Source organism: Ailuropoda melanoleuca, chromosome 7, assembly GCF_002007445.2.
Source record: "Ailuropoda melanoleuca isolate Jingjing chromosome 7, ASM200744v2, whole genome shotgun sequence".
NCBI lineage: Eukaryota > Metazoa > Chordata > Mammalia > Carnivora > Ursidae > Ailuropoda > Ailuropoda melanoleuca.
The window spans coordinates 94,436,375-94,580,553 of NC_048224.1; the positions used below are offsets into that span (position 1 = coordinate 94,436,375).

At 35.0% G+C, this 144,179-nt stretch overlaps 1 protein-coding gene across 4 annotated transcripts; it reads left to right on the forward strand.

Moving 5' to 3' along the window:
- The first annotated feature begins 2,226 nt into the window (after positions 1-2,226).
- On the forward strand, positions 2,227-98,872 carry PCDH17 (protocadherin 17). Of its 4 annotated transcripts, none has more exons than XM_034665270.1 (5): positions 2,227-7,251; positions 37,304-37,362; positions 37,496-37,668; positions 78,578-78,661; positions 94,158-98,872. In XM_034665270.1, the coding sequence occupies exons 1-5, from the start codon at positions 4,675-4,677 to the stop codon at positions 94,838-94,840; spliced, it is 3,576 nt and encodes a 1,191-aa protein (XP_034521161.1). In that variant the 5' UTR covers positions 2,227-4,674; the 3' UTR covers positions 94,841-98,872. The 4 variants fall into 4 exon arrangements, with proteins under 4 accessions (XP_034521161.1, XP_034521162.1, XP_034521163.1 ...); XM_034665271.1 differs by having other exon boundaries at positions 37,499-37,668; XM_002927915.4 differs by lacking the exon at positions 78,578-78,661 and having other exon boundaries at positions 2,228-7,251.
- Positions 98,873-144,179: the final 45,307 nt, after the last annotated feature.

A 144,179-nucleotide genomic window follows, 5' to 3' on the forward strand; every position in this document is an offset into this window, starting at 1 on the left:
ATTTAATCAGGGCTAATCAATAAGCCATATACCTCTTTCCTTGAAATTTTTTCATTCTCTTGTTTTTGCCTTATTGTAAACCTCAAGGGATATTTTATGACTTTCCTTGAATTAGCATATAATGCAAAAAAAAGCCATAGGTTTGTCTTATTTTAAAAAAAGTAATGATTAATAAAGGAGTGTATAATTACTACTTTTTATTTAAGTTAGCTGCTGTCAAAACCTCAGCTGACAAGGTACATGTATTGGAGCACAGGTACCAAGCCTAAGGAGATATGAATGTCGGGTTTCACAAAGTAGCATGTCTAGGCACTCACTCAGCAAAACAACCCAGATTTCTATAAAGCTCTCTTTAGCGAAGGTATATGCACAAACTGCCTATTTAGAAAATACAAAGACATTTTAGGACTTGAAGGTATGGCTATAAATAGCTCCTCTTTGAATTTTTTAAATTGTTAAAGATAATCTTTTAAGGGAGTGGTGAATTTTGGATCCAGATCAGACTGTAAATTCAGACTATAAGTTATCTCATTGAGTTCTCCAGGAAATAAATAGCTCCTTTACTTGAATCTTTAAGCAATTATCCCAACAACAATCATCAGAACTTTCTGTAATTGGTCTGGATTTGATTTTCTTTGAATCTTGAATGATTCATGTAACAGACTTGTACGTTAGTCATTCACAATTTATAAATGGCAACTTAACTTTAGTATTTATGAATTGCGATCAATACTCTAGCAATAAAAACACCCACCTTTTATATTTCAATACTTCAGTTTTCTTTCTCCTTCTTAACTCTTTCCCAGAACCGCAGGATCAGGAGCAAACCAGTCTTCACTTGTGGATGTTTGTGATAATAGTTTGGGAAGAAGGAATCTCTGAGATTAGAAACTGAAGTTGACAAAGTAAATGAATCAGGAGCCTGTTTGTGTGTGTGTGTGTGTGTGTGTGTGTGTGTGTGTGTGTGTGTGTGACAGAGACAGAGACAGAGAGATGTGGTAGTAGTAGTGGTGGTGGTGGTACTTACAAAACATGAATCTTAACAGATCCCCCACTGATCTGCCTTCTGCTTTCCGCTCAGCTTTTATGCATAGGAGCTTTGGCAAATGTGATTATCAACACTTACTTGGTTGAGATACAATTGAGATTGTCATATAGAACTTCAATAACAAGATCGAGTAACAAAACCCGAAAACTAGGTGTGTGTGTGTGTGTGTGTGTGTGTGTGTGTGTACTGGGTGGAGTGTCCGCTTTACTTTAAATCTGGACTGAGCTGAGGGTGACTGAAACGGATAGAGTCCTATGTAGTATTTAGCTAGATTTGAGCTTTAACAAACTACAAAGATTGAATCGACAGTGAGCCTTTCTCCTGGAGAAGGAGAGGAGTTTTTCCTCTGGGGAGACACGGCCTCTCTTTCACTGGGCTTCTGCTTTTCTTCTGAAACACTTTCATAATCAAGTGACTTTCCTTGCATGGGTGCCTGGGGACAGCTGATTTTTCTCTGAGGATAAAGAAAGTTACATATTGATTGCTGTTGCTCCGGGTATGTTTGCACCAGCTCCGGCAGAAGCGGGCGCGCGAGCGCCCTCGCATTCTCACACACTCGCTGAAATACACATTACACCCGCCAGAAACACACACACACACACTCCACGCGCGCGGGTACACACACACACACACCACACACACAACCCTCTGCACCACATTCAGACGGATCCACACGCAGCCAGAATATCTGCGCCTCTCTTGGGATAGGTGTGTGTTTGGTGCCGGGATATGTGTGTGTGTGTGTGTGTGTGTGTGTGTGTGTGTATACAGAAACCCATCGGGAAGACCGCAGCTACCTTATTCTGCAAGCACGCTGCGATTCCGGTTCCTGTGTACATGGAATAAAAAATTAAATCGCTGTCAAACTTTTTTTTTTCTCTTAATTCTCCTTTTTCTGGAGGAAGAGGGTGGAGAAGCTTCTCCCAGTAGTTAAAGACTCAGGAGACCCGGCGACGAGGCCCTGGGCGCCGCTGCCAAAGCGGAGCGCGGAGCTTGGGTAGCCCGGCTGGTCTCCCATCTAACTGATCTAATCAATGACTCTGAAGAGCTGGGGTTCCTGGCTCCACCCCCGCCAGTCTCTTTTCCGCCTTCTATTGGGCGTGGGCGAGGAGGCAGGGCCTTGTTCCTCACGCGGATTGGCTGGCAGGGAATCAGTATCAATGTTTAAGCGGCGGCGTGAGGTGAATAGAGTCAGTCAGCAAGAGGCACTGGGGAGAGAGCTGGGACTGCGAGCCCGGCGGATGCGGCAGCGGCGGAGGGCGGCTGGGGAGACGCTACTCCAACTGTTGAATTTTCACCTTTCATTTCCTCTGATGCTTTGCTTGCGGAGATGGATTTATTTGCTTTGAAATCCGCACGTCTTTCGCAGGCTATGAGCTGATCCTGACAGGCACCAGATTAAAAGAGACCACCGTGACAGAAAAGGAGGAAAAAAAAAAAAAGCCCTCCACAACGGACTGCACAATTAACTATGCACACCGGTGCTGGACTTTGTGAATAGAGAACATTGAGAGGAAAATCGTGAACTATGATGTGGGGCTAAGCTGTGAACAGTCACTGGAATCCTGATTTTTTTTCTCTTTTTTTCCAAGACTCTGAAAGATTTGGGGGTTCCTCAAGCCTAACTAAAAAGAAAGGGGTTTTTTTTGTGTGCTTTTTTTTTTAAATAAATAAATAAATACACCTAGCAAAACAGACGCCTTGTTTTCCAGACCCTCGGACCCCGGCAGAAAGAGGTAGAGTAAAAGTGCTGCTGGATTCAGCTACACCTTCCTCCTTCCCTCCCTCCCTTTTCTCTCGCTTTTTCTTTTTCTCCAAAACATGAATCTGGCTTTTCTTTCTATAGAGTGAGTCAGAGAAAGCGTTAGGAAGAAGCCGCAACTAATGTCTGTGAAGGGAGGACCATGAGGCGAGAGTGAATACGATTCGTTCCACTGCTTCTGACTCATCGGGCAGATCGGAACACCTGCATTTCTGGATGTGTCATTCCCGTATGTCGAGGCGCCTCGAGAACCCGAAATAATGTGTAGACAGACCTGTGCCTAACATCCCCTCGGAGGTAGCTCTCGGGGGTGGGCGCCCCTGGCTGGACAGCCGCGGCCGCAGCTCCTCACCCCCTGCCCTCCTCGAGTCGCCCAGAGAGACTGTGTGAGAGCGAGACTGCAGAATGCATCACGCCAAACCTTGATGTGTTTCTTTCATCCACCCCACTCCTACTATTAAAAAAAAAAAATTGACGGGAAAAAAACCCGCACTTTATTCGCTTCAAATATTCACCACTTTTATTCCTCGCCAAGGTTTTCCTTTCTAGATGAAGAGGACTGGGAGGCAGGGCCATTGGAAGGAGATGCTGAATAGAAAGAAAAGAGAGGCACTTGACAGCCCAGCCCTGTGAATGCAGAGACTGTTTCCCTTCTAGCGAGAGACAGGGAGAGTGTGTGTGCGAGGACTGGGAGGGTGGCTCCCCCTTCCTTTTTATTCCGCCTCCCCCTCCCCCTTCAAATCTGCACATCCAACCATGAGTTGCCTGTTGATTTCCTTTCGCCTGGGAAGAAAAGCAAACTGGAATTAAACTGCATCGAGAGAAGTCCTTGCTCTCGGGGAGAGAATGGGATGGTAGCGGCGGCTACTGGCTTGGCATAGAGAAATCACAGAGTGTGTGTTCTACGAACAGAGGCGGAGATAGAGCTATATATTTCCCCCCTCCCAACAGACTCACACCGCAAACACTGATCTGGCTGTGGCTTTCCTGACTTCAGGGGAGAGCCTTTTCCGAGGAAGAGAGGGAGGAGCTTGGTGGAGGGAGGAAACTACAAATCGGGACACTAGTTCTTTGCGCTGCATTTCCTCCCCTCCCTTTGGCTGCTCGGAAAGGAGAGAGAGGAAAAAAATACGCTTGGCTGGGAGATGCAGTCCGCCGCCGCCTCTGCCTCAGCCAGCAATGCAAGATTAGATCTCTAAATGCAGCAAAACACTGCCTGAAAACCGAACAGCCCGCGAAGCCAGCAGACATTTCACCGGGCTCCGGCGAAGCTTCAAAATACATCTGACTCTCCCTGCGTTTCTCCTCATCGCCATCAATTTCATCATAGGAGACGAGGAACAAGTAAGGATTTCACTTTCCCATCTGCCTGAAGACACACCTCCCCGCTCCCTCCCCCACCCGATGTGAAGAGTATTCCGGCGGCTACCGCCGGAGTGGATTTGCAGCGCCCTAGCGGGAGCCAGGAAAATCTACGGATTCTTTACCATCCCTTCTAGACGCGATTTCCATCTTATCGCTGGCCTCATCGCTCAACTTTGAGTCGCCCCAAGTCCCGGCGGAAGAGACAAAGCCCCGGGCTCGCCCCCAGCCGCAGGGAGCCACCGCCTTGCTCCGTGCCCCTGCAGCTTCGCTGCGCCGCCGCTTCTCTCCCAGTGCGGATGCTGTAGATCAACAGGTTTGGGGAACTTGAGCGGAATAAGGAGACCGCCGGTGCCGCAGCCCAGGAGCAGAGGGAAGGAAGGACCCACAGACTTGTGGCTCGTGTCGTGCGCGCACGCTGAGCCCGAGCTCCAAGCTGGCGCGCACCCACTCGCTGGCCCCTCCAGTCCGGCTGCTCCTGCCCCCACCCCACCGGTCTGGGATGTACCTTTCCATCTGTTGCTGTTTCCTCCTTTGGGCCCCTGCCCTGACGCTCAAAAACCTCAACTACTCGGTGCCGGAGGAGCAAGGGGCCGGCACCGTGATCGGCAACATCGGCAAGGATGCTCGACTGCAGCCGGGGCTTCCGCCGGCAGAGCGCGGTGGCGGTGGCGGCGGCGGGCGAAGCAAGTCGGGTAGCTACCGGGTGCTGGAGAACTCAGCGCCGCACCTGCTGGACGTGGACGCGGACAGCGGGCTCCTCTACACCAAGCAGCGCATCGACCGTGAGTCCCTGTGCCGCCACAACGCCAAGTGCCAGCTGTCCCTCGAGGTGTTCGCCAATGACAAGGAAATCTGCATGATCAAGGTGGAGATCCAGGACATCAATGACAATGCCCCCTCCTTCCCCTCGGACCAGATTGAGATGGACATCTCGGAGAACGCAGCGCCGGGCACCCGCTTCCCTCTCACCAGCGCACATGACCCGGACGCCGGCGAGAACGGGCTCCGCACCTATCTGCTCACGCGCGACGACCACGGGCTCTTCGCGCTGGACGTCAAGTCCCGCGGCGACGGCACCAAGTTCCCAGAGCTGGTTATCCAGAAGGCGCTGGACCGCGAGCAGCAGAACCACCACACTCTTGTGCTGACCGCCCTGGACGGCGGCGAGCCGCCGCGATCGGCCACAGTGCAAATCAACGTGAAGGTGATAGACTCTAACGACAACAGCCCGGTCTTCGAGGCGCCCTCCTACTTGGTAGAGCTGCCAGAGAATGCCCCACTGGGCACCGTGGTCATTGATCTGAATGCCACCGACGCCGACGAGGGTCCCAATGGTGAAGTACTCTACTCCTTCAGCAGCTATGTGCCCGACCGCGTAAGAGAGCTCTTCTCCATCGACCCTAAGACCGGCCTGATCCGTGTCAAGGGCAACCTGGACTATGAGGAGAATGGGATGCTGGAGATCGACGTACAGGCCCGAGACTTGGGGCCCAACCCCATCCCGGCCCACTGCAAGGTCACTGTCAAGCTCATCGACCGCAACGACAACGCGCCGTCCATCGGTTTCGTCTCCGTGCGCCAGGGGGCGCTGAGCGAGGCCGCCCCGCCCGGTACCGTCATAGCCCTAGTGCGGGTCACTGACCGGGACTCTGGCAAGAACGGGCAGCTGCAGTGCAGGGTACTGGGCGGAGGAGGAACGGGCGGCGGCGGCGGCGGCCTGGGGGGGGCCGGAGGTTCCGTGCCCTTCAAGCTTGAGGAGAACTACGACAACTTCTACACGGTGGTGACTGACCGCCCGCTGGACCGCGAGACACAAGACGAGTACAACGTGACAATCGTGGCGCGGGACGGGGGCTCGCCTCCTCTCAACTCCACCAAGTCGTTCGCTGTCAAGATTCTGGACGAGAACGACAACCCTCCTCGTTTCACCAAGGGACTCTATGTGCTGCAGGTGCACGAAAATAACATCCCAGGAGAGTACCTGGGCTCGGTGCTCGCCCAGGATCCTGACCTGGGCCAAAACGGCACGGTGTCCTACTCTATCCTGCCCTCGCACATCGGCGACGTGTCCATCTATACCTATGTGTCTGTGAACCCCACCAACGGGGCTATCTACGCCCTGCGCTCCTTTAACTATGAGCAGACCAAGGCTTTTGAGTTCAAGGTGCTTGCTAAGGACTCCGGGGCGCCCGCGCACTTGGAGAGCAACGCAACCGTGAGGGTGACAGTGCTAGACGTGAATGACAACGCGCCGGTGATCGTGCTGCCCACGCTGCAGAACGACACAGCTGAGCTGCAGGTGCCGCGCAACGCCGGCCTGGGCTACCTGGTGAGCACCGTTCGCGCCCTTGACAGTGACTTCGGCGAGAGTGGGCGCCTCACCTACGAGATCGTAGATGGAAACGACGACCACCTGTTTGAAATCGATCCCTCCAGCGGCGAGATCCGCACGCTGCACCCCTTCTGGGAGGACGTGACGCCAGTGGTGGAGCTGGTAGTGAAGGTGACTGACCACGGGAAGCCCACACTGTCCGCGGTGGCCAAGCTCATCATCCGCTCGGTGAGCGGCTCCCTGCCCGAAGGGGTTCCGCGGGTAAACGGCGAGCAGCACCACTGGGACATGTCGCTGCCGCTCATCGTGACTCTTAGCACTATCTCCATCATTCTCCTAGCGGCCATGATCACCATTGCCGTCAAGTGCAAGCGCGAGAACAAGGAGATTCGCACTTACAACTGCCGCATCGCCGAGTACAGCCACCCGCAGCTGGGTGGGGGCAAGGGTAAGAAGAAAAAGATCAACAAAAATGATATTATGCTGGTGCAGAGCGAGGTGGAAGAGAGGAACGCCATGAACGTCATGAACGTGGTGAGCAGCCCCTCCCTGGCCACCTCCCCTATGTACTTCGACTACCAGACCCGCCTGCCCCTCAGCTCGCCCCGGTCGGAGGTGATGTATCTCAAACCGGCCTCCAACAACCTGACTGTTCCTCAGGGGCACGCGGGCTGCCACACCAGCTTCACCGGACAAGGGACTAATGCGAGCGAGACCCCCGCCACTCGGATGTCCATAATTCAGGTAAGAGACTTTTAGCCTAACTGGGACTTTACTTTATTGCTGGTTTTTGGAGCTGTCCTGAAACCTTTGGAACAGGGCAAAACCGCACTGCCAGCAGCAGTGAGAGGGAAAGATTTTTAAGTGAAAATGGTTTACACTTTTGCCACTACTTGTACGACATATTCTATACATAATCCCTCCCATGTAAATAGTCTAAAGTCTAAAAGATGTGAATGTCTGACTTTTGTTGTATTTTAAAGTTTATTTTTGTAGACTTAAAAATGTAAACAGTGTTCAGCATTTAGAGTTCATTTAATTTTTATTCGTTGGTCTACATTTCTCTCCATAACAAAGGATTCCTAGAGTAGAAAAAAAAAAGTTTTAGTTAAATTTGCTTTTTTAGTTCTGTTTAAAAAATCTGATGCCAAAAAGGAAAGAAACGTATACTCAAATACTCAGAAGTTAACTTTTTCAAATACAAAACAGCAACTAGGCAAAAATCAGTTTTATATTTTAAAAAGTGTTTTAAAGAATATGAGCCTAATTTATCCTTTACAGCAGTCTGCATCATGTCTTAGTGTAGTTTAAACTTTTAATACATGAATTATGCTCTGAAGCTCTTGCAAAAGTTTGAATAAATGTAGGCTCTGGGTAATGACCATTAACTGTTTCTTAAAAGTTTATATTTATTTTGTCCTGATCTGTTTCTTGGAGTCATTGAGGAAGGAATAGGGTGCACCAGAGGGTCACAGACTGACTTTATATGGTTGAAAACAGGAGGCAAAGTTGGCATTAAAGGCACTTGATGCACCAAAAAGAATTTCAGGATGCATTTAGTTGGCATACTATATATTTTCAGTATGTCTAAGAGATATTTAATGTTTTTAGATAGTATGATCCAAAGTTATTGATATATTTTTTAAAAAACCTAAATGACTGACCCATCATGAACATAGATTCTAACGATAGCAGGTGACTGTACTTTGTCTAGCCACTGCCTAGCTTCTTTTATCCACTATTAGGTTGTGTCACAGAAAAACTTAATTCTTGCTTATTATAAATGCATGTTGCTACAAATTACTCTGGATGAGCACTACTTGAAATTCAAAATTGAGTTTAACTAAAAGTGACACTTTGGGAGGAAGATTAGTTTGGGGCAAATGAAGTTAATTTGTTCATAATTTTATGCTTTGAAAAGCAAATACCTTTTAATGACACTTGACTAATGTTTTTATTATTAAAATGAATAGTAACATTTCATAACCTTATCCTTTCTACATAAATATAACAAATTCTAAAAGTCAGCAGAACATATTTTCTTTTAATAGCATAATGTCCTTGTAAAGCAAACTCTTGTACTTGATGCTACTGAATACTGAAGTATCAATTGTAGTATTAAATCCCGCTTTTAAGGTGTCTTCTGTATACCAGTAATCATGATTTTTTGATGTCTATAAAAGACTGAACAAGAAACATCTCCCTTAAAAAATATTGTGGTTTCCATGAAAGTCTTCCTGTAACTGTGTAAAACTGGTATTTATAATAATCTCTTTAGGGAGATAGGTTAAAATATGTATTGATAGATCTTTTGCAGTCATTTTGCATATACACATATGTTAAATACCTTTCTTCTATTTTTACCATCGACAATTTCAAAGATATCACAGAGGGTTAATGTTTACTCTTCCATTTCAAGTGCTGTTAGATGAATTCTTATTTAGTTTCCAGTAAAAATGGAGTTGGTGCAGTAGAATATCAGCAAGCCTGCTTCCTTGGTCAGATTAGCGAGGAATAAATTTGGATGGAAGTATCCATAAGGTTTCAAGGGACAGGGGTGCCTATATTGTATTTACACCATGCTGTTCTTTAAGCTGTTCATTGCTTGAGGAATGGATGGTGGTGATGATGATGATGGTGATGGTGATGATTATGATGATGATGATGATTCTTCTCAGCAGTAAAACTTAAGTCAAAGCAAATCTCACACATGCAGGGAAAGAGACAGATAATTTAAAAAAAACAAATGACAAACTTCCTTGCCATTACCTTTCTTCTAGAATCTTAATCCATGCCATAAAAACATACAAAAAGTTTCAGTTTTAACTTCTTGAATTTTTTTCCAAGGTGACTCAATATTGCATATCACTCCTGCCTTAGAAATATCCTCAATTTAAACTGTTAAAATAGGCACTATGTCTTTCTCTTTTTTTTTCTACTGAGTTTTTGCAGTCTTATAAAGAATACTTTGTAAATTCCTAATAGGTTAATTTCCTCTTAAATACGTCAGGTTTTTCTCAGTACCTATTGTTGAGAACAGAGTAAATTAACTATAGTGACCCTCCTTTTCTCTTTTTCTTTAAACTAGCATGCTTCAAACACTTTGTGCTGAAGTGACATGCTTAAATTCAAGTGCTCAGGTATCCAGTACCTTGTTTTAAAGTGCATTTATTAGTGTGTATATTTAACACAGCCTGCTGAGGAAACACACTACTAATCTCACATGTATTTCTGAAGGTAGTCTTTTAATCCACAGAGTGCACTTGGACTAGCAGCTACTACGTCTGCTCTAGCTTTATTTTCCAGTATGTTTGTGCTGTTTAGAAGGCACATGGTGAAATGAAACGTATTTCATAATTGTTTTGAGATACACTGGTATAGAGGGGTGATATGAAATTTAAGAATTTCAGGACGCAGAAGACTCATATTGCAGTTTAAATAAAGATTTTTTAAAAAGTATCGAATGATATCGTGTGAGTCACATGGTCTTAATTTTAAGGTTAAGATCTGTAGGTTCTTGGGCATGAGTATTTTTATTGAAAATGGATGCAGAACAATCATGTAAGCTGGTTACACATGTAACCACTATGTAGAAACAGTGGTGTGTGAGAAGAGATTTTATATCAGGGTTTCTTCAAGTTTCTCAGATGAAGTCAATTCAGTCTGCGAAGTGTTTATGTAATAGACTAGTGATTAAAATATCCTCAATAATGTGACTCATAATACAACATTGTTATAATGAAATATTTCATTCATTTTAAAGCTGTAACACTGATTTTGAAAAATAGGAGCACAGATTTTGTGGTAGGTAAGGCAAATAGATTGTTATACAAATTTATAAAAGCACTTTTCGTAGGAATAATTTTCATGTGAATTATTTCATATGTTAATATGAGAATCTAAAATCAAGTAGAGATCATCACTAATTGTCACAAGTTACTGCATATTGAAGCTTATCAAGAATCATTTGTTCAGTCTCACGGTAACTTCTCAACAGGTGTTTTCAATGAAGGCCTGGCTGAGAAGAGGCTAGGGACTTCTCCACTGTTGGGAGAATTTCCAGTTTTGTTTGAACATCTGTGTTTTCAGATTTCTTTGTAGTGCTACTGCAAGTCATTTCAATATGAACTCATAGAAGAAAATATATTGAGCCAGCAGAATAAGATCTACTAAAATAAATTTTAAAAAAGAATACATTCTCATGTGGTGTTTTATAGTTCAATTTCAAAAGATTCACATTAGGATTGACTTTAGACTTTTTATGCTAGGAGGAGAAAATCCTTTTGATATATGTGCATGGCCTTTTCAATAAAAAAGAATTAAACACACGGTAAATACAGTCAATCCAAATATATAAAAATGAGATTGCAGCATAAAGGACTAAAGTAGCATAGCATAGACAATAAACTCAGTATTTTAGAATGAAAAGGTGAAAGAAAAAGTGTATCTTTACTAGCAACGTTATCTGTTGTCTGCCTTTAGTCCCACTTCTCTAACACAAGAGGTTCCTGACTATAGGGACTCCGATTAGCTCCCAAGATCGTGATCTTTAAAACTTCATATTCTAGTATGTTAGTGATTTCAATAACAAACGTAAAACTTGTGAACTATGTCTTTCTTCATATATAATTTTGAGGCTATTTTTCTGCAATGTTGTTCTAAGATGGCAGTTTGATGAGTTACATGCACTCATTTTCATAAACATTATATACATCTCTCCTTATAAGGGTAATGATGGGCTAAATAGGAAGGGGATGTCTCTTTCCTGTAGCAGGCTTCCAAGAGTGTCTTTTCCATTTGTCTTTTTATTTTTTTTTTAATTTTTGAAAGATGGAAGGATTAGTTCCTACTTTAAGTTAACCTGAGTACATTACCATAAAGCATTTTTTTCTGTTTTACTATATATTAAAAATAGTATAAATAAGGTACAAAAAAGCTTAACTAAAAGATAATCAGCCATCAAGATGTTTTGAGTTTCTTTGGAGAAGAGTTTAAAATTCAAATTATTATCATCATTTTTAATACATTGTTACTTTTTTCCTTAGTTTTGTGTGCACCCACGAAATTCTCAGCTCCAATGTAAATTTGGGTGCATTTGTTTATTTTGCAATAAATGAAAACACAAAATTATAATTTCTTTAATTATATGAACTAGAAACCTGAAAATCTTATTTTTAGAATTAGTTGCTATAACTACTCATAGGTAAAAACCTCTTCATTCATTAGTTTTTAGTTTTCAACAAAATTTCCAAAATACCAGCCAGGTAAAATACTTCATCATCTTTTCACTGAGATGATAATTCATCATTCTTTTAAAAATGTAAGAGTAGGAAAATTTTAAATTTTTCTTAGTGTATGAGTGATTTTGTAGTTTACTTAAGTTCTATGACTGAATATTATAATTTCAATAAATATTATCATATCCAAGTTTACGTGGAGAATTTTGGAATTTTATTCTTGGCATCTTCATGTTATTTAAGGCTGTGTGTGATCATGAACACCATCAGATTATAGAAAAGTATGTCCTAAAATTCTAGTCTCAATTGCTTGAAATATTTTTTAGTCAAGAAAAAAATTTCTGTCTTCTACAACATCGATCACCTGTGACCATATTGTTCAAAACACATGAAAAAAATTTAAAAAATAAAAACAAACGTAATTTCCAGAAACTTTTCTTAATAAAGTTGAAATTATATATTCACTTTTTTACAGTGCACATGGATTTATATATGAGGTTAAAATAAATTGGTTACTCTTCAAATAATCTCAAATACCTTTATTAAAGGATTAAGAAATATACATATTTTAAAATAAAAAAAACCAAAAATCTCCAGATAAGTATTTAATAATATTTACAAATATAGTATTTATATTTTCTTATGTTTTACTACCACTACCAGGTTTCAAATTTTTTACTGTTAGTGCTGCTTATGTAATCCAATGCAATAGAAATATATCTATAAAAGTAAAAGGGGTAAATTAAGAAAATATTTATGTGAAGATTAATAAAGGGTTATATGCACTTATTGCAGTAAAGATAGGCTCTACCTATATTTATGAAAATGTGAACCATAAAACTTCTTGGCAAAATTAAAGTATGTGTATTCATGTATATATGTCTATTTCCCATATGATGTATATAAATACTCAAGCATGAGTATTACTCGTTATACTTGTTTAGTCCCAAGGCAGCTCCACTTTTAAGGATGAACTCAAACCTTCATTTTTTTCTTTGAAAATATGTTAAAACTTGATGATTGCACTATTTTCAAACTTCACAGATTTTCAAGTTCCTTAAAGCAGAGCCAGTTATTCTAGAGCAGAGAAGAAGTTGAGGAACGACTGGCCTTCAGTGGGCAATAGGTTGGAGTTTATGTAGATGAAAAGAAAAAAATTTTCATCCAAGTTTCTGATTCTTTTGGGAGGATGGTGGAATGGCTGGAGGCATTATTGAGAGTATATGCCTTGATCGTGATGATGAAACAACCACAGGGGGAAGATGAAGCCGTTAGAACCATACTCATGCCAGTTAGGAAGTAAAACTTAACTCCCCTATGCTGAGAAGCCTTGCAATACACTCAATAGTGGGTAAATTCTTACAAATGCACCTGCTAATTATGATATTAGTCATTGCTCCATAATGTATTCCCCTCAGTGATACTTCTGTTTAATAAATCCCACAGGGCATTATCTTAAAGTCATATTTTAGTAAAGTCATTAGGGAAGGTTTTTTTTTTTTTTTCCTGTACTGAATTCCTTTAACCAATAGGACTATATATTTGTTAGAGAATGGCATAAAGTTCATTCTGCCCATCAGTTTGAAGATACTGTGACTTCTGCCACCCACCTACAAAACACTTTTAAAGTTCATCAGACCTACACTAATCTATTGTCAACCTATTTTAGTAAAGGAGACGTTGACAAGAGTTTCCTTCAGCAGCACACGGTATTTTACGGTTAGTCATAGCTTTCACCACCAGCTTTGACAGTGATATATTGCTATCCTTTGGTCTCCTGAAATAAATTATCTATAATAAAGAAGTCCTTAATGACATCAACCTTCTCTGCTGTGACTAAGCAGAAGTTTGCTTGTGCTTCCTTGCTACTGTAGAAGTTAAAGTTCAATGTTTTTTAGGTAAAGCAGAAAAAGAAAAGAAAAGACGAAAATACAGATGCAAAATTGTGGCTGTGTGGGTGGCATCTTTCACTTGTCTGCACAAAGTTCTTCCAGTGATAGACTGTAAAATTGGTTTCAGACAGTGTTTGAGAGAATCTATTGATATACATGTGACGCGCTTCTATCCGTTCTGGTCTTAGTGACATTCTGATTACTGGTATTTGTAGGCCTTGCCCTGGATCTATCCCAGGCAGTTTTATTATAGTGAAATGGCTCTTACAGTTCATTGAGCATCTAGCATAACTGTGCTGAATATGATTGGCGCGTTTGCATTTATTTATTCAAAAAATAAGGCAGTTAAACAGCATAATTATGGGAAAATGAATCATAACAATAAAAGACCATTTAAGTTAACAAGCTTTGTGATCAAAGGATAAATAGAGGTTGGATAAATGAGACTTTAGATGTAACTAATCTACATAAATAGACTTTGGTTTGATTAGAGGAATGGAATATATTAAAATAATTTCGTGGTATTAGAAATGCATTTTGTTTTAGTCATTTTGAAGTATTTATAGACATGTTATTTTCTTTATGTTTCTACTCAATAATATATTCAAGAACCATATTTATATTGGAAGCAAAATGGGCAAGGTAAAGATAAGTATAATCATGCAAGCTTGTTTGGCTCTGGAATACACCCTGTCTGAACAATATTTATTATTTTTTAAACTTAAACTGTTTTTGATTGATTTTTAATTAGTGGAACACATTAAAGGGACCATATAAAGGACAATTTCTTGTTTACTCTCTTTATCAGCTAAAAGCAGCCTTTGTAGAATTTGAAAGTGAGAGCATTAAAACTCTATTTTAAGTTTTCAAAGTTATACCTTTATAATTGTTTTCATAGATATATATTGTTTTTAAGAGACACTGGTTACATGTTTGTAAATTATATTAATACATAATGTAGATAACGACTTCATATTCAGAAAAATTCCAATGCTATTTTGGTGGCATATATATTTTTTTAAATAACAGATTTAACTTACAATGTGACTAAATAATTTCTTTCTAACAAGTATGGTTCTTTAGATATATTTTCTTCAGTTTCTTTTGGTGAAAACTTTAAAAAATGTAATTTAGGCATAAGTCAGCAATTGATATACCTCTTTACAGTATTTCTGCTTGAATCATTAATAATCAATGATGAACAGTGATTGGATTACAATTACACCTAGAATTTTTATGCCCTCAAATTCAATAAAACTCAAGTTTAAATATACACATATTTCCTAAATTCCAATAACTTACTTTTATAAAGCAGAAGTGCAACAGGTATTTTATTATAGGGCAGAAATGGTCACAGTGGCTTAAATATCTTTCTTCTCTCTATAACCCAGTTTTGCACTATCAGTGTCTTAGATAAATTCCTAAATATTTATTCACAGGATGAACACTTGCATCAGTTTTGAAACTTAAAATGATAGTTTTTACCCTCAAGATATATTTCTTTTCAATTCACAGACCCCAATATAAATGCCTTTGCTTAAAGCTGTTTATTATATTTTTCACACAGCATAATTTATCAGAGTAAACTGAGATGGTTTTATGACTGGATATTCAATAGGTTCTTTGCTATTTCACCAGAGCAATTCCAATATGCAAAACTTGTATCTATAAAGAAATTTACGTATGATTACCGTGAGAAGCATTTTGTTATCGGAGTGTAAAGTGGCCAATATGTGCTTTTTTGCCATTTCAGTAGATGATATGACAATAAGAAATTGGAATGTTTGAGACATAATATACTTAAAATCTCAGTAAAATTCATTAAGAAAAAAATATTATCATTTAGTATTTTTGGGAAAAAAAAGGGAGTTAGTTCCGAAGGGGTTATTTTCCATCTCAAACCTGATAATTGTTTAATGATACATCTCTGTATAAACATTTGTCACAAAAATTTTCCAGACAACCTTAAAAATAATTTGCTTTGATTTCCACGGTTCTGTCGGCAAAAAACATAATATTGTCTAAGTAATGGTGAATTCTATTGTGGTGTTTTCTTGGGACACAAAAGTCTTGCTTTCTGTTTGCTTTTGCAGTTTTACATCCATTTTAGAAAGTTTATCCCAAATCAACTTAATGCATTAAGAATGTGAATAAGGGGAGTTATAAGTCATGAAAAATAAAAGAGAAATCAACCATTTATCTTTATTATCATTATCATTAAGATGGAATTAAAGATTACATACAAACTTACCTTCATGTAATTTCAAGGCAAGACACTTGATTGCTTTATTTTTATTATTATTTTAAGCTTTATGTGACCTCCTATTACACTAATGAATTCTGTTTTGTTTTGCTTTACGCCAGTGCCTAATCTCTTATTTTAATTTTAGTTGATTAAATCCGAATTTCCTGATTAAGAAAGTTTGGAGGTACACTTGACAATTGAATCTTACTTGGCATTGTATGCCTAGAATATGTTTGCAGCTTTAAAAAACAATGATAACATGTTGGTGCTAATGCATGAAGCTAGGTGTAGGATAAGATAGAGGATTATTAAGAGTGTGTGTGTGTGTGTGTGTGTGTGTGTGTGTGTGAAAAATAACAAACATTTTAGACAACACATAGATTGAAATAAAAAGTCTATAACCTTGCACTTTTAGCATGGGCAGATGCACGGATAATAGTAATTATTAGCTACATTTCAGTGTAGATCCTGACCTTCTAGGAAACTACTATTTATCTCTAGATGATAATAAGGCAGGAAATAAGTGAACTATCTAATACACAAATAACACTCAGGGGAATTTCTAAGGGTTATTGGCAAAAGCCTATTCTATAGTGTGGCCCTGATATCAGATGTGCCAATACCAACAAATGAAGCTATGAGCCTAAGTGGAGAGAAACTAAAAGAACTAAAAGACAAGGAATACATTAAGGAGAATTTCTTTTTTCTGATTTTGAGCAATAGACTTTCTACGATTTTTTTTTATAATCAAGACAATTACATAGTAATTTGGGTTAGAATGCATGCCCAGTTCCCCATCTCAAAACCCAATTTGTTACCACCTGTGGCTATTTCTATTAAAAAAAAAAAAAGAAACATAATTACTATGAGTCTCAGCAGTCTTAGAGTAAATTTTTGCAATTACAATACCTCCCTCGGGCAGATGTGTGAAAATGGCAGATTAATTCCTGCCAGGATCTTTCTGTTCCTCGTACATTTTTAGATTTGGTGTTGCCTGCTTATTAGAGTGGCTCTGTTTACTCTGGTTAAAGGTTATGTCAGTGTTTCCATAGTAAATCTCTAGAAATAAAGATCCACAAGTCAGCCATTAAATTTTGCCTTAGGTGAAAAGTTGACATGTAACGTTTTAGCAAAGGGGTAGATAATATTTTCCATCACGCTCCTCTGTTGCCTGGTTAACTTTGAAGTACATGGTAGTAGGACCATTTGGCAGTGTTGGAGAAAGCAGGACAAACTGGGAGGTAAAAAGAAAAGTATAGTCTTTTGAACTATAAAATAATATTTAATCAGCAGAAGTCAGTGAAAGTATTTTTTCTTCTATGCTTGACCTAAAGCTACTTAATGCATAGGAATTTTAAAGAGCCATAATAAAGATATTGAGACTGGATGACTATCAGGAGATTTAACACGCTACCTATTTCCATTCATTCCTTCTTTGCTTGTGGTATGTAGACTTTGTTCCTATAAAGATCTAATTGATTTACACACAAAATAATGAATATTATTAAATATCAACAGTTTTAAAACTCTGGATCAATGTTATAACTATTAGCAAAGCTAATTTGTTAAAATCAGCTTAAATAGCTGAATATCGGAGGACAGGGACCATATTATCTTGCTTGTCTCTGTAGTTGGGAGAACCTAGCATGATTTCTAATACATAGTAAGCACTTAAAAATATGGATTCTTTGTAATCCTATGATCACTGATCAGATATTAGCTGGAGTTTAGCTTCAAACCTAGAAATTACAGAGGCCAAAGTCTAAGATATTATTTATATAAACATGCTGGTAAACAACTTATTTGAAGGTGGCATATTTCAATAATTTTTATTCACAATTGTTACCTTCTTAATAACTACAATGAAAATTGCTATACAATTCTATTGACACTATTACAAGGTCATGGAAAAAAAATGATCAAAGTTCACGATTATGTGCATCAAACTTTTGGTGAATTTGTTTATATATATATACACACACATAAATATGTGTATATATTTATATATATGTATATATATACTGTATATCAAGAGCAAATATTTGTTGGTAAGAGTATATCTTTTGTCTTTTGTCCTAGTCTTTGATATGCTTTATAAAGTATTAAAACTACACAATTCAAATGTCATGTTTCTTTGTTAAGGCTTTAAGAATCATACAACTCTAGTAAATTATTAAGAAAATAATGTGATTATTTTATCTATGGGACTTTTTTAATGATATGCAACTACAGATAAACCATAGATAGTAATTTTGGGATTATATTTATTTGTATTTGTTAATATATAATTTCATGATTTAATCACTTTGCCATTGATAATGGGAAAAGAATAACACCATGGGCAATTATGTGTATAATAATAATAATCCAGCCTACAAATTTTTTCTCAAAATTTCAGAATCTATTTCATGTAGGTGGCTTGAAATTTTTATGCATATATTAAGGAAACATAAGCTATGCATTTCTATAAACACTATGTTGCCCATTTCAGTATTGTTATTTAAAATACATCTACAACTTGCAGAGTTGTTCAATCCATACTCATCAATTCACTTAATAAATAACAAAATAATTTTAAAAACACTTAATTGAAATAATTTACTACTTTTAAGCTATTCTAGGACTTAATTACTATTTATCTGAATTTTAAACTTTAACTGCAAAATCCATATCAAACAATAAGGAGGTTTGATAAAGTTTTCAAGCAGAATGAACTTTCAAACTGTATTAAAAATTTAATTATCTCCACTTGCCAGATAGTTGGGATACAAAGTTAAAGAAATAATAGAAAGGAGCATAGAAATGAAAATTCAAGGAATTTAGGATTCATTGTCAGTTAACATTCAAAAACAAGAGAAAGACTTTCTGAAAGATTATAGTGTTAAATATTATATAAGATAAACCAACAAATAGCAAGTTCTCAGAGCGGACATTTATCCACAATTATCCAAACATTATAGTTTGAGCCCATCTGTAAATTTCCTCTGGAGTATTTGACATTTTGGGGAAAGAAGGCATCCTCTCCAGATGGGATGCCAGGCTCTGTCTTTCCTGTCACTAAGAGAAGCCTGAGTACTTGGAGCAGATACTCTTTCAGTAGATCAGAAACTGGGCCTGTCATCGTCCATAATCTGTCTGAATTTTACTCATTTCTTTGAATGTGCTTTTCTGGAACTATCATACATGTTTTCTTTTAAAGAATACAGCTTAGAAATCTATCAGAAATGTGACTTCTAAACAATATTGGAAAAAACGTGAATGTCCTACAAATATACCAGGTTTCGTGCATTTCTATTAGTCTTCACATAAAACCATATAATTTGAAAACATACCATTTGTTTAGAAATTTCAAAAAGCTGTTTAGATATTTGAAAATTATCATCCAAATACATAGTTTGAAGCAAAAGAAAGGGAATTATTATTTGTGTCTTATGCTGACTTGTTCTAATTGTTTTCATCTTATTCTTTTCATCTGGTTTCTTTTCCGTGATATCCAATCAGAAAATATATTTTTACAGGGATACCTTAAGAACATTGTACATTTACATCTAATGTAAATATTTTTAAAGAACTCAGATATATACATATCGATGAGACCATGGTGCTGTGTATCACCTCAAGCTGTGTTTAACTATATGTACATTCAGACCTTAGATGCCTATAGTTGATTCCTGTAGTGGAGCTATGGAGGGGTGGGTTGAATTTGGGATGGGTTGGAATAAATAATATTATTTTTAACATTATTAAAATGCCTTTAATAGAGGAGAAACTTTATTAGTTAAAATAAAAAACTTTTTGGATTTCCTTTTATCTAGATTTTAAGAGATAATGTATTGATTTCTTTTATATAAAAGCAATAGAATAAACCTTTCCATAATTCCTTCCTTTTGTACTTTGGGCAAGAATTTGCTCTACTGAGATACAGTAGAGGTAAAATCCTCCATCTGCCCTTCCTGAAAATAGAACATTTATTCTTTTTTTTTTTTAAGTAAACTCTATGCCCAATTTGGGGCTTGAACTCACAACCCTGAGATCAAGGGTTTCACGCTCTACCAACTGAGCCAGCCAGGTGCCCCTAGAACATGCAATTTTTTAACCACTTGATAAACCTTCTTGATATATTAAGCTTATGCAGGTCAGAGAAATAGACTAACATATCAGTTTATAACATAAGGAAATGAAATTTATAGTTAAACTTACTCAACAAATACCTTCGAAATATTTTCATTACAAATTTCCCAGTGAGCCTCAGTGAACTTGGGCTTCATTTTAAGTACTCCTCATTTAACTAGAGAAAGTCAAATCTCCAAGGACTCATCTGTTATTTAATGATATTAGAGTTTGGGTTTTGTTTGGTGTAAGTGTAGGATGGTGATGGAAAGGCACTAGGGGTGGGAGAGGAAAGGAGCTCTGATTCAATATCCCCAGGTAATATGATATAAATAATTGGAAAATGGAGATATCATTTCAGTTGGTTAATTGTAATAAACCTATTATCTTGTTAGAGCATTAAGGTAGAATCAACATGTTGGGAAACAGATAAAAGGTGCATGAAAGCATTTAAAATTCAATCATTAGGTTTCATTGCACCCATCTGCTCCCAGGAAATATAATTGGAAATTTGATTCATTGACCTTTAGCTGCCATTTTGGACCACAGTTTCAAAATCTATGTTTTCAAGTTGGACATTTGAAGTTAATATGATAAGAGCCATATTCGGTACATTTTTAACCCAATTATCTTTTTGAACAAAATTTGAAAACATAAAATCAGGCCTAATGCGCTGGTGTGTATTTGACAAAAAGTCAGTGTAGTTATTTAATCCTGGATCTGGTTAAAGCAACTGACGTTCAAATTCATTAAGGTTTCGATTAACTAGAGGGACCGCTGAACTTTTTACTGTTATTTTATGCACGAACTCCTGCCTCTCATTAATTATTCTCTGGGTCCATATCATACTACTTTATACTTACAACATCCAATTACTCTAAAATTATATACCATGGCACACACAAAAAAAGCAGTATTTAGTACTTCAGGGGGTTATCCTGAATTTTAAAAATTTTTGCACCTCCCTCAATCCTACCAACGTAAATATAATGCCACAGAACCTTCCCCAAATATTTCTTATGTCTTCACTCAGACGAGTGATGTATGATAAAATTATATGCCTAACACAAGAAATACATTATGTAAATTGATCATCATTTCTTGTCAGCATTTGTGTACTGCTCTGCTCACTGAAGTTCATGTAACTTGGAAAAGAGTCATGATTAGACAGGTGTTTCTTCAGCCTGTGAGATCAAATTTCTGAAATATTTATATAGTGATGAGCCAGATGTACACAGCTTAACCTTATAATCCCATTTCACAGCTTTTCCAAATACTTGGAAACTTGTTAAGTAGGAAGCTGATTATTTTGGCAGCCTGTCTCCATTAATAGGATTCAGATCTTCCTTGTTTACAAGCCAGTGCTGCTAATATAATCTAGTATATTAAATCAACAGGGAAACTGAAAAAGTAGACTCCATCCAAGGGCTAATTGACAGGGAAGTCTTTTCTAAAGCTTTTTAATGTGTTTTTTATTGACTTCATAATATCAGAACACACATAGCGCAGGTGAATGATGTAACTGTTTGGGATACTATGCTACCATCAGTCTGGAATGAAGTAGTTGTATCTCAGACTCTTCGTGTTCTTATTATAATCTTGATATAAGTCACATAAGACCATGCATCTGCCCTTTACAAATATTCCTTTCAATATCATCTCAGTTGGAAGGCTTACTGTCATTTGACATGTGAAATTATTTTAAATGCACTCATCTTTTCTTTAATGAATAGAGGCAATACAGAGTAATGTAATAATGTGTCATGATTTTCATTATGCTTATTTATTGGTTCTGCAATAATAGACGGAGAGCTTATTGTTATGCTTTCAGCCTGAGCTATTTATGTACTGTGCTACTAGGTGCACCATTTCATATTGTGATGTTCTGTCCTCTTCAGAAAAAGGGTATCGGGAACCTTGTATCAAATTAGACTACAGGAAGAGTTTTATACATTGTCTTTTTTCTATTAAGGGTATAGCTTTTATAAACTACCTAACTCTGCTTAAATAAACTCATGCTCCTTCAGAGACAGGAAAAACCTATTTTTCAAACCTTATATGACAACCTGATTCTGTTTTCAAAAGAAGGAAGGAGAAAGCAGGCTACCAGCAGAGAGAAAAATTCTTCCATTTTTTTCACTTCTTTTTGGGAAAAATTATCTACCTTGTGATTTATATTCATAATACAAAAATGTGTCTAATGTACATATAAGCAGGGCTCATAATGGTTTTTTTTAAACATAGAATTAAGTAATCTATAAAGAAGAGTTTTTCAAGGACAATTGCAAGGTGATTATATGAGATTTTTGGACCCTTGGTTTTTGTGCTCCATGACAGATATTCTAAAGATGAAGCTACTCCACTGAGACTGTGCTTCCAGACCTGTGTAGTTGAGATGCAGGCACTGCTAGTCTATTGCCTTTTGGATTTCAACTACTCTAACATTGAACTGGGAATTTGTAGTCAGCCTCCAGGGATGAATTGGCTACATTTGACTGCAAGGCCAGTTACTTCTTTCCTATTTGATTTTCACCAAGTCAATAGTTTCCCTAGAAGAGATTTTATTCTCGGGAAGAACAGCAACTATTATGAAACTTTTATACGCAAAAAATCCAAGTTTTAAATTAAAATAACTTCAGATTTTTTTTTGGTCCAGTATATGCATCTTTGAGTTTCTTTCTCTTTTGTTTTTTTCCAAAATTAAATGATAATATTTTTATTTACTTATAGTCACTATAGTCGTTTATTATATTTATAGTCATTTTGTATTTTAAGAAGGATTTTTACTACAAAACTGCTGCTAAAAAATCATACCTAAAACAGCACCTGGTGTATTGTAAGAACTCATTACATGTTTGTGGACTGATAATAGAGAAAGTTGCATTTAAAATGTTATAATTGCTTATAATTTAGTGCTCAGAGGTAGCTATTGCTAACCTCTTGTTCAGATCCACAGTCCCTTCTCTAAATACAAATCCAAAAGACTTCGACCTGAACTGATTTAAGACTATTTTTAACCTTTACTTGTTCCACTTAGTGTTAATATGAACATTTTTTATTGAAGAAATATTAAAATGTTTAAATTTGAGGTTTTGTACCATTCTCTGCTAGGATGGGTAATACATGACATGTACAACAAAACGTCATTCTGAAATATGAAAGAGTTAGGGATTACAAAACATTTCTGAGTGCAAGGGTTTTGAATAAGGGAGCATAAACCTGTCTGTCTTCCCATGCCGTTAAGTGCACACGCATGCATGACACATGATGAGATTTTTTACAGGTATATACTAAGCATAATATCTTAAGCTGCTTTTTGCCTAAAATTATATAAATATATCATAGACATCATTCCATGTCAATGATGTAGTTTCATATTATCTTAACAATGCTGGAATTCTGGGCCAATTAATGGATAATTCATTTAATCAGTTACTCCCTGATTGACAGTTTGATTCTTTACACTGAGATTCGATTCCCAAGGTTCTTGGTTAAAAAATATATATATAGCTTTTCAGTCCAGAGCAAGTCGCTTAACTTTTTTTTTCTGTTTTCTTACTAGGTGTAATAATATTTGCTACTCATAAAGCTGTCGTAAGAATTCAAGACGAAATATGATTATGCATATAAAGGATACAATCAATACTAAATGTTGAATAAATATTAACACATATGGTTATGGTTGTTGTTAGCAGCAAATAACATAAAACACTGAAACAATTAGTGTACTGATATGCGGGCATATTTTCCATAAAAACAATATTTTAGTTGGACCAAATGTTAGCAATTGTATAACAGTACAATTTTATTCCAGAATACTTATGATTATAAAAAAGTAATTTTTGGTAATGCTAATTTATTTTATCACAAATTTCCACTTTGACCTCTCTAAACCAGGATTGGTCACTTTTCCTTTAATGTTAAGTAGACATTTTTAAAAGTGACCAGTTTTTGATAGACTGTCTTTCGAAAAAATAATTTTCAGATATTTTAAACTTCTTGCACTACTAAAGTAAACTCTGAAGTGGAAAGATGTTATTAAATCTTCCTTAAGAACTGTGCTTTTTATGCAGGGAGACATTGTGGGAAGAAAAGCTCACACCAGGTAGAAACTGAAGAAAAGTTTCCACAAAAGCACTGTTGTAGGGCAAATGAATACCAGAAAGTTAGAGACATATGATAACATCTGATTTCATTTACACTTCTTTTCATGTGAGAAAACTGAAGCACAGAAATTACTCACATATATACAGATAGCTAGGAATAGAGAATTAATGTCATCTGACTCAGACTTTAGGGTTTTTGTTCCCATACCAGTTGAGATATCATGTTTGACATGCATTTCTATTGAGGTATATATGGAGTGTGAAAATATTGTACAGCATGAATAATTGCTACTATGAGTTACTGCAACTTAGTTCCTAGAATGCAGGTCAATTTGGAAAAGAATTCTTTAAGGCCCCTGTATACTAAGCTTCAGAAATTCTGCTGGGACCAATGTAGATACGACACATTGCCGCAGGGTCTTTCAAACTGACAACCAGCAGTAGCTTCAAGAGGGTCTGTAAGTCGGTCCTATATAGTGAAAATATTTCCAAATTTTAGAGACTCCAGAAGCAGCCCAGGATCATCAGATTTGATCATAGGACTGGCTTTGATTCTTTTATTTTAATCAAAGTTGTCCAGTAGACCTCATTGCTTTTATCTGTGTTTAAAACGATTCAGAGATGAACAATTACAGGAGCAAAGCCATTCAAGGGGGTGTGACCTGGTATCAGAGCTCGGTAGGGAGCATTGATTAACAAGCATTATTAGAATGAAAGCAATAAATCTGTAAAATTCATCAGACAATGATAAATAGACTAGAAAGCAAAGCATGATACACACAAAAGGAAGATGGATCCTTACAGTACTTGCAGGTTTTTATTTGAAAGATTGCAAGATTTTGAGTCAAAAGAAACTTGTTCCTCTTACTTACTCATATTGGGATCTCCAGCGAGGCTTTCATGAATTCCACAGGCCTCAGTTTCTCCATCCATAAAATAGAAATTATAATGGTTCCAGCTGGTGAGGTTGAAAGGAAGGAATAGATTTGGAGAGGTTGAGAAACAATGACAAAAGCCTCCCTGTAAAATACATAAGGAAGCACAGGGGGCAAAGGACCAAGAACAGAAAAGTTCTTTGGAAAGAACAGGTTACTTACTCTTATTCTAAGTACACTCTAGAGGAACTTGTAATGCACTTCAGGAAACTTAATGTGTCGAAGTGCATTTTGTTTTCAGGTGTTCCCATGATGGTAGTTTCCACAGTTTTAAGTAGTTTGGAATTGAATATAAACATGCTACAAATCACCTAACACTGAAATCCACTTAAAAAAAAATATGAACAGTTTTTCAATCAGGCACCTTCCAAAATGCAAACTCTGTGAGAAAAGTCTGTCCCGTAGAGGATGAAAATGACTTGTGGTTGGTTTTTTGTTGTTGTTGTTTTTTGTTTGTTTGTTTGTTTGTTTGTTTTTTCGTAACTATGACCTAATTAAACAGAGTGTATATGTGAAAATGCCTCATTAGTATTTTATCTATAGAAGTGAATAGGGTGAAAATTTTAATTATAAGGTTAAGAACTGAGACTTAGTTTTTCTAAGCCAGGAGCCTGCAACTTTTTCTGTTAAGGGTCAGATAGTAAATATTTTAGGGTTTATGGGCCATATGGTCTCTGTCACAACTACTCAACTCTGCCATTGAAGCATGAAAGTGGCCATAGACAACACATAAATGAAAGGGCATGGCTGAATTCCAATAGAACTTGATTTTCGAGAATAGATAGTAGGCCACAGGCCAGGGTTCACGAACTATTTTGATAAGGCATTATTAACTGTTAACATTTCTTAATTTCTTTCCATTTGTGTATTTAAAAAAAAAACTGTACCATGTAAATTATAAATAGTGTGTAACAAGATCAAGGCATTTGTCCATTATTTCAAAATTAGATATGGAAGAATGCAGGCCTATTATCTCATGAAATGATTGTGTAGTTAAGACTGCTGCTTTTACTACAGGAGAAAAAATTCTTAGAATTGAAGTCTCCAAGCAAAGAAAACTGGGGATACTTGAATTAGGTATTAAGTGTCAGTCTGATAAAGAGTAGAGATAGTTCATTTCATTTTGTGCTAATGTTTAATTAAAAATCTGTTAACATTAGTAAAGACACTTAGTTTTATTTTAATTTCAGGTATGAATGCCAACCTAAAATAGACTCTTTCCATTGAATCATACATTTTGAGTGTGATACTTATTCCTGTATTTCAGAGGGAAAATGATAAATATTCTAGTAATCTAATACTCATAAATTTGATTAATAATTAATTTTTTCTTCAAATTTAGGAATGCCTTTTACTTTGTAATAGTCATTTCTGAGGACAGCTCTTCCAAATTCCTTGTATACTATCTCCTAGGAATTTTCATAATTGTATTCTCACATTACTCTTTTGTATTTCAAACCAGAAATTCAAATACAATGGATAATTTTTTTGAAAATTTAAACTTGTATATGATTTTTGTTATTTTGGACAGCATAGTAAATTATCTTTGAAACCCATGCGAAAGACTAGGGGCTTCAAAATTCCCCTGAAGTATTTACTAATTATTGTAAAATATATTGGTTGGTTAGCTAGTTGCCTGCATTATTGCTTCTAAAGAGTTAAATATTCTCCATCAAGAGTTGGAGGAAGGAAAAAAATGAGAAAGGCATTGCATCATTCAATTTCACCTTGAATTCCTTCTTTTTTTTTAATCCTGTTAGGAACTGGAATATGCCTCTACAGGTGATGATTTGAAAGGCAGATGCAAAATCAGACAGGAATCTGATCTTGCTGATAATTTCTTTCATTTGCCCAGTGGATTATCTGAATAATAATAATTATATAATAATTGACTTTATCTTATGATTAAAAATTTAATATTGGGGGAGCAAGACTGATGAACTGTGTGTATCAAAATCATTGCATTCATAATGTTTTTAATTTGAGTGTTTTTTGAAAAAATAAACTGATGAAATGGATAATAGACATACAGTGCAGTTCACCTTTTAAATTAGTTATTTGTTTTTTGGATAACAGACATACAGTTCAGCTCACCTTTTAAATTAGTTATTTGTTTTTTGGGACTTTTACATAATGATTGACTAAATGTAATACCCTCGATTTCTTTTGCACTTTAAAGTAAGTGTTCAGAAGTGCTTATTTTGACAATTTATAAGACTATCATGATGGTAAGTAATCTTACAGTTAGGCCTCCTGCATGCTTTAAAATATTTGGTAATAAATGGCCATTAGACCTTTTTATATTATTGGCCAAAGGAAAAGAAATCTAGTTATTGGAGTTATATATAATGTTCAGCATATTCAAATAATTTAACATGCAAGTATAGAAAGGTAAAAGTGCAGACTTTTTCAATGAGTTGTCTTATTATTATTAGGGGTGATAGTAGCACACCTATTTCTTAGTGTGTAAGAATAATTTTTAAAAGCTCTTCAAGGCAAGTTACGTTAATTTCTCATTAACTTGCTTCTGAAAATATTGGGATGGAGCCTTATCTCTCTCCGTTTCTCAGAGAGGCAGTGCAGCAAGTGACCGGTCCTGGCAGTCACTGGCAAGGTTATTGTTCTGCAATGAATTGGCTATATGATTGGTAACTTTATGAAAGTTAGTTAGCTGTAGTTTCTCTGTTAAAGAAACCAAGTAGACAGTAACACGGCTGTGTCTTCTAAGACAATTGGGAAGAATGAATAATAAATATCATTAATACTGTTTTGTAAATCCTAATACAGGACAGCATACTCCAAGCCTCCTACCCCAGAAAGTGCACCATGACACGATTTACATAAATTTAGATTCAGTGCAGTATGGTTTCAAAGCAGGTCCATATTAGCTAAATGAATTAGACTGTAAACTGGTTTGAATCAAATACATCAATTTATAAAAATTTCCTTTTACTTGTTAGCACATTCTGTAACCCTAATAAAATAAGATTTTAAGGAACTGTATCTTGCAGAAGACTCAGCATTCATGGGGATAATAAGTAAAATCATGAGTCATCAATTCGTCTCCCTCTCTTTTCTCTCATTCTCTACATATGTCAGAATTCTAGAAGTTCAGACTTCTAAGGAATTTTCATTGGCTGCATATATCTTTGATGGCTTAGTTTGGAGGCTCAATTGCAGAGAATCCAGTTTTAGGTGTTCCCTCCAGTGGGATAATCCTTCCATATTCTTAACAGGGACAGAAAAAGAGCACAATATGAGGAAAGCAGAGATGAGTCTTCTAAGACAACATATCTGGCTGAGAGATAGCAAAAACCAACCAAACAAACAAATAAAAAACAGAAAGGAATAGAACTCCTCCGTCACCACCACCACCATGACCACTACCACCACTGGAAGAAAAAGAAAAGACTGGGTGTTAGCTGGGGTTGACATGGAGAGGCTGGCTGTACTGAAGAGAACGGGTTAACTGGAGATGTTGAAGTTAGCAACTAGAATTTTGGATTTTTTCCCCCTAAGATATCAACTCATGGCATAACTCTATGCCATTGCCAGTGAGAAAACGCATCTCACATTCACTGGCACCTTGGTGGCCTATGGCCTCCAAGCTTCAGCAAATATAAAAAAAGAATGTGTGCTATTTTCTATTTTGTGTGCTTTTATAGATAACAAATAGCACTCCTCTTACCTGATTATCTCAATTTTCTTCTTTCTTGTCAAAAATAATTTTCTTTAAGATTCATAAATTACGTAATTAAATTCTGGCACACAAGTTATTAAAGTTATCCGTGTCGTTTACAAAAGAGTTAACACTTGCAAGAGCTTTTAATATACAGCCACATTACTTCAAAAAAATCATCTCAGTCATCCTAATTGAGCAGTAGACTTAAAATGCTCGCTTACAGGATGTGGCTGTTCTTGTCCTCTCATTTTTAATTTAAAGTAATGCTAGTTTTTGCTAAATGTGGTAAGAATTTCTCATGTTTTTATTATGCCTTTAGTTGCAAAACACAAATGTCAACCACACTATACTTGTATAAAATGTATTATTTTGAAAATCATTGATAAATGCAGTTATTGCCATACCTCATGCACTTTGAAAATTCCAAAGCCATAGGTGCTGTCAGATAACTTTATAAGTGGTGGCTTAAAATGCTGTTGCCTACTTCAGCAATGTAGAAAGAACCACACCATATATTCTGTTGAAGGCAAAGCTATCAGAAGCAATGTCGGTATGAAAAGGCTTAAAGTGAATTATTCACCTCTTAACTCTCCCTTGTGTTCAGTCTGCTGCAAAGAGAATGCTTGCTATCAATGTGAAAAGCAGTGCCTTTGAATTAAGGGAAAAGTTCAATGTGCTTGGCTTTGTTTTCAACCCAATGGCATCAATATACGCAGTCAACCTTATGTCCCTAGTTCAAAAGAATTTTCAAAATTCCACTCCCTTGTGCCTCTGAAGCAGGAAAACACTAATCATCTCAGTACAGCTGAAGCTATAATGATATGATTTAACACCATAACTACACATCCAACCCCAGATTCTCTTGTGAGAAGTTCTCTCTTAATGATGACTTCAAAGAATTAAGAACATGCTTTCATTTTTCTTTAACAATTCCTGTTCTAAATCAATACCTCTAGAATTAAAACTTTCTTCATATTTGTATTGCAACCTTTGGGAGATCCTCCTTGCATTCGACATACCTGTGTCTACTTTCTAGTATATTACAAATTTAAAAAGACAGTGTTGACACAAATATGTAAAACTTGTACAGACAAACACAAAGTATAAATTTAATATTATATATATACAGTTATTAAGGCAAATGCTTTTAGAACCTGGTAGAAAATGCTGCATCTTTTCTTTTTCAGTGTCTGGTCTGCTGTCAGTCCTATTTAATGTATTGTTAATGTCAAATATTGTAGTTTTCACTTGTACAAGTTCCATTTGGGTCTTTTTTGTATCATCTATTTCTCTCCTTTAGGCCCAAGATACAAGATGATACAAAAGAGGTACTCAAAATTTAAGGAGACGCACACTCTCAGGTTCAGGCTTTCATGTTCTTGACCATATTTTTTAAATTCTAACAGATTTCTTGTTGGTTAATTCCATCATATTTTTTTGTGCCTGGATCTGTTTTTATTGGGTCTCCTCGTCGTGAATTATATTTTCCTAGTTTATTGCATACCTTGTAATTCCTGATCAGATCTCAGGTATTGTGAATTTTACATTGTTGAAAGCTGGATTTTTTAAATACTGTTTAGGGTCCAAGCTAAATGTATGTTTGTGGAATGAATTTACCCACTGAGCCTCTGTCTCAAAGGTCTCCTCTTTGATAGAGAAACAGACATAGAAAGGAAAAGAATATCAAGAATACCAGCAGCTTAGGAACCACTGCTACCTACGTTTCCACACCAATGATTCTGGAAATGCCAGGGCTGTTTGGTTTGTGAAAAATTGTTTTCTCCATCGGAAATTTCCTGACTGCCCCAATGACTCTGTAATGGGAAATACAAGATAATACTGGCAAATTAGCCCCAAGGTATTGTGTATATATTTATCACATAATGATTGTACTAATCACAGATTGAATTCTAGCATTTACTGAAATAGCATCTATGATGGTGAAAACTAACCATACAATTCATTTTCCTAATGCTCAAATTATTTTTCTGTCTTCCTTTTGCAGGAATACTTTTGGAAAATAATAGTATTCTGATTTTTTTTTTTTGTTTTAGAAATTAATTAGAAATGAGACTCAAAGTGATGAGGTCTTTATTTTTCTCATCCCACAGTTGTCTCATTTTCTAGAAATCCAAATATTGTTTTAAAATTGCTCAGACTTACACCCACTTATCATTATTTCATGATTATTACAGTGCTGCATGTAGGATTTTTTTAAAAAATGTAAAAGTTATGACAAGAATTGTATTCAATAACTAAGAAATTTTCATGTATTATCTCATATAAAATAAAACCACACATTTTAAATAGCATATCCTAATTTTTCCACCAAAGTTGCAAAATTATTTTGAAGATATTTTGCATACACTTCGGTACATCTGAGATACTAATCATTTCATATTAAATGTCTTTAGAGTCTTTGCAAAGATATTCACTTCCAAATGTAGAATCAATTTACAAAGCATTTTCTAAATTTAAAAACTCACCGTTTCTGAGAATGGATCCCTGTTCTTCACGATGTAGCCATGTTTGTTTCCTGCATTGAAACAAAAAAAAAAACTATTCCTTTGTTGGGGTGCTTGGCTGGCTGTCTGTAGAGCATGCAACTCTTGATTTCAGGGTCACAAGTTCAAGTTGCACATTGGGCATGGGGCCTACTTAAAAGAAGGGGAAAAAAAAGCTGTTCCTTTGCAATAAATGCAGTCTGCAAACTTCCTTTGAAGTATTTATGTTATGGCTGGGACACAAGAAAAACATCTTTGACATAAATGAAAATTTAGCTAAATAATTCATATTAAGGTGGCTGTCTTATAGAACTGTTGCTTGGGTTTGCTCATGTGGCTAAATAGATCCTTATATCCTGAATCCATTTGTAATCTGTCCCAATGAATATGGAATTTCTACATAGGTTTTAAAAGTTGGCTCTGTATAATTTTAAAAGACAAAGTTCAAAAACACTATTTATTGGAGATATTTAATAAAAGAGCTTGTAGTTTTATAATCTTCTTTGAGATGGAAGGATCTTCAGTATATATGACATGCAGATATCACTTTAGATTTAATTTGGCATTACCTTTTATTAGCATACAGTAATGAACCTTTTTTGGAGTGTGGACTTCTATGTTATTTTAATCATGTATGTTTAAAAGCTTCATGAAACCACCACCATAATCAGGATACTAAACAGTCTATCACCCTAAAAAAGTTCTTTATGCTATAACTATAGTCACCTTTAAACCTGGCATCCACTGATCTTTTCTTTGTCATAATAGTTTTTACTATTTTCTTTTTTGAGAAATTTTATAAATGGAATCATCCAGTACGCGATTTTTTGAGACTGGCTTCTTTCACTCACCAAAATGCTTTTGAGATTCATCCATGTTATTACATCACTGGCTTGTTTTTTTATTGCTAAATAGTTTTCCAGTGCATGCGTGTACCACAGTCTGTTTATCTGTTCACCCACTGAAAGCTATCGGGGGCTGACTCCAGTTTTGACAAAGAGAGCTCCTGGAAATATTTATGTACAAATCTTTCATGTGAGTCTTGTTTACATTTCTTTAAGGTAAATACTAAATTGCTGTGTCAGTTTGGGTCTTTTTTTTTTCCTATGGATTATGCTTTTTTGGTATGATGTCTAAGAACTCTGCCAAATGTCAGGTCACAAAGATTTTCTGCTAAGTTTTCTTCTAAAGTTTTGTAGTTTTACATTTACATTAAGACATATGATCCATTTTAAGCACACACACACACACATACATACACACACATATATTGTATATATATAAATGTGAGGTATAGGTTAAGGTTCATTTCTACTGAATTATCTATTGAATTGCCTTTGCAACTTTGTCAAAAATCGATTGGCCATATTTCTGTGGGCTACTTATGAGCAGTCTCTTCTGTTCTATTGATCTCTGTGTCTTTTCTGTCTGCAATACTATACTGTCTTGATTAGTGTAGCTTCATAGTAAGTCTCATAATAGTGTGATTCCTTCAACTTTATTTTTTTTCAAAATTATTTTGCCTGTTATAGTCACTTTGCTTCTTGTTATAAATTTTAGGATCTTGTCTATATTTACATATAATCATGCTGTAAATGTGAATGTTATTATGTTATGTGTCTAGATTATTTGAGGAACATTAACATCATTACCATGTTGAGTCTTCCACTCCGTTAACACAATACATCTCTTCATCTATTTAGGTCTTCTTTGATTTATTTCATCATTTTTTGCCATGTTCAGGGTACAGATTCTGTACTCGTTATTTGAAAATATTCATTTGCTAAGTATTTGATTCTTAGGGAACTATGATAAATGTATTGCTTTTGAAATTTCGGTTTTCTATAGTTCATTGCTAGAATATAGAAATATGATTGATTTTTGTGTGACCACCTTGAATATGGCAATCTTAGCTTATTTATTGGTTCTGAGAAGTTTTGTTGGTGATTTGTTTGTTTTGATTCCTTCTTATTTTCTGTCTAAACAGTAATATTACCTGTCAATACAATAACTGAAAATTTTGCCCTTCCTTTTTAATTTATCCTTTATTTCTTTTTCTTGCCTTATTGAACTTACTGGCTTTTAGTACAATGGTAAATAAAAGTGGTGAAAGCAAAGGTGAAAACTTTCAGTCTTTCACTAGTAAGTATGATGTTAGTTATCTTTTTTTTTTTGTAGATGCTCTTCATACAGTTGAGGAAGTTTCCTTCTATCCTGATTTTGCTGAGAATTTTATCATTAATAGATGTTGAATTTGTCAAATGATTTATATATTTTAAAAATTTCTATTTTTACCATTTTAATAGTAAAAAAATCTATTTTGATTTCTTTTAGTATCCATTTTCAACTCAACTTTCTTAGGCACTTGTAAGTGGTCATATCAAATTAATCTACTTCCGCAAATAAAGAACTTACCCAATTTCAGCCAACTTGGTTCAGTTTCAGTAGGTTCTTCCTTTTGATCTTCCTCATGGACGCTTATTTTTTAAATCATGGTTTGTTTGCAGGAGTCATAATAAGATGAGCAAATTGTAGAATATATAAATATTATAATACACTTTAAGAATAGTTTATTATTGACTACTGCTGACAAAAATTCTGATATCGAATATCATTTATAAATTGACTACAATCTGGTGAGTACTTTTGGAGAAATACACAGAGGCAAATAATCAAAGAAACCCTTCATATTATGCAGACTTACTTATCCACTTTGTGTGTCTGTTTAATTGATTACTTATTTCGTTGGGTTTTCAGTACAAAGGAAAGTAAAGAATCTCTAAGTCATGCTTTCATGTTCAGCAAACAAAAAAACAATAAAACAAAAAAGTCAAACTAGGAGGGTGTGCTCAGTTTGATAAGATAGTTCAGAAATAATCACCAAAAGAAATTCCCCAACTTTTGTCTTTGTATCTTAACTGAAATAGATTAAAAAGATCATCATATTCTAAAGTTTTTAAGGTGTTTATTTTGGAACTCTTCTATAACGACCTACCAATTCCAGGTACTTTAAAAAAATAATAAGCAAATTATATGTTTTAAAAGTAAAAGTACTGCATTCAAGTTGAGTTTAAAGGGAAACATTAGTTTGTATGATTAGTTTGTGTGGAAGAGGATAAAAGTTTTCAAGAGTTACAAATATTCATATTTAATTACTCTGCTGAGATCTAAAAAGCTGCAAGTATCTGACCTCAAATTTTACTTTCTTCATGGACTTAGAAGTTAAGATTTAGAGATGTGCAAGGTAGAACTAAATTTTTAGAGTACATTATTGGAAAATATCTTAAAGCCCTTCTATTTCTAAATTAAATGATGCTGTGGTACATATGGCTTTTGTTTTGGGTCTATTTTCATTTTTCTATGCAAATACAGTTATTTTATATTCAGATTATTTTAAATGAGTTTTCTGACACCCTTGGAGCCTGGATAATGAAAAAGTTATTTTCTAAATTAAAAACCAGTGTGGTTTTTATAGTGAGTTAGTTATATGTTTGTTAAAGGCCAAATGGCTATTTCATTATGGTAATTATAAACACACACACACAGTCTCTCACGTTCCTACCTATTTTAATGATAAATGCAGACATTATTAGTAACCTTTTGATATTCTGTTACTAAGTTGCAAATTTTTAAAAGTTGTACTTTGCGAAATTCTACAATAATAAACCAAACTTTCTTTCTTTTTTTTTTTTACATTCCTTTTCACCTCTCTCCACCCTCATTCCTCCACAGTATATATACCTTTCTGTTTTTCTCTTTCTCCTATTTTTCTCTTGCCTTTCTCCCTACTTTTATTTTTCTCATTTTTCTTTTCTTCTAAAATCCCTTTTTTTAATGACTTCCTCTCGTGTTTCTATTTTCATCAAAATAACATTTGGTAGCAATACTCTTGCTCAGTGTTCATCGAACACTCTGATGCACACATGCAAACATGCATACACGCGTGCCCATGCACACACACACTTAAAAATAGCTCTTCATTCAATGGGGAAATGTATTCTATTTCTTAGTTTAAGTCCTGTATTTTATCAGAGCTGTTTAGAACTTTAGCAATAGGCAAACACTGTCAGATACTGTCCCTTTTAGAACAGAAGGAGGAAAGTTTCCCAGTCTGTCTCTCTGTGTCTAACTGAATAGGGATCCATATCCTGTGATGCTCCACCTAATTAAAGCCATTAAAGTCACAAGGTTACTTATAATAGCACTTATAAAAACCAGAGTTTCCACTTTCACTTTAATTTTACTCTCTCTTTAATACCCAGGACTCTATTTTTCTGAAGTGTTCTAAGACATTCATGGCTTAGTCTTTAACTGAGACTAATGGGTTGCATACATGTTTTTGACCAATTCAACAGATTTTATTAAGTTAAAATGTGGAGTTTTTAAGTAATTGTAGTTTTAAAAATTGGGAAAATTCTTTTGCAAATATTTTGCCCCAGTGTTGTTTTCCACTATTATTTAATTTAATTTAATTTAATTTAATTTTTTTAAGTAAGCTCCACACCCAGCATGGGGCCCAACGTGGGGCTTGAACTCACAACCCTGAGATCAACACCTGAGCTGATATCTAGAGTCCGACGCTTAACCAACTAAGCCACCCAGGAGTCCTTCCCCCCGCCCTGCCGCCACTATTATTTTTATGAGAAGATTGTTATCCTTAAGAATTGATAGTTTGCCATTATGAAAAGAAGAATTAAGGTGCTTCACAGAATCTAAAAACTAGTAAAACATGTTAATGAAAAATGTCTGCTACCAACTACTAGTTAAAGTGGATTAGAAGTGAGAAATGTACTGACCTTGTTTACCTTCATCTTTGCACTTTGATAAAGGTCATTTGAACAACAGCAAAAAACAGATTATAGATTAACATATTTTTGAGGTATTTCCTGTCCTTAAACTTTTAACAGACAGTGAAACTTAGAACTTTAAGCCATTACTCTCAACATATCTTTTTTTTTCTTTCCAGTAGTAGTTCAAGAAAGCCACAAAATTAAATTATTACATGGGAAGAAAAAAGGGTACTGTTAGTTTAAATTAGCTTTATTTATAAGGAAAAAATACATTGTACTACATTTAGCCTTACCTTGGCCCCTCTTCTTCATGAATTGCATGCCCCCGTGTCACTGATACTTGCATGCTGGGTGATCTTGTACGAATCCATAGCTGCTTCAGAGCACAATGGTGTGATATGAAGTGATGCAGAAAACAGGAGAAGCTTTGTCGCTGAGTCAGCTGCAAGAAGAAGTGATGTGTATGAATGTACAGTATAGGGAGATCTATGAAAGATCTAGTATCTTTCTCCCAAAAGACTCTGTTCCATGATACAAGGAGAATTCAGTTCTTTTTGGCAGACCTCCACATCAGTTTGGAAGCAGTAAAAACAACCACAAAAACAAGCCTGGTTTCTCAATGTCTTTACTCTCAATATTTTAAGTAACATTTTAGTTCTTGTTTTTATCTTACTTTGTTTTTAATAACCGGAAGTAATACCCTTTTCCACAGCCTAGTTTGACTTCAATGCCTAGTGGGAATGGAGATGAGGATGAATTATAGAGATGAGTTCAGCCATATGTGCCATGCTTGTAATTGTTATTGGCAAAATTTGAAGTAAAGGCCCTGTATCTCTTAATTGAGAAGTGGATGACTTTAAGTGATATGACAACAAGGACGGCATAGAATCCCAGCAGATGATGTAATTATGTTTAAAAATGAGCATTATTAAATAATTCACACTTTTAATATGGAGAAATTAGGTCATTTTTCCACTCCTCCCACAAATGTTCAATCTTAATATCTAAGTAATGAAACAACACAAGACAGTGTTATCCATCCTGGTAGTAACAGAGAATGCCAGTTATGACAGGCTCATTGTTTACTTTAACAGGTAATTTGTGGACCGGAATCATTTAATTGTTCTGAGTACATAATTACATGTCAGCAATTTCCAATTTAATTAAAATGTACAAATCTGAAGATTAAGGGAATTTTTGAATTATTAATCATTTTTCCACTAGGAAATCTTGTTGCTCTGCAGGAGATTTGTCCAGTGTACAACTATACGTATTTTTTTCCTTCTCTTTCGCAGACAGACAATTTTCCCGCAGAGCCCAATTACATGGGCAGCAGGCAGCAGTTTGTTCAAAGGTAAGGCCTATTAAATAACTTTCTCGGCTTCCCCATTTGCATTCATGTCAAAATTGCTTTGCAAGAGACTACACTTCGGATTCAAACTCGTAGAGACAACCCTTTCTCTTCTTTTTCTTTATATGTATTTCAGTAGCTCCACGTTTAAGGACCCAGAAAGAGCCAGCCTGAGAGACAGTGGGCACGGGGACAGTGATCAGGCTGACAGTGACCAAGACACTAACAAAGGCTCCTGCTGTGACATGTCTGTTAGGGAGGCACTCAAGATGAAAACTACTTCAACTAAAAGCCAACCACTTGAACAAGGTGAGTGAAGCCTTCCAATGCTTACAAAGTGTAAAGCTTAAGCAATCATTATAAACCTATTAGTACTAGAGTTTCTGTTTATCACGGTGGAATGGACCATTGATAATACATCAAAAGAAACAGCAAATCCCGAGCTTGTCCCAGACAGAAAGCAGCTATTCAATACCTCAGTGACAACAGAAAAAGGAAGGCCATGGATATTAGTCTGTAATCTTCTTAAAATGAGAACTTGACCAAAGCCACTAGATTGTTCTTATCTTTAGGGACACTTCCTAACCTTTCCCATTTTGTGTTTTATGAACAAGGAAAATAGGGCCTATATTAGCTAGATATGTACATCTTAATATACAAATTTACAAGATTAAATTTAATAAATTCACCACTTTTCGGTAAAATGAAAACCTGATTGGAATTTTATAGCTCTTAGCCATGTTTGTTTATTTTTAGTATGAATTTTAGCTTCCGAGTAGTTTTTCAAGAGTCAAATTACAGTGAAGCCAGAGTTTTGGCTCCTTTTTTGGATTTACATCTAAATCTGCATGGATGTCAAATAAACATGTACTTGTTGACCCTGATAGAGATACAAACAAAACAAAACAAAACAAAACACTTCTTAATGAATACATATATTTTTTCTAAAAGTCTAACTTCAATTTATTTGTTTGATATGCCTTTTTATTAGTTTTGATGTTTTTATTGTTTCAAACACAATGAAATATTTGCTAAAGATTCATCCAAACAAAAGTAAGCAACTCTTACGTGTAAGACTTAGACGCTGTGAATAGGTTTTTATGTCTCATTATAAAAAAGTGAAAACAACAATTGTATAAATCAGATTTCAGAATTACAAATGCATGTTATATTTGTTAATATTAGTTTTCAAAATATTAATAGTATTTAAATATAGCTAATATTTATTATTTCAGTTTTTAATGAGAAACTACATTTAAACTATGTGACATAGCCATTTATTCTTCTAAGTCATTTATTGATTGACAATTTGTAGAAAATAAATTTTTGCCTGTAGGGCAGTCTGTCATATCACACATACTTCAACATATATCATGTTTATTAATTTCTCAAATCATGTTGAAATTTTAATACATTCACACATAGATAAATTCAATACAGAGATAAATACATATGTTCAGTATAATATATATTTAAATTTCTGCACTGAATATAATTATGTTGCATTTATTTTAAAGTTGGCCTCCCAAAGAGCCTTCTTTTGATAAGTTATAACTGCCAAATATACCATAGCAACTTTTTGTCTAACAATGCAATATTGCGTTTTAAATTATTTTCAATAAAAGGTATTTGAACGCTTATGGAATACTCATAATTCCTACAAATATGAATGTTTACTTGAAGTGACTTAAATGATCTTGATCATTTTTTTGGTTTTGATTATGTCATTTTAATATGTTAATTTTAATTTAGACAAATTTTAAATAATGAATTGTTGGATCTTGATATGTGAATACAGAACCTAACATAGACTCATCTATGTGTATAATAAAGTGATTGACAGATAATGCATTGGCTACTTTTTGTAAAGCCGCATAGAGTAAGTAAAGAGTTTGCATTTATTATATCTTCATGAGAACTTCGTTAATCAAAAAAAGTTTATATGTTGTTCACATTAACTCTAAATTTTTTTCATCAACCAAGTGAGCAATGTATTTGATGGGAAGGGGTAAGGACCCTTACAGAAAAAGGAAGGGGTTTTATTCATGTCTGAAGGTGTAATTTATATTGAAAATCTGTTTTTTCAATTTTATTATTGGAAAATAATACCTTAGGAAGGTGGCTATTGTTCTTAGAAGAACATATATTTGGCATATATTTTAGTTAGTGCTACACATAAAACAATAGCTAGTCTAAGAGTGTGAATGCTAATGTGAATGTCTCCTCTAAAACAAGTAGTTTCCACACATCCTTATTAATAAATATGGGAAAGTTATTAGGAATCTGAAAGCCACACTTAGATAGTCTATGAATTATAGGAGAGATACTGACCTCTACTTTAAAACATGATTTTGGAAGATTAGCTAAAGGAGTTTTTCATTGATTGATTGTTTATTAATTCATTTATTTAATAAATATCTATAAATCCTTTCAATACGTGAGGAGAGTTAAATTCTTTAGGAGTATCAAAAATAAATTTGACTTGGAGCCTGCCTTCAAGAAATTGTATGGTAACTAGTAGAGATGGGACATCTCTCTCTCCTCCTCTTTCTCTCTCTCTCTGTCTCTTACCCCCCCTCCTCTCTCATCTCTCTTCTCTCTCATTTACCTCCATCTGTCATCTTATCTATCTCTACCTCCATCATCCATATCTTTTTTTCCTTCCTTCCTTCCTTCCTTCCTTCCTTCCTTCTTTCTTTCTTTCTTTCTTTCTTTCTTTCTTTCTTTCTTTTCTTCTTTCTTTCTTCTTTCTTTCCTGTATCTGTGTTTATACCTATCTATCTACCTATCTAGATTGGAGGAGGAGACTAGCATTTACTGAACTTCTACTATTTACTATAAACAGTACTGGCTGCATTTCAGTGTTAGCTTATTTAACCTGCAAACTCTAAAATACTTATCATTTTTATCTTACATGTAAGAGAACTGAGCTTATGGGAAATTTATTAACCTGCTCAGCAGGTTGGAGTTTTATCCTAGGTCTAGATATAGTCAAAACTTGTATCTTTTCTACACAACTTTGTCTCTAAAAGAGAGAATTTGCTCAAATAGACAATCTGATTCACTTCTATGACTAGGTATGAAATAAACATTGAAGAGTAAGTTAAAACCTTAGTTCATGTATGCAAACCTTAGAGGAGAATATCAAAATAACTCATATGCATTGAATGAAATATTCAGTACTTAAAACTAATTATCCTATTTAGTTTTCATTGCATTAAATAGGTAAGTACTGTTACTCTCATATTTAGTAGATATTGAGACATTTTGTCGATATTCTATAGCTGTAAGTAGTGAAGTCAGCGTTAGAAATAAACCGGCATGCCTTCAGAGCCCCTCCCCTTACCTAGTGCTTTAAACTATTCACATAATGAACAGTTTACTCAGAAATAATTTTAAAATGTTTGAAGAAGCAATCAGCCATTGTCTTGGTCAATGTCCTCTGTTAATTTATTTGAAAAGCATCATGAGAAGCAATGCCAAATTAATTCAATGCACACCTATAAAAAATAATTTTCTTTACAGATGAAAGATGATGACAGCCATATTTAAGCAATTATCTCATGTCAGATTTAAAATATTAAACCCAACTTTTAACACCTTTAAAAATCCCCTAAGAAACAAAAGTAAATTTCCTCTTAGGAGAAAGAAACCAAAAACTAAACAAAAAGAAACCCGCTCATGAGTCTTTTTCTCTTCCTAAAAATTTGTTGTAGTGCCTTAACACATTTCAATTAAAAAATCAATAACATATTATATTTTACATTTTTATATTAATTTAGTTAGCTTCTTTCCTTGTTTAAATTTTTTTCTATTAAGAAAAATAATATTCTGTTTCTAAAACAAAATATTTCTTAAACTTAGAAATTAGAATCAATTCCAAAAATAATCTTCCTATTTTCAGTGGAACTTTCTGTGCTAATAATGGCTTTCCTTTGCAAATGACTTAGGCCTTTGAGATTTCATATTATTGGTTCAAATATTACCTTTTTCTTCTCTTTTGTGCAGATTTTTCCCGTTTGTTCTATTCTTGATTACTGTATTTTTTGCTTCCATCAGCTTAATCATCCCAAGTATACAGCACTAGTATATTTTATTCATTATTTTAGCAAAAATATTTGAAAGCGTTCAGTAGCTAATTGAAGGGGTGATATATGGCACTACAGTTGGGGATAGCTTTAAGGATTTTATATTAATGAATCCTCTAACAGAAAGGTTATTTTAGTTTCTCTTAGTGGGATTTAAATAATTCTCAAAGAATGTACTTAGTTTCTTTCTATTTGATTGGATTTTTGTGCCCTGCTTCTCTATTTGTCAATTAGATTTTCTCCATACTCCCTTTGTCAAATATTAATTATAGGTAGGTAGGTAAAGCAATCCACTTTGACTTCTTTAAAGAAGTACCTGTAGCTCTGAATTTCTGTCCACTACAGAAGTCTGGTAAAGTATTTTGCTTGTTAGCAATAACTTTTTCTTCTTTAAAAAGATTAGTAAACCTTCCCTAAAATTAAATTGTCTGTACTGATTCCCAAATAATAAATGTGCAGTGTTCAAAATGCTGTCTGATGATTTCTCTGAGGTCCCTATTGATAGCTTAGGACTGTTCTCAATTTTTCAAGGATAATCAGTTTTCTGCTGTCTTTATAGTTGACTGAAACCAAGTTCTTGAATTGAAGCCAGAAGCTAGTGGAATAGCATCGCCCATTGTAAGTGTCCACAGCCTTTGCTAGCAATGGCAGTAGAAACATCACCATCAGGGAATCTAATGCCCCTGTTAGGTGGCCAGCTGTTGGTCCCTTCTCTGTAACTGGATTTCAGGGTTCTTCTGATCCTCAGGAATTGCTTCTTTCAAATTCTTTCTCATTTCTCCTTTTATTTAATTGCCTTATAATTTCTTTTTTTGTTTGTTTGTTTTCTATTCAATTCTGTGTCTCCCCAGTCCTTTCTCTTCTGCCAGAAAATCTGACTTCTTAAGTTACATTCTGGGTTCAAAACATTTCACAATGGAATCCCTGATTAAAATCTAATAAAAATAAAATCAATAGAAAGTTGAGAATAATAGAAATACCAAATAAGCCAGGTTTGCTCCAGTGAATTCAGTTTTAAAACTAAATTACATTCTTAAGGGTTGCCTTCCCTCTTCCCAGAGGACATTCTGGAAAACTACAAAAACTAAAGCTAATGGATTTTTGTTGTTGTTGTTGTTCCTTTTTTTTTTTTTCCAAGTCAGTGCTTAAATTTGCTTGTGGGCCCCATATTCAAAACAGGATTAGGCTAGTTTAAAGGACTGCAGTATTTGTTATGTGATTTCAGAGTTTGGCGAGGCTCTGAGCCCCATTCCTTCAAATCTCCATCCTTAATTTACTGCATAATGACTGTAATTTCACCATATTTCTAATAATGTCTAGAAAGGAAACAGTTTAAAGTTTCCACAACCTATACTTTGACTTGAAGGAATGATTTTAAAAAGAAGTAGTAGGGAAATGGGAGAATAGAAGGTGAAGCTCGTGTCCACCAAAATACGGGTGGAACCATGCATGCAGGATTTGGGAGGGGGGTATTGAGACAGGATTAGGACCCTGAACACAATCTCAACCTACTTTGCAATTCCCCCTAGAACTGACCCGAAATAGGAAAGTACCAGGATCGTATTTTATGTTCATTCTCAAGCTTCCATTCTGTTTTCTATGCTGCAATATGGTTACTGCAGCTCTGACCCTTCCAATCCATCAGTGTCTTTTCCCAGACCTTCCCATAACAGGCAACAGCAAATTTCTTCTACATAAGTAAGGACACAGAAGTGATGGTGAAGTCCATCCTCTCAGCAGCCATCTCGCAATCTCTGAAAATAATTTTTAAAAGAAATGCTGCTGTAAACTTACTAATAGTCAACTTGTCTTAGGAAGGAATTGGAAAATTACTGCCATATACGGGGGGTGGGGGCGGCGAGAAGGAACTGTTGAATATTTAATGCTAGGAAGAAATCATTTACAAATTTTTAAAGGCACTGCTGCTTTATGATTCAAATATTTGGCATTTAAGAAATTATATTATTTGCCAAGAATTATTATTTTCAAGCCCTATAAGTTTTTATTGGATTGCATTTACTTAAGAGAACCTTAATATCAACTTTTTCACCCTGTCTTTTAGGACTTGGAAAATTCATCTGGCTTTATGTTTTACTGGATAAAATATTCCCCAAACTGTGAGCAACTTCAGTTTATTTTTGGTTACCAAACTTTGCAAATGTCCCGTAGTTCACCTAACTTTAAAAGTTTCAATGACATCTTTTTTTCTCGTGTGCAAACATCTGCTTCTGAATCCAGCAGCTGGTATCATGAAAATAGAGGGATTTTATCACCCTCACATTTGTTCTCATCGTAAAGCCTCTCTAACAAGTGTTGCATGATTTACTATAGACTCAACGTGATTTTGAGATTCTCTTGCTTTTAGTAAGCACAGCAATGACTTTTGCTAAAACACTCCAATTTGGGAATGTAGGGATAGTATTTCCCAAAATTTAAAACTCATTTTGCCTTGGTACAGGGGCACCCTTCCCAGCCTTTGAATTACTGTGTCTTTCAAACACTCCAGTACATCCAGAGGATTTTCCTTTAATGATTTTTTAGAAAGACAATATTTTTTTCATTTTTACAAGTAAAGTTCTATATTAATATTATGAACACTTCTATGAAAATTGGAGTATGCCCGTAACCTATGACAATCTAGAATCAGTTCATCTGTTAATTAAGAACTGTGAGAAAATAATGTTAATAGGTCTTAAGCTTCTTCCAAATATTTTCCATTATTTCTCTTGAAACACATGTTCTACTATTGCAGGTTCTCTGTTCTTTTGAAAGCCATATACAAAACATTAGGGTAGAAAAATTCCTGAAGTGTAATTCCCCTGTTTTATAAGAAAACAGACAGATTCAATGACTTTAATAGAATCTTCAGTTAGAGGCAGAGGTAGTACTCATTCCAGGCTTATAATTTGTTGGTCTAGAGCTCTTTGCATCTTTTCATGCCATTCCTATAACACGTGATAGAGAGACCTCTGTGTCTCCAAGCAGGTACTTCAGATTTGTCATCACACTTCATTGCCTTATTAATCTAAAGATGTAAGCAGTTATGCTTGAGAGCTTAATTCTTTCATATATATTGAATAAATATTTAATATGCTTATATATTCTATATATTGAATAAATATATTGAATAGAAGCTCCAAAAGGCCAAAAACATCTATCATACCAAATGTAGGCATTGACACTACTGTGTTATTTGTCACCAAGCACAAAGGTACGTATTTTCTTGTTTGAGCACGAGATCTACACTTCTCCAACTGTGGGTCTCTAATATTTTCTGAGCACACTAAGGAATGATGGCTCTGGGAGAGATTTTCATTCAGTCATTTACTTAATCACTCATTGTTTTCTTTTGATGAACAACTGTGCCAAGGATATGAAGTTGAGGTAATATACAGGCTGGGGTCTCAAGGAGGTCACACTGTTGTAAGAGACCTTGACATACAAACCATGAGGTTGGTGCAGGGAGAGATACTTCCTGAGTATTCATGGAGTCATGAGAAAGAAAACCCAGGCAAGATTTGGGGAGATCAAAGAAAATTCTTGGAGAAGGAGCCATTTGAGCTGAATGTTCCTTCAGAAAATGTTTATATCACCTGGCCCAGTGACGTTTGAGGAGGCAGGATGACAGGGCACTCTCAGAAACATGAATGAAGTGAAGCAATGTGTTGGATGCATATGAGTAGGAAGGTGTGAGACTAAGAATGGGGCATATGAGACTGAGAGGTTGTGAGAAGCCCAGTGACGGGACAGCTGACCCAGAGCCATTGGAGTTTCAGGAGATAACAGTTCAAAGTCTCATTTTAAAGAGATTATTTTATATCAATGCCTGGGGAGACAAGGATACACTTAGGAAACTGGGGAAGCAATCCAAGGCAAGGCAAAATGAGGCCCAGAATAGTAAAGAAGTAGCAGGAATGGGACTAAGTGAAAGATTAAAACTCCTTTTAGTATATGACACTACTTTTATGATTATGATAAATTGCTTAGCATTCATTTGAAATTGATTTTGGGATAAAGGTTTGTAAGGGAAAAAAAATCATTTGATGCCCAAATAAATGGAGTATAACTTGAATTATTTAAGTACGTTTCTGTGTAATTTTTACAATATATATTAAATTAACATATAAATATTTGAAACTTTCAGCATTTTCTCTATATAAACGATGCTTATTTGTATGCTGGAATTGACTTGCTAAAGAAACTTCACCATTCAAAGATGATAGGAAAAAACAAAAAAACTTCAGTTAACCAGATCTTTGAGAGAACTTTTAGAAAACAGTGATGTAGTAAAGGGCATGGTGTCATAATGAATCTTAGCATCATGACTTCGGTGACTGAGTTCAATTTACTAAAGTGGCAGACAGGGTGAGGTCACCACTGGGCAAATATTTGGAAAGTAAAATGAATATCAGAAGAGGCAACTAGAAATTATAGTTTGGCAGTCAAAGCAGAAGTTAGGAGATATAAATTTGGAAGCCATTGACACAGGATGATACTTAAAGTATGTGAATCAATGAGAAAGGTCATTGGGAAAAAAGAATGCAGGAGACTGGAATCTGGGATTACTGTAAGGAGAGGATCCAGGATGAAATCCTGCAGAATTTAGAAGTTGGGAAGGGAGAAATTTCAATAATTTTTCAACCTGCCAAGAAACATGTTCAGTGTATTCTGTGACAATACAAAATCCAGAGACCTTGTAGATGAGTTATGTGACTAAAACCTCGAGTTTTTAGATTTCATCTCCAGTCACATATAATTGAAAGCCAAATTAAAACAATACATTAAGTAAAGTCGGATAATATTGTTTTTGTTAAAAACAGGGTAATACTGAGATAGTTCTATTTTATGATTCAACAAACTAGTTCAGAGTAAAGTCCTATATATGTCCCATATATGTGTGGCATCATGGGCATAAATATATAACTTCAGAGCTCCCTTGCTTTGAAGGAAGGAACATTAACTTGGAATCAAATGTTCTGAATTTTTAATGTAATTCAGTAACACTTTGTATATATCATTAGGTATTTTATATATATATATATATATATCATCATATATTTTAAGTGCTATGTTATATATTCAACAAATATTCATTGGATTTTTGGTATATGCCAAGCACTCCCTCAGGTGTTGAGGATTGAATGGTAAGCAAAACGAATATTCCTGTTCACACTGAGCTTACATTCCAATGATGAAATTCTCAAGTGAACCCTTCTGAAACTCACAAAACCCATTTTCATGGAACTGATAGTCTAGTAATGGAAGTAAAACATATACCAAAAATATAATAAAATGTAGAAAATTATGTGCTATTGATTAGGTACATAAAAAAAGGGTCTGAGAGTTTCAAAAGGAGGAGGAGAATACTGATAATTATTCAATGAAGACTTCATACAACAGATGAAATTTGAGCTAAGACTTAAGAGATGAAGGTTTTTACTTTCAGAGGTAGAAGAAACACAACAAATACATATCATCAGATATGGAAAGTGTATATAATATTTGGGGGATAATGAATAGTCCAATATGTCCAGAGAAGGGACAAAAGGAAGAAATGCTGAAGAAAACAGGAAAGAGGTGGTCAGTAAGGGAGAGAGGAAGTAGGAAAGCCATATTACCACAGTAGCCAGAGATAGACAAGAACAAACATTTTGATGCTTTAGAGAAATCTAAGAAAATGAGGCTCAAGGAATAGCTATGTAATCTGATAAGTGACAGATCACTCTTGATTTCCATGACAAGAGTTATAGTGGAGTAATGAAAAAAAGAAAAAGGATTTTAAAAAGATAGACCATGAAGTAAGGTCGGGAATTGGAGACAGCAATTTCTCTGTTATTTCAAGACCAGCAAATAATGGAAAAAGGGAAAGAATGGGGAAATAGTAGCTAAGGAAGATGGTATTATGAATGGAAAATGCTTTAATTATTTAGGGTAACTAATTATTAATATACTGAGGCAGAGTATCCAATTAGAAGGAAATATTGAAGGGTTGGGCTAGATAGAGGATATTCATTGGAGCATAATGGAGAAGCTAGCTTTAAAGTAAAGATCACTCTTTTTCGTAAAGGAAACAAAGGAGAAATAAATTAAAAAGATAAACAGCAATACAGAAGTAAAGGGAAAGTAATTATGGGTAGTTCATAACAGGTTGGTCCAATCTTCTCTATGAAGTGCAAGGCAAAGGTCTTTAATCTCATTATTTCACATAAGCATTTATATTATATAAATGACCTCAGCTTTGTGAAAAGCCAGGGGAGATCAGGAAATTACCAAAATACTCTACTCCAAGGTGCACACCTGTCAAAAACAGATATAGCTGTTATTTTATATTTATACTTATTTAAAAAAACAAGAAATAAGAATATGTCACATCGCAAAATAAATGTATATATTTATATTTGATAACTACATAGCCAAATATATTAACATATTCAAATTTGCTCCTCCTGTGCTTTCCTGTCTCATAGCTTGAATAAATTTTTGAAAGCTGATGTTTTGTTGTATATGCTTAAAATTCTTAGACAAGGTGCTTTCCAGAATTAAGAATTTTTCAGATTTTGGAAAGGTGATATAATACATAAATCATATATTATGTAATGTCCCCACTGGATCTATGGCAGTACTCAAAATCAAACACATTAAATTTTGTAGTAAAGAAGTCTGAATATTTACACAAAATGGACAAAATGAAAATTATAAACTATAAATAGTTCATGTCAGTTCAAGTCAGTTTTTACCACTATATGAGTAACCACCATTTCTAGATCTGAAATATTTTTGGATTTCTAAATTATGGACAAGGAATTGTAGACTTGTACTTAATTTGCATGTTGAGGCTTTTGCTTCCTTACAGCCTTACAACCAGTTATGATGATGATGATTCAAGTAGTAACATAATGAAAAAATTATCTAACACCCAGAGAAATTATTTAATCCAGTTTCCTATTAAATCATAATAGAAATGTGCAGTTGAGATCTTGCTTCAGACCAAATGTAGAAAAAAAATAGTCTATCATCCATGTAATAGTTTTAATATGATAAGTATTTACTTTGGGAAGCTAAAAAGTAATCTGGGAACATGAAAATGTTTAACCACTTCATAAGGTCTTTTTGAGTAGTACTTTCAGAATTTGCAGACTGATAACAGATGTACCCACACTTCTGATACAGGGTATATTTTTGAAACAAAATACATATTTCATGGAGATTGATTTGTCTGCCCTGGATTTTATTTTCTTTGTGGTTTTGAAAATTCATATTGAGAGATGAAATTATTTTGTTCTGTTTTTGTCCTGAGTCATTTCCTTCCTAATATTAATTACTGTGTTTATTACATAATTTCCTTTATATAGACATGTGATCTTTTGCCCCTATAAAGTAATGTTTTTTAAGTATTTAGGAGAATGTTGGCAAGAAAACTTTAGACAATTTTAATACATGCAGACTGACTTTGTGATATACATAAGCATTGCTCCACACTGTTGGAAAACAGTAGACAATAGATTGAATCTTAAGTAAATCTATCTGATAATTTTTTTTTAACTCATGGAGTTGTATTGTGGCTGTTGCTCAGGAGCAGATTTCATAACCATTAATTAAAACATGAATACATTAATTCAATAAATATTATTTTAGCATTCACGTATATGACACTCTGCCTTCAAGGTGTTTAATCTTTGAAGATGTCGACCCCCCCATCCATCTAGCTATAATTCCATTAGTTAAAAACAATGATATGTTTAAATAAAGTTAATTCTGCTGAGAAATGAGTAGGTAATAACTTCTTCACATATTAGATGTGCTTTTAGTAGGGTCTTGAAAGCGGAGTAGGATTACAGGATGCAGGGTGAATTAAATATTTGAAGCTGGGATAATAACATGATCAAAGATTTAGAGATGTGGCAAGTTATAGCAAACTCCAGGCATGGCAAAGAAAAAAAAATCGAAATATTCTTATTGGAATATGGGGTGTAGAGTTACAATGGAAAGAAATTGGATCAGATGAATGCGGCAGGGTCAGAGTTTGAAAGACCTTGAATGCCATTCTAAAAAGTTTGAATCATGTTCTACAGGCAATTGAAAACTTTGAGTGGAGTTAACCGATCACATTTTTGTTTTAGAGTGATCAGTTAACAATAGACCAGAGGATAGTTGGAAATGAAAGGAGCCCAATGGCCAAACTGATCAATCATCAAGTTTCAAAAAAGCAGGGGCATGTTTAATACTTTCTAGTTTTTATATATTATGCCATGCAATTTAATTGCTGTGCCCACAAAATTTCATTGAAATCACCGAAATCAATATAATTCAAAGGGAAGATTACTCAATTCAAAGTACTATCTATATTTATATTTGTTGATAATAAGCAAAGTTGATTTTTTCCCTTTCCCTTTTATTTGACAACAGAGCTGGCAACCTGATCTTAAATATAAATCCTAACAAAACCATTATAAGACTATAGATATTTGACCGAGTCTGTGAACTTACCCAGAAAACAAAAGCTCAGCTATTAGTAATAAGGAATTAAAAAGAAAAAACATTTATTGAACACCTACACGTGGCAAGCACTGCACCAAGCACTTTTTTTAAGAGAGAGAGAGAGGGAGGAGGGTCAGGGGAAGAGGGAAAGAAAGGGTCTTAAGCAGACTCCACAGCCCAGCACGGAGCCCCACATGGGCTAGATCTCACAACCCTGAGATGATGACCTGAGCTAAAATCAAAAGTCTGATGCTTAACCAACTGCTACCCAGGTACTCCTGCACACAGCACTTTTAAACAGATTTGTCCTAATGGCAAGCTGATGAGATGCTCTTATCTCCTGTAATAAATGAAAGGTCTATGCATCAGAGAACTAAAGGAAGTTGCTCACAGTTGAGGCCCTTAGCAGTGTCGCAGTTGTCTGTCTGACGTCTGTGCTCTTTCCACTCTGGTCCCTTCTGCTTATTTAGTCTTCAATAATCATGTGCAAAGAAGAATCCCCAAGGCAGTTATGCGGCATGTATTAAGCTTTAGCATCCATGTTACTTTTAGAACTCTGACAGCCGACTCGGAGATACCGAAGTTACATACCCAAATTTAATTCCACTTTATTAATGATCTACAATTTGTAAGACACTGTAGTCCTTATGTAGTAAGACATTTCACAGTTCTCTAGGTATTTGATCAAAGGTTTTGCACAATTAAAACAGAGCAAAAAAGCTTGAATAAATTCCATTTACCTCATTTTTTTCCTCCATCCCAAACCTGCCAATATTTTCTCTCTACTTTCATAATCTCTCTCCAGCCAGCTCCCTTCTAATCCCAGTAAGGGCTATCACCATCTACCTACTCACCCTAGTCAGAAACGGGTAAAGGGACTCCTTTTCTTTCTCTCCAGTGTCCCAGTAGGTGTCACTAAGTCCTGTTGTTTCACCTCCCAATTCTACTTGAAATGTCTTTAGTTCCCCTAATTCCCCCATTTCCAGTATATTTTCCCCTGCTCAGGCTGCCTCCCTTTCTGGAAACACCCTCCCAGGCAGGTGCTCACTTGCTTCTTTTGTAGTCCTGTAGTTAACTACCATCCATTAGCAAGACAGTGATCTTGAGATGTAAATTTGATCTTTGCACTCCTCCTCCTATTAACAACCCTGCAGTAATTTCCATAGAGCACTAGGAAAAACAAAACAAAAAAACCCCACTACACTTTTAACCTTGGCCTATAAACCTTGCCCTTGTGTCACTCTCCTCCTAGCTTACTGTACACCAGCCAAGCGAGGTCTTCTTTCAGTTTCTTCTTTCATTTCTCAATAAAGCGGCTTCTGGTGATGAGACCTTTTTACTCTAATTTGTCTCCCCCAGGAGTCTGCAAGCTCTGTGTTGCGAAGGAGATACTTCTTTCTTCATGTATTCTCAATAGATCCCTGATGTTTATCTACCAGGGAAAAAAAAAGAGTTATTGAGGATTAAAACAAGATCAAGGAGAAGATTTTAAAGAAGTTGAAGTCACAGGGTAAATAATAAAGATCTTGATCTGGTAAATGACATGATACTGAATTAATCTTTAGGGAAGCCAGTTCTGTTGCAGTTAGAAACAGATCCAAAAAACGTTTAATGACTTCAAATAACTGAATTATGCAATTTACTTAAATTATCTCATTTACAATACACGATTTTGAATAATTTTATAAGATAGTTATAAGATAATTTTATAATCTATAATTGCCTTTTCCATTTCGAATAGAGGAAATAACCAGCCTAAGGTCATCAAGCTTTTATGTGGCTGAACCAAAATCTTCACCTAGGCTCTCTGATTACAGTTTTATGGGTCTGTTCATTATCCCACAGTGGCAATTGCCCATGTGAGAAGTAATGAAGTTCTCACTAGTCTAGGTGATATTGAAAATAAGAGGGAGTCATGGGGGTACCAATATTTGGAGACTAAAGCCGTCAACATCTTGGTAGGGAGTAAGAGAGAGCCATCAAGTTTTCAAAATTAAAAACTTCCACCAGATCATAATGATATTGGGTTGTTGAATAGTATTGGCTTCCTAAAGCGATGTGCAGAGAGAAAGCAAATGGTGCAATAGGAATGAGTATAAGAAAAATGGGCTGATGCAAAAAGAAAGTAGTCTATTTGAAATATACGATGCTCCACTTGAAATATATGACTCCAGACTTTCAGATTATTCTGTAATATTGAGAGAAAGGTGGATAAATTTGGGTTATCTTTTGAGTGTCTGTTATTAATATTGGACTCTAAAGTACATACAAAAATTAGAGTGTGAGGCTAAACTGACATGTTCAGAAGAGTAAAGTGAATTGTCACTAGGAAACACAGGACACAATTTAGTAAAAGGAAAACTTATCTTAGATGAGTCAGGTCAAGATTCCACAGAGCTCAGAAGTGGTCCTTCCTATTAATAGACCCAGAAGCCATATTTGGAATAAAGCATTAGATTTGATTACCCAGGAAAATGGTGTTCATTTATTTGTGAGAAATGCTGATTCAGTTGGCCATATCCACGTACTGATTTTAAAATATAGCGATAATTAGATAAGACTATTTAGAGTGAAAGAGGAGTGGGTAAAATAATGGTGAAAATGAAAGATTTGTCAGAAAGAATAATAGACAACACTAAGAAAAGGAGGAGCAGGAAAGTACTCCTGTATGGAACAGTTTCCAAAGAGAAGTGTGAGTGTACCTCTCCAGAACATGATATAAAATCCTCTTGAGTTGGGGAGCCTGGGTGGCTCAGTCGTTAAGCACCTGCCTTTGGCTCAGGGTCATGATCCCGGGGTCCTGGGATCAACCCGCATGTCCGGCTCCCTGCTCGGCGGCGGGGAGCCTGTTTCTCCCTCTCCTGCTTCACCTGCTTGTGTTCTATCTCTCGCTGTCTCCCTCTGTCAAATAAATAAATAAAATCTTAAAAAAAAAAGAAATCCTCTTGAATTTACACTTTAATAAGAACAGATATTTAAAATAGTAAGGATTAAAGAAACAACCCAGTAGAGGCCAGAGTTTTCCGGATTTCTTCCTTGCATTTTACTGAGGGTACCAATACTATTTCTGCTCCTCTTTCTTTCTATAAAATATTGAGATTTTTAAAAACTAGGTTATGTAGAACTTCAGAGTTTAGAAAATACATCTCCTAGATGTGTTTTAATTAGATATTTTGATTTTCTGTATGTTTGATTGCTAGACTTATTTTCTGTTTTATACCCACACATATATATGGAAACATATATGAGTTTACATATATATATTATTTATCTTCAAAATTTAAATGGCAAAGTTTTTAAATTGCTTTTTTAAATTACACTTAGCCTACATCCATCAGAATATCATTAATTTCTGAAATATATTGTAATTGTGCCTGTAAATTCTGCCAGGTTACAAGGCACCATTCCTTGAAATTACAAAATGTTTAAACAATATATAATATTGCATTTCACATAGATTTATTAGCACAAGACTATTCAAAACCCACTAATAATCTAATAATTTTCATGTTCACATGACAATATTTTATTAAAGATCGTTTACAAATTTTTTGAGTGTTGGAAAGAGTGAAACAAACAGCGTTGTAAAAGCTATAAGGGAAGTAATTTGTTTTAGATTATGAGCAAGATGTTTTATAAATAGAGGTTACACATTTTGTCTAATTTTTTTGGAACTACAGTGTAAACGAATATAAATATGTACATTCCTTTCAGTATATGTATTACTTACATGTCATCAATTCACTTAAACTCTCTAGATACATTTCTTAATGATATGCTATCATTTTCTTCAGATGTAACCAATCTTTCTCTGATATCAGTTCAATAATGTTAAACTGCTCAAATTCACTTTAATAATGCAGCACAGTCATTAATTCTATCCGGGGGGATCTATCTACATCATAAATGACTTTAAAAAGAAGTCAGATTTCTATTTTGCTTTGATTCAAAGACAACTGAAATTCAAATTGAGCCAATAATATGTTGCCATATAAATCCTTATTGAAATCTTCAATGATGAATAGATATTACAGATAGTAATTAGTATGTTATCTATAATTTGCTTCTAATTTATTTGAGGGAGACTAAAAGTAGTTTGTTCCCTTGGTGCTATAAGTATGCCTTTACAATTACATTTGTGCTTTTGTGCAATATCTGTTAAAAATATTGGAAAAGGTAAAAAATCTACCTAGTAATAACTATATTGATGTATAAAGCATTGGTGATATTTCAAAATGGCATACATTCTTTTTTATCTTCTCAAATATAGTTTGCAATAGATGATTCAACATTTTTTTGTGCCAGACACTTTATTAGGCACTAAGGAATAAAATTATGCACAAAACAAATCCAAGTCCTGATCTCTGTAGTTTACCCCAGTAAATGTTTATGCAATTCAAAGCTCTTCGAACAACATCTAGTTTGGCTTTTTGTTATTGAAGCATACAAGTCTGAAAAACACACCTTAGATCCATCATGTGAAATCAACAAATACATGAGGGTTGACTTTAAAAATTGGGAGTGGTAAAAGTTTATCTTATCTGCAGCTGTGAACACTGTAGGATGGAATTCTTATCCCTTTCCTGTAGATAAAAATATTGAGGAACAATATCCTGCATGGAATTCCTGAATAGAATAAGGACATAAAGTGAAAACTAAGGAAATTTTAATATAATATGGACTTTAGTCAACAGTAATGCATCAATATTGGTTCATTAACTGTGACAAATGTACTATATGAATATAAGATGTTAATAATAGGGCCAGTTGGGTGTGAGGTACATAGAACTCTCTGTATTTGCAATTTTTCTGTTAATCTAAAATGATTCTGAAATTTAAAAGTTTATTTAAAACATTTTTAACTTTGATAGAAAAAATTGAGGAGACAAAATTGTGCAGAACATTAGATGTTAACCTAAGAATTTAGGTATTTTTAATGATCAGTAGAAAGCCATTAGAAATATGAAGGTAGGAGCATAACAAAAGTAATGCAGCTACGTTGGAAACTTTCTCTGTGACTGCACAAACTGTAGAAAGGGAAAGGCAGCATCGAACAGGTTCAGTAACTTTCATACAAAGTGATAGACCAGAATTCAGATGGTGGTCAGTGTAAATGGAAAGATAAAGGTTGGACACAGTACAAATAAAGTAATTAACAGTATTTGGCAATTTATTTTATATAAAATCTATCAGAAACACAGTCTGGGTGATTTGAAAAAGAGATTTATAACATAATAAACTGGATATAGAATAGGAAAGTGACATATAATTTTAGACTTAGAAACTACAGTTGCTGTTAGTAGGGTAAAAGAAAATATATTTGAGTTCCCAAGGGTAAATGAAAGTATAATCATTTCCTCTAGGAATGTCCTGTGTTTAAATAATTTGAAGCCTCTTGAACAAGGAATGTTTGGAATTTTTGAAGCTAGAATGTCACTGTGGTCGGTTTCACAATCTTTGTAATGATGATCGTATTCTTATTTAAAACATTAATATTTTCCCATAAATGCACAGTGAGTCATACCGTCAATGCATAAACTAAGAATTGGGAGTAAAATAGGAAAATTTCTAGCTGCCAGACTATCACTTAATCAGTAATCTCTAATATGTATTCAGAATATTAATTAATGGTTTTAATAGAAGTCTAAAAATGGCACATGGCTACAATTCCAAATTCACTTGATAAAATGAAATTTTAGGTAGTTAACTTTTATTTTATTCTCATTTACATTTCTACTTTTGATTATTAAAAGTAATTTTATGTTCCATATCTCACAAGTGCAAAATAAATTACTTCTGAAACTTTTAAAGAGGGGTAAATGGTTGAAATTATCAAATTTGAAAGTGACCCACAAAACACCAGTAATGAGAGAGGGAGAGCTGAATTTGTTCCCATTGTGTGGAACAGTCCCCTTGATGTCAATGGAGGTTCCTAAGAACATTTTTGTAGGTAATTTGAAGTGTTCAAATTAGAAATAATTATTAGATTAAACACTATCTCAATTGGAGTTAAATTTTCATTTTATAGATGTGACCAGCTCTTTAGGGTCATTCTTATTAAAGAAACCACCTTTTCATAAAAAAAAAAAATCTAACATTTCATCATCAAAGAATAGCAATGAAATATTTCTCTGGGTGGAAGAGAGGGAACTCATATTCATTGTTGATTTGTACAGTGCTTCTCATTGGATTCAGTAAAGTGTGACTTATAATTTTGTGATTAAAATAGATAAAGATGTATATATTTGACCACCAATTTGCCCTGGGTACCAGAAAATGATAATGGAGTTTTTGTCACACAAGGGGACAGACACCACAAACTCTCCTGTGATGAACTGTTCTCTCAAATCCTGCTGTCTTTGTTACCTAAGGCTGACACTGAGGAGGGAGCTCCCTCAGGGGCGTGAAGTGCTGTAACATTATAGATTTATTTTTTCCCATCAGGTACAATATTTTCAGGATGGTTGGAATCCTGTGAGAGTATTTTGGTCAGGATAAACTGTGTAGAGGTTGACTGCTCATTGAGATTACCCGTACTGCAATGAAGTACAAACATCTTTGGAAATGTTTTCTCTGCTGAAAAAAGCTTAATACAATCATCCCCCACCTCCAATCCATTTTCTCTGAAATTCCTAGAGGTCATGGGCTTTTCTCTTTGGATCGTTAGATAGTGCATTTAAACATGGTTTAGGAAAAATTGTGTTTGTGTATAGCAAGTATAATAACACTTTTATTTTATACTAATCAGCACATACTAATGCATTTTTTATTTTGTTTTACTTTTTGGTCAGAAAAAAAGCAAGGCTAGTGACTATTATATATAGGCTGATCTCTAATATAAGATTTGTTTTTGTTTTTGTTGTTTCACAAACACCTACTGACATATAAGTATCAGAGGTGGTTGCGTGAGTATTTGTAGAAATGCTATACAGTATGAAGTTGCTTTCATGTACCATCAAATACATGGAAGAAGGCTTAAAACTTTTTACATCATTGTAATGAACGTCAGATCTGGAATTAGTTGATTCATTTCTGGCGTTGGCTCAGAAATATCAGTTGCTTATTTCTGTCTTTCACTAGGACCTTAACTTGCTAGGTCTTAAGTACCTTACCTGTAAATGAAAGGACCAAATTAGGTTATCTCTATCATGTCTTATCCTTTATAACACTGTATGTATACAGATACATGGACTCTGAAAAGTTTTGCCACTGTAAGATTTTGCAGCCTCTACTGAAATTCTACCAGTTATTTCCTCAGTATAGAGGTATGATTAATTCTACACATGTAATACCAATAACTAAAAATTCATTGGGAGGGAATTCATTTGTGCTGTCCCAAATTTTCAGCAGTCCTGTTGTTACTCATAATAAGGATGGATGATGATATATTAATAATTAAAAATATTTCTGGGCAATAACATTCATTCACTTAGTACTTTTTCACTGACTACCTGCACTAAGCCAGATATATTGTAAAAAGGGGAGACAGGAGTCCTCATGGAGAATATGCATACTAGTCAACATACAAGTCATGAGGGGGGAGAGCCAGGAAGGTAGTGAGGAAGTACAACCAGACTGCTCTCAGGGGAAGAGAGTTCCAAGCAGTGAAGACCAGTGCTCCCTGCTTATCTGGCATATCGAATGAAAAGCTACAAAGTCCAGCATGGCTGGGGCAGAGGAGATGATTTTGACGTAGAAGGAGGCATTAGGGAAGAGAAAAGGGGTAGATAGATAGTATAGCACCATTTAGCCCTAGAAAATGGAAAGGACACAATTTCTGGTTAGTTATCTTACTGATGATGCTTGTGGTCTGTTTATTGAAAGAATCACCTAAATTGTGTTCTCTTACATGAACGTATCCAACTTTGTGGGAGTTCTAAATTATAATCAAACTTCCCTGGAGACAACCTTTGTAAACACGTTTGTATGTTTTTTTAGTGCCTTTGAATGTATTTTGTGTGTGTGTGTGTGTGTGTGTGTGTATTTTCACAAATAGTTTTAAGAATTACTGTGTTGTCAGTTTAATGTAATAAAGAGTTCAGGGGATTGTGCTCAAAGGTTCTTTATCCAATTAGAATGTAAAGAGATCGTTTAATGGAGTTAAGAGATTTCAGGTTTTAGATACAGCAGTTTAGAAAATCTAAAATTAGGGGCGCCTGGGTGGCACAGCGGTTAAAGCGTCTGCCTTCGGCTCAGGGCGTGATCCCTGCGTTATGGGATCGAGCCCCACATCAGGCTCCTCCACTATGAGCCTGCTTCTTCCTCTCCCATTCCCCCTGCTTGTGTTCCCTCTCTCTCTGGCTGTCTCTGTCTCTATCGAATAAATAAATAAAATCTTTAAAAAAAAAAATCTAAAATTATTACTATAATATTCACACAGGAATATACCTTGTTTTATCAAATTACGCAACTGAAGCTGAATGGAAAAGACAAAAATGAGCAAAATCATGAATTTTTAGTAGGTGAAATAATATATTTAGTGTGTAGCTATGATCAGAGAATATGACTTCTGAATAAAACTGAAAAGTCTCATGGGTAAAAAAAAATTGATTTGATACATGAGCCATATTACAAATCCTTTATAGTATCATTTATGTTGGATGATGTGCGATGTGTAAATTGTGTAGTCTTTGTGCCAGGTACAATTTTCAAAATAATCTAACCACAGCATGTTCACTAATTGCATTACTCTAACTAGCTATATTTTATGCCCTTCATTTGACAATATAACTATATAACCTTTGAAAATGGTATCCCTTGTGATTTTTAAATGCAGCATCAACATTTTGGCAGAATCATTTTGCAGGCATTTAAGTTACAAGCATTTGAGTTAAAAATTATATCTTCTGGGGCGCCTGGGTGGCTCAGTCGTTAAGCTTCTGCCTTAGGCTCAGGGCGTGATCCTGGAGTTCTGGGATCGAGCCCCACGTCAGGCTCTTCCACTGGGAGCATGCTTCTTCCTCTCCCTCTCCCCCTGCTTGTGTTCCCTCTCTTGCTAGCTGTCTTTCTCTGTCAAATGAATAAATAAAATCTTTAAAAAAAATTATATCTTCTGAAAAATGTCTGCAGTATACTTTTCTTCAACTGCTCTTGCTCACTGGAAGTATAAGTTATTAATTCTTTGGTGACCATTTACCAATTCGTTAGTCAAAACTGTTTCCCAAAATTGGGTATGAAGAAATTATAGACATTTAATTATTTTAGCCAAAATTCTATTAAATAAAAAAATAGAGAGAGTAATGCAACAATTTTTTGTTCATTTTAAATTAACTTCATTCAAAAAAAAATAAATTAACTTCACTCATTAACTCATAACCATCTTAATATCACTTAGTGACAGAATTTAGTGGGATGACCATGTGATTTATTATCCAAAATGGCTCATGTTTTAGGATAAAAGTGGTACCTTTAGTACTTTCTCTGAGACTGGTTTTTCAGGGCAAATCAAAGCTTACTATAAAGGGGTTTTTAGTATAATAAAATAAACAGTGATTGTGCAGGAAATCTGAAATATGAGAACAATGGAGAGCTAAAAAGTGAAACAAAAAAAGGCAAAACATAAAAATTAATATTGTTCTAGTTAGCTCCTCTGTGATTATTTTTTAATGTTAAAGCTTTTAACATTTGCATTTTAATTTTTAAAAAGAATACAAGCTATTTTTGTTACTCATAGATGGACTGTGTACACATCAATTAAAAGTTTAATAGCTTTACAAATAGCTTTACTCATCTCCCTTGTGAATTTGAAGTGGAAATGTTTAGTTTGAAAGAGAATCCATGAGAAAGAAAATGATTTGAAATTTAATTCATAGATAAGACAGCCAATCTAGAATAATTTTAGTTTCTCCAAAGTGAAATGTATCATCCTTATACATTTTACTTTTTCCTAAGTCAATAAACATGTTAATATTATGCCAACTAACAAAGGTATTTATTTTTAAATTAAAGGCAAAACTATATTGAATGCATATCAGACTATGACTTTCTATTTTGAATGTGTACTGGAGCTTATTAAATTTTAATACAAGTAAACCAATTTAAGGTGACTTATGGTTTAATAAATGCCAGTGAGAACAGGAAGTTAAACGGCTTATAAAATTCAGGAAGATAATTTCAACTTGATAATATTTCATGGTGCAGACTGATAAAAATTTCTGTTACTATTTCTTTTCATCCTCTATTTTCTGGTATCCAGACATTGATATTTAGCATTTTCATGCTTTGAATAACAGTTCTATGCTTATTATTAAATTGTCTGCAATTTTATGGTTAAATAAATGAGAAATTCTCCATTTCTCAGCCATGCCCAGAAAGCATATTGCCAGCTTGCATTTCTATACAAGGACTGAATGTTACTTTAACTAGGTGCTCTCTTCATTTATCAATAGTTAATTTTATCTGTATTAGTTTACTTTTACTTTTGTAATATTATTAATATGTTTTGAAGTTAACTAGGCTGATATTTAGCAATCTTATTTACAATGAAATAAAACTTTCAAAGCTTTTTATTAAAATGAGTTAAGATGTGCAGTAAACTAGTTCAGCTAGTTTCTTCCATAATAACTTAAATATTTTATTTAATGTAAAATAGTTATATTTGGGAATTCTACAGTATTGTATGTATTTCGTATCTGTTATTGGAATGCATTTCTAAAAGTGACAATGCTCAATGAATTAATATAATCTAAAACAGAAGGGAAGAACACAAATTAATTTGTATTTTCACATTCACTTATTCTAGATTAGTACTTTTCTTGCTTTGTTTCTCCTTTCTCTTTTCTTTTTTCTTTTTCTTTCTTTTTTTTTTAATCTCTTGTTCATGCTGTACCTTTCAAAGGGGAGGAAAAATGCTTATTTAATTTTTCCAACTCATTTTATAAAAGCAAATCTCATTTCCCAATTATCATGCCAAACAAACATTATATATATTTATATATATATATATATATACACACGCACACATATATTCAGCGAGAAGATAATCTATATGGTACAATATCTGATTTTATATTTATTTGAACTTGTTTTATAATCAAAGCATTTCATGTCCATTTCTCTAATAAATAAACTCTTAAGGAGCTTAAGGATTTCTTCAACTAAAGAAATAGAGACAGTGGAATTTCCCAGCTTTCCCATAGCCAAAAGAAATCCGTGACACAGCTTGAATTGGAGGGTATAGTTCCTGACTCCTCATTTCAAGAGATACAACTATTGTCAGTACTTCCACTTTAAGATATGTCCCACAATTTTCAAATCACAAGCAAACTATTGCCGTTACAAGGAAAAGGGAGCACTTGAATACAGATCAACATTTTTTTCTGTTGCAGTGTGATAAACTCATTGTGAATTAAAATAGTATTTGAGGAAAAAAAATTTTTTTAAAGGAAACTGATATGTTCACTTACTTTTAGAAGTATATCAAGGAGTTAGGACACAGAATTTATTTTTAAAATAATACTCAAATTTTCAAATTCAGGTATACTAAAAAATTTTGCATTGCTCTTTCATATTTTTTCTTTTTAAAGTTTGAGCATATCATTAGAGGAATTACAGGTTGATCAGAATAGAGGTGGATCCTATATACTTTATATGGTAATGATGAATTAAATTGCTTAAAATCATCTGTATCTTATTATTTCAAATATTATTGTGGCAATGCAATAATTTAACACTGATGATTGCTTTATTTTTTAAATTTCAACTACTCAGAAATTTCTTTTATAAGAAGGATTAAATTATTGCACAGACCTTCACTTCAGTCAGATAATCGTTTTCTTAATTATGTAAGCCCTTTTATGCTACTTTCTCACATTTTATGATCTTTTATTGTCTTTGGAGAATATACATATTGCAAAAAAAAAAAGAAGGACGCAGTTTTTTAAATCCCTGATTTAAGAAGAAAATCTAAAAACCTATTGTGTTTTTACAGTTTAATAGTCTATATTCTTCTATAATAATTTAAGCCATGTCTTCAGAGACCAATTAAAGTCAAAAGAGTTTCTAAGAATACTTCCAGTTTATAAACTGCAGATACATTAATTTTAGAGGCCATATTGCAGCACTCAGTGAAGTATATTTTTTAGTTTATATACTTAAAGAATGGCATATCAGGAAGGTGCAGATAATTGATGGCAATAAGTCCTGGGAATTTCATTGGCAAGTTTTCTATATTTTTCTAGGCCAAGTTAGATGCAAATGAAATCAATCCTACTTTGATGCTTCAAAAGTTGTATCTTGACTCAGTTATTGAGATGTAAAAGCTAGAAGTAGGTAAACCAATCCAAGTATATGACTCTTCATGCTATGTTTTCTCAGCCAAAGATGCTTATTGCTAAAAATGCCTGTTGGAGAAGGGTTCTTTCTGCAATATTTTTGGAGCACAATGTAATTCCTACATTATAAGAGCTACTTTTTTATGTGTAAAATTATGTTCAGCAATGCCTGTATACTTACCATCATAGAAAACAATTGTTAGAATTCAAAAAGTAATGAATATGAAAAAGTTTCAATGAGAATGAAGGACTATCCTGGTGTCAGTCTTCCTCTTCCAGGCATAGATTCCCTGTTGAACTGAATGTTCTGTATTATCAAAAAAAGTGTCATGAAGCATCAGCTAATTCAGAAGTTAGAAGCAAATTTATAACCTTCAAAATTAAGTCTGTGTGAATTTATTTATTGTTGAATAAACACACCTAGTAGTAGTTTTATTCTCTATAATAAACAATATAAAGGTAAATTTTATTTTGTTTTATATTATCCTGAAGTCTCCCAAGATCTGTATGTGATTATTTTAAGGTTTTTTTAACCTTTTTTTTTTTTCATTTTGTTTAGCTGCAAACTGAAATGCAGTCACAGTATATGGTAGTATAATTGTTCCATTTTAATAGAGTCTATTTTTTCCCTAGTCCTCAGAGAAATCCTATGTAGGCCATTGCCAGATGTATCATTCTAGAGTATATTAATCAAGGATCTGAATCAGAATGGCAACTCCTATGTGCCCAGAGAGCTGGATCAGGATGTTTCTATAATTCCCTGATGGGGAGTAGAAAGATATTGGCTTTTGTGCCATATAGACTTTAGTGTTTTGTATGTTATTAACCAGTTGATTGCTGCTCAGCATACCTGCTAAGTAGGACACACTTTTGTTCTAGTAAGTGAAAGCCTCAATTATCCAATTGAATATAATTTTTAGAAGAGTTTCTTACTGCCTGCGAGAAACGAAATCAACTATGTTTTTCTTTTCCAAATAAGTTAAAATTGAGTGTATGCAGAAGGGAAAGTTGAAATGCCTTTTCTTTGTTGTGAGGTATCTGGTATAAAACAATGGCTCCAGGTGTGCCTAGGTGGCAAAGCCGGTTAAGCAGTGGACTTTTGGTTTCAGCTCAGGTCATGAACTCAGGGTCCTGAGACTGAGCCCTAAATCAGGCTCTCCACTCAGCCCAGAGTCTGCTTAAGACTCTTTCCCTCTGCTCCTTCTCTCACTCTCATGCTTGCGGGAGCTCTCTCTCTCAAAATAAATAAATACATTTTAGAAAAAAACAACAACAATGGCTCCAAATATGTTGATAATTTACACCTTAAAAATTAAGTGATTCTCTAAAAGGAGGGGCACGATCATATTTAGTTTGTAAATTTTCACCTCTTAATATCAATACTAGCTTAGCTTCTTGGTTTTGAGATCCTGCCAGAAACAAGTCTGTCATATAAAAACATACAAGATAAAAGTAAGATTGTTAATGAGAAAGAAGGAAGGAAGGAAGGAAGGAAGGAAGGAAGGAAGGAAGGAAGGAAGGAAAGAAGGAAGGAAAGAAGGGAAAAGACTGGTTTCTAAAGATAAGTTATGTCTTCAGGGGAAATTGTATTTATTCCAATCATTTCAGTAAAAATCAACCCATTTTTAAGTTATAGTCTGCTGATTATCAGTCCCCTTCCCCAACTAAGCTTTTCTGAAGTTAAGTTAATTTTGGATGGGAAAATTGGGCCAAATTTAAGAATTATGGACCAATGCAGTAGATACCTCTTTGGCATTTATCACGTCTCTACTTTGTATTAAACTCTTTACATATATCATCACTGTCTCCACAGATAAAGCCTCTGTAATTTAGATGTTTTTCCCACATTACCAAAAAAGGGATGATGACTTTGCAATTATTCTTGTACTTTAAGTCTGCTCAGGGTATCTTGGTTCATGTAGAAGCAAACAATGAAGAAGAAAACCTGGGTTCTGGTTTATTTTTGCCACTTCTTCCTTCAACGCTGGATTTCACGATCCTGTTGAAGGAATAGCAATGCCCCATCTTCTTCAGAGGTGAAGTTCAAGTATATTGATAAATGTGAACACAGCTTGTAAACTCTATACATATATGATATTATAACTGTTGTTCTTACCAAGAAATAAGAATAGATGGTTGATCTTTATATTTTATTTGTAACTATTACCTTGGTTTTCTAAACCAGTTACTTTTAACTTTCAACAGACAACATTTTATGAAAATACTATTTTGCTCTAGAACACAAAAAGTAAACTACAGATAGTATAAAATTATTCAAATCCTCAGTTTTTGGTGGGCCAAATTCTTCTTATTTTATAAATTTTCAAGAGTGGGTTTATAATTTCATATGAACTAATTTATTTAGCCTTAACACTTTAAGAAAGAAAATCATATTAATTGAATAGAAAAACATATTAAAATAGAATATCATTAGAAAAATGTCAGTGTTACTTCAAATAGATTATCTGAATAGAAGAAAATACAGAAACATACTTTTTTGCAAACAAAAAAATAAGCGAAATAATTTGACTGTGTTTAAATGTCTTAGAATTAATTCTTGCACTCAGTCTTAAACAGTAGCAAGCAAAATATATTACATATTTCAAAGCACTAATAATAAGATTTAAATTTATTGTTATCATTTACACTGGATGAAGAAAGTTAGTGGTTCTCTTTTTTAAGCAAGGTATAAGATTTTACGCATTTTGAGTATTAACAATAAAGATTAGAAGAGAATTATAAATTGAAATTCACAATGAGGAAAAAAACGTTTTCCTTTTAAATGGCAGTGAAACTGCTGAAGTTTTTATCTATGTTAGTAGAAGAAAGGAGTCAAATATGAAGGTTGGCAGTGCTTTCATCTACTTAAATTCCTCCCACGTCCACAGTTGATTGACACTCTCAACAAACTGATAATTGCCCACTTGATTTGTTTTAAATAATTCTCAATTTTTTTGGATTTTTAAGTAGACTTAAATCATTAGAAAATACTTGCATCAGGCGGAATCATTTGCGTGGCTTTTGTTTTTCATCCTTTATTTATTTATTCATTATTAAAACTTTACTTTTTTAGAGCAATCATTGGCTTTTTTTATGGTTGAGGATCCATTTTTTTTTTTTGGGACAATCTTCCATTCATTCAGGCACCTGCTCACATTTTCAGATGCCCCTCTCCCTTGAGCTGCATGCACTTGTTTTCATTAAGTTGAAAACCCATGAATTCAGGTTGGTTTTCCAGTCTTTCTAGACCTTCACGGCTATGCAGAGTAGTCCTTATTTATTCATAAAATAAAATTATTTTTATGCATATTAGCCATCTTGCAGAACAGCAATTTAGCAATTTTTTGCATGAGTGTTTCGTGCTAGAAATCTAAGATGACTTTCTTTATTCCTGATGGGATATTAGTTTTATACGCTATCTTTACAGATTTATGTTAATGTAACATGTACTATATACAACTCATACAGAGAAAAAATGCAGAGATTTTGCCAAATGAGCAGAATAGAGAAAATGTTGTTAAGAAGCCAACCATCTTTTATATTCAACATGAATAGATCTGTTACCATGTTATCTGCTATTTAAGTTTATTATAAACACATTTCTACCAAAAGTGAACTATGAACCACTTGTTACTAAATCGCACTGCTTGGGTAAGAATAACCATCTTTATATGTTCTCTATGCAGAATCAAAAGTCAAATATCCTAGAATTTTTTTTTAATATTATAGAACACTAATAATGAAATACAACACAGTCTATATGTTCAGCATCCTCATCCTACAGCTCAAAACAAAAGTGAACTTTTCTAAGGCTGCCAAGAAAGTTGGAAAGGGGGTCAAAAACAAAACGGAACCAAGGCTCCAAGTCTGCCGTACTTCACACTAAATGAATTTAAGTTATCTTTGTTATATGAAATCAAATAGATCATAATCCTGCATATCTTGCCATCATTCTTTCAAATATATTAAAATATACTTTAGGATTCCAGATATTCTTGTTCCCTTCATGAATAATCAAGTCATAACAGTGAGGGATCTAAATTCTACGACAGTGAACATCCAGTTCAGTAAAGCAGTAAAATGTATATTTTGGTGTTAACAGTGTACACAGAAATTTCATCAAGTGGATTTTTACCTTAACCTGGTGTATTTTGTGGTATCATTGACCTATACAATGTTCTGAGTTGATGGAATTGGTTACATTTCTATATATATGTATAAATATGGAAAAGTACAGAAAAAGATACATATAAGAGGAGAGGGTTTTTTGTTTTGTTTTGTTTATTTTGCTTATTTTTTTAATAACATGGATTTTTCATATGCTTATTTTAAGTACCACTACTGGGAGATACTCGTGGGAACCAACTTTTCTTGTTGAACTGATAGAGAAATTGAGGTTACAGAGCATTTACCTACACAGAGGCATGTGGTGAAGGAAAATCAGGGTTCCAACATTGGTCTTTCGTGTTTTATAAAGATCACACTGCTTTCTCTTACTCTTCCAGGGAAACAACAGGCAATTATTTCTGCTTATGTTACTGAAAACACCCAAGAGCACCATATTGTGTTTTGAACAATTTACAATACTAATTTTGAGTACTAGCTAGTGAAATGAATTCACCTGTTTTACAGAAATCATTAAATAATGTGACCCCCTTAAAAACTATTCTAATATATTGTCTCTCACTCTGAAGCTGATTCATTCAGGTCATAGAGCTGTAAAAATCAGAGATGTTGCCTTGTAAAATGGCCTTGAACACTGCCAAAGCCAGTTTTCAGAGCTGAAGAACTGAGCAGTCACCTTCACGCTATGTAGCATATATTTATGAGGGGGGGAAAAGTGATCTTTGGCACCGTGTGGAAAGTCAGAATAAAATGTACCAGCTAATCATTTCATGTCAACAATTGAAAGGAAAAAAAATAGAAAAGCCTTGACATCTTTATTTCCCCACTCTGATTGAGTTCTATGTAAACAGAGCTCCATTTTGACAACTGTTTAGCTCAAGGCGCAGATTTGAAGTATTAAAGATAATGGCAGATTTATTAGATTAACTTTTGCCAGGATCTTTTCGTGTCCTAGATAATTACTAGCCATGGTACATTTGAATGGTTTCAGCGTGTGTTATTGTAATGTGTGCATTCCCTTGTAGGCATTGATGTTGTGTCAAAAGAGATATTAGAGAGTCTGTATTTAGTTATGTTTCATTGATTTGTGTTTTTAAAGTTTGTGTGTGTGTGTGAAATAATTCATATCTCTGGTTTATTTCTTCCCCAAATTAAAAAAAAAAAAGGTGAGGTTTCCTTTCTATTAATTTCCTGAATTTTAAAGAAACTATTCTTTCTGTTATCTTTCTAATTTTAATTATTGATCTGTCATTCTTTGATTACTCAAGTGAGCACCACCAGAATCGCTTCATCAAATTTGCACACTATATTTCTCCCGTTTTGTATGATTAATTCATACACTCTCTTTGCATACTTGCATTTTCATTCTGGATCTAATGCCTTTTTATCCTTCTTTTATTTTTATATGTTGTTTTTTACTAGCTGTTTTACTTATTAGATTTTTTTTTTTTACAAGGCATGTTTTTATCACTACTTTTTTATAACTCTTAATTTGGTTTAAAGGTTTTTGGTTAGCTTAGTATTTTGTATGGATTTTCCTAACATTCCCTTATTTTTGTTTGTGGCAGTGTGGATTTTTCTCACAAAAGCAGTAAAGGTTTTCTTTTTCATTTTTCCTTTCCTTTCCTTTTCTTCTTCTNTTTTTTTTTTTTTTTTTTTTTTTTTTTTTTTTTTTGAAAGAGAGAGGGGTAGGGCAGAAGGAGAGGGAGAGAGGGAGAATCTTAAGCAGGCTCCATACCCAGCATGGAGCCTGATACGGGGCTCCATCTCATGACCCTGAGATCATGATCTGAGCTCAAATCAAGAGTTGGACACCCAACCAACCGACTCACCCAGGTGCCCCAAGCAGTAAAGATTTTCTATTGCATTTTTCTATGTATGTAGTTGAAACATCTTTTAATTCAGTCAATAAATATATGATTTACAATTTTAAAGAATAAAAATTCATGTTAGTTTCTAGAAAAAAATGCTAAGATTATTGATCCCAAATAAGATTTTTTTTTTAAAGATTTTATTTATTTATGTGACAGGGAGACAGCCAGCGAGACAGGGAACACAGCAGGGGGAGTGGGAGAGGAAGAAGCAGGCTCTCAGCGGAGGAGCCCGATGTGGGACTCGATCTCGGAACCCCGGGATCATGCCCTGAGCCGAAGGCAGACGCCTAATGACTGCGCTACCCAGGCGCCCCCCAAATAAGATTTTTATCTGTTTTTTTTTTAAATGACTTTTTCAGAAACATATCACAGGATGTTAACCTTGGTCTTTCTTTACTTTCTGGATAGATTATCATTTGTCAATATTTACCCAGAAAAAATCTCTGTCTACACCTGTTGTCCAGACATAATCATTAATAGTGGTCTCTATCATTTTCAAAAATATCCTTGCTTAGACAATATGTTATGTGGTCACCTATTATTTATGAGTGACTACTACAAAAAAAAACACAAAAAGAAAAATATAGAGGAATATAGAGTGAAGGAAAAGAACTATACTTGGGATCAGGAGAGTAATTTTTATTTTGCTACTAACTATTCTGAATTTCAATTTTCTTACCTGGAAAATAAAGACATTTTATTGCATGATCTCTAAACCTCTCACCATTAAAATATAAATTACCACACGTAATTACATTGCCCTTGAGATTCAAACTATACAAAGACTGTGTGTGTATATAAACAATGGTTGCAAGGAAAGAAATTTAGATGCTTGATTTACGAGACGGCCTGATTGTGGGAGGGAATACTTGCTTTCTTTTTTTTTGGAGTTGTATTGATATTGTCCAAATATCTTTGGAAAACTATAAACTCAGTGTGTCATTGTAACTATTATTCTGTATGTGAGCAGTAGGTCATATACATGGAGACCTGAAATAGACTCTAAGAAAAGTTCAGGCAAACAATTCTGAAAATGAGGCTCTTTCCACAATGTTCAATTAAGAGTTAAATAAGATGTATTTTTTTGAGTCATCATTTCTTTGAAGTTAATAAACCATATGTGAATAATGAATGGAAGCCCAAACCAGGACGTCTGGCCGGTTCAGTTGGTAGAATAGGCAACTCTTGATCTCGGTTGGGGTTGTGAGTTGGAACCCCACAAGGGTATAGAGATTACTTAAATAAACTCTTTAAAAAAAAAGGTCAAATGAAAAATAAACCTTCTTCATTATTTTCTCCCAGCATTAAAATACAGTGGAAAGAATTGTTAAAAATGGAACTTGATTAAAAAGTCAAAGAGAAACAAAAACTAGCATCACTTTTCCTAGTTTATCAAATTGCCTTGTGACAGTAGTACTTTGAATCCCTGATTTTTTTTTTACATAAATATAGAAGTATATATTTTTTTTTACATAAATATAGAAGTATGGTAGACATGGGACATCGTTCTAACTGTCACTCTGCTTCTAGTTTGTGCGTGGCCCAGGTCAAATCCTTTACCTCTCTGGTATTTCTTAGATTTTTCCACTAAAGAATCCCAAAAGGCAGAGGACAGGAAATGCATACGTACCTCTCACAACTGCTAGAGGTATTGGATTCTCAAGTTCTAATTTTAAAATACCCATAATTTAGTTTTCTGTTTTATAATGTTTATTTTAACAGAAAATACATGATTTAAATTGTTTTCCATCTAGTCGTCTTCTTCTTCAGGAAAATGTATCTTATCTATTTTTGTGTATCTCGAATACATTTCCCTCTTAGAGAAGTATAGAGACAGAACATCAGTGTTTCTGAAATTCCAACTCCATTCATTCCAAAAATGCCCTAGAGGGAAAGAATCATATATTTATGGCCTTTTCACCACAACTGTGTAAATTAATACCACCCCGAAAGATTATGTGTCTTATTCATTAGATGCTTGAATTTGGGGTGAGAAGTATTATATTGAACATATTAAAAATAAAAACGACAAAAGTAATGGTATGTTTTGCTCTGTTATGCTCAAACATCGAGTCCCAAGATGAGTGGCTTTCACTTCCGTATGGTACTTTCTTTGACTTGCCGGCACTGCCCTGGCGTTACAACTTAATGGCAGCATTCCCTGAGTGGTTTCTGTGAACTGTTCTAAGTGTGTTGCGTGCATGTGCTCCTGTCATCTTCACCACGGCCCAATGAGGATATCCCCATTTTGCCCACGAGGAAGGGAAAGAACATAGAAGTGCAGCAATTTGATCCAGAACAAATACCATAAGACATTAGATCCAGCTATGGGGTTTGCCAAATTCGATCTCTGCCCTTCCTCATTATTCTAACTGCCAAAAATTATTTATATTTGTGAGAATGCAGTTTTAAAGACTGAAATTTTCAACTCCCCACCCAGAGCAGATAGCTAGAATCAGAGCTGGTAGGGCTGTCTCATTGCCTGCATTGTGCTCTCGGGTAGTGAAAGAACTCAGCAGCGTCACATGCAGCTGCATGTAGCAAGACAGGCAGTGCCTGATTTATAAATGACCCACATACACAGAAGAACACTCTCCCTTCCTCATTGTCTTTGCCACATTCTGAACCCCTGCTGCTGACTGTGCCTTCAAAAAGCGGGGAAAGGAAATAGCTATTAGAAGCAGGCACAGCCAGGGATGCTGGCAGGCTCCCAGGTGACACTGGCCTTTCTGTCTCTCTGTAAAAGTGTGTATGCATCTGTGTGAATGCAGGTGCACGTGTGTATTGCTGTGTTCCACCTGGTCGTGTTTCTGTGTCCCCAGTTTACTGTGATCAATTTTCACAGACAAGACCGTTAACTAGTTTTGTAAATGTTACTAATTTTGTGAAGACATGGACTCTTTGGCCAAGAAATTCATTAAAAAGGTCATAAAAGGTGCCTTATTTTTCTGTAAATTTTGAGAGAATTAGGAGTGTATTAAGTCACATGAATCTGGATAAATTTAATCAGGTTGCTTTCAAATTTGTATGTACAACCTGTACCAGATATGAACTGTGTGGCAGGAAAGAGAGTTTTCTTGAGGGAGGAGAAACCTTTAGGTAATTTGGGAGCATAGCAAACTTACTGAGGGAGTAAATAAACTCAGGTGATATTTCTCGATTGGGAAAGTAAGGGAAGTCTAATAAATTGAAGGGTGGAGAAAGTGTGTTAAATGGAAGGAAAATACAGAAGAGAGAACAAAGGAGATGGGAAGAAAACAAACTTTTCCTCATACATCCTCATAGAATCACTCTCAGCATCTGGGATGGAGGGAAACAGCTCTGTTCCTCCTCCACTTCTTAGTATGTTTTATTGTTCCTTGTTGCTAGGACTTCAAATTAAAGCTAGAATTAGTATTCTTAGTGCTATAGTCAGCCACCCTACGAGTTAAGCAGTTTTTTGTAAACTAAACTCAGAATCTATTTTACTACGGCTTTTTAAGGTAAAATAAAATAAAATGCATTTTGAATTCCAAAGTCAGAAAAAGGAATAAACTCTCAGAATATAACTCATTTGTACTTGTGCGTACATATAAGCTTAGTAATTCAGCTTGCACAGTGCTCTACTGATGTTTGCTTTCTGTTCTAATAAGAATGTTGACTTACCTTTTTCCTTTTACTGTCATTGTTATTATTGTTAAAGTTAGGAAATTCACAGAGAACTTTCAGATAAGATTTTCTTCTGACTTAGTTGGATGTTTTAATATTCTTAGATACCTGTCCTCTTATTTCAAGACTAAAATGACTGAGAATTCAGGTACATAGGTTTGTAATCTCTGAAATTTAATCATAACCCGGCCTGTACCTCTCAGTGTACCATTTTGTTTTGACATCAAAGTAATATGGATTAAATGATTTCCCTCTTCTCTGTAGCCATCGTCAAAGATAATAATGATTACATGGCCTATTATGCCTTCATGGCTTTTTGGTAAGCATTACAGACTATGAAATCTGCTCACTAAAGCAATCGAATAGTCAGCTGAACTTTCGTAGAAAACCCAAAGTGCGTCAAGTATTGTTTCCCTTTGATTATAGTTCTGATAATATAAATCAGTTTTTAAAATTTAATTTTGCATTCTTTTTCCGGGTCAGCATAATGATTGAGAGCCAAATAGCAAGGAAAAACTAATTTAATAGCTCTTTGCTATTGTAAAGCCCAGCTCAGTGACTCAAATCCCTACTAAGAACCCACTGAAACCTAAGATGTAAGCATGGTACTTAGAAGACATTATTTGAAAAAAAGTGGCAGGGGATAATTTGCAATGCTGCAATAAAGCATGCATTGATTTTTCATTTAAAGAAACTAAAATAACATGGCAGAAATATTCAACTGTGAACAGTATAACAAAACAATAAGGGATAAATTTCTTGCATTTTTGTGTAAGATACTAATGTCAGTTTTCACACACCATTAGATTCAATCACTTTGAGAGATACATAACTTGGATCGATTCTTAGTCTTTGCACTTTCAAAGGGCACACAAATACTCAGTAACTAACATGCACTGAGATATATATATACTGGATACCATATATATATACATACTGGATACTATATATATATACTATATATATATAAAAAACATTTTTTCATTTTTAGGTAGTTCCAAAACGGATCAGTTATGAGATTTGGTTCCATTTCTTTGTAGAGCTATTTGATATTTAATGTTTTCCCCTCCTACAGCATTTGCTTCCTTTCATGAAGTAGAGTGCTGCTACAGACTGAATGTTTGTGTCCTTCCAAAGTTCATATGATGGCTCAATGGTGGAGCCATTGAGAATGGGATTCATGGCCTTATAAAAGAGCCTCCTTCCACCATGTGAGAAAAGACAGCCTTCTGTGAACCGAGAAGTGGGTCCTCTCCAAAAACATTGAGTCTGCAGGTGGCTGGATTTTGGACTTTTTCTTAGCCTCCAGGACTGTGAAAAAGAAATTTCTGTTGTTTATAATCACCCAGTCTATGGTAGTTTGTTAGAATAGCCCAAAAGGACTAACGTAAGTATTTACAAAAAAAAAGATGATTTAATATTAATATCCTGGGACATAAAACCCCAAAGAAAAATAATATTTGTGTGTGTATGTACTAAATTAACTTAAAAAGAAATGTTTTTGCTAATAATTCATATGACTTTCTAATGTGCAGTATATTTTGGTGAAATTTAGTATCATATTTCTTTTTTTTTAAGATTTTATTTATTTATTTGGCAGAGAGTATAAGCATCAGGGAGAGGCAGAGGGAGAAGCAGACTCCCTACCGAGCAGGGAGCCTGATGTGGGGCTCCATCCCAGGACTCCAAGATCATGACCTGAGCCAAAGGCGGACACTTAACTGACTGCACCACCCAAGGGCCCCTAGTATCATATTTCTTAAGGGAAATATATTTCTGCCTTATTTTTTCCCACTTAAATGAAAAATCAAGGCAAATGCTGCCCATGCAAGTATAGAAGTTGACTATTTTAATGTTTATGCATTCATTTTCCCAAAAAAGTGGAAAAATTTATTGATATATGTCTTCGGATAATGCTAAGTAAGTTTCTGACTAAAAACATACATGTATTTTAGCCATATTTTCATATATGGAAATAAGTTTTCTCCTTACAAGAGACTTTTTCTCATTTGTTAATCCAAATACGCACGTATGTGCACATGCCTACAGTCACATTTTGTCTAAGAGCCCACTAGTATGCATGGAAATTTTAAGTAAAGTTACCATACACATGGTACTGAAAATGTGATTAGTATACATAAAAATCAAAAGAAATAGAAACTAAAGAGAGAAGTCTTAGCAATCTTAGGAAATAAGTACAGGGAGCTATTAATGTGCAGGCATTTTAAGAAAATACTCTATTTCGGGGACCCTGGGTGGCTCAGTCGGTTGAGTGTCTGTCTTTGGCTTGGGACATGATCCCTGAGCCCTGGAATCAAGCCCTGCCTCTGGCTCCCTGCTCTGCGTCTGGCTCCCTGCTCCCCAGGGAGCCTGCTTCCCCCTCTCCCTGCTGCTCTTGCTCTCTCACTCTCTACGCCTCTCTCTCAAATAAATAAAATCTTTTTCTTTTTTTTAAGAAAATACTCTATTTCGAAGTACTTCATAAGATATGGATAATCTTACACACACACACACACAGATTTATTTTTCCTGGGTGATTTCAGTTAAGCCTATACTCGGTGGCATCAATTTTACTGGCATATGGACTCATCACTTATGTCAAATTTAGTTTATTTATGAACCATAATATAGAAGACAACATTTTAATTCATTCATATCAATCTTGTTTTACTTTTGGAGAACGTACTTTTTAATTTGCCCCATTGTCATTCTCCACAGCGATTTTTTGCCATCTGGGTATTTTGTATTTTGAAGGTTGGGCTGCTGTAACAAAATACTACTAATTGGATGATAAAAAAAAAAACTTACAGAAATTTATTCTCTTGCAGTTCTGGAGGCTAGAAGTCCAAGATTAAAGTATTAGCAGGGCTATAACTCTCTCACAGCTCTAGACAAGGATACTTTGCCTGTCCCTAGCTTTTTTGTGGTTGCCAGCAATTGTAGACAAATCACTCCCATTTCTACTTCCATGGTCATATGGTGTTCTTCTTATATGACTGTCTCTTGTTTCTCTTCTTATAAGGAAGGAGGGCAGTCTTAGGATTTAGGCCCACACTAATATTAACTTAACTGACTTCATCTTAAGTATTTCTCTCTGCAAAGACCCTATTTCTAAATAAGGTCACATTCTGATTTTCTAGGTGTACATGAATTTTCCAGGAGCAGTATTCAACCCAGTCTACCCTCTGGACCCCCAAATTCACATCTGTCCCATTTACAGAATCCATCTACCCCCTCCCAATATCATCCAAATGTCTGAACTCTCTCTAGCATAATTCTAAGTCCCATATCTCATCTAAATAGCAACTAAAAAAGTCTCACATCTCAGTACCTAAATCAGGTGTAGGTGAGACTCTGGGTATGGTCCCTCATGGGCAACATTCCTCTGCTTTCACAGACCTATCAAACTGGAAAAGAAATGACCTGTTTCCAAAATACAACGGTGGAACAAGCATAGGGTAGACATTCTCATTCTAAATGGGAGAAAATTGAAGGAATAAAGGGGTTACTAATCTAAAGGAAGTTGGCAGTACAGCAGGAAAAATTCCATTAGGTCTCAAGGCCTGAGAGTAATTCCTCTGTGTCCTGATGCTCTATGCTCTAAGCCCTCATGACCCTCTGGGGCAGTAACCCACCCTTCCTGGTTCCCGTATCTGTGGCTGTACTTTAGAATTACTTTTCCTTCATTTTGTCTCATCTCTGTCCTTTTCAGTCCACATCAGCAGTGTTACATAAAACTGTCAATGACCGTTCGCCTTCTGTGGAGGTTGAGGGGATCCACATCATTAGAAAAGCGTGTTCTCCACAGATCTTTCCTCAGTAACCTCATCTCTAATCCTGACTTCTCGTGGTTGATCAGATCCATAAATCACACCTTCATCTCTATAGCAAACGGCTGTCTAGCCACACCCTTGTCCTTGTTTCCAGAGCTGCTTATCTGGATAGGCAGAAAATTTTCCAAATCAGGTTTAGTTTCTTTTTGCTTGTAAGTTCATTCCCTAATTGATCTCTTTGCTCTCACATTTTACTACAGCCAGAAAGGAGGAATCAGGCCGTATTTACTACACTTTGCTCAGAAAGCTCTTTAGCTGAATATTCAAATTACAATTTCTCCTTTTCACCCAACAATTTGGCCAAGTTTCCTGCCCATTTATAACCAGGATCACTTTCTACTGTCCAATAACATCTCCATCTGAGACCTTATGAGAAATACTTTTAACATTCATATTTCTATTACTTTCTGTTCTTGATGATAAAGCCACAATTATATCCTCAAAGATGATAGATACTTTCTCTCTAGCTTATCTCACTTCTTACTGAGCTCTGAGCAGAATCGTTTAGTTTTTTGATGTCTGTATTTCTTCCAATAGTCTCCTCAAGGCAGTCTAGCCTTTTAAAACTCATGCATCTCAAAAGTCTTCCAGCATATTACCATTACCCAGTTCCAAAGTCACTTCCACATTTTTAGGTATTTGTTCCAACAGTGCATCACTTCCGGATCCCAAAATCAGTATTGGAGAGCTGCCATGACAAAATAATATACCGGGTGGCTTAAAATAACAGAAATTTATTCTCTCCCAGTTCTGGAGGCCAGAAGCCCAAAATCAAGGTATCATCAGGTCCAGGCTCTCTAATGGCTCTCGAGGAGGATCCTTCCTTGCCTCTTGCTACTTCTGGTGGTTGCAGCAATGCTAGACATAATACTCCAATCTCTACTTCTATCTTCACAAGGCATTTTCTTTATATAGCTGTCTCTGTGTCTCAGTTTTCTTTTAAGAACATCATACTTTGGATTAGGGCCCACTCTAATCCAGTATGACTTCATCTTAAGTAATTACATTTGCAAGGACCCTCTTTCCAAATAAGGTCATATTCTAATGTTCCGGGTAGACATGACTACTGGGGGACAATATCCAACCCAGTGCACAGCCTGTATCTGTTTCCCCCCCTTTTAATTTCAATGAAATGTATTTTTCTAAACAAAAGAGTTCTATACCTTATATGGTTCTTGTTATATTATTTTAAAAATATATACTATGCTTTGAACATATCTAAAATATGTTAGATATTGATTCCTGAGTTTGGATTATTATCAAGTGAATGTAAAGTTCCTTTTGCATAGTAAATTGGTCGGTGGATAGAAAAAAAGTCCAATTTCTGGCAGGACTGAAAACTTGAGAGAATCATGTCAAACGCAAAAAAGACAAATGGTAACAAAATAAGAATAAATGAAGGTTGTAGACTATAAACTTTTCCTTATATGTCTTTGGCAAAAACTAGATTGTTTCTTCAGAATTTTAAATTGGGGGCGCCTGGGTGGCTCATTTGTTAAGCATCTGCCTATGCTCAAGGCATGGTCCCGGAGTCCTGGGATGGAGCCCCACATCAGGCTCCTCCTCTGGGAGCCTGCTTCTTCCTCTCCCACTGCCCCTGCCTGTGTTCCCTCTCTCTCTGGCTGTCTCTCTCTCTGTTAAATAAATAAAATCTTTAAAAAAAAAAAAAAGAATTTTAAATTGAACATAGTAACAAGGTGACTTACAGATTATTTTTTTCTGTAAACCAATATTCTATATATTCTGTATTCTCTTTTCTGTGTTAAATATCACAATAGCCATCATTTAAACATGTGCATGAGGCAGACTTATTTTCAGGTGTTTCCATCTGTTGTGGGAATATACTTTAAGAATGGGAGAGAAACATACACAAATTAAACACAAAGCTAGGGGAGAAAAGAAAAAAAATGAAAGAAAACATCTGCAGGGCAACAGTGTGGAAAAATGTTTGAGCTGCCTGTTATTAACTGCTCAACCTGTTTTACATTGGAATCCTGCATAATTACATTCCAGGGGAGGGGCAAACAACAGATGTTGAATAAAGGTTGAAAATAAGAAAAGGAGACTATTTAAAAAAATAAAGCTACTTTGCTCACCAACATCCTTTTTTTTGGGGGGGGGCAGGACTTTTAGATAGCAATCGATTTCATATACTCACTTTGCATTTAGATGCAAACAAAGTGTTCTCTTTTTTTGTCTAAGAAACTGATCAATTATACATCCATATCTGCCTAAGTTAGAGGTGCTTAAAAAGCAAAACAAGAACAAAATGCAGCATCTCTTTTAATTTTATAAAAATAACATATGTTGGGTAAAAAAAGAGTTGAAATTGTTACAGAAATATATATATTTCTCATTACTAAAGTCAATATGCTTTTAAAAATTGAGGGTTTCTCGGTGACTGACTGAAGAGCTAAATTTCAAATAGTCTGTCGTTTCAAGTTCCAGACAGTACACGTTGAAATTTCACTAGCAGTGAATATTTTTATTAAAGCCTTGTTCTCTAGAGATATTAAAGAACAGACAGTCTGCAACTGATTGGGTGGCCTGCTTATTTACATCTTCTACCCACTATTACAGAAGAGTTTTTATTTTATGTGGGATAAATAAATCCATAATCACAAGAGTATCTCTCCCATTGACGTAGGCATTTATACAGTTACTTTGCATTGTTTCTCTCTTGTCTAAACTGAAATACTCCCCCAAAGTGATTTTCTTCCAATAACACTAAGTTTTACATATCTGGGGAAATACCAATGACTGTGTCTTTTAGGGATTGATCAATCTAACGGATTTTATTATAAAAATTGCGATCAATAGAGAAGGATTCGTGATTCAATTGGCCCTTTTTTCCCACTTGGTTTTTCTATTTGTTAACTAAAAATATTTTATTTTTCAAGCATTCCCGACTTTGCTTTCCTTTGCTATCCTCACCCTACACACCATCACAACTAGACTTCAGTCTGTTGATCTGCTTCCTCCAGGTGAGCAATTTCTTCATCTGCTAGCTTTCTTCTCTGTGATCCGAATTTTACTTGTTAGATGATGGCACTCGTAAGACTAGACACACATAAATGCAGAACTTGTAGACTTTATTTCTTTAAAGGAAAGTAGCATAGCAAATAAGGAATTTATTCTATTATCTGTGCATCAGTACTATTAGTATTTCAGGAAAAGCTGTGTAACATTAAGGGTTGAAGAGAGAATCTAAATATTCATTTATATCAAGGTTTTTCACATTTATTGTTCTTCCATGAGTTTAAGTGGTCCAATTCTTAATTATTTAATGTAAAAAAGAATCACCGCTTATACAAATTTCACTTTGGCATGAGTGTAGGAAATGAGAGGGAAGAAATCGGTGGACTGGAGAGAAAGCTGGTATAAGAAAGGGGATTGATTATTTTCCTTGGATGTTGGTTGTGGGTACAGAGCAAACTATGTGACTGTTGCAGCCCAAAGAGAAAACTATGTTTCACCTGAGAAACTGGGCCTACAAATTCTTCTTTCACTTTGGACAGGCAATTACTCTCCATATTAGAAGTGTTGTTTTATGGAAATATATCAAAGAGTTCTTTACACATGACTTTGTAAAATCTGTACACATTACCCTAATACAGATTCCTAAAGGCAGGGCAGAACCCAGTTCCTGTCAATTATAACAGCTAGTGAAGCTCAAAATTAAAATCCCCTGAACTTGATAAATTTTGTCAATATCTTTTAATTTTGAAGTATGCTCTGGATGTGACTCAGATAATCTGGGAAAACACATTGAAATTTGAAATAACTGGATGGATTAAGTGAAAGACAGAAAGAAGTATCTATCTTAGGTGAAATTTTAGTTCATCATGTTTTATGTTTCTACGTCTGGGTTGTATATAGTCCAAGCCTGAGTCATTTGAATGGTTTCTGAGATATTTATTTAATGTAAAAATAAGATATTTGATTGGTTTCTGAGCAGTTTCATTTCTACACAAGGGAAACAAGCCAGTGCAAAAAATTGTTATATCAGGTTTTTGTGGTGCTTGAAAAATATACATGTATGTTATAGCAATCTAACAATTACTGTTATATTTATTTGTGTTGCTTTACTCATGCCAGAAAAAGAGAAAAGTTTGCATTATTTCTGTATGGAAATGAATGGGAATTGGAGAGAAAATACAAGTAAAGTCCTTAAACAGATAATGTCACAGTGAGGGGAGTTTTACTTATTTTTCATTCGGGGGAGGGTGGGGGAAAGTTTGACAAAGTGAGTGCATGTACATATACGTATATAAAATCCGTATATAAAATCATCCCTGTTATCCTTAAATAGTTGTGATTTCACATTCATTAAATTAAAAACAATTGGGAAAAGTTTTATTTTTCAATTCTGTGAAAATTAAAATTAAATTTAAGGATAACATTTATATCAAAGAAACATTTTGGCTTTTAGAATGTAAATTTCTGCACATTATTTTATGTGTTCTTAAAAATCTCTCTCTCTTAATCTGACATGGACTCTGCTCATGTGCACGTGCATGTACAGGTNTAGAATGTAAATTTCTGCACATTATTTTATGTGTTCTTAAAAATCTCTCTCTCTTAATCTGACATGGACTCTCTGCTCATGTGCACGTGCATGTACAGGTGTGTGCATGTACACACCTGTGCACACACCTGTACTTCATGACTGTCTACTAACGTGAAACAGAGTCATCTGGGAGCTAGGACTGAGTGTCAGGAAACCCAAAAGCTGTTATAAGGTGGATTAGGCCTTTATTTTTACATCCACTAAATAGTTCCAGAAGATTTTTGTCCTTAGGTAAGCCTCTTTCCATTCATTTCCATTTGGTATGGGAATGTGTTTTTTCATCATGGGTACAGAGGGTGCATATATATAAGCTTGCCTTTTTAGTTGTAGTTCTTTGTTAATAGTTACCTGACTATTACAAGTTATCTTATCATTTCAAGATTCATATTTTTACTATTAAGATAGTGAAGCTTGTGAGTATTTTCCATCCACATAAATGCTACAATAAAACTCTTCAGTTTAAAACTCAATTACTGGAGTTCAATGAATATAATCTTTTCCTATTTTTACACATATAGATTTCTTTGCTTTTTAACATAAGAGAATGATTATAGGTAATATAATCATTTTATAAATGATTATAGTATTGTTATAAAATAACAATACTAACTATATTTTTTGTTTAAATCACAGTTATCTCTCAAATACACAGTTCACATAGATACCACCTTTATGTTTATGGATAATCAGTAGATCAATGAGTTATTATATGTCAGACTATGAAATTTTAAAATAAATGATTAATCTTACAATGGATAATTTATGTTTGGAATTTTATGTAAAATTATGTGCAGATATATATGTTTTTAGTCATAAAAGCATCATTTCCAATAGATAAGAAGTTTTTATTTGCCAAGTACTTTTAACTTAATAATTTTTCTTTTTGCTATAATACTTATTACAATGACCATATTTACAATGATAATTAGGCAATTTTCTTTTATGATCATGTACATTTTTATCAATTCAGTGAATAAACACTAAAATACCTCTTTTATTAGAAATTTGCCAAATCAAATAGTTAAATTTTATTCCATTTTTTATTGGACCTTGGGTTTTAATGCCAGTTAATTTTAGATGAAGGAACATACTCATCTGAGCCAGTAAAATTAAAATAAGTCACCTAAAAATTTAATGTTAGGATGACACTCTCTCAGATTCAAGTTGTTCTCTCTTTTGGGCAGACGTGTTGTGATCCCAACTAGCAGGTTCCATATTCGCCAATGGACTCAAGTAATTAACATCATTCTAAAGGAATTTTAGGGTTCAGTTAGAAGGTTGCTGCCATTTTCCTAAAGACTGCAAAGATATTTACTTGGAAAGAAAGTGTACAAATTTTACTTGTTCAAATTTATTATTTTTTATATGCCAGAACTGCCTAAATAATTTATTTGGGCCAGATTATGGAGGATTTTGAACACCAAACTGAGTAGTTCTGATTATAGCAGTGCCCCTTACCCACAGTTTTATTTTCCACGGTTTCGGTTACCTGAAGTCAACCACACGGTCTGAAAGCAGGTGATTCTCCTCTGACATATCATCGGGTGGTCAGTGGTAGCCCTACATTACATCATAGTGCCTACGTCCCTCGCCCCACTTCATCTCATCACATAGGTATTTTATTGTCTCACATTATTGCAAGTAGGGTGCGTACAATACAATAAAATATTTTGAGAGAGAGACCACATTTCATATAATTTTTATTACAGTATATTGTTATAATTGTATTATATTATTATCAGATATTGTTGTTAATCTCTTGGTGTACCTAATTTACAAAAAAAGCTTTTTTTTTTTAAATAAACTTTATCGTAGGTATGTATGTATAGGAAAAAACACAACGTATAGTATATAGTATATAGGGTTCGGTGCTGTCCACGGTTTCAGGCATCCACTGGGGGGCTTGGAACGTTTCCCTGTAGAAAAGGGAGGACAACTGTAGAACCTTTTTCAGTAATGACCATGGAAATTGTTAGGCAGCTACTCAAAAATAGCATTGGCAGCACAAAGGATCACTTCTTCTAAGATTGAGCATACATATTTTTAGGGGGAGAGATTCAAATATAGCATGCCTGAAATTAAAAAAGACTGTCTCAACGAATTCTCCTTGTGATGTCAATATGAATTTCCTCTTAGATGATCTGGATTTAGACTACAAGTCTGAAAATAAAATAAGTTTTCATATATTTATTTCCCTGCTAATATTACTCATGGGAATATACTTCACTTTTATCATCTGTTCTTTGCTCCAGGTATGGTTGATTATCAATTAAATCACAGAAAGTACTCTCCAAGATAAGAAAGTATTTAAAACATTGCTGTAGACACCTTTTGATGTTTATACTGCATTATGTATGGATAAGCTTTCATATCCTTTAGAAACACATTTTTATCTTTGCTCTGATGCAAGGGTTGCATTCTCCAATAGCTTTTTGACTCTCAATTTGATTACACAGCAGGGTGATACAGAGGGACACATCTCCTATCTTTCTATATATGAATTTCCTGGCCTCTTCTCCCAATTTCTCCATTGCTTCAGTGCGCTTTAATGATTAAAAAATATTAAGGCTGTTACATAAAAAATGGCTTGTCACTGCCGGTAAAACCCATTACAAGAAACACTTCTGTATATTTACTCTAGAACATAGTATGAGTGTATTGATTTTGCTTAAATTTTCATTCTTAGGATGAGCCAATCATAAGAAATAAAAAACATCAGCTTCCAACAAACTTACACTAAAGGTAATAAGAACAGAATGGTTTTAGGGAAGTAATTCCAAGAACAGGCTTTATTTAAAATGTCAGTTATCTTTCCATTCCTACTCTTTATGTATTTTAAAACTATCCATAATAATAGTAGCAATAATTGTGGCTGTATTATCAGCTTGATGGTGGGAGGTGGCTTAGTAAGATCAAGACCAAATTGTTTAGGTTCAAACTATCTGTATTTCATTCTAAAGTTACCTTTGGGACACTATCAATTTCAATAGTTCTTTCAGACAAACTTCATTTCACAGAGGCATTTTTAGTGAAAATACATATTTATTGTCATTTCTGTGTGTATATGCATGCACATCAAGGACATGAAGCTTTAGTTTATTTTTAAATCGTAATATAAGTAATTTTTGTGGGAATCACTTATGGAGAAGTATAGTTTCATATATATTTCCCACTCATATAATGCACTTCCATAAATGTATTTTGTATTGCTTCTTTCTTTAAAAACGTTATGTTTTTAAAAATACTGATCTGAGCAAGGTACCCCTCTGTTCTTTCAGAACCTTGTCCATCTAATTTAAGGTAACTGAATTGAAACTTTAGATCTATCTCTAGAGTGGAGTTCTATGAATTTAACGAAAACCTTTTGGAGATTAGAATGTCATTGAAAATGTAAAAATATAAAAATTTTTCTGAAAAATCTATCTTTTGGGACTCCCAAATCCTATTGGCAGGTGTTGATTACTAAATAATAAGCAAGAGAGGATTAGTTGCATCTGAATTAACTCTATTTTCTGAGAATGTTAAAAATGACACCTGATTCTGTGTACTTGTCTCTAGCAATTGAAAACAAACAAGTGCTAGAAATAAGATGAACAATGGGATTTAAACTGGTAAATAGATATACATCCCAATAGAAATCAGATAGCAAGCCTGAGAGAAAAACGCTAATAAGACTATCTTGCTTGCTTCTTGTAAAGAGTTTGGCTTAATAGGCATGTTTTCATTGACCTTCCTTCCAGGATTACCACTTTGCTGGGAGGATGACTTGAATTTTAGATGTATTCATCCGTGTCATCAAAAATGGTGTCATTATCTGAGATGGGGTTAGCGAACACAGGCAATAAAAGCATAAGAAAACATCCTCTTTAAAGATGAAGGATAGTAGTGTATTTAATTAGTCTTGGGTCTGAAATTCAGAGTATTTTTTTAAGTTGCTATAATTTTTAATTTGTCCTTGTAAACCAAACAGCTCTTACTAAGTCTTCCATGCCAGAGCATAAGTTTATCGCTGCATATAAATCAGGTTCCTTTGGAAGCTGTATTAACCCTTTCAAGACTCTGAAATTACAAGGACTTATTAATTAATTCCTATGCGATGATAGCTATCAGATAAAGTATGAGAGACAGACACAGCTAACCTAAACTAAAAGATAGAAACTGGCACATTTGACACAACGCAGTAGAATCAGAAAAGGACAAAAGGAGAAAATCAGAAGTGAAGAAAGAGCCCTATCAGTGCTGAGGTGTAGGTTTTTAGGACTTTCACTGTTTTCTGTAATTTAAAAGTATAAAGAGGCGATTATTTAAATACAGACTTTAATTTCAGTAAAGGTGTCACTGATTTTAAAAAGTCCCCAAGGGGAAAATATTCTGACCTCTGTGCTTCAGTGGATGTATTCCAGGCAGATGTTTATCTTATTAAAAATTATAATAAATAAATAATACATATAGAACTTTATAAGTTCTCAGTAATAACTAGAGAACTTCGAATTTTTATGTGAACATGATGCTTGACAGATGAGATGTGACTTTATTTTTTTTTAAGAAAGCTCTAGGCCCAATGTGGAACTTGAACTCATGACCCTGGGATCAAGAGTCACACGCTCTAGCAATTGAGCCAGCCATGTGCCTCAAAGTGGTGATATCTCATAGTGAAAGAGAGCCACTATGCCTACCTTTATTTAGGTCCTGGGATCGTTCTGAAAGCTGACATCACAGCTTCATAAATGAAAGGGCTTTTTATTGTTTGGTTTGGTTTTGGTGTTTGGTTTAAAGTTTTCATTTAAATTCTAGTTTCAGTGGTTTTGAAATAAGTAATTTGTAAGGAGTGGTCTTGCTTATTATAGACTATCAATAGTATTTGATATCTTTTTAATGTAGTCTTCCTTTTCATCAATGACAACATTTAGGTGTGAATGATGAGTGTATTCCGTGTGCTCAAGGAAGGGAGCATAAAAGAATATACCATGGTCAGTATCATGGTCCTTAAGGGGTATAAGGAGCTCATTGAGGCAGACAGATTAAAAAAGAATAAGAGTTAGGAAGCTAATGCTAGAATACATAATTCAGTGGGAAAATGGTGGTATTATCTTCTTCCAAAATAGAAATGCTTATTTTGGACAACATTTTCAGGAGTTAATTGTAGTAATTTATTCTTCATGATATCCAGAATCAACCTTGAAAAGTTTCTGAGGTTCAACATCTAGCTTATTTGCCGCTCTCCTCCTTGCCTTGTAGGAGTATTTATTACCTCTCTCCTAGTTACCCAGAGGATCTTCTTTCTTTCATACCTTTCCTCTTCTGGCCTTCTCAAAGAATCATTTAATCTTTCCAATATGTGATCACATGCAATTTTATGGTTAGTTAATAATAATAGCAAATTAGAGTGAAGAAAGATAAATAGATGTAGGAAGAAGAAATATTTTTCTAATGCAGAATTATAAAATACAGGATTTATACAGTTAATATAAAATACCAGTTGAATATATTAAGATTTTCTTTAGTTTAGGAGTAGGATGAGATGTGAGCAGAATGGGGTCACAGTGAGGTCAGAATGACTATGCCAGTGAATCATGCCATGTCCTATTGTGCTCCACTGGAGATATCCTGGCTGGGGCCAAAACTCTAGATATCTGTTTCCAGAAATAATGCTGATTTGAATGCTGCTTGCCCTGTGGCTCATCTCAGTTTTGTATGTTAATAAATGTTATCTAGTATCTTTTCAGTCAAGCACCTAAATATTTCAAGAATCTTCTGAGACAAACAATACACTGCTCAAATACCTATAATAGTGCTCCATGACCTGCTTCATTACATTTTTTTCCAGAGCTTTTCCATTTTCTTTTAAATCCTAGTGAATTTTCTGTACATTATTAATTTATTATTTGGCATTGCAACATATGTCCTTTGACTTATAAAGCTGGTCTTTTCTACCCTGTGAAATGCACAATCCTGTGTGGTTATTATTTCACTTTCTAATCCCTTCACCTGGATCACCCTTTTCCTGCTCTCCACTATTTATTGAAACTCTGCTCATCCTTTGAATTGCAGATCAAGCACTACTTCTTGTACAGAGCTTTTCACAATATTATAGTCTACACTTTTCTCTGTATTTCTTTTGTTTGACACTCATATGACATAGTTCAAAATGTAATTGATCATGAATTATTTCCCCTAGATGGTTTTAAACCTACTTTCTAATTTCTGGTCAAAGTGTAAATGCCTTAGTGAAGAGATAAAATCTTACAGGCTAGAGAATTTTGAAAGTGAATAGACATAGGTTTATTTACTACAAACCTTTCCTTGGCACAAACTTATTATTATAAGTCAATTATAACATTCTATTCAAGATGCCTTTGCTTGAAAACTTCCAATACCTGAAGCACAAAGTTGGTGTTTTATTCATTCTTACCTTGTGAATGCCTGAGTATAACTTCTTTAAACTAATTACTGGACTGTACACATGTAATATTGTCACTGAATTTGAGCTGTCTTTCCTCTGGTGGCACATTTGAGTTGTATTGTTTTTCCTTGAGAGGTTCTGTCAGAGTCCTTTTCTAAAAAAAAAAAAAAGAAAAAAAAATTCCACGTTTGTTTCATTAGTATAGTATCAAGCTTCAGAGCCAGTTCTCCTCGGCATACCAGTTAAGAAAGAGATGACCCCGTTTAACTCTGCCTTCACTTCCAAGCATCTGCTGCTGCCCCAGGTGATGGCTGCACCTACAGTATGGGATTGGGGGAAGGGGGCAGCTAAAAATTGAATGTTAATTCCAGAGCAGTATACCAGGGGGCACAATTATATTTGTGCTATAGATTCCCAATGCGTGGTTTGGATTCTCATTTTTTAAAATATTCTTGATGCGTGCATATCAAATCTCCTTATATCCTTTCATTCCTTGACATAGGTTTCCATTTAATTTAAGTTTTCTTCATCTCGGAGCGTTATCTATGTGTTGTCAATATGTATGCCAGAAAATTCACTCTGGTAGACATGTTATTATGTCCAAAGGGTCAAACACACTTAAAACCATCCCCTGAAGGCGTGCAGGTGCACTGAATAGTAAGTGCAAACACTCCAAGTGCTCCAAATACCCAGCTGCAATTGGATGCAGTTGAATATGATATGGCCAGTGGTTTCTGTGTCTGAATGCAGCCGTGGCGGTACATTGGGAAGCATTGTGCAATGCAGGTGCACGTTAGAGGATTGCTGCTTCGAAGCTGCCACGGCTGGACTATTGATGGTATTATAATAACGTCCTCTTCAAAATGTGCTTTCCACCTATCAAAAGCAGACAGAATGGTATTTCACAACGGAGGTAAAATCTGGAAGCCTGATTGGCAGTGGATCAACCTAAATATATATACGTTTCTCTCAGAGTTTTATATTATGGGAACTAAGTTTCCAAATTCTGATTCCTTACGGCCAATTATTACGAAATAATTTTAGGTTTCTGGAGTAGTATAGCTAGTGTTTAATCATTGTATCGCTGCAACGTATAAACAGGCACCCTCATAAGATGAGCACATCAGCATATTATTACAAGGTGCATGGTTCCCCTTATGTTAAAAAATAGAAGAAGCAGAAACACATCCTACTTGTGTGTATTTGTGTGTCAGTTACTAGATTAGTAAAAGAATAGGTTCCTGTGCACAAGTAGCACTGGAAATACAATGCAGTAGACGAAAGATCACTTAGCTAAAGTGGTTGGTTCTCTGATGCCACATTTTCCCGAACCCTTTCCTTTTTCTTCCCTGCACAAGGGATGTACCAAGCTTATTAAAAATTGTGCTAAAATTAAGCCTGGCAGTCATGTGAACACTAGCAGGAAAAAAAAAAAGCATGTGATAAAATTGTAATATATCCCTTTTTTTTTNTTGTAATATATCCCTTTCTTTTCTTATTCTGACACAGGGAAAAAAGAGTTTTGATACAACTTTCCAACACTGTCTCTAGAAATAATATTGAAAGTGAAATTTTTACCCCTCTCGTAGTCAGATAGAGCGAAATCAGAAAGTTTATTTTTAACTAATGGGCTAGTAAATAGGACATCAAAATCATAAATGGAAATAATTTGAATGAATATAGATTAAGGTGCCATTTATATGGAATGATTCACCCTATCATCATAGCAAGTGTAAGGAGTTTATAGGGTTTTAAAGGAAGGTAAGTGAATAATAATCAACTGCCTAAAAAGAAAGAATTGTTTATGCTAGAAGAGTGTCAGTTCACAGGATCTTGCGAATTATGTCAACTCGCAGCAAGGAAAATTTTATGAGAGATCTGTTGGACTGTATTCTGATGAGATTTCTATTTTAGCATTGATACTTTTTATCTGATATGTTAGAATATATTTGGATGAAATTGTAATTTGTTGCAATCATAAGGGAGTGTGTGTACATGTGTGAAACTGAGTGTGTGTGCTGAAGAACAGAAAAAGACAGCGAAAAAGAGCTGTTCTTATACCAGTGAAAGATTTCAGTAGAAAACTGGCACCCAGAAACTGCCAGTCGAAGGTCTTGGCTTGTCACCGTTTGCTGGTAGATAGTCTATGGTAGGTAGCTAGTTTAGATTCTGTAGAGTTAATCTCCAAAACACCACTGCCAGCCATAAATAGAGATGGGTGCCTGCTCTTTGCTTTTCCAGACAGCTAATTAGGTGTTATGAAAGCTTACGTCGGTGAAAGAAGGTAAATTAGAAATAAAAAAGAAAAATGAGAACAAATTAAAAATGGACTTCCATTTATAGAGTTTTCTACTTGGAAACAACTCTAATTTTAAGATGCTGTTAGAAACAGTAGCAACCACCACACTAAGAGAATAAAACTATTCCTATTTAAAGCTGTTTACAAAGCAGAAATAAAACCACTTTGTTGACAGTCACAAAGCAGAGCAAACTCTCTCTCTCAGATGCCCTTCCCCCACGGCCACAGCCTTTTAGAACCTCCTCCTTGATGCCCTGACTTGTAGATTTTGGTTTTCGGATTTCTATGACATAGACATTCATTTCTTCATTATAAAAAATTAAATCAGATGCATATGTGAAACTCTGAAGCTAGAAAGTATGTGCATGTTTTTGTACAAGTATGTGGGCTCTGGAGGCAGCAAGCAAGTTGAAACTAGGGGGAGGAAATCCTTTCATGTTTTCTAATAGCTCCCTAAGTAGTAACAAATTAGTTGCCAAGTATGTCTCTTTGGGTAGGTTGGTAGAACGCTTTGAAGACAGGGAAAATAAGCTTAATTTCTGATTTGTGATAAATTCCTGCCCAAGAGTGAAAGAGACTAGAATAAATAGTTAGGCTTCCTCTGGTCTAAGAATTTTTATGGGTACTGGCTCCTTGACATGTTCCCTTTGCAGTGAACACCACTAAGTCTTAACAAGTAAAGGATTGTTTCCCCTGACTTTTCCCCAAATAATCATGTTTAGCTAAGGCTCCCTTAATCTCTGTTAGTCCTTGCTGGTTTAAATAGTGCTTTGGCTTCAAATTGGAACCTTATACATAGTAATCTTTGGCATCCTTTACCCATTGTTGAGATGGGATGCACCCCTAATGATACAGTGATATTATGTGAAAATCACATCGTAAACATTAAGTTATGGACGCCTATGTGGAAGATTGCTAAAACCCAATAATGTAAGCGTAGGTAGTCTGATTTTTTACCTAAATATTTTCTTTCCTCACAGAGATGTAACTTCCACAATGACAGTTCCTTTGAAGGTGTATTTTGGCACCAAACGATTGCTTGCCTAATATCGCTAAGAGTTATTAAACTGCTTGGTCTAGGTTAAAAAGAGAGAGCTTTCAGATATGTCAGCAAATATGAATATGCAGATTTCAGACATTTTTATGTCTAAATCAATTTGAATTACAAAAAATTCTAAAATCAGGAGTAGTCAAGTTGTTGATTCAGTCATGAATTTCATACCTACAGTAGGCAAAAGGAAAGATTAAAATGTCATTGGAGATTTGAAATAAAAAGATTTATACCTATATATGTACATTATATATATATAATGTTTTATGTATAAAATCTATATATATATGTGTGTGTTTTATATGTATTTATGTTATCTCCTAAACTGTGACTATAGAACTTTGCTGTGCATTTTACTGATTCATTTGCATTTCTTATGACAATTACTGATAGAAATTTTCAGGAATGCATTGGTTATACATTTGAATTTTAAAATTTTGTTTGGACTATATCCTGGAGAAAGCTTAATTTTTTTTTTTAAGATTTTATTTATTTGACAGAGAGAGAAAGAGAGCACAAGTAGGGGGCGCTGCAGGCAGAGGGAGTAGCAGGCTCCCTGCTGAGCAAGGAGCCCATGCAGGGCTCCATCTCAGGACCCTGGATCATGACCTGAGCTGAAGGGAAACGCTTAACCTACTGAGCCAACCAGGCGCCCGATAGCTCCATTTTACACACACACACACACAAAGATCTATACATGTATGTCTGTGTGTTTGTGGCTTACTGTACAGCTGAATTGCAAGTATTATAGTCATTTGAGTGACTTTATATCTTTTGCAAAAATATCATATAAATTAAGATGACAAATTAAAATAATTAAGATAACTGTGTTTAGATCCCTCTCTTCGAGAGCTTGTGTAATAGTAAGATGTGGCTGTAGGAATATAGAAAATTCTTAATACTAAACAAGTATTTAAATATATCAGATTGTCACATGATCCTTCAAGGAATCATACATTTTAAAAACGAGACACCGTAAACTTTCCCTATAGGCAGAACTGCCCAGAGTCCCAGCTGTTGACCTTCAGAATGGGTTTCTCTTTGCAGTATAAGCATGCTTATCCCTCAGTTTCTCATCTGCATACCATTTGGATTATACCATCTTTTTTGACAAAGGGTCCGTTCTGTGAAAGGGTAATCATGTTATATTGAGGAAAGGGTGAAAATGAGCATAAGTAATTTCTTTGTAATCCCAGATTGGTTCTGAAGAAAAAAGTGATCTTGGATCAATTATGTTTACCTTGATTTCTTCTATCCAGGGTCTTCTGAATTTGTTTTCTGATACAAATATCTAATCTATGCTAATAGTGGCTGCCTATATACTTTTCTCCTTTTTCATTTCTGTGGCATATAATTCAACACATCTGTTTTGAGATGCATTGTCACTAAGGTACAGGAAGAACTTTGATTATTTAACTTGTAGCTCTAGGTCTTAAGAAAATACTCCACACTATTATTTTTATGATACATACTTAGTTTATTGAGGGGAGCTTAAAAATATAAAATAGAAGGTACACATGACAGAAATCCTCCTGCACAACTGCCCCTCCCTTCTCCATCCCTTCCTTCACTTAGCTTTCCTTCTTCCCTCTTTTTACTTCTATGTTTTTCATTTTGTCTATTTTTTGTCTGGATAGTCATTCATTAGATACTACTTATGTCCCTTTTTTGTACCTACCTATTCATCTATTTATTTATGTTCCTTCAGAAATAATTTCACTTTCTCATAAATTCTTATTTGACCCTTGACAGTAAGAGTTCACTTTTTGCTCATAGATTCTGCTACTTGTACAGAAGTATCCATTAGATTGTCTTCACTGTCTGGGAACTGCTACCGTCGAAATTACAGTCCAATCAGAAGGTGAACAGCTTATAATGTATCATAATCAATACCTAGAATTTGCTCCCTAGGTTTTGACATAAAGGAGTCAAGTAAAAAGCTGCAGATTTGCAGCTGTGAAATGCAAACAATCATTTCATGTTGACGGTTTCAAATTCAAGGTCGATTTATACTTTCATACATCTGCATTATTCTATCTCTTTTTCTCTCCTTAAATTCATATTGAATTCATGCAGTGCCAGGCTACCTAAATTGCTGAAATTGAAGGCCTGTCAATATTGGAATATAAAACTATGTTAGCATATTTCAAAGAGAGTGTACAGGTTATAAATAAAAATTTTAAAAGTCGTGACTCTAAAAAACACAGAAGTATTATCAAATGAAATAATAAAGTTTTTTTACTGTAGTTTTGGAGGATAAAATTGGTTGAATGAAATGATACATATTTCCTTTCTAACACAGACTGACACAGATGTAGAGGTTATATTTATGATTCCCATTCAGAATAGGTAGAGAAAACAATACCTGATATTAAATTTTTCTGATATCCGTTTGTTTTTTAAACATCTGGTCAACTTTAAATCCTTACAGGAAGGCTTCCTAGAAAATTTCTATGTCTAGATTTTTCTGCTGCTCTTTATGTCCATCTGCCTAATGATCTTCCAAGGCACAGATAGTACTTGAATCTGTGGGTGCGAGTATTTGAGTTCAGTTTGAGACAGCCTTTCACCATTACCTGTATTACATAATAAACTTAACATATTTCATTCATTCATCTGTAAATATATTTTTTGAAAACATGACAAAATTAAAATAGAGGCAAGCTACCTCAATATATTTTTAACATTTCACAAATATGAATGACACAAGGTATGAAATACCACAGTATTTTAGTTCTGTCAAGACACTATTCTGATTTCTCTCTAAAAAAAAATTTAATCTCATAAGAAATTCTTTTATCCTAAAACCTTTTGAGATAAATCAAGTTGTGGTTTATTTTTTTTCCTTTTTTGGATAAGGAATTATTTATGTGTTTCAGATATGAACTCAGATTTTATATACGACTTTACAAAGTAACTGTATAAGTTTACCAGTGCTGTTAAATTTGGTGCTTTCTATTTTAAAGATCTCTCGTGTATTTTTTTGCGGGGGAGGGTTTGCACAGGACACTATGAATTTGTAGGGAGCCTCTCACATCAATTAAATGGCTATCCCAAGGGTTCCTAAATGTGTAGGGAATTCTGTTCCCATCACACAGAGGTAAATTGTAAATATCCTCTCCTGGAAAAAAAAAAAAAGTCCCTGATTTAAAAAGAACCATTAAACATAAAGGGAAACAATCATATGTAGATGAAAGGGACAAGTGGGAAGATGTAGTTCAAAGTTATAGTTTAAAATATTGGGATGGTGGAATTATGCAGCTGTTGTCATAATGAAGGAATTTTCTTTCATATTTTCTGTTCTGCATCTTTGAAATAGGGATCATTAAAGAATGCTTTATTTAGATTCTCTGTATGCCCATTGGCAAAAGAGAGAAGCAAACATTCTCACAGAAAACATTATCATTTAAAATAGGAAATCATGAGTTGTCATTCATCTGAACTATATCTGTGGACTAAATCCATTTTCACCTACTTACACCAAAAACAAAAAGCTGGAGTGAAGAAAACTGATTACATGATCCATACCCATATCTAATAAAATAAGAATGTGCACTTTTTGACAAGTTTATTCATAACACATTCTGATAGAAGATTCCATTTGCTCCTCTCAGTAGGAAAAGTAGGCTTTTAAAGGAAACCTTTTATTTCATAACTGTCACCAAAATAACAATTACAAGCAAAATAGGGATAAAACGTGAAAGAAAAAAAAAAAGCAACAGCTTAGGACTTGTTATGGAAGTATGCGATCTAGTTTTTAACCCGTTATTTGATTTGAAAAATTAATCCTGGTAATCCTTTTTGAAGTTCACTGGTTCCAGGATTGGTTATACAGAACAAAGACTAACTGATACCCCCAGGAGATTAGTTTACAGTGATGTTCTATTCTACTGAGAATGATTCTCCAATGGCCACTTTTTACTTCTTCCCAGGCTATGGGAATTCATTAATATCTAGAGAATAGACTTAAATAAAACCATTGTCTCAACCAGCAGGTTTATGCAACCATCCTGAAATGTTTTAATTATTGTTTTCTTTTCCTTTTTAATTAAGAGACCAGAGGTCAAACAAGCCCACTGAGAGCTGATCGCAGCCTCAGTAGAAATTTAAAAGCAACCCTAATGATTGGATTTGCTGTTTTCTTTTTTGTTTTGCAGAACCAGAAGAGTGCGTTAATTGCACAGATGAATGCCGAGTGCTTGGTCATTCTGACAGGTGTTGGATGCCACAGTTCCCTGCAGCCAATCAGGCTGAAAATGCAGATTACCGCACAAATCTCTTTGTACCCACAGTTGAAGCTAATGTTGAGACTGAGACTTATGAAACTGTGAATCCCACTGGGAAAAAGACTTTTTGTACATTTGGAAAAGACAAGCGAGAGCACACTATTCTCATTGCCAATGTTAAACCTTATTTAAAAGCCAAACGTGCCCTGAGCCCTCTCCTCCAAGAGGTTCCCTCAGCATCAAGCAGCCCAACTAAGGCATGCATCGAGCCTTGCACCTCAACTAAAGGCTCTCTGGATGGTTGTGAAGCAAAACCAGGAGCCCTGGCCGAAGCAAGCAGTCAATACTTGCCCACTGACAGTCAGTATCTGTCACCCAGTAAGCAACCAAGAGACCCTCCGTTCATGGCTTCCGATCAGATGGCAAGGGTCTTTGCGGATGTGCATTCTAGAGGCAGCCGGGATTCCAGCGAGATGGGTGCTGTTCTTGAGCAGCTTGACCACCCCACCAGGGATCTGGGCAGAGAATCGGTGGATGCGGAGGAAGTGGTGAGAGAAATTGATAAGCTTTTGCAGGACTGCCGGGGAAATGACCCTGTGGCTGTGAGAAAGTGAAAAAAAAAAAAAAAAAGAAGAAGAAGAAAAAGAAAGCAAGCCTTGGCATTTTCTTGTCTCTTCTGTTGATTTAAAAATGATCCCTCCTGGTGACAACCCATTTCACAGGGATGAAGAAAGACCAATGCTGCTTTAAGGCTTTTAGTGAACATCTGAAGTGCCCACAAGTATGTTCTTTTCACTGCTGTTTCTTTTTCAGAGATAACAATGGTTTTGTTTTGACCAAACTTATATTAGGACAGAATTAACGATGCTGAAAGAGAAAAGAAAAAGAGAGAAGAGAAAAGAAAGAAGAAAAAGGAGAATGAGGAGGCGAGTTACCTTTTGACAATCTGTTAGGAAGGTATGCAGTGTGAGAATTGAAGTATTTCTGATCACTCTCAGACTGTCCTCCGTGATTTATGCTGACTTAACTGTTTACCTATAAACCCCATACAAAGCAGGGTCATAATTTGTGATCTGTGGTGGATTTCTAGCAGTCATCACAGGCTTCTACTTAAAGTCCCGAAAAGACCTTGCAGTAGTCCAAGCCACACCAAACATTAACACATATTTGTGGTAAACATTTCTGTATAAAGTTACCTGCCACACATATAAAGAACATTCCATATCATTAGTCGAAAAAAAGTAAAAAAAAAAAAAACTTGGTCATTTGTCGTATAAAAGTTAAGTGTAAAAAGATGTAGTCCATTTTGTCCTGCACACACATAGACTAATTCACTTCATTAAAGGAGAAGAAATTTTAAAAGGTTTAAAATGTCTCTTCAGCATTTTAGTGTCCAGCAAACATATAAATAATGATGGATATGTTTTAAATTTGACCCGAGAAATAGTTACCATTGAATGATAATATGCGGAGGAAATTAACGTGATTAATATGTTTTATTCATTTGTGGACACTAAAATAGCTCAGGAAAGTGAAAATGTCTTAGACATACTCCAATCACATGACCATTTAAATGTGCAAATGTAAGAAGATTCAATGTGTTTACATCAAATGACATATTTTTATTGATTTATTGCAGATTCAGTGCATATGAGCCAAATTGTTGAGTGTATAAGAGCTATATTGTGTATTTTATTAAATTAATATATAGTTGTGTTGCAAAAATATTTGGGCTTATATTGTAAATGGCAAGTGTTGCCTCGGTAGCTGTCGAACTCTATGAGTTTTGTTTTTTCCTGCTTCCTTTTCCCCATGGAGTGTGGGAAGCAGTGCCTCAGAGCAGAGTCTCTTGTTTAATGTATAGTCTACCAAGTACTACAGTACATAATCTGTTCAAAATGTGTTTGAGTGAGCTGATGGAGCTAACTGAAAAGGTCAAAGAAGACATCCGTCAGTCATGGTTCTGTGCAAGTCCTTGTGGAAGCTTTTATTAAAGTCACGCTAAATCACAAGAGTTACATTTGTACTGATACGTGAAACTTGTTTACGTTTTTTTGGTAACATCCAGCTTCTGCCTATGTAGATATCATACCATTGATTGCTTTCTCAAAAGTATCTTAGGTGGTTCAAGATGTGTGCTCCCATTGTATTTCAAAACCATGAGAAATGCTTTAATGCATGTGTGGTACCAGCACTGGTTCCTTGCATTGTGTAGTGTGGTTCAAGAGGTCTGGGTCTTAACAAAATGTTTTTTCTTTTTCTCAATACTCTTCTGCCTCTTTTTATTGGTGTCCTTTGAGAACAATACACCTTCGCTTCTTTCATTTGGTTACACCTTTTCTTGTGACATTTAGCAAGTTTCAAACTTACTTCCACATGAAGCTAGGAAACCTCAAATTTCAGGAATTGGGAAAAACAAAATTAGCACTTGCAGAAGTAGCAGCAGATGGGAAAATGCCTTGATTGACATTTTCCTTCAGCGTTTAAAATTTTTGGCATTTTACAGCTTCATGACAAACAGTTTCCAGCCCATACCTTAGAAAATGTGGTGCTGAGTTAAATAAAGGCTGTTTGTGCACTGGAGCGGAAAAATGCGTTATTTGCAAACTGGTGGAGAATTCTGTGCCTTCTTTTCTGGCCACCAAGCCAGTGTAGAAACAGCATAAATGTCATAAAATCATTATATTAAAAACAAAAGCAAAAGCAAAAACAAACATTGAACTGAATTAAGTTTTGTAATTTTAAACCTCAAAAAATTCAGCCGAAAATATTTCTGTCAAATGCCGTCAGGATTTTAGACTGTACCTCGTTTGCAAACTGCTTTGAAAGGGAAGAGTGGACAACTCCCATCAGCCTTATTCTCTCGAGAACTGTATTTGGTTCCTAGTAACAGCCTTTCCAAAGCTCTACTCTTGGTTTTTATTACTCATAAATGTTTAAATGAGAAAAGAAGGGATCTTGTACGCGTGAAACCTAATTGACTCTCTATATTTTGGACAATTTATGTATCTGAAATGTGTTGTCTCTGTTATATGATGTTATTTTTTTGCCAGGAGACTACAGGTTGATTTAGCTTGATAGCTGAAATTTGATGGAAAACTAATTTCCACTTAGTCTTACCAAGTGTTGCCTCTCTCTGACTAGACAGATACCCACATAGTGCAATCTAAGGCAGTATGTAAATGAAACCAACCAAGAGAGCAGGCTTTATTTTTAAAACATTCTTAACGCTGAGTAACCAATTGTTCAATTTATTATATGTGTCTGAAGACATTAAAACACTCTAAGATTTTAGGAATTGGTTGTGCCAATGTGTGAGGGATTTACCTTTAGGCTCTCTGTCACCGGTGATTTACTAGTGTTAGCTGTTTAACACATTATCTGTATTTAGTAGTGATTATTTATTTACAAGTTGGTGGTAATTCAGCAGTCAGGACTCTGAGCTTTTATAGTTGAGTTGAGGGAATCTCGCCTTTAATCATTTGGCTGGCGACTGCCTTTATCACAGACCTCTGGTGCTTGGCTTCCGAGGAAGTCTATGAGATGCCAAAATCGCCCCTCTGAGGAGCAACTTGCTTTGGGGGGTGATGCATGATCAAACAGTGATATTTCAAGGGGTTTCAGCATAATTCAGAATGTGGAAAAATTGTCTTAATTCACATCCTCCAAATACTAACCCCTAAAAAAATCCCACACATTCAAAAAAGAATAATTTGATAATACTTTGTTTTAGGTCCTTCAATAACTGAAGTCAAGCACAGAATAAGAATTTATAGAAATTTTTGTAAGAAAGTCAAAAAGTTCTAAAAATTGTTTACTGGTGAACTAAAAATAATCAGAAACATAACAATCTTTTCATTCAATGTTAATGAAAGATCTTTTCATCAAAGTTAAAAGTAGTGAGAATCAGTGTTCGTTATACCTATACCAAAGTAAACATTAAAGAGACATATCATGTGATTTTAAAGAATGCTTTCATACTATTTCTTAACCTTACATACTTATCCTTATTGCAGGCAATATACAAGGATTGTCTCACTACTCCATGAATTAATTGAATTCCTGGTTGGGAAATTGACTTTGTTTCATTTTCCTGAGATCTTGTAAAACATGACTTCCCTTTAAAGGATCTAGGCAGTGCTCAATTTAAAAAATGACACCACAAAAAAAAAAAAAAAGTCATGTAGTAATAGAGCAGTATGCTTTATTAGAACTAGGTTAAAAGCTGTTTGTTGCCTAACGGAGTAGAAGTTGCTGAGGTCAACAAGTAGACTGAGGTCTGGCATAATATATGCCCACTCATTATTGTCTAATTATATTCTTTTGACAACAGACAGCATTTATCACAGCATTAATTCAAATGAGAGTTTTGGCTATCAAGATGTGTTGATTTGAAACATAATTGAATGAGACCTGATTAAAGTCTGACTTTCCTGGCCCCAGTGTTTTGCAGGTTGGCTACTCCCATGTATCAGCCCCATCACTCCATAAGGTTCTTAGCTGCACCAAGCAATTGGTGAACAAGGACAACAACAACAAAAGCAGCATACATTGTATGGATTTATCTCAACGCTATTGTTTAATGGCTGTGTTTAATGTGACCTATCTGGAAAATGAGGACTCCGAATAAAAAGCTATTACTAATAGTGGTGTTGCCTTCCCTTGAATTCATTAACACAGAAGTGGTGTGTTATACACTGTGTACCACAGGGACCCTCATCATAATTATTTTGGAAAGCAACTGTGGCATCCCAACTGTTTTGCTAGTTGTTTACCAGTAAAATAAGATTAAAAATTTATTTAACAGTAATGTCACTAGACATTCTCAACAAGAATGGGTTAACAACCTTTCAGATAGCTTCGATAAGTTGGCTAGTCAAATAATTACCATAGAGTCATGACCTAGACACTTGAGACTTTTTTTTTTTTTAAAGATTTTATTTATTTATTCGACAGAGATAGAGACAGCCAGCGAGAGAGGGAACACAAGCAGGGGGAATGGGAGAGGAAGAAGCAGGCTCATAGCGGAGGAGCCTGATGTGGGGCTCGATCCCATAACGCCGGGATCACGCCCTGAGCCGAAGGCAGACGCTTAACCGCTGTGCCACCCAGGCGCCCCTAGACACTTGAGACTTTTAATAGCTACAGTTGGTTTGAAAATAATTTGGTATAAGAATCGAAAGGACTTCAGAAAATCCTTAATTAAAGCTTTCTCATACATGATTGATGAAAACACGTATTTATACATAACATTTTAAAGTAAATATATATTTATCATGGCATCTTAAAATAATAAGCCTCTCTTTCTACTCATTCAAATCTACTGATTTACTAGTGTGTGCTTGCCCTTGACGACTATGCCCCAGAGGTAGACAGTAAACAAAGAAGTGGTCCCCAGGTCACAGGCTTGTGGGAGAAACAAAGGGGTAAGTTCCACTACACCTTGCTCTTTATACATTTAAATTGGATTGGGTTGTTTGCATCTTTCCTTATTTTCTCCATATATCCCTTATTCCTACTGTCTCATTCTCAGTGAATGACATCTCCTTAATTAAAAAAAAAAAACAATCTGCCCATTTAGATTTTGGATTTTTATTTTAATTTTCTTCTGACAGCATATTATCAAGAAGTGTGCATGGCTTTTCCACATTTCAGAAGATCTTCACAGTTTAGGCTTATTGGGATAGACTAAATGGCTTATATATTCATTCTTTTGCTCGTTTATTTGTTGAATTCTCTGTTTCTTTTTTATTGAACACCACCTAAGTGGTATACAAGGATCCTAAGTTACAAAGAACTAAGCCGATTACAATTATGTTGCCCTCGGAGTACCTGTAGTTTGTGTCCAGGTGATATACACTAACATAGGAATGGACTTTATTTTGCCTTGACATTATTACCTTTTCATAACAAAATAATTTCTCTTTTACGAATAGCAAAAACCATATGCCTACCATGCCACTCATCGCTTTCAAGGGTGAGGGTAGAGCAAGCTGTTAATTGGCTCGCCTGAACCATCTGACCAGGGTTGAGGGAACATTGAGTCATTCAAATGAGGAACCCTATCCGGTAATGCTGCAATTAGAAGGAAGTCATGAATGGAACATATATTACAGGCTTATACCATGTCAATAAGCTATTAACTCCCTCAAATTACACTTTTTTAAGTAGATATGCCCACAAAATACAATTATTTGACAACTGTACAGAACAACTCTTTGTAGGGTATGAAGAGAATGAATTCTTACAGGTCACTATAGCGTCAGTACAGCACACAGAAATTGATCAGCAAGTTAATGGACCATCCTCAAACTCTTTATTACATGCTTTTGGAGATGGTTGCACATGGTTCACCAAGGAAATATATCATTTTCTGTTCATTTTAGACAGTAATAGTAGTGAACAACCCACTGTACACTAGGATTACATTCTCAGTATTCTAGAAAGAGGGTGCAGCTTCTGTTTCAGAAAGAGTTATCAAATATTTCAGAAAGAGTTATCAAAAAATACCTCTATTTTTCCCAACTACTTTAAATGGTAATGGGTATCTTACAAGGACTGACTGAGAGGGAAGATTTAAGGGAGCTTCTACAAATTTTGTATCGCAGTGGTTGACTTACCACCCATTAGGTCAAGATAGGTATTCTGGTTTGTCTTACAAGCGAAACATTTCACTTCGAGAGGACCACTTATTTTTTCTTATACATATCACATTATCTGTAGCATTTTTATAAACTAAATTTTGATTATGAGTTATATTTTAAAATCTACTGTCCGGAAGTTACATTACTCAGTCAAATTATCTCATAGTATTTTCAAAGATCACTAATAACAAACAAAACCAAATTTGGAAGTCTTTGTTTATCTTATACAGATTATCGTTATATATTTTTTAAAATATTGGTATTCAGCACTAATTATATGAAAATTGTGCTTTCTTCCCTAAGGGTTTACAGGATCAGGCCAACCAAATAAAAGAACAACTACACAAACCTAAATTAATGCTGGTAAGTTCTGTTTGTAGAGAACTTTCCAACTCATAGAGCACTTTCACAAATTTACAAGACATTAAAGAATTAAGGGTTCTGAAACTCAAATGGTAAAAGACTTACCCAAGGGCAATTAGCTAGGAAGCTTTAAACCCACACTTGAACTAAAAGTTCAGTGCTTCTGCTTGTTCCAGATTTTGTGAATTCTGCAGTCTTGCCCTATTTAATATCTTTCCTCTTTAGTATCTTCAATTTATTATCTGAAAAAATTAAACTATTCCAGTAATATACCTTCCCCTGTAAGTTGGCAGGCATATAATTTAGATAGTCTCTATGTTAATAGTTCATAATAGTATTAAGTGATTTGAAAAGCAGAGAATAGGGATTGTAGTCTCCAAGAAAATGAAAAGACATCATAAGAATCACACTCTCTTAAGATTACTCTCAAGTTTTTGTTGCTATCTATAAAAATGTTTCACCACATTGGTGGTATGTTCTCCAAAATATTCTAAACGAATATTGTGGGATATTAGTTTTCTGTGAACTTGGAATATAGAAACAATGATACAGACGATATTGACTCCCTTTAATCATGAATTTGGCACATACTAAACTAATATGATAAATAATTGGTTCTTTTAAATAATCACATAAACTCTGGTAATACTAAGGAGACATTTAAAATACTACACCTATATATATGGATTAATACACACGTATAAAGGCATGAGAGTTGACTGCTTTCAAAAGTCAGTATCACAAAATAAAGGTGAGCGGGAATTTGAGCAGTAGCAATATGGCTAAGTGACGAACAGCACATTTTTTTTTAGCCTATGACTTGCCACATGCTCACATCCACATTGGATAAAATGTTCTATCATTGGCTTCTTCAGTGATCAGATGAAAAAGATTGCAGTTGCTATCAGAGTCATTTTCAGGCTGGTAAATCACAAGTGAAGTTATTCTGATTCTGCCTGGGTTTAACTTACTATAATGTTTAATATTTCTCTATTATTTACAGAAAACCAACTTTATTTTCAAGAGGTCCAGAAATAATTTTTAATATCCCTTTAACACTAATAAGCTATTATATAGTTTGAAAATCTAAATTCAGATAGGTGGGATGTAATATTCATTCATTTTATTGATCTGCTGAAAAACTCAATATTAAGTCAAATTTTGTAATTATTCTTGCTTACATTGCAGTGAAAGACTGTCTTCAATATAATAATTTGCTTTGAGATAAGATTTTTAAACTGTTATCCTTTCCTTTTTAAAATTAGATTTTTGTTTATATTTGTAGTATCAAACATTTTAGTATCAAATAGCTGTCTTACATATGGCTATTCTCTTATTTTCATCCTTATTTCATAATTTTCTCTCAAAATCATCTATTATTTAGTCTTTATCATCCATTTCCCCATTAAAATGTTCATATATATATATATATATGTCTTTATGGTTATGGATCAATTATGGAGATAGTGATGTGTTTCCTAATAATTACATCAATGTGGAAAATGTCCAAGCTGCTTTTATTAATCTATGAGAAAACTGATAATATTTTTAAAGATATAACTTACATGGAATGTTAAAATGGACAAAATGCACAGTAAAATATAGCAGAAATATGTAAAGTAGTAAATAGGTTAGGATGCAGGATTTTAGCTAAAAATCTTTATTTGAGACTGCCTAGCTATTTCATTGAAAGGTTGAAAAAGAGATAGAAAGTGAATCATCCTGCTCCATTATTACTAATTCCTATATGCTAAGAAGTCCTCATTTTAATATCTCATGTGAAATGGTTGGCTTTGATTGTAGATAAGAAAAGACCCTTACCTCTGAGATTATGTGCTTATGATTTCTCAATCTGCATTTAGTCCCCAAACACCTCTGAAATTCAACTACTATACATATTTCATTATTTCTTTCATTTTGGATAACTACTAAAATTTACTTTCTGTTCATAGTCCAGAGGAGGAAAGGAAATAAATGAATGGGTCAAATGTGGCTTCTCTGGTGATTTTCCTCCTTAGAATGTGACATCCCAGTTCAATTCAACACTAATTTGTGGAGCATGTATCGTGTTTTCGAATACAATGGAGCATACAGACATTAATAAAATACAGCCTCTGTCTCTGTAGAATTTAAAATATACTGGGAAATGAAGATATTTACCCAAATACAGATTGTAGTTGGTACTATGAGAGAAGTGCAAGTTGCGGTGGACAAAAAAAGAGAGAGAGGGAGAGAGAGAACAAGTACTTTCAGCTGAGGAACAGAGAGATGGGGGAGGGAAATGTTGTAGCTTCTAGGAGAAGGCAGCATTTGGATTGAGCATGTAAGGTGGGACAGGATTTTGGCAGTGGGAATGTACAGGAAATGCATTCTGGAAGAAGACAGACAATGTGTGCAAAAACATTTAAATGAAGTCAGAATATTTTCTGATTAGAAAGTTAGAAAGGGTTACAAAGGTGGGTTAGGTCAAGCTGGGAACTGTAGTGAATGTTGAGGTTAGAAGATATCACTTGAATGCCCAGTCCAAGGAAGGGGAGCCTCGAGGACACCTGAATTAGGTTCACAAGCTGGGAGAGCTCTGTGAAAGGTTTGCCAAGTGGAATGCGAATTTAGGAAAATAACACTGGGACAGCTTGCTGCTGCCTGGTGATCCATTCTTTATATGATGCTGCCTAATAGCACCTTGTTCTTGGGGCAGATCCAACTATCTTGAGGCAATGCCAACTTTGCTGAATCTTGCAATTCTCAGCTTCAAACCCTCAGCAGAGTATTTATGTGTATATTTCCAACTTCCCAGAAATAATTCTTCCTTTGAAATCTGTAATCATGTTGGAAGATTTGGGAGACAAAGAGAGACAGCAGAGAAAGACAAAGTTCAAGAGCATGGATGATTTCATCCCTGGAAAAGTGGTTTTTTAACATTTCCAGATTCTCCAAGCATCTCCTTGTTATCTGCAGTGTGAATTTTTCTAGGCAGAATAATTCTATTCCTAAGAATTTTTGCCTATGATTGCTGTCTCAGGAACCCCCAGACTGATAGAGGGATCCTGTCTTATTGCTTCCATAATGTCCCATGTATATCAGTAGAGGAGCTTATAGTTATTGATTATTTAGACACTGAAATAGAGAATAATGACTTAGATTAGTGATTTCCACCTGGGGGGCAGTTTTGCCTCTCAGGGTTACTTGGCAGTATCTAGAGACAGTTTTGATTGTTAAGAGGTAAGGGAGTTGGTTTGCTACTGGCACCTACCAAGCTACTAAACGTCTTGCAATTCACAGTACGGACCTCTGCAACAAAGATTTGCTTCATCAAAAATGTCCAAAATGCCCAGGTTGAGAAATCCTGCCTTGGAGAGAAAGGTTGGAGTTATAGGGTTTATGTTCAATTTCTTGCAAGGACAGTCTGGTCGGGAGGTGGGCAGGGCCAGTGTCTTCCTGCAGCTGCAAATATCAGACTCTAATCAATACCAACAACACAGTTAATTAGAGGAATCTCCATGGAATGAAAAGAAAAGGTGTTGCTTGCAATGGCCATGTGCTTTACTCCTCCTGAAGCAGTCTGAAACCAATTCCGGAAGAAAGGCAGATAAAACAAAATCCCCCAGCTGTAAAGGGAGGGAAAAGAATCTGCCTCTGGGACCATCTTGAAGGTCTAGTCTACTGGTGCCTTATAGGTCAATTGGCATGATCAACTCGGACTCCAACCTCAAGTCATCTGCCCTTAATGTGTATATAGAATCTGTCTCTACCATGACACTGGGAGTTTGGGGGAGCCAGATACTAGAAAAGGTGATGATGGTGGGAGGTGGGTCAAGGAATGGCAATGTTCAAGCAGAAACTAGGTGACCATAAATATGCCCGGATGCTGTAGAATGACTGCCTCTGTTGATCTCTTGGGCATCTTCCTACCATAAATACTGATTTTAATTCTTTCAAAGTAATATGTCGAATGCCAAAAAATGTCAGATTGACTTTCTAAGTGAGGTGAGGGGAAGGTTAGTGCAAATGGTTCCTTAAAAGTTTTATTTCTCTTGACACATTCTGTTTTACCCATCTGTAATGCAAGGTGGGCGGTTCCAATGCACATTTTATGAATTTGAACTTGAAATGACTCTGGTTTAAAAATAATAATGATAATGTGTTAAAAGGGTGACAGGAACTCCAGTGGCAAAGTTGAAAGTCTGCACATTGACAGGCCAATTAATATAAATAGTAATTACCATAGCCAATCCACATTTGAGATTTTATTTGGTATAACTTGGCTAGATGTGCATTAAGCATGTTAAAAAATAAAGTTACTATACATTGTAGTGAGTGCTGGTGTTACCAACAGCCCGGGAAGATGTTGAAAACCACTGGAGAGGCAGAAGAGAAAACCACAGCCTCCCGCCTCAGGGGGCCTCCTTCCAGTGGAGACTCAGTCACCGACCCAGCTCGTATACAAACTTGCTGGGTTTTATTTACGCTGGAATCTCTCCATATTAAAAAGCAATATAATTGCTGAAATACCACTACTGTTCAAGCTAATTTACTTCCTAATGGTCTATTTGCATAGTGGAATTTGCATTTTATTTCATAGCAAATGTTATAACTCCACCTGCCCTATTTTAGATAAAACACCAAAACTAAGAGAGAAAATCGAAACAGTTAAAGAAGAGAATGAATATAAGAAGGGTCTCACTCCTCCATCCTTACTTGGCAACACTGGACCCAGCAGCCGGGAGAGGACATGAAGAATCCTGGTATTTTCCACCCTCATAACTAGTGTACTGGCTTTCTGTTTCAGTCTTCTCTCTCTGTTTCTTTGCTGTTGCAGTTCAATAAAGGTAATTTCCACGGGTGATGCTGAGCCACACAAAGTTCATTGTGAGGGTATATTCATTTTGAGAAATGTTAAAGACATGTGAGGAGTTACAAGCAGACGTCTAATGTCTTACTAAACTTTGACATTGCTCCTTCTTGCCTGACTTTTATTGGCCTCAGACAGACGGGGGATGCAAACTGCACATCACAGCCTAATATCACAAAGCACTGCTTGCTGACCTCCTTCTGTGACCAAGAGCATGAAATTTGGGAATATATTTTCCTTTCTCGTTAAAGCGCATGCATCTTTATATATATAAATACATTTTTTTTCATGCTTCAAGGTTCATATCCTAGGGTGACAGCTGCCATTTTAAAGGTGACTCATTACAGTCATTTGGAGAGTCCCCTAACAGATGGATAGGACTTTGTTTCCCAGGGAACACTGACAGGTTACAATTCTCCACAGCTTTTAATCATTTCAACAAACTATACACATCTGTCAATTACCCTATTTGGTAATGTTAATAATAGGGCAATCTGAGGGTGACAAAGTGCTGGATTTAAAAAAGAAATTATTCCATAACATTTTTACATAAAGAAAAGAAAATGTAGGTCAAAATACATTTGATAGCTTATTTTTTTAATCTGTAGGAAAAGACTACTTTTATTTTCCATAATACATTTCATATGTAGGTTATTATTCAAAAGAATTCTTAAGTGCTTCGTAAATCAAAGCATTAGGGAGAAAACAATGAACATATAAAGAATAAAACAAAAAAAATATTTTAAAGCACGTAATTGAGCAAAGTCATTTTTCTGTTTGAAATCTTTAATCATTGCATAATAAAGGTTCCCGCATGAATGGAATTGGAAGTATTTCCAGTTACAAAGTTAAGAAGAGGAATAGAGGATGGTAGTTTAAAGTCATAGGGTGAGCAGCTGAACTGTCTCAATTCGAGCTCTGTCTCCTACCACTCTAGCTATGTGACGTTATATCAGGAGTGGGCAAGCTATAACCTTTGGGCCAAGTCCATCATTCCAGCTTATTTTCATAAATAAAGATTTACCGAAAGCCAGGCATACTAACTCACTTCTGTATTGTCTGTGGCTGCTTTCCAGCACAACAGCAGAGTTGGGTAGTTAGGACAAAACTGCCCCACAGAGCAGAAAAACCCTTACTATCTGTTCTTAAAGAGGAAATTTGCCAGCCCCTGAATTATTGTATTGTATATTTCATCTCTCCATCTGTAAAATGGGAATAAATGAGGCAATTGTAAAAAAATTGTAAGAAATAAATGAGATGTTACGTAGAAAGTTTAGAAGCACTTTGGACACATAGTAAACTCTCAATGAATTCCATCCATTCTTGAAACTGACTCTTCTGGGTAATGTAAATCTATCCACACGTAACCACAATACAGAGTCTGAAAATCTTGTTGATGGTCTTTGTCAGACAAATTATTCTGAAACAAAACACAACAAAACAACAATACTAACAAACAGTTCAAGGGTTTACTCAGTTTATTGTAGTTTCCCAGCAACTGTACTTCTTGCACATTAATAGCAAATAAGTCACTTACAACTATTTCACCAGAACCCTGGACTCGTTTACCTTGTTTGCTACTAGCTTTTAGAAGTATGTAGTCCATGGTCAAATGCTTCTCAGTAAAGTTAAACAAGTGGCAGCTGGCACCATACAGCTCTGTTATAATGAAAACATGAGGTGGCTGCCATTACACAGTCCTGCACTAATGAGAACAGTGGGAGGCTAGCATTACAATGGTCTAATGAAAACAGGAAATGGCTGGCATTAAATTGGTATAATAAAAACAGGAGGTGGCTAGCATTACACTGGTAGAATAAATAAATTAAGAGATGTCAGGCCTCCCCAATCTCATCTCCATTATATATGATCATGGTACCCACAATTTAGACCAGATCCACTCAAAGTCAAACCAGTGTTGGATGAAAATAAGATATTTTCATACTGTGCTTCAAAAGTTTCTTCTGTTTCAATTTGTGCTTCCCTTAGGCCAATGCAAGCATGTTGTAAAATAACGATATAATTTACATTGGAATCTTTTTTTCCTCTTAATTCCAAAAAAAAAAAAAAAAAAGTAACATTTATTTCTGACTCGGAAGAAGATGGCTAGAATAAAAACCCCAACCATTCAAAAGGGGTTTCTAATTTAGTCCCTGCCTTTTCCTCTCCTTTCTCTTTTAAGTATCCAATGGTGACTAAAGACTCAGAGTTGCATAAAACACACTAAAAAGAAACACGAAACAAAATAAAATTCCGAGGAGAAAAAAAATTAAGCACAGAATCAATCACTTAACTAATGGACTTTTTCCCCTGAACAAAAGGTCAGTATTTCTCATACATTGGGTGATTAGAAAAAAAAAAAAAAATACTAGTATAGATAGAAGGCTCTTGTGTATGGCTCTCACACAACAGATTTACAAGAATCTTATGTTTTATTGTAACTCACAGAGCCAGCTGTATCTGATTCATCCTGGTCTTTTTAATCTGGGCTGAAAACAGAGCAAGTTGGCACAGTTCAAGGTCAGCACATTAAGACAGCACATCTATCTTATCACTCAGTGGCTCCGACCCCCATTAAAAAAAATCTACCTTATAGCTTTAAAAAAATGTTTACATGTAAAAAAATATTTGTATGTATATTTACAAATGATTCAAATGGGAACAATGCCAGACGTGGTCCTATGCAAAGGGTGGTGTTTCTGCAAGTTCACATACACTGAAAGTTTTCACTTCCCGGTGTAGAAAACAAAAGGAAACATTCTGGTAAGGTAGCCAGGTGATAAAATAGCAGTGTGATTCAAATAAGGTGAAAATAGTACAATAAAATAAAACCTTTTAATCCAGTTTATACCTTGACATTTAGTTTTCTTTGCTCCATAATTTTTATTCGTCTTCTCTAAGACTTCTGCACTAGCTTAATGAACAAATCCAAATTCATGATCTAATATATAGTAAAGAAGCAAGTAAGTAGAGGGGGAAAATAATCTTCTGTTATTATTAGCATATTTTTACATTTATGTAAGATGAGTTCTTTCAAATACACCTTTATAAGAAATGACCAAATTTGATACTGTTCAATTTTAAACAATCATGGACCAAAAAAAGGTCAAGTAACGTTCCTTACTTTTTTTTCCCAAAGAGGTGGAATTTATAATGTAAAAGAAGTAATTTCTGTCACATGTTTAAAGCTAGAATGAAATCTATGATGTGCTGAACGCTAATACATGCGTTGCATAAAATCTGTTGCCGGGCTTGCATGGGATTCACAGACATGGCTTAATCGAGACACAAAGTGATGTGTGCCATGCATTCAAAATTAGCGTTTGGCCCAGGGCCACTAAATTTGGCATCCCAAGAACTGATTCTAGCCTCTGCCAAGTTTCTGCAGAGACTAGACTCACTGAATTCTGAATCACAGCCTCTAATTTCCCCTTCAACAGACTCTCTTTGAATTGTGGGACCAGAGAAACTTGCAAGTGAACATAAAAATTGAATGTGAATATAGAACTCTCCAAAGAAGAACATTCTAGATAAAAGATGGGTCCAGAACATGAAATATTTCCAATTAATCAATTGTAATGTGGTCTGCTTACTAGCCAGCTCACCCCCCATTCAATTTGTTTCTTACACAAACAGAGAGCATACTGCAGGCTGCCCAGACTGCCAAACTCCAAAGAAATACTTGAGAGCTTATGAATTTTGCATACCATAAATTTACTTGACAGGTCTCATCACATTGTAAGCAATATTTTTTATTAGCCAACTTTGTGGAAGAAATGGCATTTTGCCCTAATATCAAACTAACCAATTCTGTCATGGTTGGCATCTTTATTACATTATTAAATACATCAGTCAATACCACCTGGTGTAATTGAGTCTTGTTATGTAATTCGGATGGTTGTTAAAATTATGGAGGTTTTTTTTTAGTCAAATCAACAGGCAGACAAGACTATTGTTTTATTGAAATTTCAGAAAAACATGTATCACTACTGCAACTATTTCTGACTTAAAATAATGAATTGACCTTTTCTCAGATTATGCTCAAAATCATTTATAGCTGTGTTCCAGTGAAAGTACTATGCTAAGCACTTGATTATGCACGATTTCAGCTTTGTGCAACATATGCAACCCGTGAAACTGAACGCCAGGAAATGACAAGGGGATCACAAATGAATGAGGTGACAAATGTGAGAAGAACTTGGAAAGACTTGCTTCGAATTGAAAAGGGGGAAGGGTAAAAACACTTAAGAGACAATAGCAGAAAAAGGAATCGTCCTTTATTTTTTATTAAAAAAAATAACTCCAGAGAAAGAGCTTCGCATAATTTTTCTCAGAGGTGAAGAAAATTATTTTTAAATAAGTAGAAACAATGCTAAGGGAGGGAAAATTCAAGGCAAAAGAATTGCAAGTGTTTAGTTTCCTTTTCTCTCAAAGCTCATGGAAACAGCTTTAAATGCCTATATAAAACAATGGCATAGGATTAAGTTAAATTTCCATAGGCAAAGTCAGCATTATTTTAAAAAATAACAGTATTTAACCTGGAAAAAGCAATTTAATTTCTGATTTCCCCCAAATCCTGAAACCTAATACCTGCTCCATTGTGTTTTCCGAAGGCAAGTAAAATACTCTTATACTCTCATCCAGAAAGAGCAAAATTCCCGTGAGAAATTTCTTGTATTTTTAGCACACCTGAACTTTTAGGATTCCACAAGAAGAAATCTTGGTAATAGCCCACATTGGAGCAATTTACGTGCAACTCACTTTAAATAAAAATGAAAAGTTAATGAAAGATTCTTTAATCCAGACATAACACATAACATAACCGTGCACTTTAGATTGTATTTTATAAAAGTCTATCCAGTATAAAATACAATCTTCTGAAAATATAAAATATAATTTAGGTTTAAGAGATACACATGTTTTAATAATACTTTTACTCAATAAAAATAGTCCTTTTAATTTAAGATCAAATCATCCTTTAAAAAATGTCTCAATGTATATGTGCCTGCAAGTCCACTCTTAAGGTTAGAAATTTTTTTAAATGATCACTTGAGAAAAAGAATGTTCCTGGAAATATTCCCCTTTCATTCGTACAATGCTGTCATCTCTGCCAACAGAAAAAAATTACTGAACCCTGGGGGAGGGGACTAGAAGGTTATGTCACAAAGTAAAATCAGAGCTCCCATACTTTAGCTAGTGAAAAGAGGCCCGGCATGTTGTTGCATTTTTAAATATCCACGGATAGACTCTACTGAATGCTGTCATAACATAAGAGTCATTTACTAGAAAGCCCATATACTATATCTCATTGAACATTAGATTTTCATTGTTGTTTTTCTTTATCCCATTTCAGTTTCTTGGCTTAGGGTTTTCTCAGGAAATTATGCCTGTTCAGTGCTCATTACTGTTTCATTTCAGAGATCTCAAGAAATAATAACTAAATTTGACATGCAGTTCACAACTTAATATTAAGTACTTGAGAGCTTACTGAAGCCACCTTTGGGAGATCAGTTGAAGGTGTGAATGTCCATTCAATGCTGGAACTCCCGGTAATTATACTATGTGTATGTTAAGAACACAGTAAAACAAGGGTACAAAAATAAAGAAAAGGTTTTAAAGTGGTTTTTATATTTGATATTTTTAAAGGATCAAATTAGGGGGGCCTGGGTGGCTCAGATGGATAAACATCTGCCTTTGGCTCAGGTCATGATCTCCAGGTCCTGGGATGGAGCCCTGCACCAGGCTCCCTGCTCAGTGGGGAGTCTGTTTCTCCCTCTCCTCCCCATCCCCTACTCATGCTCTTTCTCTCTCTCTTTCAAATGAAAAAAGTCTTTAAAAAAAAAAGGATCAAATTGATTATGAGGACAATAAGATAATTATTGAATCTTCTCACAAATATGTTTTATGTTCATTATATTTTTATTCTGAATTATATACAAAGGAGTGCAATATTTAATTTTATGTGTCAGTTCCATGTAAGATCTATCTATCATCTATCTATATCCTATTGGTTCTGTTTCTCTAGAGAACCCTAACTAATACAAGTGGTGTACCATATTATCAGCGCTTAGGACCGATTTGTTTAAGAGTAGTTTTGGTTTAGGACAGTTGAGGACCACATTGGGAAATGTAACCTGAATTAACTCTGTGTCCAAGGCCTGTATAAGTTGATTCCCCAAACATCTTCATCGAAAGAGTTGCTACAGGAAGCAACTACCTAGTTGTTTTAAAGTTTAAGTAGAAGTCTGTAAGTGAATGGAGGGATAGAGAAATTAGTGGAAAGATGGGCATTCTAGAAAAAGGAAGCAGCACATACAAAACCAGGATGCCTGAAAAATCATGACTTGTTTACAAAAATTATATTAGTAAGAAACTATGCTACGATGACTGATAGCTGCCAAAACGTATCAGCCCATTGAATGACTTCTTGGCAAGTAGAAGCAGATTTCCCAATATTTCTTTGGAACATCTCTACTTCCTTAAAGTAAAACATGTCTAAAAGTCTTCAGCTATTAACAAATTTTTTGCATTATTATGCTAGCTAATTGTGTATAAGAATAAATGCAAAACTAAATATGAATTTCATACATTGACAGTTCTTGACTGAAAAAAACCCAGAAATCTACAAATCTTACATAAACAGCAATACAAATCTAATAAAACTCAAATTAACCCCAATTAATTTAAGAAGGTGAATGACTGGGTTTTGTTGAAACTATATTGCCATTTGAAACATGAACACAAATATGGCACAATGCTCTGCTCGGGGACTGAAGGCAGGTGGTTTTGAGTTAGGTGTGTCTTATGACACAAACCTCCTACCACGTTTCACTTTTAGACCTATTGTAAAACATTCATTAGTACACATACCCTGATGTCTTTTAAATGAATGCTTTATTTACATATTAATTGTCTCTATTCTTTTCTCTTTAGCCTACTGCAATATAGTGTTGTATAGGTCTTAATAACTAAATTTTTCTATGATTTAAAAAATGAAAACCTACACTTTGAAAGTTCTGGTAGAAAATATTCTGACACTCAAGGATATGTCTGCATATCACAGAGAACATTTGGGCCCCAGTTAAGGGAAACTAGTACAGAAAGATTTTTTATGATGATTATTTATTATTCTAAGACTTTTTTAGTCCAAGTTCTTTTTGTCCTCCTTATCCCACTCCTTATTTTTTTTTCTCCAGAATATAAGCATGAAATTGTGAGATGGCAATAGGCTGTGCCATAGAAACATAGTGACATACACGTTCCAACATTAGGTGTTGTATCTGATTTCATGAATATAAGTAGAGTTTATGCCCTTATCCACAACTCAGTTGTAAAAAGCCAATCATTGCCATCCAGGGAACCTCCAACAACATGGCAATGAGTTTAGGTGAAGTGATAATCTTCCAAATAAAGAAAGGTCAATGAGATAAGGCACCGCTTAACAAATCTTTAAATTTCTCCGTTTTGGCAAAGTTCCTAACAAGGAAGCAAGAAGTGCCATTGAAGTGTCTCATTCTCACCTTGATGAGCCCTTAGAATGTAATTTACTGTTGCTCTCAATTACTATATATTCCACAAGTGTTGACTATTTAAGTGTCTGAGAGCAGCCTCACAGTCAAATGATGATGAATTAATGTAATGATCTGTTCTGTTTTAACAGAAATCTAGTGTTAAAGCAAAATAAGATATTTAGACTAATCTGTATGTCTCCCACTTGGAGTTTTAATAAACTGCCAAAACAATGTGCTAAAACCAGAATGAAAAAGTTATTCCAAGAAGACAGATATTTTCCCAAGGAAAATAAGTGATTTCCTTCAAAAGGAAGTGATAATTTGGTATGTTTTCAAATGTTTTATTTGTATTAATTATCTAGATTCTAGAAGGTCTTCCTTCACTTTGCTAAGAGACTTTGTAACTAGTGAAGAATTCAAATGTCCTGATTATGGCAAGCATTCCCTAAAATACTTAGATTGAAGCTACGTTTTCTGAAGTTATATGTGCCATATATATTTCATAATATATATGTGTGTGTGTACATATATTGGTTGTTTAAGGTCTACATGGTGGCCAAAAGCAAAACAACAAAACAAAGCAAAAACTAAAAAACATTGGCAGGGAAGATGATACATATGGATGTGGGTGGCAGTGTTTGAACAACAGATCTGGTCGTCCCTAAGGGAATATTTTAGGGGAAAAAATATTTATACCAAACTAGTGCATTGTGTTATATTGAGTGAGGTTTCTACCAAATATTTGTACGCTATCAAAATGATAACCCTTCCCATTTGGGCTTGGCACCTTGGGATCTCATTTGCGAGACAGAATTTTAGATGTGCCTTGTTCTTTCTTTGCTCTACACATTTAAAATTTTGTTTCCGGGGGCGCCTGGGTGGCACAGCGGTTAGGCATCTGCCTTCGGCTCAGGGCGTTATCCCGGCGTTATGGGATCGAGCCCCACATCAGGCTCCTCTGCTATGAGCCTGCTTCTTCCTCTCCCACTCCCCCTGCTTGTGTTCCCTCTCTTGCTGCCTTCTCTATCTCTGTCAAATAAATAAATAAAATCTTTAAAAATAAAATAAAATAAAATTTTGTTTCCGTAGTACAAAATTAGTTTAAAAATATTGAGTTTGTATTATTTATGTATATCAAACAACACGAATAACTCTCTAAATGTATTCACCAGGCCCGATCATTTGGGCTAGAAGCAAAACAAACATATTTAAGATTCATTATGTAATAATATTATTCTTCTTAATTTTTAAAATTAAAAAAGACTACTCATAGAGAGAAATATAAGGTAATAAATAAAAAGTCTCAGTGTTTGTTTGCCTAAAATTATAATACTTATTAGGCAGAATTTCTCAGGAATTACCGTGCTCTACTTTTGTTTTTTGTAGGCCCCTATTTTGGCCCTTCCTCATTTCAGTTTTTCAAGTCTTTGTACAGTTGTATAGATTTCTTCATTCAGAAGGTCATGCATTTATTCAATCACTGTTTACATGAGGCCTACTAATTGTCAGACACTGTTGTAGGTCTTGGAAGAAAATTGTGAACAACACAGACAAAGCTCTTATTCGTGGAGCTTAAATTTTAATATGCCCATATAATAATCAAGTAAACAGTGAACACACTTTCAGATGGTGATATATGTCATGAAGATAATAAAATGGGTGATGTAATGAAGAATAATCTGGAGGATGGGGTTACCATATTAGATAGCTGATTAAGTCAGCATCTCAGAGAAGGGAGTATTTGAGCTATCATCAGAAGGAAGAAAAAAAGAGAAGGAAAAAGAAAAAAACCCGAGAGATAATCCACGGCAAAAATGTATCTTTCAAAGTGAGAACAAGATTGGCAAAGTTAGAAAAAAAAATAAGTAGATGTATTGGAAGTTAGTGAGCAAGGAGGCAACTGATAAAAGATATAATTGAAGAAGTAAAATAATAACCAGGGATCAAAATCTTAAAAATGATTTGATATTAATTTAATTAAAATTATAAAAAGATAAGGGTGCCAGGGTGGTGCGGTTGGTTAAGCCTCCAACTCTTGAATTCAGCTCAGGTTGTGATCTCAGGGTCTTGAGATGGAGCCCCACTTTGGGCTCTGTGCTCAGCTCAGATTCGGTTTGAGATTCTCTCTCCTTTCCCCCCACACTCTCTCTGTCTAAAATAAATACATAAATCTTTTAAAAGATTATAAAAAGATCATTCTGTTATTAGATGAATGATTTGTCTGGCATTGAGAATATAAACAGGGACATTACTCTATTAGGCTATTGGAAATCCATGTGAGAAGTGATCATGGCCCAGATTAGAAGAGTATTGGATAGACTGGAGATGTGGACAGATTTGAAATCTGTTTTGAACAGAACTGATTGATGGATTGAATGAAAGGAAGAGAAATCATGAGGCAAAGAAAACAAAAAATTCAAAGATAATTTTCAGGTTTTTAGTTGAATGACTGAGTATACCACGGTATTTTCTACAGTGGGGAAGATAAGGACAGACAGGATTGGGTAATAGGTAGTAAGAGTTTTCCACACATTACTTTTGAATTCCTCATTGAATTATTAAAAGTAGCCCAGTAGAGACAGTTTAAACAGACCAATTTCCAATAAGAAGTAGAGAATGTTATCAAAGTGCTACCCTCCTTTGATAGAGCAGCAGATTTAGATGGAACAAAAACTTCAAATTTCTCATTGTTATTTAACTGTACAAAACTTCACTCTTCTGAATGTTATTTAACCTTTTCTGAAGCATTGAAAAAGTATCTAATTTAAACTGATAACTACATTCCCAACCCCCAAAACGTTATATATATTTCACTCATAAACATCCATGTAAGGAAATTCCAAAGAAAATTTTGGAAAATAATAAAATAAATTATAATGTCATGCTAAAGTGGTTTTTATTCAAGGATTGCAAGGATGGTTCAATATAAGAAGATCTTTTAATATAATCTACTATCATACTAGATACAGGAGAAGAAACAGTATCAACTCCTTAAAAACTGAAAATATATTCAACAAAATTCAGTATGCATTCCTGATTTTTAAAATGTTAATATTAATATAATTGATGGATAATCCTTAATATTATAAAATGTTGAACCATGGGGGCGCCTGGGTGTCACAGCAGTTAAGCGTCTGCTTTCAGCTCAGGGTGTGATCCCGGTGTTATGGGATCGAGCCCCACATCATGCTCTTCCACTATGAGCCTGCTTCTTCCTCTCCCACTCCCCCTGCTTGTGTTCCCTCTCTCTCTGGCTGTCTCTGTCTCTGTCAAATGAATAAATGAATGAAATCTTAAAAAAAAAATGTTGAACTATGAAAGCTTTCCTACTGAAGTCAAGAACAAAACATAATCCCAGGATGTCCATTCCTATTTAAAATTATATTTGATGTATAATCAAATGAAATCAGAAAAATAATTTTGAAAGATAAGAATTGAAAGAGAAAAGGTATATTGATCGTGTTTGCAGAAGGCATAATACCTAGAAAAGCTAGAAGAGAAAAGAAAACATCGAAAACAAAAACAAAATTAATATACAAAATAAAATTATTTAGTAAATGTGCATAATATAAAATAAATGAAAATCAGGAGACATAGTGGGAGAACTCATTTGTAAATTAAAAAAAAAAGGGATAGAATATTTTCAGGGGTGCTTGGGTGGCTCAGTCAGTTAAGCATCTGACTTTGGCTCAGGTCGAGATCTCAAGGTCCTGGGATTAATGGAGCCCCGTCAGCATGGCAGGCTCTGTGCTCAGCGGGGAGTCTGCTTGTCTTTCTCCCTCTCCCTCTGCCCCTTTCCTGCTCGTGCTCTCTCTCTCTCTCAAATAAATAAATAAATAAATATTTTTAAAAAGAGATAGAATACTTTGAAATATAGTTAGGAAATGTAGGAAAAATCTGGAAGGGAAAAATACTTCAAGTACTTGTAATATTTTCGAAAGGACATATCATCCTCTTTCTTGGGACAACTCAGCTTCATAAAAATGTCCATTCTACCAAGTTAATATTAAATTTAATTCAATACCAATACTTTTAATATTTTTGACATGTAAGCCATTAATTCTATAGTCCAAATGGAAAAAATATATATATTTCTTAACTCTGAGAATTGAAAAAGCTTAGACGCAATGATACTCCACTGGGTGCGCTGAGATCTCTAGATCTTTAATCTTGGTTTCAAAACACCACTCCTAACTGAAGGAATCAGGGCTTCTTGATGAAGGATTTAGACCCACTTGATGTGGTTCCTGTTGGCTAATTTCAGGACAATGTGACTTTCCAAAAGGATCATGGATTCCAGTAATTAGTGTAACATATTGAATAAACAAATCCATGAGACCATGGTGATATGCAAAAAAGTAAAGAAATAAGAGAAAGGAAAAACAGTTGCCATTGGAGGTGTACTTGTCAAACCAACTTTGAAAATTAGTAGTTATGTTAAAAGAATTAAGCATTTACCCAGACCAGTCTTTTTTTTTTTTCTTTTTATGAGTAACTTATTTTATCCCTGAAGTATTAGGGAAGCATTTATCTACAGAAGAATACCAACAGATAGAGAAGTAATTATAAAATTGATTAAAATAATTTTTGGGCAATGAAACTTTTTATTCAAGCACGAATCATTAAAATATATTTCTACGATGAAACATGTCATCTCACAGATTAGTTGCTACTTGCAAAGAGGGGGAAATATCTTCTCAATAGAGATCTTGTGGTCACAACATTAACTGAGTGATCAAACTTAGCATCACTTAGTGAGACAACCTGAAGTCATGTGCCTCCTGACACATAATATATAAATTGTCTAGAATTATGCATGATATATTCTTACCCCAATTTTTAATTTGGATTTAAATAAGATCTCAGGGCTAACATTCACTTTACAAAAAATGCCAGGGATAGAGAAACAGATTCAATGAAGCCATAAAAAGAAAAAAAATCAGATAAATTCAGCATATGGGATATTTAAAGGTAACTAGCTTGATCTCTTTAAAATTCAGTATCCTGCTTAAAAAAATTTTGCGAGACCTTCTGTCAAAGAGAGGCCAAAGAGACAAAATAATCAAATGCAGTGTGATTATGTTTCAGATTTAATGTATATTTAGAATTAAATGTTAAGATGTCTGCAATTTATTTTTAAAAGATTCAAGATGGTTGCTAGATAGTAGCTAGTTGATAGATATTAATGAAATAATGTCAAATGTTAATTACTAAATCAAGGATACAGTGTGTAATACACTATTCTTTGAAAATTTTTCTGTTTCAAAAAATGTAAGATTTGAAGCGGGGGGAAAAGAATAGAGAGTGAGAAAGCTGGAGATGAGTAGTAAGAGTGGTCATAAAGTAAGCACGCCATGACTTGGAGTTACCGGCTTAGTGCCTGAATGTCCATGCGCTATGAAAGCTCCTCTTGTATTTATTTCATGAATAAAAAAAAAGTTTCTCCTTTTCCTTTATAGTAACCAGTAACCTTGGGAACTCTCATACAAAGACAAAAAGGGCTGTAATTTCTGTGTCATGAATGGATTTTAGAGAAACAGTGCATTGAGTAAGACAACCTGATAAATAAAAACAGGTCATTATTTAACAAAATACATGTATTATTTACTTACCCTAAAAAAATAAATCTTTTGAAGAAATGTGGAACAATATGAAGGAGGTCTATTTATGCTACTAAAGTGGTGACTTAAAAATGACCATTATCGGAAAGTGTTAACGCTTTCCACGGTATTTGAAAATAGTTGGTATTTTGAATAAATTTTTATAGCAATTAAAGTTTTATAAAATGGTTTTGCACAAACATATTTGTTGGAATAGAAATAACAGACATGATGTTGTATATGCTTAAAGCCTGATATTATAATAAGAAATGTTTTCTCATAACCCTTCAGCTGTCCGTCCATCTCTTTCCTAAACCTTCTATTTCTCTAATATTATGACATAAAATAGCAAATGCTAAGTAAAAGTTTACTATGTACTGGGCACTGTTATAAGTCCTTTATCATTTTCAGCTATTTATTCCTTACATTTTTCTTACATAGTTATGTATTATTATTACTTTAACTGTATCAATGAGTAAAGCAGAAGTTTAGAGATTCTATACTTGCTCAAGGATGTATAAATAGTAAAGGTGAACCCACTATTTGAATCTAACCAGTGAAACTGAGGAACTCTGAACCACTCTATTTTACTACCTTTATGGAAGGAGAGACAATATAGAATTTGCTTTGTGATAACCAGTTTCGACTAACAGGCTAATGAAAGGAGAAATTATCAATAAGATGGCAGGTTTGGGTTTAGGGTCTGGAACAGATTCTGATCAGATTCACTGCTTGAAAGGACAAAACTGGAGAATTAAGGGGAAGAACCCAAGGGCAGCGCAACTGAGCCCTCTGAGCTCAAGTCGGTGAGCTGCAATGCCCAATGCCATTTTGTTATTTTCTAATGTGATGGACCATAGTGTTGTGTACACAAAAAAGGGGACTGTGGTTACTCCTCATCAGAAGACTAAATGTGTCTGACCTTGGAGGCCTGAGGACCTTGATGCCAGTCTTGAAAGGAAGCAGAGGAGGCGGTAGCCATATTGCTTAATGCAGATTTTAGAAAACAGGATTTTACAGTTCAAGGAGCCTTCCAAAATTTTTATTCCTTACAACCACTGTATTTTGCATTTGAAGTTGAGATTTAGAGTTGTGGTGGTACTTTAAGATTAGTTGTAAAGTGGGATTGGAAATACTCTTCACTTTATCCTCCTTTCTTTTGCCGAGATAAGTATAACACATAATACAGCTTGTAAAGGGTCAATTAACATTTCTCTGTCTTTTAATATTATGTCTTTAATGTAAAAAGCAAATCTGAATAGTTCAGGATTATCAGGCTACCTTTCTTCAATAACAGAATGTGTACTTACTACTTACAATTTTGCAATAATCACTTCATCTCCAGTTTGCCTGTGTAGACACAGCCAGCATTAACTTTTATGGGGTGTGAAATCAAGCAAACTGGAACTAATTGAAGTGTTAGTCAGCACTGTACTCAAATCGAATAAAGCAAGATTAATATGGCTCGGGTAATAATTGAAATACACATCTCATTCCGGATAATCTCATCTTCAAAGTAATCGATGTATTCTATGTCATAAGACAGGGTGAGCAAGTATGTTTATGTATGCATATATGAATGTACGTGTCCTCCATCTCTCTATAGATACGCATACCTATGTGTATAAATGTAATATCTTAGAATCTGACTGCACTTAGGCATAGAGCACTACAGAAGAACAGTTCAGCATAATGTCGAATATGGCTTTTGAGTCAGGTAGATTTGGGTTCAAATCTTAATTGTGTGACTTCTGGCAATTCATCTGCAAAATAAAACAGTGGTATCTATTTCAGCACTTAAATAATTACTAAAAAGCACTTCATACAATGTTCAGAAAGACAATGAACTCAAGAAATGGTGCCACATTAAGAAAATAAAGCAATGGCTCAGTCAAATAAACATGTAATCCTGTATCAATTGAAATATATTCCGTTACTCTACCTATCATACCTCAATTCCTCATTTCCTTTTCAGGGTGAACTTGGGCCAGTCTAGTAGTTCTCAATGGGGGACAATTTTACCTCCCACAGGACATTTGGTAATGACATTTTGGACTGGCATGATGTGAGGAAAGGAGTTGCTACCTACATCTAGTGGCTCGAGGCCTGAGATAATGCTAAGTATGCTGCAATACACAGGACAGGTGCACACAACAAATAATTACCTGGTCCAAAATGTCCGTGGTGCGGACATTGAGAAACTGTGGGCTGATCCCATTGTATTTGGAATTTATAATGATCAGATTTCTCATCCGTCGGTAATTCAATATTTATTGAGAGTCTACCACATGTCAGATGAGTATTGACAATACAGTGCTTACTAGAAGGCAAGGCCCTTTTCCTCATGGTGATTACAGTTTAGTTTCTCTGTTATTTATTGTTTTTTCTGTCCCTCTTCCACCCTCAGGTTAGATCCATTTCTTCAGAACTCCCAGGAAGCCATTTGTGACCTCCCCAATCTTCACTGACATTCTCTGCTCCAGAGGTCCACAGTACTACTGGTTTGTATCACATACTTCAGTATCTACTCATATACCACCATGAGTTAGCTCACTAATTGTCTGATGTATACACATTTTATCTCCACACACACACAAAAATTAAGAATCACAGCTATTTTCCAAAATCCTCATTTACTGATTAATTTACATAGTAAGTATAAATTCTCCATTCATGCACTTAGATGTGCAAAAATATTTTTTTCCCTCCCACTGAAGTAAATTTTTATAATTTGCCATTTTATCTGGTTATGAAAAAAATAATGTCACCAATTCAGGATAATTTCAATTGCTTGAGATTTTTCCCTAGTTGTTTCAGGATAAATTTGATCAATGGCAGCTCCATACCTTCTCAGCCTGTCCCTAGGTAGTGGTCTAGATTCTGGGATATTTATGTCACCTGGGGGAGCAGCTGTCTGGATGCTTCATGGTTTCCTTATCTCAGCTGAAAGGACATAGTCTGCTCGTTCAGGCCACATTCAGATACAAGAAAGAGAGGGCTCTCTTTGTTCGCCATCAAGGATGGGGAGATTCCATGAGGCTGCCCTATGCCTGCCTTCTCGTAAACTCTATTCCCCTGTGCCATGGTTGCCTTTCTCCATGGGTGGGTGGGCACATGATCTCCTCTCAGCACCTACCCATGTTATTTTACTTTCCCCTCCAATTCTCCTTCTATTTGAAATGATTTACAAATGGCTTGTTACTTATGTGTCTGTGGTGGGGTGGGGTGTGTGTGAGAAGATTGATAGCACATATTTGTTCTGCCTATTTCCTAGTCTGTCTACATCTGAAGTGCCGCTTTTGAAGTCTAAAGTCCAAAAATGTGTACATTCACTTAGGGGTCTGCTTTGACAGCCTGCCTCTGAGCAAGGGATAGAGCCAAGGGTAACCAGAAGTATGGGAAATCCGATCTTTAAATATTCCACAACGACCCTTGCAGCCTGTGCAGCACAATAAAACAGCTCGATTATAGCTACTCCCACCACCCTTCATCCTCCCTGATTATTCATGCAATTGGTTTCTGTGTTTTACCTTTGGAATCTTCTGTATACCTGCAATTACCAGTTTGTCTTTCTTCCTTCAAAACTGACTCTAATAATGTACATTCTCATATGCAAGAAATTGTACATAAATTATTTCATATCTAATGAAACAACTGATAATTTTCCATTTAAAGAGAAAGCCTCATTCAGTTTCTCTGTTTTTTTTTTTTCAAATAGCAAATTTTTAAAATCAGAGCTCTTTATCTAACTACACAGTAGCAGTGAGCACACTGTGGCAATATAGTAATCAATTGCCTGTATGGTTATACGTGTAATACATAACCAGCCTTTATACTTCTAATATCCTCTGTTCTGTGAAGTAAGAAAACACTTGAATTAATTTAATATGCAAACGTAATACAGCTTGGGCAATGTAGTTACTTTGTAAATGTCCAGTATGAATATGAAGCTGAATATAGAGAAAGATCCATGATGACAACAGTTCTCTTATTTGAATATGTACTTTATAGACGTTCCATTTCTGCATTCTCACTACACCCATTGAGGGTGTCATAAATATTTGAGTACTACTCTGAATCTGTTCAGCCCTTTGTACAATCAATTTCATTTTCTTTTGCTTCCTGGGATAGTTCCAATTGCCCATCTTTGCACCTCCAAACAAACCAATCCAATCTCCCACAATTTTTCACCTGATGCTAGGCATAAGCAGCCAGAAAAATGAAATTTTCCTGTTAATGTCATCATTTGCATAGGTATTAGTATTCCAGGGCATCATTGCATCACAGAATGAGAGAAAAAGTAACATAATATTTTATTCAATCAAGAAACAATTAGTGTCAAAAGCCTGATGTCCAAACCTAACCTTTTAATTATAGCTTTCTTCCATATGGGATTGTACTGTGAGTTACAAAGGCTTATCCTTCAATAAAAACAAAGAGACCTTGCATTAGACAGGAGAAATCCACAACAGAACCACCTTGGAATACAAGAATAGAAATTATGTGTGTTTCTCCAGGGAAGCTTTGGTCCTGCACACTCCGGAAATCAAATATTTCTATGAGTGTTCACCGAGGATGTGATTGCCTGTTTTACTGCTAGATTAGGTCAATGCTGCCTTTGCAATCTGCTATCACTTTACCAGCAAGGCAATTTCACACAATTAATTTCTTTCTTTAAAGGAAGCAATAAAGGATAGGCAATTGGAAACCTTACAACTTATAACTAACATCCTTTCCTAACTAGTGCACACATCTGCAAATGCAAATATCCTTCTTTCTGTATGCTCACGCACGTCCATTCAATTTTTAAATGATGATGATGGGGTTTTCAGTGATTCATTGTGATCTTCCTATAAAACAAAAAAATGAACAAACAAACAAAAACACACAAACAACAGCAATAATAAAATAGTGTTTGAAAAGCAGAGAGCTCAGATTGACTCACAGATTTCAAACTCCTCTGAAGGTACTTGTTTTTCTTTGGGGATTTAAGAGTGGATTGTAATATATGAAGGTAGAAAAAAAGTAAAGCACCAGAAAGTAACAGTGTGAAGACGGAATCTCATATCTAATTCATGGGTTGGCAAACGTTATATGCATTGATTTCATAATTATTTTCTCTTTTTTTAAAGTTAAAAGGCCACTTACAGTTTTTCTAAACTAAAGTTTAAAGTGCTGCAAAGTATAACATAAGCTCTCTTTTTTCTTATGTGGACATACTTTGCTTTTGGACATCCTTTTACTGTCAATACTTACATCTGTTGTTTAAAAAGCTATTCGTGGTGCAATTGCTTTTTAAATGCAAACCCATATGTGTGATCTCTAGAGGAACTGGTAAATTTCACCAAATGGGCATTCCTAAATTACATGCCATCTGTAGCTAGTGAAGAGAGGACTAAACCTGCTCAGCTGTGATTTTGCACCAATGTTTCCATCATTTTGATTGGCTCTAGGGAAATCATCCGTTTTTGGCATGAACTTTTCTAACCCCAACAGGTTATTATGGTCTGCTTGAGCTGCTTTGGCTTGAAGAATATTATATTTTCGGCACGTGTTAGAACTCATTTGGCTTTTTGCTTTGGTTTCTTTACCACATTTTACCATTATGGCTTAAAATTCCTTTTTTTTTTCTTTTTTAGGTTTTAAACTAGTCAGGAATTAGTAAAGGTAATTCTATTGCTTACATGGGTTATTTAAACCATTGAAAGAAAAACAAGCCCCAAGATTGCACATTCTAACAGTAGAATTACCTTAGTAAAAATTGCCACATTATACAACTGAGGCTAAAAGATCATGTTAGAAAAAATATAAAGCAGAGGGTAATCTCTAGTAGACATTTTTACCAGGGTTTCCCTACAAATAAAGAAGAAAGATTTTTTTTTCTCAGTTTACAAATACAATTTTTCACACTTAATTTCTTTTCTAGCCAAAAGCTGTTTTGGGCTCGTATCTATTAAATGGTATAAATTCCCCAAACATCAATGTACAGTAAAACACTTAACTGCCATTCTAGGTATTCTTTCGATGATCGTTGCTGAATTTTTACCTATAAATTAATTCAAAGTTGAAGATTTCTGTCACATAGGCATCATCCAAATGGTTTCACTTCTTCCCTCTTGCTTTTAATCAATCCTAATGTTTCTGTAAAGACGTTGAAACATGAACAAAGTCAAAATGAGCAAAACATATATTGTGACTGTGTATCACAACAATATGCAGGCTATTTTCCTGCTCCCTTCCATAGCCATTCCTGAATATTCCCTTTTAGGTCCTCTTAAATCTGAACAGATGACTGGCGTGTGTATAGAGGAGAGAAGGGTCCTGTGGCAGAAGATCCAGCAGTAGGAAGCTTAACATGGATCCCAGTGAGAGATGTCAACACTGGAAATGTGGGAAAGAAACAGATTGAAACATAACACTTGTATTTAATATGGCCTGATAGCAGATAAGAGAGAAATAGAGAAGAAAGAAAGGACACTGCATCAAAAGTCAAGGAATAAAAAACTAGTATAAAGTGCCGGGAGAAATGAAAGCATGAGAGTCAACACTACTTAGAAGCATGCCATTTCTCTGACGTTTTTTGAAATTCTAGTCTTTGACCTCTCTGAATCTCTCGGTTTTCAGAGTATATCTATCCAGGGTCAGTGCAGAGAACGGGCTGACCAGGACTGCAATAGAGTACTAGAATATGAAGAAAAATTCTAGAATTAAAAATTTTTAAACCTTAAAAAAAAGCACCATTAATTGTGCCAGAAACACAGACCAAAATATACTTTGATTTTTCCATCTTTATTTTCATCTTTACATAGAGTCGCATCAATATATTGAATAACACTGCTGTCACCTCTTGTATGATTTTAGAAATTATTGTACAGATTGCATAGGAATATTTTGATGGAATTTCGGTTGAGAACTGGCAGGAAGAGCAAATGACCGTTTCCAGGATGTGTGGAAGATAAAGTTTTAATCCATGACCTTTTTCTTTCAGTTACAAGTAATGGGTCAATGACATAGGGTCATTTTTCAATCAGGAAATCCTGGATTTGTAATGTAATCAAAACCACTGGAATTTTTATTGGAAATTTAAGATCTTATAGCAATAATTCACAAATCCTGCAATTTTGGTTTCACCCATGTATTATTAAGTTCACTCATGGAAAACTCACCTTAATATTGTCCACATATTAAACAAAAACCTCATGCAGAAAAAAGAATGTAGGTTATTTTCCAGTTGTTATCATCAAAGCTTCTTGAATTATTTCCCTTATAACGTTGTTATTAAGGGGACGGCCAATTTTTCTAATACACACACCCACACATAAGGGAAATATTCTAGTATTATGACTTAAATAATGTTGAAGCTGGATATGTAGAAGCTAGCTATTCATAGCTAAATAGAAAACAGAATAGAGAAATATTTAGTGCAAGGGTGTAATAGTAAAGAATCCTGCGGGAGAAATGCAGGAAAGAGAGAGAAGCAGGACTTTGCCCCCTTTGAACACAGATCATGTAGCTGACTTCTCAGGGTCAGAGCCATGGGCAGGAAAGAAAAAGAGGAAAAGAGGGTGATAACGTTATTCTGATCTTTTGAAATATGATATTTGTATTCTATTACACCAATGACCAGTATTTTCTGTAGGTCTGTTTTGTAATCTCTCCTACACTATGGACAGCCATTCAAAAATAGTTTCATATACCTAAATAAGCAGCAAGTGAAAAAACTGCCAGCTAGGATAGAGGCAGTAAAGTCATCAATTTGTTTACTTTCTTGCATAAAGGAAATTACGGGCATAGTAGTAATCAGTTAAAATATGTTTGGCCTCCTTTGGGAAGGATCTCTGAAGATTCAGATTTGAGGAAGTATTATTGAAAAAACAGCAATCTAGGGGAAAGAACACTCTATTCTTGTTCTTTATTATTTTTTTTTTTTCTATACCTAGTTTCCACTATCTCTTTGGTTTGATTCTATGGTCATTTTTATTGTTAGAAAGTCCCAACTGCAAGAGAAAAGGGTGTGGTGTGCATGCTATTCTAGACATAAAAAACACAAATATACATTTCTATGTGGTGTGTGTGTGTGTGTATTTTTGTGTGATGGGGGCTTAAAATACACTGTAGACTATTAGTTTCCCTTTTTAGTTTTTTAAAGATTTATTTATTTGATAGAGAGAGTGAGAGAACACAAGCAGGGGGAGCAGCAAAGGGAGAGAGAGAAGGAGGCTCCCTGCAGAGCAGGGAGCCCAAAGTGGGGCTCAATCCCAGGACCCTGGGATCATGACCTGAGCCAAAGGCAGACCCTTAACTGATTAAGCCATGCAGGCACCCCTAGTAGAATCGCTAGAAATTTTCATAGTAAAATATATATATATATATATATATATAAATATATATATATATATATATATATATATATATATATATCCTTTTCAAATTTCCAGTGACAAGATCACATCTGGAAAATTATCTTCAGTTCTGGAAACAAATCATTAAAAATAATATGAAAAATTGAAAAGCACTCAGAGAGAAGTAATCAGGATGTTAAAAGAATACAAAATTATCTTTTGTGACCAATGGCTGAAGAAAGAGGGTGGGATGGATGAGGGAAGTCTAAACATTAAGCTGTTGTCAGTATTTGAAGGATTTAGACCAAGAGCATTGTTTTATGTTGCCCTATTGGATAAACCCAAGAACAAAAGAAGACAATATATGGAGTCCCATTTTAGTTATTGTATGTGAGACATTTATGACATTCAGAACTGTCCAAAGATAGAATAAGTTGCCAGTCAACAAATATATTTTAACCTGAGGATGTTTGTTGAGTTTATTTAAATGTGAAATGAAAAGATGTAATAAATTGAATTTAAGACCTTTTCTAGGCCTGAGAAACTATAATTCTATCATGGAGCCACATGAATCGGCATCATTTTGAGGGTGTCTTTCTTTGATTTCTTAAGTCCTACACAAGTATATCTTATCATACAGTAGACACTTTGAGGGAAACAAGTGTGAGAGGGGTATGAAACAAAACTTTCTAGTTTATTGTTTTATCTCATATACTATAGACATTCTGACAGAAATATCTGAAAGATCGCACTTCAATCATAAAGTTGAAATATGTGTATTTTGCAAAAGTCAAAGCCAGAATTTCATAAACAATGAAGTTCTTAAGATTTTAGCGAATATAGCGCAAATATTTTCTCTTGTAAAATGAACTGAGTTCAGTATTAAATTCTTCCCGAAGTAATGTAATTTTTTTTATCTAGGCCATTCTTAAACGTGTTAAGGAAAACATTTGGATTTCTAAGGAATCGCCCTGCGCATATGTTTTCATCATGATATGCATTATGGTTCTCACAGAGTTTTTTTCCCATTATTTTTGCTTATTATACTTACAGAAATATTTATCTTTGATGTCCAGGATATAGGATTGTTATTATCTACAGCTGCAGGCTCCTAGTGATTGACATTTTAAGGCTGTTGTATAACAGTAGTACATAAATATACTGAATTTTACTTCAAAATTAAAACTACATTAGCCTGGAAACAGAAACTTTACAAATACTTATTGTAAGATTTATAAAAACAAACAATAATGTTTTGCATCAGGCTCACACTGGCTTGTACCCGCTAGTGAGAGAGCTGATTTTGTACATTTTGTCTCAACAGCATGGTCAGTGACATTCATATGAGTAGCTTGAAATGAGTCACTGTGGAAGTGTTTACACCGTGGAAATTGGCAAATGTCATAAATCAGGGCTTCCCCCTCTTAAAATCCAGTTATTAAACATTTACTGACATACTGCTAGTAAAACTTAATCATATGATGAAAGATTTTTCTATATTGAAATTTATGTCCCAAGCAATAATATTGTCATATTTTAATTATATGTCTACTTGTTATTAACAACATATCATCTCTTTGTAAACTGAGCTATAATGTGACTTCTCTAAATTAATTAAGGATATATGTCTAGTCATTCTTTACTTGCTAGAATTATATTTATAATGCTTTAAATTATATACAATGCTATCAGAGAAAATAAGTTAAAAAAAAGTGAGAGAATCTAAAAAAGGACAAAATGCAGGTAGAAAATAATAAGACAAAGCCAGTCAGTTCTGGTTATACTCAGGAGGGAGACTACATTTCCCAGTGGAAAGAGTAGCTATGTGAAGAGGGATAAATTGCCACATATTTATTTGAAAAAATGACCATCTTCTTTATTTAAGAAATCTCACACCTCAGCTATGTGGAGTAGAGAATCCCAGCTGTATCCACCAAAGCAAGTCCAAAGTATCTATTCATGTCTTGAGAATTTATGGAATAAGCTAACAAGAAGTACTTTGGTGTTTCTCTACCTAGAAGAAAAGTCTTCCTAAGAGAAAGAAGTAAGGTAAGAAAGCTAGCAGAATAACAAAAATAAACTCATCAAAAAGGAGTAATTTAAAATACAATATGGTTTATCTAGCACTCAGATTTGTTTCTGAGCCCAGTGTTGAATCTATCAGTAAGATCTGAGAAAGCAGTTGCTATTGGAATTCTGAAATGGTGTTGAAGAAAGAGTATAGCTTTAATAATCCTCAGTGGGCAAGATAAAAAAGAAAGGGTTTCCCTCTCCTCACCATAATAACCAAACAAAACTGAAACCATGAGAATGCACTTGTATTAATCAGAGAGAGCATTCCGTGAACAGGTGACAAGTAAATGTACTTTCTTAGGAGCAAATTTAAATCTCTGCTAAATTCCAGTCTGCAGGATATCACAGAAGGTTAGATCCTGCAGTAGGTGAAAAGCAAGAAGCAATGGAATCAGGGTTACAGTGGCACGGTGACACATATCGCCAGCTCAGTGAAATCAGCCAAAAACATTTGTTGGCATTTTTCACCAGGTATCCAATTTTATTGGTTAAAATCATAGCTATATAAGCAGGAAGTTTCATTTTATTTGATTAAATAATTGAGTCAACTGGTCAACAAAATAAAAAACAAGAAGTGAAAAAGAAATCAGAAACAAAATATTGAATTTACTGCATTTTTTTCACCTTTAGCAAGTAGGATGCCATGGATGCCAATGAATTAGGCAAATCTAACTGTTCCCTTTTCAATCAATCAGAGATAGGCAAGGTGACAGGATCATAAAGAATGACAGCCTCAGGGTGCCTGGGTGGCTCAATCAGTTAAGCGTCTACCTTCAGCTAAGGTCAAGATCTCAGGGTGCTGGGATGGAACCCCACGTTGGGCTCCCTGCTCTTGGGGAGCACCTTCTCCCTCTCCTTCTTCTCCTTCTCCTCCTTCTCCCTCTTCTCCCCGCTTGTGCTCTTTCTCACTATCTCTGTCACTCTCTCTCAAATAAATAAATAAGATCTTAAAAAAAAAAAAAAAAAAGAATGAGCCTCCATGCTCACAGTTGAAGTTCCAAAAAACCCAACAGCTGTTTTTCTGTGTGTGTGTATGTGTGTGTGCACGCTCTTAGGAATACTGGTTTCATAATTCCTTTTGTGTTCAATCTTCTATGTAGGAGTAATTATCACCAACCCTACTAACATTTTAAAAATACATATCACATATAAAAGATAAATGCACAAATGTATTAGATAAATATGTAAAATAAAATTTAATATATTATTTTGCAGTAAGTTAATGGGAGATCGTTATTTAATGCTACCATGGATAAGGAGAATTTTTCACCTTACTTTTTTTGGTGAACATTTTCTTCGGAAGGAAGAGTCAAAGATGAAAAACTCATATTTCCATCTCTCAGGTTGTCTCTTGAGACTGAAGCAAAATGAAGCAATAGAAACAGAACATCTATACTTTACAAAAGAAGAATTTAAAAGCCTTATTTTGTTATCTGGAAAATTGAAAAGACACCAGGGTGTAAGTGAAAACAAAGACTAAAGAACAATCATATGAAGGATTTCATGATATGTTATCTTTTGGCTCTTTTTCCTCTTATTTATATGTGTTTGTATGTGAGTGGTTGTGTGTGTGCGCGCGTATGTGTGTGTGTGTGTGTGTTTTGTTTGTTTGCTTTTTCATCTTGGGGCAAATCAGGTAGAATTAATCTGTACTACATAGCGTGTACAAATACAAAGATACATATACAACGTATTTTCTCCCTGCTTGTCACATCCTGAAAAAGGGCTGTCCTTGAAGACTAGACTCTACCTAGTTTCCCCAGCCTTGTGTCAAAAGGATAATTCTTAGACATAATGCTGAATTTGAAATCTGTAACTTCGCTTTGTTCTCCTAGATGCTCAGGACCTGTGCAATATTTCCAAGGAGATCTATGGCTTAAAGCTTACTAATGTCTCATACTCATTAAAGTATTACATGTAGGATTAAAATATACCTCAAATTTTATTTTTCTTTTGTCTTTTTTTTCAGGTGTAGGATATTCAATAATCTTCAAAAAGAAGTGACCCAACTTTTCTTCATCCTCAAAATAAAATAAGAAATAATATTTAAAAATACATTTAAAGACTTTGAGATGTGATTGAGCATTCTATTTGTACTATTAACAAGAGAATGTATTAAAATATTTCAGAAAAAATGACTTTAACTCAATGCAGTTAAGGTTTTCTTAATTAAAACTTAACTTTTAAGGCAATTTTAGGTTCACAACAAAATTGAGGGGAAGGTGCAAAGATAGCCCATATACTCCCTGACTCTAAACGTGCATAGCCTCTCTGCTACCAACACCCGCCACCAGACCGGGTACGTTTGCTGCCGCTGACGAACCTGCACTGACGCCTCATCATCATCCGAAGCCCATGGCTTAAATTACAGCTCACTTTTGGTGTTGCATTTTCTATGGGTTTTGACAAATGTATAATGACACGTATCCATCATTATATTGTCGTATGGAGTATTTCACCCTAAAAATCACCTGTGCTCCTCCTCCCCAACTCCTGGAGACCCTTATCTTCTCACTGTCTCCATAGTTTTTCCTTTTCCAGAATGTCATATAGTTGAAATCATACAGTATGTAACTGTTTTCAGATTGGCTTTTTTCACCTAGTAATATGCATTTAAGTTTCCTTCCTCTCTTGTCATGGCTTGATAGCTCATTTACCTTTAGCACTGAACAATACTCCGTTGTCTGGATGAACCACAATTTATTGGTCTATTCCTCTACTGAAGTACATTTTGTTGCAAGTATAATTAAAGCCGCTAAAATCATCCGAGTGCAAGCTTTTGTGTGGGGTACAGTTAAAACTGAAATATCAAATAATCAGCCAAGTAGCTTGGCTTTATTATAGCAAACAACCAATAGGAATAACTTAAAATGTCTATACATTTAAACTTCTATAATTTTCCTTATTAGTGTCTGTTCAAAGAAAAAGATTGGCAAATAACCTCGATTATTTACTTACAGTGTATGTATAAGCTCACTAGATTTAACAAATAGTTATAGGCTTTTATTTATTTATTTATTTATTTATACTAATGAAGAGTGACTTGAACAGAAATGTTTTGCTAGATTCTCAATTTTTAAAAGATCATGTGGATTCAAAATTAGCATCTTATTTTCAGCTTTCTCTGCCCATTGGTTGTTAGAATTCTAACAATTTAACAAAAAATAGTGAAACATGACAAATAGCCCGTGACATTTGAATATTTGAACAACCAGTGGCACTATTCCGGTTAGTAATTCATGATTCAGTAGAGTGGGTTGAAGGCCATGAGCACATGTATTTTTCTCTAGTATAACTATTTGCTTCTAAGATATATTAAGTACAAATAAATGTTTTATTTTTCATCTTGTTTCCCCAGAAAGTCCATGTGAGAGTCACTAACACATTTATTAGTATTTATTACTCCTGATTATAAAAGAATACATGTGCATTTGGAAAAATTGACAAAATGTAAAAAAATTATGAAAGAAGTATTCTATCTATAAACATATCTAACGGTAAAACAGTATTTTGCTTCATGGCTCCATTCTCTTGATTCTCATTTTCAACTTATTTATATATTCCTAACACTCTTGAATAAGGTGCAATTTGATCTGTGTAAAGTATGAGTCCCATATTTTTCTAGTTGAGTTTTTGGGTTAATTTCATTTTTAAATTTTCATTTTGACTAAATGCATTAAAATATTATCTTAAGGGAAAGCCACTACTATCTTAAACTGAACCAAAGTCACTTGTATGCTCATGAAGGTTGGAACACAGGGAAGATTCAGTTACAACTCAGACAGCACCTTCTTTGGAAGGTGATTAATCTTTCGGTTTCTGTTGTTAGAAGGAGAAGATTCCAAAAGTATCACAAGGTATACAAGGTCTTTTATAGCTAGTCCAACATTGCCATTTCCACATTCATGTCCCACAGTCTCCAATAAGTACTTTGCAATTCAGTCTTGCTCACTTCTAGAGAATTTTTTCCCCAACATTATACCCTACACCATTATTTCCCACCTTTTTCTTATGTGAATTCAAGAGGGGTACTGTCTGATCCTGTCCATAGGTATGTTCCAATCTACAGAAGAATTCTCTGACAAAGAAAAAAGATGACCTGTCATAGAGGAGTCACATCATAAATATCTGTACGATGAATGAATTCTCCCTAATGAGATAGATTCCAAATATCTTTCCTTAATATTACTTGCTGCAAATCTGTTACAGAATTATTGTATTTTAGGGACACCTAGGTGGCACAGTCTGTTAGGCATTGGATTCTTGGTTTCCGCTCAGGTCATGATCTAAGGGTCATGAGATCAAGCCCCATGTTGGACCCCATGCTCAGCATGGAGTCTGCTTGAGATTCTCTCTCCCTCTCCCTCTGCCCCTCTCGCTAGTGCTCTCTCTCTCTCAAATAAATTAATTAATATATATTTTAAAGTTATTATGTTTTATCATAATCACTAATGTTCCTTTTCTCTCTCAAATAATATTCTGAGTTCTTTGGGTCTGAGAGTTCAGTGGATGTCAAGGCCATGAGACAGTGAAGGAAGTAACAGCAGAGGCAGAGAAAGCAAATCTCTTTAGTTCAGTTTAAAGCAGGCATGGCTTTCCCTTTAGAAAACACTTTAATGCATTTAGTCAGAATGAAAATAAAAAAGTGATATTAACCTAAACAATTCAACTGGAATAAGAGTGGGGCTCATACTGTATACATTAACTAGAGATAGTTAAGTAATACAATTGGCGTGATTTGATGAATAATTAGATACAGTGAAAAGACTCTAGGAGAATTCTATGGTTTTTGACCTTTAGTGCATATCAATGAGAGGGTAAATTTAGGAAGACAACCATATTTTCGGTGATAGAAATAATCAGTTCAACTTGTAGCAATAATGGCTTTTCAATGCCTATTAGGTATTAGATATTTGAGCTCAAAATTCAGTAGAGAAACCTACATTGGAATTTAATATTCATCCAAAGTACAGTTGATAGCCGAGGCCATAAAATTAGAAAAGGTCACTCAGAGAACAGATAACATCAGATGAACCCAGAAGATTTCACCATTTAAAGGAGAGAAAAGAGAAAACTCACAAAAGCAGGCTTTATTAGAGAAGGCATTATTACAAAGGAGCATTTTTTTTGTAAATTCTGAAACCAGGTACACATAGATGGGAATTGATCACATCTCTGTAAACTATTAGTCTTAACCAGCTGGAATTCCAATCCTGCTGTGTGGATAGGACAGGAAGGCAGGGTATCTGTGTGCAGTATTAATAATGACCAGAGTTTCTTCTTTTTTTTTTTTTACCAGATATCCAGTTCACTTTCATTTCCAAACAAGAATCCCTCTCACCTTTGTCCAAGAAAGACAATCCAAAAGTTCCAACTAGCCATAACATCAAGCTTAATGTTCAGGATCTGTTAATATCCCTTGATCAGGAATGATGAATGGAAATCTCTGGATAGTTTCCTGTGTTGGTCCTCTTGAGAATTAAAAACAAAAAGACTACTTATCCATCTCACATTCTCAATTTGCACTGGATAAAGAGTTCGGGGTAGTCACCACAAGCACTCACACACAGGAAGGAGAAGAACAGGAGACACATAATGGCAACAATTCCAGTATCCTTCTTGGCAGACATTGGTGAGGGCCTCCCACCCTGGGGAATCAGAGTGCTTTTTTGACTAGGGTCAATTCTGCTCCCTAGAAGGGGTGGCCCTCAGGTCATTTTCCTAGGAAGGTTTTCCTTTCTTACTATGTTCCTTGACTATAAGGGAATTGAGTATTATGGACTGTATGTATCCTCCTGGAGAACTGAACTGCTTTCTGTCTGTAAAAGATGGAAGACCTGACAATGGCTTGATTTCAAAAAAGTCACAATCTTTTAGTTTAGACTGGTGCTCCTTTTGGCAGAATGACTCCCTGAAACACTTGGCTTCTCATCTATTTGCTTCCAGTCGGCTTCATGTGCCAACAGCTACATTCTGTTCTTTTATGGATATACTTCTTTTTTTTTTTTTTTAAGATTTTATTTATTTATTTAACAGAGATAGAGATAGCCAGTGAGAGAGGGAACACAAGCAGGGGGAGTGGGATAGGAAGAAGCAGGCTCATAGCAGAGGAGCCTGATGTGAGGCTCGATCCCATAACGCCGGGATCACTCCCTGAGCTGAAGGCAGACACTCAACGACTGCGCCACCCAGGCGCCCCCACGGATATACTTCTTAAATTTGTTCTATTTCCCTGCATTCTCTCCTTCACCATCCCCAAAGCTTTCACTTTCCTGCTCTCAAAATAATTACAGGTGCATCATACTGTTAAGCTTTCGTGTTAAGCTTTTCTCTCTTTCTCCAGAGCCATTTTGTCCAAATGAAAAGATTTACAATGAATCACTCAGAGTTTGAATGATGAGTAAAAGGGCAAGCATTGTTTTGGTTTCTGCTTTGAGGCAGAATTTTGTAAAATTTTCAATTTTATAGCTCACTGTTTGGCATGGAGATATAGTTGGATTTTTTTAAATTCCAAGTCTTTTCCACTTTTTTTCTTCTTAACTTGGAAATGTTTTGTTCTTGAAATTTTCTTTCTTTTAAGATCTTGTACAGTCCACCCAATGACACCTACTCACGTTCTATTTTCCAGCCTTCTTCCCTATGTCAACATTATCTGCCTTCCAAGTTATGATGGGGGACTTGTTAATAATTATTTCACCACTGCATAAACTAAATCACTTTCTTTCCATGTTTAATATCGGTTTCCTTGTCACCCACAGCAGGGCTCCTAAGCCAATTACACATGTTATAGATTTCTGTGTTGATAATACTCCTCGTCTGTGTTGCAATTTCTATATCAGTCACATCAGGGCTTGTGATGCCTTTTTTAACAGAGACCTTCAGTATTTGAATAAAATACTGAAAATTTGAACAGATGACATTGCTCTATTAACTTTTTCTTTAAAGTTGCAAACTACAGTGTACAAATTCCATACTTAAAAATTTCCAAAATTTCATAAGCTTAAAACCACAGTGACTCAGATTAAGGGTATAAATCAAGTGGTTTCTTACCTTTTGCTCTAAACAAAATTAAAGGAAAAACAAATTAAGTGACCAGTGATAAATCATTAAAAATGATGTTTAATAACAAATCATTATATACTTTGTGAAATAAATTCCAAAATAGTTTATAGAAGTGGTACTTTGTAGGCCCAAACCTTCTTCTAGATTATACATGATTTCAGAGTGGAGAACAACTTCAATCCAGGTCCACACTACAACTGTGACTAGGTTTTTGGACCTAGCAAGTGCTATTGCTTTGAGTTCCCTCTGAAAGCTACTTGCCTGTGCTCTGTGATAGTGCCAGTTTTGGATATCCTAAAACTTACAAATCTTGAAAGAAAATGTCATCCTCTTACTACTGTTTTCTTTATGATAGATTAAGTTTTTCTTTAAATATCTGACTAGTCACAAGTTAAGATATAATTGTAAAAAATGAAACATATATATGACATATATAAGCATATATCATATAAAAGTCTTAATAATGTTTAAAATTACTCTCCTTTGTTTTAAATTGGAATATTCTTGAACTCAAAAATTTTCAAGGAGGCTCTTTCCACAGTTAAAATAGAATAATTTAGAGTATTCTAAGATGTTGTTACATGGTTAATATAATCTTCCATAGTATTAAAGGTTTTCAGTTTTATACCCTTCATGATAGTCCACAACAATCCTAACTTCCCACTATTTATGACCCTGTGTAGTTATCTCTCCCATTGCATAGGGATTACCTGTGTAACCAAAACAATATTGAAGAAAGGGCAGAATGTGACTTCCAAGTCTAGGTCATAGAAAACATTGTAATATTGGTTTCACCCTTGGAGTATTTACTCTGGGGGAAGCCAACTGCTGTGTAGTGAGGATGTTTAGGTTATCATTATGGAGAAGGCTACAGCACAAGGAACTTGTTTCCTGTCTATAGCTGGAACTGACACCTCCTTTCGAAAGACATTAAGTGACTTCTGCCCATTTTTTAATTAGATCATTTGTTTTTGGGTGTTGTTTCATAAGTTCTTTATATATTTTGGATACTAACCCTTTATTAGATATGTCATTTACAAATATCTTCTCACATTCCATAAGTTACCTTTTAGTTTTGTTGATGGACTTTTTTCCAAAAAAGACATTCAGATTCAACATCTGACATTCAGACACATGTAAAGATGTTCAACATCACTGATCATAAAGGAAATGAATCAAAACTACAATGAGATATCACCTCACACCTGTCAAAAGGTCCAAAATCAACAACACAGGCGAAACAACAGGTGTTGGTGTGGATGTGGAGAAAGGGAACTCTCTTGCACTGTTGGTGGTAATGCAAACTGGTGCAATCACTCTGGAAAATAGAATGGAGTTTCCTCAACAAGTTAAAAATAGAACTGTCCTATGATCTAGCAATTGCACTGTTAGGTATATACACCAAGAATACAAAACTACTAATTCAAAAGGATGCACCCTGATGTCTATAGCAGCATTATCTACAATAGCTAAACTATGGAAGTAGTCCAAGTGTCCATTGACAGATGAATGGATAAAGAAGAAAATACATTATACAGTATGTATAATGGAATATGACTCAGCCATCAAAAAGAATGAAATCTTGCCACTTGATCTAGGGAGTATTATGCTAAGTGAAATGAGTCAGTCACAGAAAGACAAACGCTATATGATTTCACTCATATGTGGAATTTAAGAAATAAAACAAATGAGCAAAGGGAAAAAAGAGAAAGAGAGATAAACCAAGAAACATACTCTTAACTATAGAGAACAAACTAATGGTTACCAGAGAAGAGGTGGGTGGAGGGGATAAGTGGAATAAGTGATGCGGATTAAGGAGGACACTTGTGATGAACACCGTTTGTTGGATGGAAGTGTTGAATCACTATATTGTATACCTGAAACTAATATTACACTATATGTTAACTAACCAGAACTTAAATTTTAAAAAATAAGGAATTAAAAAGACATTAAGTGAATCACGTTAGAAGGGAATCCTCTTGCTCAAGCCATGCCTTCAGTTAACTTAAGTCCAAATCTACATCTTGCCTTCAGCCTTGTAAGAGACCCTGAGCCTGAATCACTTGTTTAAACTTCTCCTGAATTCCTGACCCACAGAAACTATGAGGTAAATAAATGGGGCTTTTTGTTTTTGTTTCTTTTGCTTTTTTAAGCTGCTATACCTCTGGGTAATTAGTTATGGAGCAGTACATAACTACAGGTAATTCTAATATTCTTAAAAACACCAAAATTTCAGTAGGTAGGTGCAACTCTAATTATAAGAAGGGTGCTATTTCAATGTGGACAGAAGCACCTGAGAAGAACTGGAGGTAACTAAGAAGGGAGATTACTGTGGGGGCTGGTCTTGAAGGACAAGAGCAGATGAAACATGGAGTAGGAAAGGGAAATGTCAAGCAAAACTAACAATATCTATAGCCATAGCAGTATGGAAATGTATGGTCCCTAGAGAAAACTTGAAGTTCATTGCAGTTGGCAAAGCTTGTGTCACTGTTGTGGATGAAGTAGTTGATGGACCTGTAGAAGTAAGCAGGAGCATAATGAAGGGCCTTCCTTGTGTAGAAGGTAAGCCGTAAGTTAGATTTTTAACCTGCAGGATCTGAACAGTCATCGAAGCCTTTTCTATAGGAGAATGAGTAAATTTAAAAATTAAAACCAATTAAAAGATGATTGTAATAATTCCAGCAGTAAGTGATAAAGGTGAATTTAAACAAGTAACAGTGGTGTTGGAGAGAAAGAGACTGATTGCAAGAATACTGAGAAAATACTTCTAATGGGACTTAGCAAAATTTTAATTTATGATTGAAGGAGAGCTAAGGCTGTATCAAATCTCTGCAATCACATAATTATACTCTTTCAATGCCTTCCCATTGAATACATTATAAAGGGGGCCCGAGACATTTTCACTTGGGCCTACCAGCTTTTATACTCCCATTTCTTGCTACTCACTGGGATTTTGCTTTGTGGCATACTGAAATCACCTTAACTGATGATTTACTCACTCTGTATACTCAGAAGACAGTATGTTTCTCAAAGGAATAAGACCCATATCATTTTCCTTTAAAAAAAATTATAGAACTACATATGTAATTGGTAATCAAAATACTTGATTAACTGACTTGGATAAATTAAAACTCATTTTTATGCTTTGATTTTCCAAGTAGATAACTGAGGTATTTATTACGATAGAGAATATAGGACAAGTAGACTTGAAGGTAGAAAATTATTTATTTTAAAGTATCTGTGAAATATCCAAGGTGAGTCAAGAGATGGTTAGCTTGTTCTGAGTGATAAATTAAAAGGGACAAGGAAATCTTCCTGGGGAATATCTTAAGTAGGATAAGAAGCCACTCGGAGGTAGGAAGGAAACCAAGAAGTTATGTCACAAGAGCAAAAGGTGAGGACAATCTCAAGAGGCAAGAAGTAGTAACAGAGTAGGTCTGACGAATATTTATCATGCAATGCTATGTGCCAGACATTGTTATTAAATGACTTACAAGTATTATCTCATTTAAAGCTATGAAAATCTATGAGCTAGGCATTGCTATTTTTATCCTTATTTAACAAATTAACAAAATGTGGTACAGAAAGAGAAGATAACATTGCAAGTAAAGAGCAGAGCTTAGATTCAACCTATCATTGTATAATTTCAAGTTTAAACACTTAAATATTACATTGTAGAACATTCAAATTAAATAAGAATGCACCAGATACTTGCAATTAAGAGGTAACTGGTGACCTTACTATCAGTGATGTGTGCTTATCTATCGATGCACAGAAAAATCGCCCTAACACTTTTTGGTTTAAACAATGAGTACTTATTATCTTACACTTCCTGGAGGTCAGGAATCTGATTATGGCTTAGCTGGGGGCCTCTGGCTCAGGGTATGTTGTGAAGTTGTAGCCAAGCTGGTGGTCCAGGCTGAATACTCCATTAGAGGATGAAGAAATCCCATCCCAACTCATTCAAGTGGGCCTCTGCACAGGGCTTTCTGGTGAAATGGAAACTGGCATCCTCCAGTGTGAATGATCCAAGAGAGTGGGAATGAGGACCCAAGGACAAGGTGAGATCATTGGGAATCATCTTGGCAGCTGCCAATCAAAATTAGCACCATGATTTCTCATAAAGAAAATAATATTTATCAAAAATAACTATATATATGTGGGGGGGCATGCACATGCACACGTCTGCATATTTTTCTGGGTGTGGCAAGGTAATGAGAGAGAGAGAGAGAAGGAGAGAGAAATAAGAAACTGACAATGTACACACATAAATATATTCCCTAGCTGTCCTGTCTACAAGGAGGTCCTGGGAATGCAATATACTAATATTCCATTTCTTGGATTATGGTTTCTGAACAATCTTCTTCACTAGAAAGAACTAGGACTTTCAGGTCCAAGTCAAGAAACATATAAGAAGGGCCTGAAAAACCTTATTGTGCTCCAAATTAAAAAATATCCAATGAATGAAGATGCCTACAAAACACAGCAACCAGCTTTTAAGAGGCTACCACTGATCAAATCTGAGATATTTAAAGATTAAGATTAATAATGATGACATATTATAAGCTAATTCATGAGTCTTTATATATTAGTACCAGAGACTGGGTGACTTAAAGAACCTAAATTTATTTTCTCACAGTTCTGGAAGCTTAAGTCTGAGAGTAAGCTGTTGGAACAATTGATTCCTTCTGAGGGCCATGAGGGAAGGCTCTGTTTCAAACTTCCCTCTTTTATTTGTAGATGACCATCTTCTCCTTGTGTCTTCACGTGTTCTTCCCTCTGAGGGACTTATATTGGATTAAGCCCAATAATAATGACTTTATTTAACTTATCTACCTATAAAAATCCTGTCTCCAAATACAGTCATATTCTGAGATACTGGGGGTTAGGACTTCTGGAAGGCTACAATTCAGCCCATAACACTTAGTGATACGAAAAAAAAGTAAACGAATCTGGTACAAATGAATTAACGGTATACGATATTAAGTTCAATTCAATAGAATGCCAACTAATAATACTTAGCAGTGGAGAAGGCTAGCATACACCTTGAAATTAAGTGATGTAGTTGACATTTCCCAAATGGGCCTCTTGATAAAATACACCTAGAAGGACAAAGCACCATTTCTACAGTATCTCTACCATCTTTGCATATCGTGAAGATGCTCATCGGAAAACAACAGAGCAACTCAAATTCAGGTATATTCAAAAAACCTTTGGTCTATATATTCTTAGAAAATGTCAAAGTTATGAAAGCAAGAAAAACTGAGAAACTCCTCTTGGTTGAAGGAGACTAGAGAGATGTTTCAATTACATGCAACAAATGATCTTGGGTCAGATTCTAGGTCTATAATGGCCATTGTTAGGACAATCAGCAAAATTTGAGCGGGATCTGTAACTTAGATGGTAGTATTAAATCGATGTTAATTTCTTGGTATTGATGGTTGTATTACAGTTATGTGGGAAGGTGTTCCCCTTAGAAAATATATCCTAAAGTGCTAGAGGTTGATGAGGCATTGTGACTAATGAATAATAGAAAAATATGGCAAAATTCTGAATATTGAGGATTCTGGATAATAGAAGATGGCAGATATGGGAGTTCCTTATATTGTAAATGTTTCTATAAAATTGATATTATTTTTTAAATCCCCTCAAATATACAACCAAATAAATAAATAGCACCCAAATATTTTTTATAAAAATTCTTTCCAAACTTTGTAGAAGAGATCCACTCCCTATGCCTGATCACAAGCTAAGCAGGTCCTCCTGCCCACCGTGGATACACTTGACAATCCTTTTATATGTTGTGACCTGTTATATATTTGGATGCATATGTTAGAATATAGTGTTGTTTTAAATGTTTTAACTGCATTTTTCTAGAAATCGCTTTTAGTATTCTATACTTTTAAAACTCGGTAATGATTTTAAGCCCTATTCTTGCTGTTCACTGCTTTTAATTGTTACAGTGTGTTCCTTCTTAAGAAACCACAGTGCTTTTCCTAGCCATTCATCTAGTGTTAGATGACTAAATTGCCTCTAATTCCTCACTGGCATAGACAAACCTACAAGGAGCCACCTTGTGTAGATACAGTTAGTAATCTCTGTAAGAGTTTCTCTTGGACACAACTAGGTTTAGAATTGCTGAATTGTAAGATATGTGTATACTTTATTTCTCTAAATAGTACCAAATTTATTTCCAAAATGGCTATAACAAAGATCCCTCATTGGCCTTTAATACTGCAAACAGCTTCTTATTTGTCAACTTGGTCTGTAATGTACCACGTTACACTAAGTCATTTTGCTATATTCATATTGATTAACTTTTAACTTAAAAAATGAGTTTTGTTTAGGTAGCTTTTCTTTGTTCCAGAATTATAAAATATTGTTTTATATTTTCTGCATTGTAAATGATTACCATTCACATTAATTAACTCATCCAGATTACACTTTTGTATATAACGAAAGTCAGGGATTCAACTTTATTTTTCCCATATAATGAGTAATGTTTTTAATCAGAATCCTCTAAAAATTCAACATATCTTGGAGGAAAATATCGTATGATTTATCAACAGAAGCCAAAAAATGGATATACGTTAGCAAGCACTAATAATTTAAAAACTAAAGAAAATAGAAATGGATAGAAACTAATTAAACATGATGAAATCTTAACCCAAGCAAACAAACAAGAAAGACAACAGCTCTAACAAAGTATTTAAAAAGTTACCATTCAATTCAGGGATAAGACTGTTGGAAGTAGACTATTCACATGGGTTGAGTACTCACTTTACTAATATTTTAGCATTCCTGTTGCTTGTCAGCACACTGGCTAAAAAATGCTGGAAGACACGTGGCAGTGTTTTTTATCCATCCGTCGTCTTCTGCTTTTAAGGAAGTAGCACCTTTTATAATAGCACTCGTGAACAGCTTTTGCTTAATTTCTGTAACTTATTCCTGGGAATTGCCAAAAGAATTGTTGTCACTCAGGTTATTTGTCCAAATGTCGTTGCATCTTGTTCACAATTTATACACATTGAGGATTAATAAAAAAACAAATTATGAGATATAGACATCAACTCACGGCTATGGAGTTTGGAATGTATTCAAAAGATGTTCAGATTAATACCATTTAATATCATGTTAGCAGCACATTTTAACTAGAACTTTGAAAAACAGTTTGTAAAGTGCTGACCTAGAAAGAAGCCTCTAAAAAATCGTTTACTATGGATTTCTAACAGAACTAAACACTCCTCTCTTCTGTACTTGCTATCAATTTCTGTCAGATCCAATTCAAAATTCTGATCCTGATCCTTTACGACTCAAACGAGGCAGATAAGAAGTTCTGCCCTATACTGAATTCTGCTTTTTACAAGTGTGTTTTAAAAACACACATACAGTAGTAGACATTTTTTAAGTGATAAAAGTCAATGAATAATTATTTCATTACTAATCAGAATCCAATTTTATGACTTTGCAAAAGCTTGCACAGTTATGACTTCCTATAATGGCTAA

Coding starts and splice junctions, on each gene's coding strand:
- PCDH17 (XM_034665270.1), top strand. CDS start 4,675: ATGTACCTTTCCATCTGTTGCTGTTTCCTCCTTTGGGCCCCTGCCCTG. Junction 7,252..37,303: donor CTCGGATGTCCATAATTCAG/GTAAGAGACTTT, acceptor TCTCTTTCGCAG/ACAGACAATTTTCCCGCAGA. Junction 37,363..37,495: donor AGGCAGCAGTTTGTTCAAAG/GTAAGGCCTATT, acceptor TATGTATTTCAG/TAGCTCCACGTTTAAGGACC.